At 45.3% G+C, this 112,039-nt stretch overlaps 2 protein-coding genes across 6 annotated transcripts; one reads left to right on the top strand and one right to left on the bottom strand.

The window, feature by feature from the left end:
* The first annotated feature begins 46,262 nt into the window (after positions 1 to 46,262).
* Positions 46,263 to 92,515, top strand: LOC137438883 (lysosomal thioesterase PPT2-A). 5 transcript variants are annotated; one of them, XM_078767370.1, is made up of 9 exons: positions 46,263 to 46,473; positions 47,706 to 47,940; positions 65,476 to 65,629; positions 68,891 to 68,986; positions 71,225 to 71,332; positions 79,214 to 79,297; positions 86,183 to 86,267; positions 86,627 to 86,681; positions 89,635 to 92,515. In XM_078767370.1, the coding sequence occupies exons 2-9, from the start codon at positions 47,767 to 47,769 to the stop codon at positions 89,776 to 89,778; spliced, it is 900 nt and encodes a 299-aa protein (XP_078623496.1). In that variant the 5' UTR covers positions 46,263 to 46,473; positions 47,706 to 47,766; the 3' UTR covers positions 89,779 to 92,515. The 5 variants fall into 5 exon arrangements, with proteins under 5 accessions (XP_078623496.1, XP_078623497.1, XP_067990431.1 ...); XM_078767371.1 differs by having other exon boundaries at positions 46,312 to 46,428; XM_068134330.2 differs by lacking the exon at positions 46,263 to 46,473 and adding an exon at positions 47,424 to 47,620.
* Positions 92,516 to 102,393: 9,878 nt separating this feature from the next.
* On the bottom strand, positions 102,394 to 103,977 carry LOC137438354 (uncharacterized; the record flags this gene model as incomplete). Its single annotated transcript, XM_068133470.2, has 1 exon — positions 102,394 to 103,977. A coding segment is annotated over one exon (1,263 nt), but the record flags the coding sequence as incomplete, so codon positions are not given.
* Positions 103,978 to 112,039: the final 8,062 nt, after the last annotated feature.

The raw sequence follows: 112,039 nt of genomic DNA on the forward strand, positions 1-112,039 counted from the left end.
CTGTTCGGTCTTTGGTCAATGATTCTGTCTGTGTTTGAAAGACTTTGCTGATCTTGTCAAGGATTGGATCACTTGCTACATCGTTGGAAGATCGTGTGCCTTTCATCAACGCATCATACAGGGTCCTTGCTTTACTCACATCTGGATGAATCACATCATCATCGGCCAAGCCACTCATTGCATCTTCATCCCGAACTGGCAAGTCTTCTGCAGTTCTGTATTGTGTTCCTCCAAGAGGATCAGACAGGAGGAGTGCATTCAGGACAGCATCCAGGAGGATGTGTGCCAGTACAGCCCTGGAAATTGCTTTTCCTGTTAGGATGTGATCCACTGCATTTGGTGCGTATATGAGTTCTAGCAGCTCCTTCAACCCAGAACCACCCATGAGGTGCCCTATGCTGCCAAGGAAGCTCATTTCCATATGAAAGGCACCTAGCCTTACCACAATACGTCGCATGGGGCTTCCATCTGGCTCCGAGAGAATGATCGACAATGCCTTCCACCATAGTGGCTGATCAAAGGTGATGATGGTAGGTACATCATGTTGTTTAGCATGTTGCGCAATGTAGTTGAGAGTGGAGTAGATGCATGTAGTGTCGCTCGAGCTCAAATCAATCATTGGGAGAAACAGGACAGACGATTTTGAATGCTGGACACCACGATGTAAGAGTTGCATCATCCATCATCCATCCATCATCCTGCATTACCATGCAGGTCTTGGTATCTTGAACAGTAGTGACGTCTTCCACAGTACATCAAGGTTGACCTGGAACAGTCTGTATTGGGTCACTGCGCTGGTCACTAACAACATTAATAGTCCGACTTCCCTTTTCACGAAGTCTCACTACTGGATTATCGTTGTTGGTGGATTCATTGCAGAACACACACGAATTGGCCGCCATTCTTCAGGGTTGGATTACCTGCAAATATAGAAAAGTTGAATATACTATTACTGTATGTTATTGCCAATAGACCTAAACATACTAAATACATGTCATTGATGGGATTAAAAACTAAGATATATATGGTTCACAAACAAATAATGATGTACCGTCGCTTGCTGTGGAGTGAGCAGTCTTTGTAAAACGGGGTGTGGTTAAATAAGACACTAAAACAGTAAAAGCTTCACTTATATATACAATATTGTACAGTATGATATCCTTTATTTATTATATCGTGCTAGTGATTAGGTCCAGTGTATAAAATAAGCAATAGAAGTTCAGAGAGCGACAATAATCATAGCATGCGGCATATGTACGTCTTTTAACATGGGGCTAAATGGAGAAAACTTGATTGCATTATTTGAGAGTCACCCCATATTTTTAGACCTTTATACTTTTAGTATGTTATAAAGGTACCTTGAGGGTAATCAATACTAATGAGATCGGTAGTGTTGCAGTTTTTTCCCCGTCAAATGCTAAATGGCTTGGACTATAAGTAGAGAGCTCATAGAACACATGACACGTTTAGGACGTTAACCCTTAGTAAAAGGAAAACCTCTTTACTCCAGGAAATGTTCACGCCTGAAAAGTCAGCTAACTCTACCTTGTTTTCTTTACCTCAATCAACGTCCTATTGATTTCATCCTTTGTTGCATATGAAGGAGAAATAGGACAAATGCTCATTTTAAGGTGAGATTGGTATATCTCTCACATCATTTCCTGTTTGTCTGACATTACAAGGAAAGTTTATTAACATGTGACCTGTTTATCTTCAGTGTCAGTGTCTGGCCAGCCAGTTTGTGGAAGACGTGGGCTGAACATTATCCATGGCCAATCCCATAAGGATGTGGGAATAATTGGGGCTGCTACATAAATAATAGTAGCTGTAGTTGTAGTAATTCGAATACCAGGTTATTTAACAAGTCTGTTCTGATATCTTACTATAAATGACCAAATGTCTGTCTGTCCGTCCGTTCCCAGGTACCACAAAAACGGCTGAACCGATCGCAACGAAATTTGGGTGGGTAATCCTGGGACCCACTGGAGTAAAATAGGCTATATTGTTTTTCCAATTTTTTTTCCATTTTTCCAATTTCCAATTTTTCCAATTTTCCAGTTTTTCCAAACACGATGGAATAATATTTACCGATATGAACAGTGATGTGGCTTTTATTGAAATTCTACAAATACTGTTTCGATTTTGATGATTTGCGTGTGATATGATTTAACGGATGTTTATATAAATCGTTTAAAATTAAAAAAAGCCTTCAATTTCTGATATTTTGCCTTTTCATTTGGGCCTCCCAATAGAAGCCCCGCCCATAGGGCGGGTACCGTTGCTTGTAGTACAAATTTGATGATGGATATATCGACACGAGACATTGTATAATCAACCTCCAAACTATCCATACAGTCCTCGTTCATCTATATAATAATACGCTCGTTCCTCCGCCTGTCCGTCGGTGTGTAACATTCATTTCCACCCATTGGTTGGACACAAATGTCCCCTGATAAATAATACGGCCACCATTTTGGTGCTATGTGAAGCCAACGACGTTTTAGGAGCTGTCATATTTACAATCACCATGCCCTCCCTATAAGTTTTCCCTTCAGTGTAAAACGACCAAACGACTGTTAAAAGGATCATCAAATATCGAAAGGTTGGAACAGATAGGCGTCATGGGCCTTGTGAAGGCCACGGTAAGTTGTAGTTCTCATGTTTCAGTCCTTTGGCTTCAGGCCTCTGGTGTCAGCTTGTGGACAAGTAAAATTGGAATCTATCCGATCAATATAACCGTGAAGTATTGGCAGGCAGTGGGCATGTTTTTGCTTTACACCCGGATAATTTTTTTTGGGAGCGATGGAGGCAGCGGTTTGTTTGCGATAATTTTCTCTTAAACAACTCGACTCGGGGCCATAAAACCCATGTCATCATCAAGGGCTTTGTCCGAGGAGTTCCGGGAATCTCACGAGATTGTGACATAAAACATCCGTCATTACTTACTTTTAACAATGTGTAATAAAGGAAGTCGCCAATTTATATTGTGGAAGCATTCCTAAAAACTGCAACAGTATACAAAACGAGGTTATCAGATCCAATTTTCCAATATGCAACCTACTGTAAATTTGCAATTGGTCACTGTCTTCGACAGCAATACAAATTTTTATTACGGACCCTATGCATCAAAAAGCTGCATATATCGAACAAACCGTTTCAAATGGAGCACCTCACCGCCATTAATAGAGAATTTAAATTGCATCAGATGTGGCAATAAATATGAATTGTTGTTCCCAGCTTGGCAGCTTAATGACAGATGGTGTAATTTGCATTTTTTCCGCCATTTTTCAAAAAACATTTTGGCACCATTCGATGACAAAAGACACCATTTTCATCCCCAACACGTCTAGAATCCCATGCAGGCACGGGCAATTTGGCAGTAGTGTTATAATTGGGAAATATGTTACCAGGGAAAATTATTTGGTCACCCTAACTTAACTTACCATTCACTTAAGTACATTTTAGAGACAAAAAATAATCAAATCAATACAGAACACACAACAAGAAGAAAAATACGTAAAATGTCATGGACCACGTGGTTTTAGTAATTTTGCTGTACGGAGTGTTAAAGGCTGTCAATCTTGGGTCAGATTACAAAACAAAATCTACTGCATATGTATACTCGCATATATTGTCTTTGTGCCAGGTTTGAACAAAATCGGACTATGCATGTTGTTATGGATTCGTCACTTCCGTTGTTGTGGTTTTCATCTACTTGAAACATTTCTGGTTCCATGTATTATTATTATTGTTGTTTGAGGGAAATAGCAATTATTAATTGTCAAAAGGTAAAAAGGTTAATGTTTTAAATGAAACAGGAACCGGACGGCGACGAAGAGGAAGAGGAGAAAAAGAAGGCGGAGCGAGTGAGTCGGACAAGAAAGCCGAGCTGCTCCGAGTTCTGAAGCGAACGTTGTCGAACGGGAGTCACGCGCGAACTTTCGGGTTTCCCAGGAAAGGGATTCCTGCGACAGAGTTGTCATCGCTGTGACCGATCAACCTGCGTGTCAGGTTTTTGGCGGTGGATTCCGAGGAGAATTATTGTCGGGCCGTTACGTCTCAAGAACGGGTCGTCGGCCATTTTGACTCGCGCGCTTCGCGCGTTGAGCAATGTTTCTTTGCTTCATCAGCCGTTTTCACCGCTTTCAGACGTATCTGGTGTGTGTGTGTGCACCGTGGCTTTTGAAGATTAATTTGCGGTTCGCCGACTGTGAGCCGTGAAAGTCCATACCCGAGGGTGTGATTTCCCAGTCGCCTGGAGGGCACCTTTGGATTTCCCAGTCGCCTTGAGGGCGCCTTTGTGCAGCTTTGGCTGTGTGACTGTACTTGCCATCCGCACGAGATTCTGGTCTCGATTGGACCTCGTTCTGGCGATCGCGGGAGCGAATCAACTTTGGCTTGAAGCCGGGAATAAGAGACATTGGGGAATGTTCTTGGTTCACTCACTTGGAGCACAGTGAGTTATATATTACGAAACTGATGGTACCATCATAGGACATATTGATTGTACTTTTGATTACTATTATCATTGTACTGTTATTCTTGTGTGATCTTAATACAATATTTGTTTGTGAGTAACAATTGGGGTGGCTTCTCCATTGATCTTTGACATACAGAATAACACATTTTTCTGCCGTGACTCCTCTCGGGGCTCAGAGGTACACCGTGACCAGGGGGTCGGGGAGGAGCACGTAACAATGTCGAGAAATTGTTGGGGACACGTTTAAGTAACAAAATGGCCTCCAGTCGGCCATCTTGGATCTGATCTCGAAACAAAATGGCGTGCATATGTAAGCCATCATTTCTTATCTGTGTGCAAAGTTTGAACAAGATTCGTAAATGCATGTCAGAGATATGGTTGCAGACGCACACACGCACGCACAAATGGACATGGATGGACAGATGAGACCCAATCCATAAGCTCCCGTTTCGGTCTAAGTCAAATGGGGGCTAATAATGTATGCACACAAATCGACAATTTAATGGTGTGGGTTGAGAGTGGGGAGAGTACAGGGAGGTAGAGGCAGGCGCTACCATGCTTCGGTGAAGGTTAAGCGACTATGCTGGTACTCCCTCACACCTACCATGCAAATAACACTCTGAGCGGCTACCGTGATGGACTCGAGGTGTTTTTGAGTGCGGATGCTAATCGTCCCAAACCCAATCTGTCCTTCTGGACGATTAATAACTAAAGCCATTTGTGATCAGTGCAACTTTAGTCACTCAGAAACCAAGTGACTTCATGTGCGTATTAAATAATAAAACAGGGGACATAGAAACACCCCTGGTATCAGACGAATAGAAGCACACTGTACCGTACTTAAAATCTTTGAACGAACTTATAATCGGACTAGCGACTATTTTCTGATGATGTATTTACAATGTTCTATCAAAACAACGCAAATAGACTCAACATAAATTGACGACTTACTTAAGTATCAGGAAGGAGATAATCGGTTTAGGGTCTCTTACAGGCACAAACAGGCTGCTCGTGGTCATTTGAGAGTTGCATTTCCACAGGGTTCCCACGTACAGTATCTCATGGGATTGTGAGTTGGGCAGGTGACCATGATGGGACATGACCTGTAGGAGTCATGCTGTTTTGTTTTTTTTTGTTTTTTTTGTATACGCACTAACATTAATTGTATACGCACTAACATTAATTGTATACGCACTAACATTAATTGTATACGCACTAACAAGAGCTAACATTAATGACGAAAAAACAAACGGACACATGACGAAATAAAGGGAGCGGAGACAAGATGGGGAGAGAGGGGGAAGCACACAAGTACAACATTTGAGAGCAGGGACATCGGGCGATCTGTGGGAGGTAGAGGGCTTGGGGGGAGGAGGTGTGGAAAGTGGTTTGGGGGGGGGGGGGGTGGGGGGGGGTGGTTGGTAGAGGTAAAAAAAAAAAAAAACACATGGACACTGCTAAGACTTCCAGGAAAGAAGTTGGTATTTCAGAAAAGTGGATCTGGGGTGAATTAACGGGGGTGGAAAAGATCAAGGTTTTGGATGGGGGAAGATAAGAGATGGTGGTGAACAGCTGTTTTAAAGACCTGGAGGGAGGTGTGGGGTTGAAGAGAGTGAAGGAGTTTGTTCCAGAGGCGGGAGAAAAGGGGAATGAAAGAGTGAAGGTGAGCAGAGAGTCTTGATTTTGGCTTGATTTGGTTGCTGTTTTGATTGCGGTTTCTGTGTTCGGTTGGGGGAGGTGGGAGGAGGAGAGTTGTTGAGGAGTTGTGGTGAGGAGGGGTGGGGGTGGGGTTGAGCAGTTGTGGTGAGGAGGCAGTGGGGTGGGTTTGAAGGCTTGGAATGGGGAGGAGATTGAAGCCTTGGGGTTGGGAGGTGGGGGTTGGATTACTTGGGGTTTGTGAGGGAGATGCATTTCTAATACGTTTCGAGTGAGTTGAGGACTTGAAGTCACATTTTGCATTTCACGGATGTTCCGTGGCCCCAGCTAGTATCCTAATAACCCCATTTTGGACCGATTGATAACATTTCATTATTGGTCAGAATTACTTGATAACCAATCAAAAGCACTCTAAACTCACCCGCAATGCTTATTTGAAAGCATCATCCTCGACCAGTTCGACCATTTCTGTGTGAGTGCCAAACAGCATCTGCATATTGTTCACATTCTAAAGAGCGGCTGGAAAAGTAATGGCTGGTCTGGGATAAATATTTGCCGGCTTATTGGAACCTTGGACGCTAACTTGCTTTTTCTGGACGGAAGACAATGTTTGAAACAAGGGAGTCAAAACGGTTGAGAATACAGAGGCAAAGTTCGACTTCACTTAGTCATTGCGTCAGTTTTTCCGACTTGTAAAGTAACACATTATTTTATCTGCATCTATATATCTGGTCTGCTAACCTGGTGTTGGGCTAGCGGCTAGGGTGTCAGCTTAGGATCCTAGGATCCTGGGTTCGTAATCCCGGTCCATGGCTGAATTAACGCCAGGGGGGTTGACTCAGCCTGTCATCCTTCCGAGGTCGGCTAATTGAGTACCAGTTCACTGGTAATTCCCTGTTTGTCGTTAAAGGCGGCAAAAAGGGTTGGCGTCAGGAAGGGCATCCGGCCGTAAAACATTGCTTCAAAAAGGGGACCGAAAAACAACAACAACCACGGTTCCCGAAAAAGGCCAACCCCCGCTTGCGGCGAAAAATGGCCTCTAAAGGTGGTTTTTTTTTTTTTAATATATATATCTGGTCTGCACCCAATTCATGAAATTCATCATCTACAAAAATAAACCCGAATACATCATAGACTCCAAAAAAAAAAGTCATATATATTAATATATATATATATACACACAAACCTGTTCATTAAAATAAACAGTCATCTCCAGAAAAAAAGATGAAATTTATGTGCAATGTGGTATTTTGTGTAAACTCGTGGAACAGTAAGGAGAGACGGAGGGTAAAATAGCAACGTATTGGCAGTGGGGCCATAGTTGGATACATCAAACAAGGGATAAACATAAACAGGGAAAGAGGAGAGAGCAGAAGGGAGGAAACACATTAACCTGCTGCTAAGATGGTTGAGTTGGGTTAGATATGGTTAATAAGGGCAGGTACGATTACTCATTGTGATAAGGCATACATAACATGATGGGGTAGTGCACCTGGAGGGAAGAGTGTAATTGAACAGCCTCCAGGAGGCAGTTCCACAAACAGGATAAAAAGAACAAAAAATAGTGGAGGCTTGGAGAAAGCCTGGACTGTGGGAATTTAACAAGGCGGGGTTACCAGAAGGATGTGTGCGAGCTGTGGGGGGTCGGAGTGCTGAGAGAGCAGAGGAAGCAAGGCCAAATAAGAGCCTGCGGTAAAAGAAAAGAGAGGCCAATCCGTTAGCATTGTGACAGCAATAGATCTTGTGCTTCATCCTCATTGCAGGAGGTTACAATAATGATGAGAGCATTATTCCACAGAATCCAATAAATACATGTGATACCATGGTGCCAGCCCATTGAGGTGAAAAAACCCATTCCTTTCACACCGCGAGGCGCAGAGGGCTGCTGATGCAGTTCCATTGGCTAAGGAGTACAATCCTGGATGGGTCGCCACTCCGACACAGCATAATCAAATGGCTTATTATTCCAGTAAACTGGTACTAAATTTGCCGACCTTGGGAGGATGAGAGGCTGAATCAACTCACCTGGTGTTATTTCAATGGCATGACAAGGGCTCAAACTCAAGACCCTAAGATCTTAAGCCAGCAATATTCACCGTTAAGCCGTTGGGGGAGAGCAGTACTTCAATGAGCTAAAGACAAAATCCTTGCAGAAGGTGAGCAATTCTTATTTTCCAAGGCATTATTTAGAATTTGGTGTTCTGGAATTTACATTTGATGACGTCAAAATCTCAGTAAAGCAAAAGGTTGATGCAGTTAAGAACTTTCACTTTCACATCTGTGTCAAGCAGGTCTACAACGGCATTACATTATACAGGGACTGGTAGATCGACTTGTCGCATTCCGGGAGATGCAGTTTCCTTGGAAAGTGCTTGTAGTCCTTGAGCCAGACCAAAAGTAATGCTCCGGGGGGGGGAGTAATTCTCATTATGATTTTCCATTAGACCAATGTCTCAAGTGTCAGAAAAGGTGTGATGGACATCTGAGAACGGTAGCTTAGTGCCCGGATGGACGCCATCTTTGAAACCACCCAGCTCGAAAATGCCCATTTGGTGGGGTACATTGTTGCACGTGTATCTGGACTTCTATACTAGCTATCGATGTGCGGTTGACGACTAAATATACGTCCGATGTGTACCGTCTAAATAAAAAATAATATGAAGCATTTTGTTTTAGATTAATTATTATAAAAATCAATTATCGAAAAAAAATCATATATTTTTCAATATTTTATTATTAGACTTGTACTTTTTTTAGTGAAACAACACTGGTATGATTTTCCAAATTATGCATTGTGCTACACCGTTTATCTGTCTATAAAAATAACTCAAAAACTAAAACATATCATCCACCACGAGTTTACAACAAATAAATGTAAAGAGGCATAAAATGACTTAGGCCGCCGCTGGCATTATCTATTCTGACGATAACGCAAGTTAGGAATGTCGTACGGAGAGGATTTTAACACCATACGATATCTAATAAGCAGGCGGAAATTGTTACATAGGAAATCTGCACTTTGGTGGCCATCTTGGATTTCAAAATGGCCGCCAATTATATTAATTATTCATTACTAGAGTTTGGAAAGACGTATGGAGCTGATTTTAACACCATACGATGTATATTCCTAATAAGCAAGCGGAGGTATCATTGAACATGTCATGTTTTAGTCAAATAACACCGGTATGATCTTCCAAATTATACATTTTGCTAAACCGTTTATCTGTCTAAAGATTTTCAGGCAATTTGGCCTGCATTATAATAGAGAACAACATATGCTATACAATATACAGTGCACACAAAGTTAATCATCAGAGTCGCCATCAGAGTCATTGGCATCCTGAGCCACGATAGCATCATCCTGCACCATGTTGGAGCATCCCTGCAGCTTACACACAACAGTGCACTTCAACCCATTCAGTATGCAGGAGCAATCTGACGGTCGACACGTCCTTCTGCATGTGCATGAGATGAGATTCAAGACGACATCTGGAGCTGGTAGACCCGCCATCCATCGGATTGTGAGCGAACCGCCATCATCGAGTTCCCAACCATGTCCTGCTGATGGTGTTGGGACGTCTGGTAGGTTTTCAAGGCTGCGTCGCCAGATAGCCGCCTGATAGTTGGCCCTAAGCGTATGCTGCATCAAGGAGTCTTCACAAGGCGGCAATTGTCCAGATTCGATCTGGCCCTTCTTTGCACAGAACATGTGATAACGGAGCGAATTAACACCGACGATCTTCGTGTTCTTGGCATACAGCTGACACGTGAAGGCCTGAATGCTATTGAAGACGTCTGTTGGTACATTCCACGAAGATCCCAGATCTGTGAATGCTTGAAGATACAGCTCATTCGCTTGCACAAGCTTCAAAGCCTTTATCTTTCCTTGGCTAGCCAGAGCACTCACAGTGTCACACCCGCTCCATGCATGAAGCCCTGGCAATGCACTGCAAACTCCAGACCCCAATACCACAGCCAACTTTCCAACGTCGATCATTCTGACTCGAACCTTTGTTCCTCGTCTGATGAAGAGCTGACTATCGATGGTTCTGCTGAGATGAAGACTGATGATCAGAACGTCGGTGTCATCTGCCACTAAGATGATCGTCTTGTAGTGGGTAGCGGCGTGCTTTGCGTGGAGAAACATACGCGTGTCTGCTTCCTCGTGGCTACATTCGAGTGCTTGCACCAACTTCCACCTATCGCGGGTCAGTACCAGACATTTTTCACCACAGGTGACATACAGTGTTCTGTTGCCTAGCTTTTCGCGATTTGTTTCATGTTTCCACGACTCCGCCAGAAACACAACCAGTTTCTCCTTTGTCTGGCTGCAAGCAAGGAGACGCCGCCAGTTCATGATTTTGTGTGCGGGTCTGATCTCGCTGAAACTGATGCCTTCATTTGAACCGCGGTTCACACGCTCAGCTGCTTTGATGGATTCTTCTGTGTATGTGTCAAAGACAACATCGATGCGCTCACTGCCTTGACCAGCGTGAAGCGCTGCAGCAAGGATGCGGTCAGATAGTTCTTCGAACGTGTCGTTCTCGCCATGCATCTTTTGTATGAGAGCCATCGCATCAATTATTGTTGCATTTCGCTTGTCAACGTTCTCGGCTGGTTCCACAAGACCTTCCATGTGTTTCGCAAGTGCAGCTTTGTTCGTTTTTTTCATTGACCCATCAACGTTTGCCAAAGACCATGGTAACGGCCCTAGTGGGTGACAAAGGACAAGTTGCATGTCGAGGTTCCTTGTCTTGGCGATGAGTATCATGGTGGCAAACAGTTGTCTGTCAGCTCTCGGGACGATCTCCTTGTTTGTGCCCTTCACAACTTTCTGCTTGATCTTACCAAAGGTCTTCAAGTTTAGCTTGTTCAATGTGTCATGAAAGCCTGTTCCCTCTTCAAGACGTTTCTGGAAGCTTTGATACGCCGCTTCCCCCTTTTGCAGGGTGTTGAGTAGGTCATTAGAAACGTCCTCCCTCGCAGCCGCTCCGGTAGATATACTGAGAAGACATGACGGATCATCGGCGAATGGATTGGTCCAGTCATTTTCCAGTAGATCACAGATAGCTGTGACGCCAGACTCATCACGTTTGATGCGAGAAGTAGACAAGTCAGGGTGCTTGGCGTGAGATGTGTCGCTGCCATTCACAAGGATAGTTTCTCGTAGTTGCCTCAGTGCAGTAGCCCGATTTTCTGCAGTTAGATAGTATCGTGACACAGCCCCTTGTCGAAGACTAAAACCTCGTGTTCCTCCAGCTGTTTGCGTATCTTTGTTTACTGTTTCTTCTGTTGTCTGATCAACAGCGATTCTGGCAAATGGATTCCCTGGTCTAAGCTGTACGGAGAAGTAGCCTTGATTGAAATGCCTGTACAACTCGGGGCATGTTTCGTGGAGTTGCGTCATCTGTGCATAGTACACTGGTAGATATCTCGCATAGTTCACCTTGTTCATTGCGAAACACCAAGGGATCACTCTTCTGACACAAGCCAAGTGAAGCATCCAGTCGCCTTCTCTATCCGCACGAATCAACCCCAGCAGGGTCTCTACCATATCAATATACATCATCCAGAAGCGAGCCAGGTCTCCATGTTTGGTTCGCAGAAAATGTAGGTATTTCGCGAACATGTCAAAGCTCTGTACACATGAATCATCATCGAGAGCAGCAGCGAGAGTCTCGTGGCAAACATCCTCCTTGATGCTGCGAATTTTGAGGTCAGTGCTTCGAATCTGGGGTTCCTTGTCAGGATGATTGCTTTCTATCCACACCTGGAAGCCCTTCCAAATGATGCGCATTAGTGCCTCGTACATCAACTTGTGGAGTCGCACAGCACGGTTGTATTGCTTGCCTTCCAGAACCCTGTTGATGGAACCTTCAGCGATTACTCCTGACTCAACAGCTACATCCCGAAGGCCTGCATCTCCAAACATTTTCCCAATGCTCGACATGAAGTTACAGATGGTATGGAAGTTCCCCATCATGAGCACGATTCTTCCATATCGATCGACATCTTTCCATGCTATTTCGGTCGCCTTAGCAAATAGTGCCTGGTCTAGCACCACCGGTATACGCTCAAGCTGAAGTGATGACATGATGTTCAGAGCTTCTCTGAGGATTTCTTGCACTGTTGCCATATCTGTGGCAGGCGCGTTTATAGTCGGCAGGTAGCCAACTACATCTTCCGTCACCTGAACACGATCTCTAGTCATGATGTTGAAACCAGTCCACGAACTGATTGTCTGGTCGCATGGTTCCAGCATGCGAGTCATAATCCATACGTGATTTCGGCGCTGCGCAAGGGATGTTGCGCCTGCAAGAGTGTCAGAAAGTGTCCGCCACCACTCAGCGATTCCTCTAGCCTGTCGATGTTATCGAATGCTAATACAGTCGGGACCGAAGGGTGCACATGTGACGGAAGTGGTACTGTATCTTTCTCCACACTTGCTAATTTGTCTATGCATAGTGCTGTCTCGATTTCTTCCAGGACTGTGTACGAACATCCGTGCCCGAGTCGATTCAATATTCTGATGACCTCTGTATTACCGGTGAGCGTTTTCATGACCCACGGAAGTAGGACATGCTTCGATGTTCTGATGGTACCCCGGTGTACAGCATTGATGATATCTTGAGCCATCGACCATACCAGTGTGTCGGCACGCGCAGAGCTACCCCCACTCCCGCAAATCAAAGTATGCAGAAATACACGAAGAGAATCTGGTATCTTCACGTAATCTGAAGTGAGTTCTGCTGGCTGAGGCGGCCAACGTTCATTGTAATGAGCATCTTTGATCTGGTGTCGCAGTGAAGTAGCTGCACGCACAATGTTACTTTCACCGTCCGTTCGTTCAAATGCTTTCACTTCTGCTTTCAGGTTTACGCACTCTGCAGCAATCTCTCGCTTTGTCAGATTATCGGGCATCAAGTATACACGGTGTTTCACATTGAAGAAGATGAGCGATTCTCCAAACTCTCTTTGTAATGTGCGCTGCAGATTCTTCTTGATGGAGTCACGAACATCAACTGAAAATGTATCTGAAGACAGGATATCTGTTGCAACATCAACTATTGGAACAATCCTCGGGTTCAAGAACAAGTCAGTGCGAATGAAATTGAATATACATCGTATCATTTCTTTTTTCTCGATATTATCTTCAATGTCAGTTTCTACTTGAGGTTTTTGGGGCCGTGTGTAGTTTCTATAGCAGGAGAAGTGGTAGTGAGCCTCAGCTGCAACCATATCTCGTGTAGTCAATGCCAAAACTCTCTCATCATTGCGAGCTGTCGCAGCATCTCTTGTTGTCTTATCTGCTCGAAGTTCAACAGCCAAGACAACTGTTTCACGGGTACGACTGCCTTTTATGAATTTTGAAGCACGCTGGCAAAAAATGCATTTATCATCGTAGACCGTTGAAGTTGATCCTGTCTCTTCCCGTGATGATCGCCGTCGCACCGCATCGCCAGTATCAACTGAAGAACTTCTAGCTGCATTGGTCAAAGTAGCTAGGTGGTTTTTGTGAGTGAAGTCTGATCTACAAGCCCTATGGTATAATATTGGAATATTAGGAAGTTCAACTGCGCCTTCTTGGACTAGCTTTAGAATTGGATAAAAGTTTCTAACTGCGGCTGCGTCACACAATGTCTTCCAAGAACTGTTGCCTGCTGCCTTGCTTAGTTCAGAGAGTGGCGACTTCTTGCTGCACAGGATGCACGTTCCGGACTCAGGTTCAATCTTCGCCCGTTTCGCCTCGACACCGGCCATCTCAGCTGAAAGAACAAAAAGACTGACGTTAGATTACTCCGATATCCGAAAAGCTCGCCAGCTTACATAGACATACTCATCCAAGTCAGTGAACATGTTAGATGGCGCCACAATACAACTCTATAATAGAGTTGTATGTGGCGCCATCTAACATGTTCACTTTTAGTTCTTAAGCCACCCACCCCCCCCCCCCCCCCCCCTCAGAAATTAATCAGGTCACCGCAACAAATCTCAGACTGAGATATAGAATATAGAATATAGATATAGAATAGACTGACGTCACTTTCGGCACTGGGTTCTGTGGGTTGATTATCGGCGGGAAATTCCAACTGACATAGTTTCGGTTTGTGGAAAGTGCATGCCTTTTCATATATTTTTTGTGTACACTCGTGGTGGATGATATGTTTTAGTTTTTGAGTTATTTTTATAGACAGATAAACGGTGTAGCACAATGCATAATTTGGAAAATCATACCAGTGTTGTTTCACTAAAAAAAGTACAAGTCTAATAATAAAATATTGAAAAATATATGATTTTTTTTCGATAATTGATTTTTATAATAATTAATCTAAAACAAAATGCTTCATATTATTTTTTATTTAGACGGTACACATCGGACGTATATTTAGTCGTCAACCGCACATCGATAGCTAGTATAGAAGTCCAGATACACGTGCAACAATGTACCCCACCAAATGGGCATTTTCGAGCTGGGTGGTTTCAAAGATGGCGTCCATCCGGGCACTAAGCTACCGTTCTCAGATGTCCATCACACCTTTTCTGACACTTGAGACATTGGTCTAATGGAAAATCATAATGAGAATTACTCCCCCCGCCGGAGCATTCACTTCAAAATATGGCCGGTTGGCTCAAGGACTATTGTTCAATATAACAAATGATAGAACAGCGGTTCCTAAACTGTGGTATGCAAGGTATATCTCAGGGATACATGGGAGAAATTTTACAATGGTTGATTTGATTTCCATGCTTTGACAGATGAAGATGTGGGAAGGATATTTCAAACAGCTGTTGAACCGGGAAGGAAGCAGCGGCGAGCTGGAGCTACCGAGTTACGTAGAGGGGAAAGTGGAGTTGGTGGAGATCACTGAAGAGGAAGTGCAGACGGCATTGAAGAGTAAGAAAAAGGGAAGAGTGCCAGGCATTGATGAGGTTTGAACAGAGATGATAATTGCAGTGGGAGAAGTCGGAGTCCGGTGGATGAAGAGGTTGTTCAATGTATGTATGAGAGATGGGTCAATTCCAGAAGAGTTGGGGCCAGGGTTAATTGTGCCGATATGGAAGTGGAAGGGGGAAGTTCAAGATCCAGGGAATTACAAGGGCATTACACTCCTTAATCATGTTATGAAGGTGATGGAGAGGGCTCTGGACAGGAGGATAAGGAAGAGTGTGAATAAAGACTCCCACTTCCGTTTCCGGTTTTGCCGGTGAGGTTGTGCGCTTTTCCAAGCTCTCCACGCTACGAAAGTTAAGAAATTTTCCCATTTGTATTTTTGTCAAAACTCTATTTTTATTTTACGGTGTGAGTGCCGACTGTGTGTTTCTAGTTATACAGTCACGTGAAAGAGTAAGTACACCCTATGTAAAGTTTTGAGTTTTTCAACATATTTCAACATACAGCTATTTGATCTTCATTTCAACAATATTGATAGATAAAGCTGATATAATATAACAAATATCATGAAACATTTACATCTTGTAGTCCATTGTACAATTTAAATAAACATAAATGCAAATTTTGCATGTGGAAAAAGTAAGTACACCCCTACATTTATCACCACTTCAAATACATAAAATTAGAATCAGGTGCACCAGCTCAGGTGCAAATGATTAGAACATCGTTAGAGAGAATCTTGGAGGAACCTGTCTTATTTATACCTCAGACATTTCGTTTGGTTTGCTCTTTGTTGTTGAAGTGTGCGGCGTCACCATGGCTAGATCAAAAGAGCTCTCTGAGGCCTTCAGAAAGAAGGTTATAGATGCCTACAAGTCTGCGAAGGGATTTAAAAAGATCTGCAAACAATTTCAAATCAGTCATTCGACTGTCCGGAAGATCATCTACAAGTGGAGAAGATTCCAATCAACTGCCAACTTGTTCAGGCCAGGCCGCCCCAGCAAGTTCAGCCCGAGAGCAGACCACAAAATGCTGAAAGAAGTCTCTAAGAACCCCAGAATGTCATCACGGGACCTACAGGTAGCTCTTGCCACTGTTGATGTCAAAGTGCACGAGTCTACAATTAGAAAGAGGCTGCACAAATTTGATCTACATGGGAGGTGTGCCAGGAGGAAACCTTTGCTGTCCAGAAAGAACATCAGGGCAAGACTAAAGTTTGCCAATGAACACCTCGGCAAAGACCAGCACTTCTGGAACAATGTGCTCTGGGCAGATGAGTCAAAGGTAGAACTATTTGGCCACAGTACCAGAAGACATGTTTGGTGAAAACCAAAGAGAGCATTTGACCACAAGAACCTGATACCAACTGTAAAGCATGGTGGTGGAAATATTATGGTTTGGGGCAGCTTTGCTGCATCAGGGCCTGGGCAGCTCACCATCATAGAATGCACTATGAATTCTTCATTGTACAGGAGGGGGCTTGAGGATAATGTGAGGCCATCTGTCTGGAAGTTGAAGCTCAACCGAAGGTGGACCTTGCAACATGACAATGACCCTAAACATGCCAGTAAATCCACCAAGGAATGGCTGAAAAGAAAGAAATGGAGGGTTCTGGAATGGCCAAGTCAAAGCCCGGATCTAAATCCCATCGAGATGTTGTGGGGGGATTTGAAACGAGCTGTGCATGCAAGAAACCCCTCAAACATCGCACAGCTGAAAGAATTCTGAATGGAAGAGTGGGCAAAAATTTCTCCCAGTCGATGTCAGAGACTGGTAGACAGTTATAAGAAAAGCCTACTTGAGGTTGTTTCTGCCAAAGGGGGCAAGACCACCTATTAGAGCCAAGGGTGTACTTACTTTTTCCACTTGTGAAATTTGCATTTATGTTTATTTAAATTATACAATGGACCCCAAAATGTAAATGTTTCATGATATTTGTTATATTATATCACCTTTATCTATCAATATTGTTGAAATGAAGATCAAATAGCTGTATGTTGAAATATGTTGAAAAAGTCAAAACTTTACATGGGGTGTACTTACTTTTTCACGTGACTGTATCTCGGTGTAAATCGTGCATACTTGTGTATAATCGTCGATTGGTTCCCGCCGCGTTTTTCAGGCCTGGTTTTCCACGCCTCAGGGCTTTGTTGTCTCCTCGCAGCAGTCGTTTGTGGTCCATTTACTTTCGTTCTCTCACTGTTTTTTTCAGTCTTTTTTTCACCCCATACTTCCCCTAACATCTAACCCTTTGTTTGAAGTCTTCCCCCATCCAAAACCTTGATCTTTTCCACCCCCGTTAATTCACCCCAGATCTACGTTTCTGAAATACCGACTTCTTTCCTGGAAGTCCTAGCTGTGTCCATGTGTTTTTTTACCTCTCCCATCCCCACCCCCCTTCCCTCGCCTCCTCCCCCCAAGCCCTCTCCCTCCCACAGATCTCCCGATGTCCCTGCTCTCAAATGTTGTACTTGTGTGCTTCCCCCTCTCTCCCCATCTTGTCTCCCGCTCCCTTTATTTTGTCTTATGTGTCCATTTGTTTTTTTTGTCATTAATGTTAGCTCTTACCCGAGCCTCGGTCTTGTATACAAAAAAAAAAAAAAAAAAGATCTGAGAAGCGCAGCAGGGATTTAGAAATGGTAGAGGAACGACAAATGTGATATTCCTGCTGAGACAGCTGGTGGAGAAGGGGTTGGAGGTGCAAGGTGAAATGGCATCGGAATTTGTGGATCTGAAGAAGGCTTACGACTGTCCCGAGAAAATGGTAGGAGCTTGGTGTCATCAGACCCCACCCATTTTAAAGGGAAGAGGAGGAGAAGAACAACAGACTTCCGATCTTCAGCTGTGGTTCAATAATTGCACACGATTGCATTGATCAGCATAACATTTATTAGCTACCATTGTACCACACCCAGGTTATATTCAATGTGTTGTTCTGCTCTTATTGGACATTCCTTGACACCAGGTTCCACCATATGCCAACTAAGAGAGTGTGGATATTGTTGGTTTGCAGATTCTATACAACAAATAAATTTGTATTTCCAGGTTTCCATTTGAATGGTCACCTCTGTTCTCAGAGGGCGCATAGTAAGGGTTTCCTAACATTGACACTTTTCTGACATTCTCTTCGTTCTCATATTCTCTCATGTAATAAAAGAAAAGGAAAGGCAAAATACATACTGTAGAACCCTGATTGTTCCTGAAAAATGCAATGGATGTTGAATTCACGAATGTCGGGGCATTGCTTCAGCAGGATAAAGGGGGATAGGTTTCCGGCGGTTCGTGATCAAGGGGAAAAAAATCAAATTTTACAAACATTAAAGGGGCACAATCATGAACTTTTTTGAAGAGATATGTTTAAGAGGGTGATATCCCTGACCCATGGGAGAATAAGAAGCTGGATAATCGTGCTTTAATATCTGACTATTTTCACTTCTGTTAGGCAAATGAGCTACTTCCATGGATTGCGTGACGTCATGGGTGCACAACTCATTGATGGGCGTGTACGTCTGCGTTTCATCACAAGTTATTCTCGCGTTCAAGATGCCGATATTCCAAGGTTTTAACTGTTCGAATCATCAATAAATTTGCCTACAGAATTCAGAAGTCATTTTTTTCCCCCATTAAAAGATCGTCAACTATCGTGTGCTTTAAGGTTGAAAAACCAAGGAACAACCAAATTCAACATCATAGCGTATTATCGCGTGACTCCCCCTCGGTTAAGACTGGGGAAATCACGAATAGCCACAGCGAGCTTAAACTCCGAGGCGACGATCAAATACGGACTTCACTCTACATGCGTGGGAGGAAGAAAGAAAAGAAGAAGAAGAAGCGGGAACTTTACCTGACGGTCCGCGCGTGCAAGCGTCTTCAACCTTGTGGAAATTAACTCAGGCAGGAACGGGGTTAGAATTGCTTGGGAAAATAATACAAGGGTTTATTTAATAAATATCGGGACAAGAAAAGAACGCGCCGGTAACTAAATATGACCTAAATTGGGATCCCACACACATCACTTCAAATACAAGCACAGGGGAAGAATGAATCAAATAAACCGTTGTGTTCTGTGGTGCGGCTTATCTCCGTCTAGCTGAGGTGTGTCAGGGTTCATCCGGAATGGTCAGGCCCCGTCCGACTGCGGCTCCGGTTGGCGGGAAGAAAGGCCTCGATGCACCCCCGTTCACCAGGCCTCGATAAAGCCTCTCGCTCGCGCGCTGCCGGGCCAAAGTATGTCGCTGCGCAGCAAGCCTCGTGTCCCCTCCAGGTCCCGTGCGTGAATGCCAGGTAAGAGGATGCCTCCAACGTCTTTCCAATGTCCAACAAGCAAGGGTCCAGGGTCAGAGAGCAATGGCAGAGGGCAAGAAAATAAGAAAGTCCAAGGCAAGCCGAATGTCCAAACGCAAGGGAGCAGTCCAACATGAGAGGGCAGAAGGAAGAGGAGCAGAGGCAAAGAGACAAAATGTCGGTCTCTTTCACTTCTATCAGACCCTCCCCACGTCACTGGTGCTTCTCCTCCAATCAGCACGTCACTTCCTGCTCGCCCTTCGCGCCCTCCTCTCTGATTGGCTTCGCACTTCGCGCCCTTGGTGTCAGGCCATCGGTCGGTGGCCAATCAGTGTGGCACGTCCTTCACCGTCCTTACTCTGCCAATCAGCGACCTGCTTATTACTCGCCCTACCCGCGAATCACACGTCCTTCTGGGCGTGACTCTCGGCCTGCCTGTTCGATGTTTCATTGCCATGCTGGCGTAATGCACGACCGCTTCCGGTCTGTTCTTCCCGTCAGGTTTTATTAAATGATATGTGTCGTGCTTTTAATGGTGGGATTCCTAACCTTCTTGTCTATGTGTGTTGCCATAAGGGGCAATGGATAGATCACAGAGGGAACGACGTACAATGGAATTTTATCCTTATGCCCTAATCTAGTTAACAAGCCCCGCCACCTGATTGCGGGGACAAAGATACGTAAGCCTATCCGACAATGAGGCTACAGAAATTATTACATCAAGATTCCCTATCACAACAGTCGAAGCACCTACCTATTCAGATCTACCTGGATCTATATATCCCCCTACACAAAATTCATAACAGTATGCTCATTCAAAATATCATTTTGTTTGCAATGATCACTTTGAGCCGTCAGCATTCGTATTTGATCAGCAGACGATTACTACCTGGGAAGCAGGCTTCGGAAATTGTTGGAACACGACGCTGTACCGACACTTACTTACCAGGCAAGAATTACGCATTGATTTGAAGCCAGTCCCATGCGATTCAAGCTCAGAGCTAGTACTCAAGTACTTATCCATATTACTAGAATACTAGCAGAGCCTAACTGTCGCTTTGCTGACGGACCAATTACTCTTCCTATTAAAAAATTGCGATATTGTTTCACTGTGTCTGCATCGAGTCCGTAAATCACGAAAAGCTCGACCAACATATGCATATATTTCATCAGTTTTTTGAAGTGCCCGTAGGTATATTATTGGTTGTGGCTCATTGTGACTTAGTTCGTCATATGCTCCAAAGGCAGTTTGCATTCTCGTAAGATAGCCGATCGATCTCACAGGGGCGCGCCAGAGATCCTGCATCGTGCCGTCTTCCCGATAAATGTTATTGTTCTGCACAAACTGGCCCACAGCACGACAGCAGCCAACGGATCCTGCAGGACCGGTCCACAAACACGCCGGTACAGCTTAGCCTCCAACTGACTGTCATATAGTTTAGGTTTACCCACCAAATTTTTACTACTTCACCACTGTGGTCTAACTATTCGACCTGTTGCTCTGTGCAGGATGTAACACATTTCTCATTTCGATTCCAGTCCTGCCCGTCGCTTCGCTGACAGGTTCAATTGATAGACAGAGACATTAATGTTGACCCAAAATTGACTCATTGACCCAAACCCCACTCTAAACACCCATTCACCCCAACCACCCACCCCCCTCTCCAAACCACCTCTCACCGGAACGAACGGGTGATATTATTATGTAAAATTATTTCAATTATGTTGTACAAATTTCTAAAAAATAAAGAATCCACTTTCACATTATGGGGCATTATGCCAAAGAAATCTCGAATTAATCAATTTTAAATTCAGACTGTAACAAAGCAACCCAATTTTCACACAAGATGCACTTTATGATGTTGAGATTAGGAATCACGAATGTTACCGCTTTTTATTTGCACATTAATGAGAGAACAATTGCTGAATAATTGTGCTTAGCTTCTGCGGTTCTGGTTCCCAGAGTGAGGTTGTCTTCCGAGCTCATCCACGTCGATCAAAGTTAAGTGTTGTTTTTTTCAAAGTTAAGTTTTTATTTTGCTGTGTACGTGTTTGCAGTGTTTCTATTTTTTTTTTTTTTTTTTTGTGTACAGAGTCGAGGCTCGTGAAAGAGCTAACATTTATCAAACAAACAAATCAAACAAACAAGCAAACAAAGTATATAAAAAGGGGAGCGGTCGACAAGATGGGGAGAGAAGGGGAGGAAGCACACAAACACAACATTTGAGAGCAGGGACATCGGGAGATGTTTTTGGAGGGAGAGGGCCTGGGGGGAGGCAGGATAGGCATAAAACGCAAGGACACCAAGGACTTCCAGGAAAGAAGTCAAAAGTCACCTCAAAAAAGTGGATTTGGGGTGAAATTAGCGGAGGTAGAAAAGATCAAGGTGTTGGATTGGGGAAGATAAGAGATGGTGGTGAACAGCCGTTTTAAAGACCTGGAGGGAGGAGTGGGATTGAAGAGAGTGAGGGAGTTTGTTCCAGAGGCGGGAGAAAAGAGGAATGAAAGAGTGAAGGTGAGCAGAGAGTCTTGATTTTGGCAGTTTAACTATAAGAGGGTTGCAGGCAGATCTTGTGCCACCTGCAGGAATATTTGGGGGACAGAGCCCAGAGAGAGCTGGGGGAGCAAGGCCGGAGAGGAGTCGGTAGAAGACGGAAAGACCACCAACCTGCCTGCGGTGATTAAGTGAAAGGCCCTCGGAGATAGCGTCATCACGGGAGATTCCAATGATTTTGAAATCATTGGAATCTCCGGCCTTGTCATTGGAAGTTAGATATTGTTTTGCATTCGTGCCAATTGGTGTATTAGTCAGTCAGTTTGATCATACGTGGTGTTTGGAGACTGGTTAGCCTCGAGGCTAACCGCAAGATGGCGGCCTCCATTGCGGAGACTGGTTAGCCTCGAGGCCTGCCGAGTCTACTTGTTTTGGTCTTTTGTTTATTCACGTTCATTCTTCCTCTGGTTTACCTTCATTTCACCTCCCACTTCCCCCTAACCTCTTACCCTTTATTTAATAACTTAAATACAAAAAAAAAACATATTAATAGCCGGCGAAGCCGGTGTTGTCAATAAACGCGTACGTATTATGTCGAAAACCAGATTATGCCTTGGCTTGAGAATTCCGAAGCGCAATGGAGGCCGCCATCTTGCGGATGCGGAAGTATGCATAACAAATTGAAAAACGTTCAATAGGAACTCCCCTCTCCCCTCTCACCCCTCCTCCTCAAAGCGTCCTCCCCGCTTCTTCCCCCTTCCAACTTTCACCTTCATCTTCCTCAACCTTCTGCCTCACTCTTCCCCCTCCTCAAATAACACCTCACTGCGCCTCACCCAAACACCATCAAACCTTTTGTCCGCCCCATTCTTCCCTTTCTCCAAGCTATTCTGTAATCTCTGACACACCTGCAACAGCTCTCCCTACCTCTTCCTCCTCTTCCACATCCTGCCCTACCGCTCCCCCCCCCCCCCCCCCTGTTCTGTATCCGATGCTCCCCCTTCCTCTTCCTTAACAGTATGGACCTCAAACATCTGGGGCCTTCACTCAAACTTAACTGATCTCTCCATACAGGTTGCTTCTGACAAACCAGATGTGATCTGCTTAACAGAAACCTTCCTCCTTCATGATGTCTCTGATTCCTTGGTATCTCTCCCAGGTTACTCCCTCCTCCGGTATGATAGACCTGAGCCTCGTCCTGGAGGTGGGGTTGCTATCTTTATAAAAAAAACTCTCTTCCTCACTCGCCCTGCACTGCCCTCTCTCCACCTCACCCCCTGGAATACCTTTGGCTACGGCTTCCCCTTCGCTCCCACCTTTTGTTCATATGCGTGTTGTACCGTCCACCAAACAGTGATGACTCCATCTACATCTCGCTGTCTGATAATATGGACCAACTTCTATCTACCCATCCCAACTCTCTCCTCCTCATATGTGGTGATTTCAACTGTCACCATGCCAGTTGGCTGGGGGTGGGTACTGTGGAAGTTTAACTCAGTGTAACTCATTGGTTGGAACTGGTAACAAACCAAGGTACGAGCAGGTGGTCGTAAGAATGTCAGGAATGCATCTCGCCCTGTCGAAGCTGGGAGTCCTGTTGTGTAGCTTTAGCACGGCCCCGGGCTAACACACATTCCCAAGCCTTCACTATTGACTTGGGACATCGGGATGCAAAGAGGGTGAAGGAACTCCCCAGCAGGGGGGCGAGCATGCATGACCTCGGGGCATTTGCGGAGAAGGGATTAGCGCGACAAGGCCCATATAAACCAGAGCAAACTATGAGTCAGGAGACTTGTCATCAGAACCTCTGCCCGACGGGAGGAAGGAGGACGGGAATGGCGGAGGAACATCGGCCGAACAAGAAGGACCATGCGGATAGAGTGACCTGGTCCATTGAGTTAAACGGTAGTTATTTGGTATTGGAATGAAAGTGAACAACCAGTTAATAAAGTCATGACCTTTTGTAAAACCTGTTTCCGACCATTGGCGTCTTGAGTCCCTACACACCTCCACGACAATATGGTCGGAAACAGGTTTTACAAAAGGTCAGCCACTTTTGCGGCCAGTTAGGCCAAACAAATTGAGAGGAAATTGTAGTTAAATACGTAAGTTACACATGGCTATTTGTAAAAAGGAAATTTGTTGAGATGGGAAACATTTTTCGAAGGTTTATTAAAGTGTTATAATATGACATGTGGCAAGGCAAACTATTGGATGGGAAAATTAGATCTGGTTATAGAATAAATGTATTGACCCCTTGAAGTTAATTCTTCGAATCATTGTTTCACTGGCATTTTTTGTTCACATTGGAAATAGTTTGGTAGAGCTTTGGTTAAAACCTTTGGTTGCGGTATCTTGGAACGAAATGATAAACCATAGGAGATTGATAAGAATAGAAACAAAATATGGACCCAAAATAGAAAGTTGGATTCATGCCTCTCATTGCAAGCAAGCACATGGGGCTAAGGTGGACGATCCCACAGAAAATGAGGCTGCACCTAGCAGCCCAGCAGAACATTCAGTGGCGGATAAATGATAGTCGTGATATACATTCATTTGAATTACATTTTAACACCCCTTGCATTGATAAACATTACATTTTCAACATGTGATATTCCTACTTGGGATAGTGACATTTATTTGCCTACATGACATACAATTACCTGCTGATATTAATACAACATGAGTGAAAAAATGTATCACAACTACACTCATGATCAGGGGATTGAGTTCAACCCCGGGAGATAGGGGGATCAGGGTAAGACAAATAATCTGATTTATGTTACATATTAAGGGATTTTCTTTATTTACCTTTTAGGAAGCTTGTTAGTTTGGTATATAATGTTGAATGTCATCGACATATAATTATGTCATAGGTATGAATATATACAAGGAGTAGCAGACTTGTTTGTTGGTTTAGTAGTTATATTGGCAATTGTTTTAGTGGTGGCTTGCTTGAAAGCCTTAGTGACGGTGTGTTTGAATAAGGTAACCAACAACACGATGATAATGCATGAAGTGACAAATGAGGAAAGAAATGTGGAACCACAAGAGGAAGACTTTTATGGCGACATAAATACTGAGATTAAAAGATTAAATCAAGTGATGTTGCAAATGAATACAGTAGAATTAAGATAATGGCATAACGACAATGTTATGAGTTGTGTCAATTACAAGATCAGTGAACTCATATCACCACGAGTGACACACTGTTATAAAAAAAAAAAAAAAAAAAAAGGGGAAAAGGAAAAGTGGGGAGGAATTATGGTAATAATACATTATGCTTAATTTGTTGGTTTGGGAAAATTTTTGGTGGGAATTAGATATTCCTGTTTGTGATTGTAATCATATACAATTTATTTTCTTAGTTTAGTAGAAAAATACATACCTGATTGAATATTACTTGTGTGACGCATATAAATGAATATAACTTTTTGAATGTTGTAAGGGAAAACAACAAATTGTTGAATGTGAAACTGTCGGAAGATATACATAATTATGCTGATTTCATGGTAAGATGTACCCTATCTGATTCAGTGTGTGTGGAAAGCAGATTCAGATGTGACTGAGCATAAGGATAAGACGAGATCACATTTGAAGGGGGTGCTAACGGAATTGGGAAGAAGTTCGAGAAAGAAAATTTGTGGCTAAAAAATGAAGTTAATCGTGGCATACACCCTCTCTCTCAAAGAATGATGAAGACATTCTCCCGTGTAACTTGGAGATGGATGCTTACCTTCACCAAGGAAATTTATGTGACCATTTGCCTGGATCACACTGCAACATATGAAAGAAAGGCGATCACTTACTCTTGTTCGAAGGCTTCGAACATTCATCACATCAGAAGTTGCAGGACAACGACATTTCACCTGCAACCTCTGTGAAATGCGGGGACATATGTTATTACTTCACCAACGTCCGGGGAACCAGCATGGAGCTGCAAAAAACGGCTGTGCCCTTGTCACAACAGCTGTGCACGATTCTGCTGGTTGCTCCTGGTATGGACCATGAATGACCTGAACACCATGGTCTCAACATCATTGTGGATGCATCCGGCATCCCTGTTCCACATCTTGCTGGCCAATCAACATTACACCAACACTTGCTGCCCACTCATAATGAGGGAGGAGGCAAGTCGACTACAACTGGGCGAAGGCCTTGTTGAAGGAATCATTATGGTTCACAGCAAGAGTGGCAAGAATGCTACATGGAGAGCAGGGTCAGTCTATGACTCCGCACCGTTACCACAACAGCGAAATCCTACACGAAGTAGTGCAGGTGTTTATAAAGACAGAAGAAAATGTTTCATACCTGAATTCAAACACAAGTGATCAGCCCTTCCTTTCAAACAAAGAATCAACATTTGTTTGGAGGGAAACGTTTTTGCCAGATGTTGCAGATGCTTTAAAAACTTGAAAATGGTGAAGCAAAATTGTTGTATCTTGGTGATGGTGAAGTGTTGTTTTGCAAAGATATTTGTGATGCAAATGAAATAGATTGAATTAACAATATGGAAGGAGTCAATGACCAACGAAATGTTTTGTGATCAGATTCTTGCAGGATGACGGTGTATGCCTAAGGAAATTGTATTGATGTTTACTTGTAGTGATTGATTGAGTACTAGTATTGATGTTTACTTGTAGTGATTGATTGAGTACTAGTATTGATGTTTACTTGTAGTGATTGATTGAGTACTAGTATTGATGTTTACTTGTAGTGATTGATTGAGTACTAGTATTGATGTTTACTTGTAGTGATTGATTGAGTACTTGTATTGATGTTTACTTGTAGTGATTGATTGTTTACTTATATTGATGTTTAGATTAATGGTTAATATAAACAAAAACAAAAAGATGAGGGAATTGTGGAAGTGTAACTCAGTGTAACTCATTGGTTGGAACTGGTAACGAACCAAGGTACGAGCAGGTGGTCGTAAGAATGTCAGGAATGCATCTCGCCCTGTCGAAGCTGGGAGTCCTGTTGTGTAGCTTTAGCACGGCCCCGGGCTAACACACATTCCCAAGCCTTCACTATTGACTTGGGACATCGGGATGCAAAGAGGGTGAAGGAACTCCCCAGCAGGGGGGCGAGCATGCATGACCTCGGGGCATTTGCGGAGAAGGGATTAGCGCGACAAGGCCCATATAAACCAGAGCAAACTATGAGTCAGGAGACTTGTCATCAGAACCTCTGCCCGGCGGGAGGAAGGAGGACGGGAATGGCGGAGGAACATCGGCCGAACAAGAAGGACCATGCGGATAGAGTGACCTGGTCCATTGAGTTAAACGGTAGTTATTTGGTATTGTAATGAAAGTGAACAACCAGTTAATAAAGTCATGACCTTTTGTAAAACCTGTTTCCGACCATTGGCGTCTTGAGTCCCTACACACCTCCACGACAGTACCACTCTCACCAGCCATGGCTCTTCAGCAAAGGACTTCTGTGACTCACTGGGACTGACACAATCTGTCAATTTCCCAACCCGGATCTCAGTCAACGGAGAATCTTCTCTTCTGGACTTGGTTATGACTAACTTCCCTGAAAATGTCTGCTGCTCTTCTTCTGCTCCAATCGGCTCTTCTGATCATGTGCTTGTTGAAGTGGACATCTCTCTGACCATTTTCAGAGAGCCTCCTCAGCGTCGACGAGTCTGGCATTTCACTCAGGCCAACTGGCACGGTCTTCAAGCAGCCATCAATCATCTGGGCTGGTCTCCCATCTCTACTGCCTCTGACATCAACTCATCCTGGGAATTCTTCCAAAGTAAATTGCTCTCTCTCATGCACAGATTTATCCCTTCTCGTTTTCAGTTGTCATACCCTTCCTCCCGTCCATGGTACATGGAATCTTGTGGTGAGGCTATTGCCCAGAAACAACTTGCTTTCGTCTCCTGGAAAGCAAATCCAACGGAAGGAAATCTCATTTCCTTTCACAAAGCCCGAAACAAGTGTGTGTCCACCCTCAGGAGAGCCAGGAAACAATATCTCTCCGTCCTCAGGACCGAACTCTCTTATCTGTCTCCCTCTTCCAAATCCTGGTGGCGTCTGGTAAAATCTGTTTCTGGTGTTTGTTCCCCCTGCTTCCGGATATACATGTTTCCGGTTCCTCGGGCGAGTGAGGCTTGCTTCGAGCTCTCCACGGCATCGAAGTTTGAGTGTTTTCCCATTCTTGTCTTTGTCAAATTTCCACTGGTTATTTTGCTGTGTACGTGTTATTGTGTGTTTCTAGTTGGTGTTGGTTTGTGGTTCGTGCAAACTTGTGTGTAGTTAATCGTTTTCTGAGTCGTACCTCGTGCGCGGCCTGGTGACTTGGGGCTTCCCTCCCCCCGTCGGTGTTTTGTCGGTTTGGGTTATTTCCTTCGCTGTATTGCTTGTTTCTTTTATTTTGTTTTCTCCCCCTCACCTCACCTCCTGAGACAAAGAATTCTATATTGATTCTTTCTCTCCTCCCGGACACATGCTTGTTCGCTCTCCTCCTCGTCTCGGCTTGTGCCCCGACCCCTGTATCTCGTTTTCTTCCGCCTCTGCTCCTTCTTTCTCAAATCCACGTTCTCGCTTGGAGACTTTTCCCGGATTGTTTTTTTTCATCGTTCTGTTTGGATATTGTTGGAATATGTTTAAACCGCAGCCGTGATGCTGACGCCCCCCCCCCCCCCCCCCCAGAATTTACATGTTTTAAACGTTTCCCAGTGTGTACCCTGGTCAGAATAGGGACACCGTATCCCTGCGTGTCGTAAGAGACGACTAAGAGGGTTGGCGTCAGGAAGGGCATCCGGCCATAAAAAACATTGCCTCAAAAAGAGAACCATGACAATCCCAAGTACATATGGGCAGGGTGCAGCCCGAAGTGGAGATCGGTTTCTGAGGTTTGGGACATGGAATGTGGGGACAATGACAGGGAGATCAGGTGAAGTGGTGGAAGTATTAGTCAGAAGAAGAGTGGACATATGTTGTGTGCAAGAGACGAGATGGAAGGGAAGTGGTGTGAGAATGGTGAAGGGTAGGCAGGGACAGAAATACAAGTTTGTGTGGCATGGGTGCCCGGAGGGCGTGAATGGTGTTGGTGTCCTGTTTTCTGAGGAGTTTGTAGACAGTGTGGTGAGTGTGACTAGAGTGAGTGATAGGTTGATGATGGTGAAAATGATGATTGGAAAGCTCTTGGTGAACGTCATCTCGGGATATGCTCCGCAGGTTGGTCGAAGCGATGAAGAGAAGGACAAGTTCTGGTGTGCGATAGAGAAGCTGATGGAAAACGTGAAAGATGAGGAAGTTGTTGTGGTGGGAGGAGACCTGAATGGACATGTGGGAAGGAGTATGGATGGTTTTGAGGGAGTTCATGGGGGTTACGGATATGGTGTGAGAAATGGAGAAGGTGAAAGGATTTTGGAGTTTGCTGATGGAGCTGATTTGTTGATTTGTAATACTCAGTTCCAGAAAGAGGACAATAAGCTTGTTACATACACGTCAGGTGGGTCGACGACAACCGTTGACTACCTGATGGTGCGTCGGCGAGATAGGGGGCACCTCCGGGACACAAAGGTGATCCCGGGGGAGGAGGCTGTTTCACAGCACCACTTGGTTGTCTGCGACATAAGGGTGAAAGGTGCGAGGAGAGCTCGGCGGGTGAAGTACCAACCGAGAATGAAGGTGTGGAGGTTGAAAGAGGTGACAGTAAGGGAGGCATTAAAAGAGAGGCTGAGTAGGGTAGAGGATGATGTGGTTGAGCTTGAAACTGGTTGGATGTCAATGAAAGCTAGTCTGTTGGGAGCCGTTGGTGAGGTATGTGGATGGACAAAAGGACCACCGAGGCACTCGGAAACATGGTGGTGGGATGTTGAGGTTGGAAAGAGGATTGACGAGAAGAGGAAGAAGTTCAAAGAGTGGCAGAAGGCGAAGGGTACGGGAGCAGAAACAGCAGAGCATGAAAGTTATAAGGCAGCCAGGAAGGCTGCAAAGAAAGAGGTAGCAAAGGCGCAGGAGGCATGTAGGAAAATGTTCGGAGAACGCTTGGATTCGGAAGAGGGTCAGAAAGCAGTATTCAGGATTGCAAAGCACATAGCGAAAGAGAGGTGTGATGTGATGGGGGTGAGTTGCTTGAAGGATGAAGTGGGACAAATCGTTGTCGACCCAGATGGAATTAAAGGAAGATGGAAAAGATATATGGAAATGCTGTTGAATACAGAGAATGAATGGGATGGCAACATAGAGAGTAACCCAGTTTTAGGACCGGCAGAGAAGATAACTGAGAAGGAAGTTGAGGAAGCGATAAAAGCAATGAAGAGTGGAAAAGCGGGAGGGCCGACGAGAGTTGTGGGAGATATGTTGAAGGCAGCAGGAAGTTGGGGTGTGAAGAGAATGACAGAGATCTGTAATCTGGTGGTGAAAGAAGGCCGCATTCCAGTGGATTGGGAACTGAGTACCCTCGTCCCTCTATACAAGGGGAAAGGTGACCCTCTGGAGTGTGGCTCGTACCGAGCGATAAAGTTATTGGAGCATGGAATGAAGGTATTGGAAAGAGTGTTGGAGAGGAGGATAAGGAAGAAAGTGAAGATCAACGAAATGCAGTTTGGATTTATGCCAGGAAGAGGAACGACAGATGCGCTTTTCATTGTGAGGCAGTTGCAGGAGAAGTACATGGATAAGAGGAAGAAGTTGTTTTTTGGGTTTGTTGATCTGGAGAAAGCATTCGATAGGGTTCCACGCAAAGTATTGACATGGGCATTGAGGAAGTTAGGAGTGGAGGAATGGTTGATCAGAGTAGTGATGGCAATGTACAAAAGAGCACGCACAGCTGTAAGGACGAAGGACGGGAACAGTGGTGAGTTTGAGGTGAAGGTGGGAGTGCATCAGGGGTCGGTACTAAGTCCACTACTATTTGTAGCTGTGATGGAGATGCTGGCTCAGACCGTAAAGGAGGGTTTACCGTGGGAGTTGTTGTATGCAGATGATCTGGTGTTGATTGCGGAAAGTATGGATGGACTGAAGGAAAAGATGAACAAGTGGAAGGAATGTATGGAGACAACAGGTCTGAAGGTGAATATCGGAAAGACAAAGGTGATGGCAAGTGGTAAAGCATGTGGTGAGGTGGATAGAACTGGGAAGTGGCCGTGTGCTGTGTGCAGGAAGGGTGTCGGAGTGAACTCCATTCAATGTACAATGTGTGCTGAGTGGGTTCATCAAAAATATAGTGGTCTGAGAGGGTCATTAACCAGTGTGGCAGCTACATTCAAATGTAAGGTGTGCACAGAGGGAGCTGCAGATGGAGGAAATGTTGAGTTGGATCTTGGAGACGGCGTGAAGCTGGAAGGTGTGAAAACATTTTGCTACCTCGGAGACATGCTGAATTGAGAAGGTGGATCAGACTCGGCAACGGTTGCTCGAGTGAGATGTGCATGGAAGAAGTTTCGGGAACTGAGTGGCGTGCTGATGAGGAGGAGAGTGTCGCTGAAGCTGAAGGGAAAGGTGTATGCTGCATGTGTGAGAAGTGTTATGATTTATGGGAGCGAGACATGGGTAATGAATGTAGAGCAGCAACGAAGGCTGGAAAGGGTGGAAATGCGAATGGTTCGATGGATGTGCGGAGTATCGTTGAGAGAGAGGAAGACAAATGATGAATTGCGAAAGATGCTGGGAATATTGCCTGTGATTGATGCTGTGAAGAGGAACAGGTTGAGATGGTTTGGTCATGTATTGAGGAAGGATGAAAGTGACTGGTTGAGAAGAGTGATGGAAGTTAATGTAGAAGGAAGTAGAGGACGGGGAAGACCGAGAAAGACTTGGCTAAAGATGGTGGAAGAAGAAATGCGGGCAAGGGGGTTAACAAGGAGAGATGCAGAAAATAGGGCAAAATGGAGAAGATTGTCATGGGGACCGCAAGGCTAACCCCCGCTCTAGCAGGGAACATGGCCTTAAAATGCATGTTGTTGTTGTTGTTTGTGTTTGTTCCCCCTCCATCCCCTCCCTCACCTTAAATGGCCACACGGCTGACTCCGCACGTGAAAAAGCTGAATGCCTCAACTCTGTGTTTGCCTCTAAATCTTGTGTCCCAAACCCATCCCTCTCTGTACCCACCGTACCCAGTCGTACCCAGCTGCTCCTGGACTCTGTGTCCTTTCCTCCTGACAAGATGGAAAAGTTTCTGTCAACCCTCGACTCTGATTCTGCAACTGGACCTGACGGCATCAGCCCACGTGTCCTAAAATCATGTTCTTCCGCTCTTTCACTCCCTCTCTCTGTTCTCTTCACCCTCTCTTTTGCTCAAGGTCATCTTCCATCTGCTTGGAAATCTGCCAACATCACCGCTTTGCACAAAAAAGGTGTAAAAACAGATCCCAGCAACTACAGACCAATCAGCCTTCTCCCAATTATCAACAAAGTCATGGAATCCATCATTGCTTCAGATATGAAATCTTTCCTCTTCTCCAATGGCTTGATCTCTGATCATCAATTTGGTTTCAGACCTGGACACTCCACTCTGGACATGCTGCTTCTGCTTTCTCAACAATGGATGGAGGTCCTCAATGCCAAACAGGAAATTAGAGCAGTCTCCCTTGACATATCACGTGCCTTCGATACGGTCTGGCACCCCGCTCTGCTCACCAAACTCTCCTCTTTTGGTATCCATGGAAATCTCCACGCATGGCTGGCGGACTTCCTCTCTAGTCATAGTCAACGTGTGGCCCTGAATGGGTTTCTCTCATCTCCTCTTCCTGTTCAGGCTGGAGTTCCCCAAGGCAGTGTTCTGGGCCCTGTGCTTTTTCTGGTCTTCATCAATGATCTCTCTGACTCTCTTGAAAATCCTCTCTATCTCTTTGCTGACGACTCTACTCTCTGTCGCTCCATTCTTCATCCCTCAGATCGGCAGTCTGCAGCCTCCTCACTCTCTGCAGACCTTGACAAAATCACAGACTGGGCAAACAAGTGGAACATGTCTTTCAATCCTGACAAATCTCACACTCTTACGATGTCTCTCCGAAAAGACCGACTGGACAACCCTCCCATCCACTTTCTGAATAATCGTCTCCAAGAAGTTCTGTCACTCAAGCTTTTGGGTCTCACTATCTGCCATGATCTTTCCTGGAAAAGCCACATTTCAAATCTGGCCTCCAAAGCCAGTCGCCGACTGGGCATCCTCAGTCGTGCGAAGTCCTTCCTTGGCACACCTGAGCTCCTCACCACATACAAGGCTTTCATCCGCAGCTCAATGGAATACTGCTCTCCCCTCTGGGCTGGTGCTCCTGCCTCACACCTAGCTCACCTTCGCACTGTTGAAACCAAAGCATTCAGAATCATTGGAATCTCCCGCGATGAAGCTAACTCCAAGGGCCTCTCACTCACTCACCGCAGGCAGGTTGGTGATCTTTCCGTCTTCTACCGACTCCTCTCTGGCCTTGCCCCCCCAGCTCTCTCTGGGCTCTGTCCCGCAAATATTCCTACAGGTCGCACAAGATCTGCCTGCAACCCTCTTTTGGTTAAACTGCCAAAATCAAGACTCTCTGCTCACCTTCACTCCTTCATTCCTCTTTTCTCCCACCTCTGGAACAAACTCCCTCACTCTCTTCAATCCCACTCCACCCTCCAAGTCTTTAAAACAGCTGTTCACCACCATCTCTTATCTTCCCCCATCCAAAACCTTGATCTTTTCTACCCCCGCTAATTTCACCCCAATTCCACTTTTTGAAATACCAACTTTCTGTCCTGGAAGTCCTTGGTGTCCTTGTGCTTTATACTTCTCCCTCCCCCCCCCCCCCCCCCCCTTCCCATGCCTCCTCCCCCCGGGCCCTCTCCCTTCCACACATCTCCCTGCTCTCGGATGTTGTGTTTGTGTGCTTCCCCTTTTCTCCCCATCTTGTCTTCCACTCCCTCTTTTTGTGTATTTTGTTTGTCTGGTCGATTTGTTTGTGAAGTAAATGTTAGCTCTTTCACGAGCCTCGATTCAGTATACAAAAAAAAAGAAAGAAAAAAAAAAAGGAGTTTCTTTCACCCATCTTTGTTTGATTCACAATTTTATGCACCTCCAATTTATTATTAAAATACTTTAAGACCAACCTCGGCCCGCACGGGCCTGGTTATCTTCAACGAAAAGCGTCACCAAACACCGGAACCAATGAGATTCGAGCATTTGAAAAATATATTTTTAAAGCTTATTACGCATTTCGGAGGCTGAAAACGGAGTCAAATATTCTAAAATTGACGAAGCATTATTTTTTAGAAATCTCGCGGCCGAAGGGCATAGTTTTTCACGGCCGGAAATATCCGAAGTTGAGACGGAATTCACCGAATTAATCAAGAAGTAAATTTTATCAATTTCAATCTGATCCAGAATGCAAATGGTGTCATTTTGAACTAGGTGCGGCCTCCTACACCTACCTACTACCAACTACCTAACCTACTGATGCCATGGTGATGGGAAAAATAGTGGCAAGAGGCTTTGGCTTCGCCGGCTCATTGCGGCTTTGCAGTCGGGTACTAGTAGCCGGCGAAGCCGGTGTTGTCAATAAACGCGTACGTATTATGTCGAAAACCAGATTTTGCCTTGGCTTGAGAATTCCGAAGCTCAATGGAGGCCGCCATTTTGCGGATGCGGAAGTATGCATAACAAATTGCAAAACGTTCAATAGGAGTTTCTTTCACCCGTCTTTGTTTGATTCACAATCTTATGCACCTCCAATTTATTATTAAAATACTTTAAGACCAACCTCGGCCCGCACGGGCCTGGTTATCTTCCAAGAAAAGCGTCACCAAACACCGTAACCAATGAGATTCGAGCATTTGAAAAAATATTTCTTAATCCAAATCACTCAATGGAGGCCGCCATCGACCGGATGCGGAAGTTTGCATAAAACAATTGCGAGAAAGTTCAATAGGAGTTTGTTTCACCCGTCTTTCTTTGATTCACAATCTAATGCACCTCTAATTTGTAATTAAAATACGTTAAGACCAACCTCGTTATCTTCAACGAAAATCGTCACCAAACACCGGAACCAATGAGATTCGAGCATTTTAAAAATATTTTTAAAAAGCTTATTATGCGTTTCGGACGCTGAAAACGGCGTCAAATATTCTAAAATTGACGAAGAATTATTTTTTAGAAATCTCGCAGCCGTAGGGGATAGTTTTTCACGGCCAGAAATACGGTATAAGCGGTTTACATAAAGAAAGAAAGCTCGGTTTGATTAACGACAGTCACACATTGCCGTTGCAATGGCGCTATCGTCTGATCTGTCGGCACTGATCTTACTGCAAGCTAACTTCTTCTGGTGGAGGAAGCGGCCGTGCCCGTAGAGAACCAGTCCTGACAGCGACTGAAGTTAGAAGACTACACACATACTGTGAGCCCTGTGAGCCCAGTATGTTAAGCCCAGTTAAAATTTCTTAAAATAGGCCTTAAGCTAGCACATCGTATAGTTACTTCCTTAAGCTTCTTGTGACATTTATTGTATGTAGGTATTGGGGAGGACTGTCTGTTCTTCTCTTTTACCAAGTCTTACCAGGTACGGTACCTACTACACCTACCTACTACCAACTACCTAACCTACTGATGCCATCGTGATGGGTAAAATAGTGGCAAGAGGCTTTGGCTTTGCCGGCTCATTGCGGCTTTGCAGTCGGGCACTAGTAGCCGGCGAAGCCGGTGTTGTCAATAAACGCGTACGTATTATGTCGAAAACCAGATTATGCCTTGGCTTGAGTATTCCGAAGCGCAATGGAGGCCGCCATCTTGCGGATGCGGAAGTATGCATAACAAATTGAAAACGTTCAATAGGAGTTTCTTTCACCCGTCTTTGTTTGATTCACAATCGTATGCACCTTTCATTTGTAATTAAAATACGTTAAGACCAACCCCGTTATCTTCAACAAAAATCGTCACCAAACACCGGAACCAATGAGATTCGAGCATTTCAAAAATTATTTCAAAAAAGCTTATTACGTGTTTCGGAGGGTGTAAACGGCGTCAAATATTCTAAAATTGACGAAGAATTATTTTTTAGAAATATCGCGGCCGTCGGGGATAGTTTTTCACGGCCGGAAATATCCGAAATTGAGACGGAATTCACCGAATTAATCAAGAAGAAAATTTAATAAATTTTATTCTCATCCAGAATGCAAATGGTGTCATTTTGAACTCGGTACGGTACCTACTACACCAACCTACTACCAACTACCTAACCTACTGATGCCAGAGTGATGGGCAAAATAGTGGCAAGAGGCTTTGGCTTCGCTGGCTCATTGCGGCTTTGCAGTCGGGTACTAGTAGCCGACGAAGCCGGTGTTGTGAATGAACGCGTACGTATTATGTTGAAAAGCCAGATTTTGCTGGATCCCTTGAGAATTTCGAAGCTTTGACGCACTAAATCGCTCAAAGGAGGCCGCCATCTTGTGGATGTGGAAGTATGCATAACAAATTGAAAAAAGTTCAATCGGAGTTTGTTTCACCCATCTTTTTTTGATTCACAATCTTATGCACCTCTAATTTGCAATTAAAATACTTTAAGACCAACCTCGTTCCCTGGGCCCACACGGGCCCTGGTTATCTTCAACGAAAATTGTCACCAAACACCGGAACCAATGAGATTCGAGCATTTGAAAAAATATTTCAAAAACCAAATCACTCAATGGAGGCCATCATCTTCCGGATGCGGAAGTATGCATAATTTTTTTTCGAAAAAGTTAAATAGGAGTTTGTTTCACCCGTCTTTATTTGATTCACAATCTTATGCACCTCTAATTTGTAATTAAAATACTTTAAGACCAACCTCGTTCCCTGGGCCCACACGGGCCCTGGTTATCTTCAACGAAAATCGTCACCAATTACCGGAACGAATGAGATTCGAGCATTTGAAAAAATATTTCAAAAAAGCTTTTTACTGTGGCGGACACAAAAGCCCACTGGCGTGGTGACATCATTCCGCGCACCAAGTGGGCGGTGGCCACGCCCGAGGGGTAGGCGTGGCCTCATGATATACACCGGGCGCGCAGCCCAGAGCGCGCCAGTGTTACAGTGAGCTCCTGAAATAAAGACGCTTATAAGTTACCGCTTGTCCGCTTCCTCCTTGCTCGCAAGCAGCACGCGTAACGCCGCGCTTTACTGGTGACCCCCTTGACGTTGGATCTGCCGGAGCGATCGTTCCACACGCGACGCCATTGCCATGGCCAACTTCATCAAACTTCCCGAATTTTGGGAGGCTCAGGCCGAAGTCTGGTTCGTCCAGGCCGAAGCCCAATTTCAGCTTCGGCGCCTCACCGGCGATGACACGCGCTATTGCCACGTCGTCGCCTCCCTCGGGCCCGGCACGGCCGCTCGAGTTGTGTCCGTCCTTCGCCACCCACCGGACGGCCACAAGTACGAGGCACTCAAGCGGCTACTCATAGCCACATTCGGCCTCACGGACAACGCACGGGCCGACCGCCTCCTGGATCTCCCCGAGCTCGGTGACACGTGCCCGTCGGTCCGAATGGACCATATGCTGTCACTGTTGGGCGACGAAGCCCCCGGTTCTCTATTCCGGGTGCTTTTCCGTCGCCAACTTCCAGCGCAGGTTCACCTCGCGTTGGCCGGGACCGGGCTAACGGAACCCCGAGCATTGGCAGCCGAGGCGGACAAGTACTTCGCCGCTTCGGACACGCGGGCGAGAGTCGGCGTGGCCGTCACGGCCCTCGTGGCTGATGCTGCTGATGCTGCTGCTGATGCTGCTGATCCACAGCATCAGCTTATACAGCATACGCAGCATGCTGATACGCACCTCGTGACCGCCGCCACGCCCCGCCCACCGCCGCGGCGAAAACCGCCACCGCGGGGAAACCCGCCAACTCCACCGGCCTGGCGGAGCCAGCCGCGCTCCTCCAGCTCCACCACCTGGTGCTGGTTCCACGCCAAGTTCGGCCACGAAGCTCGGCAGTGTCATCCGCCATGCTCCTTCAACAGGTCGGGAAACGCCTGGGCCGGCGCTCAATAGTGGCGATGAGCGCCGGCCGTTCGAGCAGCCTGCTGTTCATAACGGACACCTTCTCCGGGCGCCGTTACCTGTGTGACACGGGAGCGCAGGTGAGTGTCGTTCCCGCCGGCACGTCAGACAAGCACGCCGCGGGTGGGGGCCCCGCGCTGCTTGCCGCGAACGGGACGCCCATCCGTACGTACGGAAAACGCTGCCTCTCTCTGCGGTTCGGAGGGCAGGTTTTCCGATGGACGTTCGTCACCGCCGACGTTCCCATGGCACTGCTTGCCGCGGACTTCCTGTGCGCTAATGGGCTCCTGGTCGACGTCAAGCGCAGACGTCTTGTCCAGGCCGAGACGTGCAGCTCGCTCGCTTGTGCGTTGCCCAGCTCAACGAGCGGCTTGCCAAGCGGCTTGCCGAACGGTTCGGTTCCGGCCACGTTGGTCTGTACGCTTCCGGCAGCGGACGCATTCACCCGCCTCCTCGCCGGCTTCCCGGCCCTCACGCGGCCCACCTTCTCGGCGGGGGCCGTCAAGCACGGGGTGACCCATCACATCCCCACCGTCGGGCCACCGGTCTACGCCCGGGCACGCCGCCTCGAGCCGACGAAGCTGGCGGTGGCAAAAGCGGGGTTCGCTACCCTGGAGCGACTCGGCATCGTTCGGCGCTCGGAGAGCGCTTGGGCGTCGCCGCTGCACATCGTGCCGAAGCCCGGCAGGGGATGGCGACCGTGCGGGGACTATCGCCGTCTCAATGACGCCACGACTCCCGACCGCTACCCCGTCCCCCACATTCAGGACTTTTCTGCCCGTTTGGCGGGCATGTCCTTCTTCTCGAAGGTGGACCTCATACGCGGCTACCATCAGGTCCCCGTCAGGCCGGAGGACGTCCCGAAGACGGCGGTCATCATGCCATTCGGACTCTTCGAGTTCCTGCGCATGCCCTTCGGTCTGAAGAATGCGGCTCAGGCGTTCCAGCGACTGATGGACAGCGTCCTGCGTGACTTGGATTTTGTCTACGTCTACCTGGACGATATCCTCGTCGCCAGCGCGTCCCGCGAAGACCACCTACGCCACCTCCGCACGCTCTTCGAACGCCTGGGCCAGCATGGCCTGATTGTGAACCCCGCAAAGTGCCGGTTCGGCGCCACCATAATCGATTTTCTGGGGCACCGTGTCACCAGGCACGGAGCCGTCCCCCTGCCGGCCAAGGTGGAGGCGGTGAAGGGGTTTCCGTGCCCCCGCACGATCAGAGGGCTGCAGGAGTTCCTGGGCATGTTGAACTTTTACCATCGGTTCCTGCCCCGTATCGCCCAGCTCCTGCGCCCCCTGCACGAAGCTCTCCGAGGTAAGCCGGGCAAAGGCGACGTTACCTGGACCGAGCAGATGGACACGGCATTCACGGGCGCGAAGCTCGCCTTGGCTAATGCCACCATGCTCGCGCACCCGGCGCCCGATGCACCGATCGCCCTCACCACCGACGCCTCGGACTACGCGGTGGGCGCGGTGCACGAGCAATGGGTGCGTGGAGCTTGGCAACCGCTGGCGTTCTTTAGCCGGCAGCTTCGCCCGCCCGAACGCCGTTACAGTACCTTCGACCGTGAGTTGCTCGGACTTCACTTGGCGGTCAGGCACTTCCGCCATCTGCTCGAGGGCCGTGCGTTCACTGCCTACGTCGACCACAAGCCGCTGATCTTCGCGATGGGCAAGGTCACCGAGCCGTGCTCGGCCCGGCAGTAGCGTCACCTCTCGGCCGTGTCCGAGTACACGACGGACATCCAGCACGTCGCGGGGAAGGACAACCCGGTGGCGGATTGCCTTTCCCGGGCCGTCGCCCACGCAGTCCACCTCGGCATCGACTATGCCCAGATGGCAGCGGACCAGGCCGCTGACCCCGACGTCCAGGCCTTGCGGACCGCCGTCACGGGCCTCCGCGTCACCGAGGTGCCGTTCGACGGCGCGGGCGCGGCCCTCTTGTGCGACGTCTCCCTCGGGCGTCCTCGCCCCATCGTGCCCACGGGCTGGCAGCGCCAGGTGTTTGACGCCATCCACGGCCTGTCCCACCCGGGCGCGAGGGCCTCCCAAAGGCTGATCGCCGACAAGTTCGTCTGGCATGGCCTCCGGAAGGCCGTCCGCGGCTGGGCCAGGACGTGCCTCAGGTGCCAGCGCGCCAAGGTGCACCGGCACACCCAGGCCCCGTTGGCCCCGTTCACGGTGCCGGAACGCCGGTTTGACCACGTCCACGTGGACCTGGTGGGACCTCTGCCCCCCTCGCGGGGTTTCACCTACGTCCTCGCCATGGTGGACCGCACCACCCGGTGGCCGGAGGCCGTGCCCTTGGCGTCGACAACGGCGGCCGATGTCGCGCAGGCTTTCATCGCCACCTGGGTCGCCCGGTTCGGCGCCCCCTCAGACATCTCGTCCGACCGCGGCCCCCAGTTCACCTCGGAGCTCTGGGGGGCGGTCGCGCAGGGGCTCGGGGTCCGGCTGCACCGAACCACGGCCTACCACCCCCAGGCTAACGGCCTGTGTGAGCGATTTCACCGCTCATTGAAGGCCGCGCTCCGGGCCACCCTCCGCGACGGCGGCTGGGTCGACAGGCTCCCCTGGGTCCTGCTGGGCCTCCGGACGGTGCCCAAGGAGGACCTGCGCGCATCCGCGGCGGAGTTGTTCTTCAGGCAACCCCTGCGGGTGCCGGGCGAGTTCCTGGCAGAGCTCCGCTCTGCAAGAGACCGCCCAGAGGTTCACCCCGGTGCCAACGGCATGCCACGGGCACCCACCGACGCACGTCGCCCCAGAGCTTCGCACGGCGGAGTACGTCTTCGTCCGCCACGATGCCCACCGGACACCACTGCGGCCCCCGTACGACGGGCCTTTCCGCGTGCTGGAGACCGGGGCGAAGCATTTCACCCTGGACATCGGCGGTACTCCTGACCGCGTTTCGGTAGACCGCCTCAAGCCGGCCCACCTCGACGTGGACCATCCACCGCCAGTGGCCCGACCCCCACGTCGGGGCCGCCCCCCTGCGGGCGGACCCCCGGCACCGCCCAGCCCCGCCGCCACGCCGCCCCCCGGTCCTGCACCCATCCCAGGGGCAGCCAGGGGCATCCCACCTGGCATCCCTGCACCCCGGACGCCGCCGATCGCCAGGGGGCGCTTCGGCCGGGTCATTCGTCTGCCCCGCAAACTGGCCCTCCAGGTGCGCGGGAATTCTGGGGGGGCGCGTGTGGCGGACACAAAAGCCCACTGGCGTGGTGACATCATTCCGCGCACCAAGTGGGCGGTGGCCACGCCCGAGGGGTAGGCGTGGCCTCATCATATACACCGGGCGCGCAGCCCGGAGCGCGCCAGTGTTACAGTGAGCTCCTGAAATAAAGACGCTTATAAGTTACCGCTTGTCCGCTTCCTCCTAGCTCGCAAGCAGCGCGCGTAACGCCGCGCTTTATTACCACATTTCGGAGGCTGAAAACGGCGTCAAATATTCTAAAATTGACGAAGAATTGTTTTTTAGAAATCTCGCGGCCGTAGGGGATAGTTTTTCACGGCCGGAAATATCCGAAGTTGAGACGGAATTCACCGAATTAATAAAGTAGTAAATTTTATAAATTTTAATCTCATCCAGAATGCAAATGGTGTCATTTTGAACTAGGTACGGTACCTACTACACCTACCTACTACCAACTACCTATCCTACTGATGCCATAGTGATGGGTAAAATAGTGGCAAGAGGCTTTGGCTTCGCCGGCTCATTGCGGCTTTGCAGTCGGGTACTAGTAATTACCTCTCTCCTCACGGCCCACCCTCCCCCACCCGCGACCACTTATTCCCACCCCTCCCTTCTTCCATTATAACTCCTTCCTCTGCAGCGATTTTTTTTTCTTCACTTTTCCAATTTGTGAATAATTCACCATACTCCTTCAACCTTTCTCCTGCTTTCATCTAACCTTCAAATATATATATATTAATGAAGAAAATAAAAACGAGGCCTCTCCTTCCGTACGACCAAATTGCTTATACACCTCCCGGGTCCCTCGCTCTCTCCTCCTCTGGCTTGTTAATCTCCTTTTCTTCAGAATTTCAGGGAATTTCCCAGACTGTTCACGGTTTTGTTTTTAAATGTTTAAACTCCCCCTGGCCATGTTGTATTCATTTGAATATTATAACTCACTTTTTTTCTTCCTATTCAAAAGGCTGTCTTCAATTTGCTCATCAAATCTTTCCATCACAAAAAAATTCAATCTCTTACAGTTCTTCTGTTCTTCATTCTCTAAACTCCCCTTCACTCACCTTCATGCCACCCTCCTCAAATGTTTTCAAACGGATCTCTGATTTGAATATCTCAAGAAACTCAGTTTGTAATACACTACTCACAATAAGTTAGGGATATTGGCAGGTTCTTCGGTGTGGTTGATTTTGTGTATTAATTATGTTGAAAAAAGTTGTTGGTCCTAATTCTATGGTGATTAATGAGTGTGAAAAAACACAGCATTCTTAATTTCAATACCCTAACCCTAACCCCTATAAATAAATAAAAACTCACTTCCACAATATCCCTAACTTATTGTGAGTAGTGTAAATGTTCTATTTTCATTATTCATTCAAAACTTTCAAAATTCCCAACTCATCCCTCCCCTTCCAACCTCCCTTCCTCACCCCTCCCCCTCAAATCTCCCCTTCACCCCTCCCCTTCAAATCTCCCCCTCACCCCTTCCTTTCTAACCCCCACCCTCTCCCCTCCCCTTCAAATCTCCCCCCTCACCCCTACCCTTCAAATCTCTCCCCCTCTAGTCTCCCCCCTTCAAATCTGCCACCTCACCCCTCCCCTTCAAATCTCCCCTCACCCCTTCCTTTCAAACCCCCACCCTCTCCCCCCCCTTCAAATCTCCCCCCGCACCCCTACCCTTCAAATCTCTCCCCCTCTAGTCTCCCCCCTTCAAATCTGCCACCTCACCCCTCCCCTTCAAATCTCCCTCCTCACTCGTCCCCTTCCAATCTCCCTCCTCACCCCCCCCCCCCTTCTAAACACACCCTCGCCCCTCCCCTCCAAAACATCCCCTCAACCACTTCGCCTCAGATCTCCCCCCTCCCCTTCAATTCTCCCCCCTTTCCCCTTCCCTTCAAATCTCCCCTCACCATTTATTTTCAATTCCCTCCTCTCACTCCTCCTCCTCAAAGTTGCCTCTCAACTCCTCCACAAAGCTGCCTCCTCCCTGCTTCCTCTCCCTTCCAACTCATACCACCACCTCCTCCAACCTTCTACTTCGATCCGCCACCCCTCAAATAACTCCTCTCTGTGCCTCATCCCATCCCATCACCATCAAACCTTTTGTCCTCCTCGTCCATCCCTTTCTCCTAGCTCTTCTGCAATCTCCGACACATTGTCTGTCAACAGCTCTCCCTACCACCCCCTCTCCTACCTCATTTCTCTCTACTCCTCCCCTCACCTGTCCTCCTCCCCTCCCCTCCCCTCACCTGTCCTCCTCCCCTCCCCTGTATCCGATGCTCCAACTCCATCTTCCGTAACGGAATGGACCTCAAACATCCATGCGGGGTCTTCACTCAAACCTGACTGATATCTCCATACAGGTTGCTTCTGAGAAACCAGAATTAATCTGCTTAACAGAAACTTTCCTCATTCAATATGTCTCCGATTCCGACATTTCTCTCCCTGGTTACTCCCTCCTCCGGTATGATAGACATGAGCCTCATAAACTCTCTTCCTCACTCTCCTTGCAATTCCCTCTCTCCACCACACCCCCAGAAGTACCTCTACACTCCCACCTACGCCATGGCTTCCTCTCCACTCCCACCTTTTGTTCATGTGTTCTGTACCGTCCACCAAACAGTGATGACTCCATTTACATCTCGCTGTCTGACAACATGGACCAACTTCGATCCACTCATCCCAACTCTCTCGCTCTCTCTTCCTCATATGTGGTGACTTTAACTTTCATCATGCCAGCTGGCTGGGTTGGGTACCACTCTCACTAGCCACAGCACCTCTGCAAAAGACTTCTGCGACTCATTGGGACTGACACAATTTGTTAATTTCACGACCCGGATCTCAGTCAACGGAGCATCTTCTCTTCCAGACTTGGTGATGACTACCTTCCCTGCAAATGTCTGCTGCTCTTCTTCTGCTCCAATCGATTCATCTGATCATTTGCTTGTTAAAGTGGATATCTCTCTGACCATTCTCAGAGAGCCTCCTCAGCGTCGACGAGTCTGGCATTTCACTCAGGCCGACTGGCATGGTCTTCAAGCAGCCATCAATCATCTAGACTGGTCTCCCATCTCTACTGCCTCTGACATCAACTCATCCTGGGAATTCTTCCCAAGAAAATTGCTCTCCCATGCACAGATTGATTCCATCTTGTCTTCAGTTGTCATACCCTTCCTCACGTCCATAGTACACTGAATCTTGTGGTGAGGCAGTTTCCCTGAAACAACTTGCCTTTGCCTCATGGAAGGCAAATCCAACGGAAGGCAACCTCCATTCCTTTCACAAAGCTCGGAACAAGTATGTGTCTACCCTCAGGAGAGCCAGGAAACCATATCTCTCGAATCTCAAGACTGAACTCTCAAACCTGTCTCCCTCCTCCAAATCCTGGTGGCTTCTGGTCAAATCTGTTTCTGGTGTTTGTTCCCCCTCCATCATCTCCCTTACCTCAAACGGCAACACATCTGACACTGCACGTGAAAAAGCCAAATGCCTCAACTCTGTATTTGCCTCAAAATCTTGTGTCCCAAACCCATCTCTCTCTGTACCCACCTTACCAGGTTGAACCCAGCTGCTCCTGGACTCTGTGTCCTCTCCTGACAAGGTGGAGAAGTTTCTGTCAAACCTCGACTCTGATTCTGACACTGGACCAGATGGCATCAGCCCACGGGTCCTAAAATCCTGCTCTGCCGCTCTATCACACCCTCTCTCTATTCCCTTCACCCTCTCTTTTGCTCAACATCATCTGCTTCAAAATCAGCCAACATTACCGCTTTACTCAAAAAAGGTGCAAAATCAGATCCTTGCAACTACAGACCAATCAGCCTGCTCCCAATAATCAGCAAGGTCATGGAATCCATCGTTGCTTCTGACATCAAATCCTTCCTCTTCTCCAATGGCTTGATCTCTGATCATCAATTTGGATTCAGACCAGGTCATTCTACTTTGGACATGCTGCTTCTGCTGTCTCAACAATGGATGGAGGTCCTCAATGCCAAACAGGAAATCAGAGCTGTCTCTCTTGACATATCTCGTGCCTTCGATAAGGTCTGGCACCCCGCCCTGCTCACCAAACTCTCCTCTTATGGTATCCATGGAAACCTCCACACATGGCTTGCGGACTTCCTCTCTGGTCGTAGGCAACATGTGGCCCTTTCGTGAAGATCGGTTGAAAATTGTGACCTGTAGGCCGGTGACAAACAAACAAACAGACAAACAAGGAGACGTCATGCATAGCACGATACTTGCAAAATCCGCACCCCCCCCCCCCCCCCCCAAAGTTTTCTATTGATACAGCAAATTGTCCATTTCATGAAGATTAAAATTTACAATCTTGATTAAAGCTTGGATCAACAGGATGAAAAATGACGATTTTTCAGATGAAAAATGATTTTAGAAGTTTGACCTTGAGTTGACCCAATGGTTTCCCAATTCAGTGAGGCAATGCACAAATGCTGTTCTATTTTCAAGTCAATCGGATGAAAATTGATGGGTTTTCAGATTAAAATTGATGATTTTGGAAGTTTGACCTGGAGTTGACCTTTGACCGTTTGACCTCAAAAATAGTTGGTTTTCCTATTTAGTGACACAACTTGCAAATGCTGTTCAATTTCCAAGTCGATGAGATGAAAATTGACGATTTTTTTCAGATGAAAACTTATGATTTTGGAAGTTTGACCTTCAGTTGACGTTTGACCTTTTGACCTCAAAAATAGTTGGTTTCCCAATTCAGTGAGGCAATATGCAAATGTTGTTCAATTGTCAAGTAAATCGGATGAAAATTGACGGTTTTTCAGATGTAAAGTGATGGTTGTGGAAGTTTGACCTTGAGTTGACCTTTGACCTTTTGACCTCAAAAATAGTATGTTTCCCAATTTAGTGACTCGATATGCAGATGCTGTTCAATTTTCAAGTAAATCGGTTGAAAATTGACAGCTTTTCAGATGAAAATAGACGATTTTTAAAATTTGACCTTGAGATGACCTTTGACCTTTTGACCTCAAAATACTTCATTTCCCAATTTTAGTGACTCAATATACAAATGCTATTCAATTGTCAAGTCAATCGGATTTAAAATGGCGATTTAAGAAATTTGACCTCCAGATGACCTTTGACCTCAAAATCAATAGGCTTCTCAATTGGGATGACCTATACAACTTGGTGAATTTTCATGACGATCGTTTTTGAATTGCGACCTGTAGGCCGGTGACAGACAGACAGAACCACAAACGCAACCGACCAATTGTCATGTATGAAGCTGCAAATATTCACCGTTGTATCCCTACACCGTGACCGCGGGCGCGGGTTTATTTCTGGTTTTCCGGAAGTTACGGCCCAGCTCGAATGGCGGCATGGCGCTGCGGTGGATCAGGCCTGTATCAGGAGAGTCAATAAACGTGTGCTGCAATCGATCGTCGTCTTTCGAGATACCTTACACCAATATACTTGAAAAAGCTTCGATTTTGCAAGTAACAGACAAACGGACTCAAATGCAATAAATACCCTCTCCTCAGGTGAGGGTAAATATCGTATTATGACAAATTTTATGCAAATCTGAATACGTCATAAATAATTAACATATGTATATTTTGTATGTACATTATACTAACTGTATGTATATTTTCTGAACCGTGACCATTTAAAAATTTTGGTTGGGATAAAATTATGATTGTGCATCGCAATATTTAATCATCATGTATGATTTTTATCGTTTTTAGATCATCATAACAAATATCCCATCATTTAAAAGATATAATTTACTTCATTATCTTGCCATTAGATGGCGGCGTTTGAGCTCCAAGTTTAACTCAAGAAACCAGTTCCAACATCAATGTCGTCTACGCATACCGGATGTGACGTCGTACTTAATGAGAAAGCGCCATATTAAGTGCAATTTTCAAATCTTTTTTAATCTTTTGTTTAAACATTTTGACATTTTTGTCAAAGTTAGTTACATTTTATTTAGATATACTCACTGTTTGAAAAATCTATCCTTGCAACATCTATGCTATTGCAATATATTTTCTTCAGATTGAAATGATAAAACATTAGGAAAAATATTTGTGTAGCTACATTGAAACCTGCAAGCCCGAGCTTACAAATTCAGTGAATCCACCATGTAAATACCAACGTGTGATTTAAAAAAGCGTCAACTCGTTAAACTGCTTTTATTTTGACGCCTGCTACACCGCCTCATATGATAGCAACAAATGAGTTGTTTACTTGGAATTGCTTTGTGATTGAATTTTACTGTACGCGCTTCTGCAAGTAAACATATGGTGATTAAATCACTGATAATTAAATAAATAAAAAAGCAATGATTGATGTTTGAGTAAATAAATAACGTTACATATAGGTTCATGACAATGGTATTTGTATTGCTGTCCAGTATTATTGCTGTATTGTAGAAGGTTTATAGTCCATATGTGGACTAGTCTGGGAAAAACTGCCAATGCAACGCTTTGCGGCTGAAGACGCAAAATTAATGGTTCTTCTTCTTCTTTTGAAGCAATTTGTATTCTGTGGAACGAAAAAGTGAGAACGGGGGTTTCGAAGGCGGAGCGAAAGGATGCGTGAAGTGAATGAGGGCGTGGCTAGTTCACGTGTAAACCGGGGGGCGGAGCGTGAGATTTGACGGTGAGGCCGCCCTCTGAGTCTAAGGTATGATCCAATTAGAAGCAATTTCCTTTTCACGTCAGGAACCTCACAGGTTTTGTGTTGTTTATTTCGTTTCGTCCATGCTCAGGTGTTGTTCAACGAATCGAAGGGACAAAACGGGCCTTTCTGATTCCACAAGAAGTGTCAGAATGGTACCTGGTCATGGCAATTTCTTCCTTTTGTCCTGTCTTTTCCTGGCTGTGACCCTGTCCATCAGCTTCTCGTCCGTCACACCCCCAATTCAGCCTCGACCTGTCGTCCTGATACATGGAGTCTTGGATGGGCCGAAAGATTTGCGATCGCTGCGCAAAGTCATTGAGAAGGTTTGATTGATCGGTTATGTTAAGGTGACGATTGTGTCCGAGGTGGTTGTGCCGTTCCAGGAATTAGAACTCTGTGTGGAATGTTTGTGGTCGAGATTGAAGGACGGAAGTGGGAGATTTCACTGCAGGGGGAAGCGGCCTGGAATGAGGCGGGGTGAGGCACTGGAATGAGGCGGGGTGAGGCACTGGAATGAGGGGTGAGGAACTGGAATGAGGAGAGGTGAGGGACTAATGAGGAGGGGGTGAGGGACTGGAATGAGGGGTGAGGGAATGGAATGAGGAGTGAGGAACTGGAATGATGAGAGGTGAGGAACTGGAATTATGTGAGGTGAGGTACTGGAATTATGAGGTGAGGTACTGGAATTATGAGGTGAGGTACTGCAATTATGAGAGGTGAGGTACTGGAATTATGAGGTGAGGTACTGGAATTATGAGAGGTGAGGTACTGGAATTATGAGAGGTGAGGTACTGGAATTATGAGAGGTGAGGTACTGGAATTATGAGAGGTGAGGTACTGGAATTATGAGAGGTGAGGTACTGGAATTATGAGAGGTGAGGTACTGGAATTATGAGAGGTGAGGTACTGGAATTATGAGAGGTGAGGTACTGGAATTATGAGAGGTGAGGTACTGGAATTATGAGAGGTGAGGTACTGGAATTATGAGAGGTGAGGTACTGGAATTATGAGATGTGAGGTACTGGAATTATGAGAGGTGGGGTACTGGAATTATGAGGTGAGGTGCTGGAATTATGAGGTGAGGTGCTGGAATTATGAGGTGAGGTACTGGAATTATGAGGTGAGGTACTGGAATTATGAGGTGAGGTACTGGAATTATGAGGTGAAGTACTGGAATTATGAGAGGTGAGGTACTGGAATTATGAGGTGAGGTACTGGAATTATGAGGAGGTACTGGAATTATGAGGAGGTACTGGAATTATGAGAGGTGAGGTACTGGAATTATGAGGTACTGGAATTATGAGGTGAGGTACTGGAATGATGAGAGGTGAGGTACTGGAATTATGAGAGGTGAGGTACTGGAATTATGAGAGGTGAGGTACTGGAATTATGTGAGGTGAGGTACTGGAATTATGTGAGGTGAGGTCCTGGAATTATGTGAGGTGAGGTACTGGAATTATGTGAGGTGAGGCTCTGGAATTATGAGAGGTGAGGTACTGCAATTATGAGGTGAGGTACTGCAATTATGAGAGGTGAGGTACTGCAATTATGAGAGGTGAGGTACTGCAATTATGAGAGGTGAGGTACTGGAATTATGAGGTGAGGTACTGGAATTATGAGAGGTGAGGTACTGGAATTATGAGAGGTGAGGTACTGGAATTATGAGAGGTGAGGTACTGGAATTATGAGAGGTGAGGTATTGGAATTATGAGAGGTGAGGTACTGGAATTATGAGGTGAGGTACTGGAATTATGAGGTGAGGTACTGGAATTATGAGAGGTGAGGTACTGGAATTATGAGAGGTGAGGTACTGGAATTATGAGAGGTGAGGTACTGGAATTATGAGGTGAGGTACTGGAATTATGAGAGGTGAGGTACTGGAATTATGAGAGGTGAGGTACTGGAATTATGAGAGGTGAGGTACTGGAATTATGAGAGGTGAGGTACTGGAATTATGAGAGGTGAGGTACTGGAATTATGAGAGGTGAGGTACTGGAATTATGAGAGGTGAGGTACTGGAATTATGAGAGGTGAGGTACTGGAATTATGAGGTGGGGTACTGGAATTATGAGGTGAGGTACTGGAATTATGAGAGGTGAGGTACTGGAATTATGAGAGGTGAGGTACTGGAATTATGAGAGGTGAGGTACTGGAATTATGAGAGGTGAGGTACTGGAATTATGAGAGGTGAGGTACTGGAATTATGAGAGGTGAGGTACTGGAATTATGAGAGGTGAGGTACTGGAATTATGAGAGGTGAGGTACTGGAATTATGAGAGGTGAGGTACTGGAATTATGAGAGGTGAGGTACTGGAATTATGAGAGGTGAGGTACTGGAATTATGAGGTGAGGTACTGGAATTATGAGGTGAGGTACTGGAATTATGAGGTGAGGTACTGGAATTATGAGGTGAGGTACTGGAATTATGAGGTGAGGTACTGGAATTATGAGAGGTGAGGTACTGGAATTATGAGAGGTGAGGTACTGGAATTATGAGAGGTGAGGTACTGGAATTATGAGAGGTGAGGTACTGGAATTATGAGAGGTGAGGTACTGGAATTATGAGAGGTGAGGTACTGGAATTGTGAGGGTTGAGGGACTGGAATGGGGAGGGGAGAGTTGAGGGACTGGAATGGGGAGGGGAGAGTTGAGGGACTGGAATGGTAAGAGGGGAGGGATTGCAGGAGCAACTGGCATTTGACTGGGGTTAGGGGTTGGGGTGGTTGGTGGAAGGAGGAAGGGGAGTTGACTGCAAGAGAACAGGTGGACTTGGGGAAGGGTTAATGAGGATTTTCAAAGATCATGGGGATGACCTCAGGGTTTGGAATAAAGGAATGAAGGAATGAAGCAGAAAGTATGGAGGAGGGGAGGGGGGGAAGAAGCAATATGGGAGAAGCATATTCGAAGATGAGCGAAGGGATGTCATCTGAAACATTTTTGATTTTAAAATATTAGAGTTGACAATGTGAGGGAAGTAAGAAAAAAAGGAAAGATGAGAAGTGGGACTGAATGATTCGATGAATTTTGAGTGAGTTAAAGAGTGACCTCTGCCTTTGGTTTTTTTTTTTCTGAACTCTGTTTCAGAAAAACTAAAATACGCAATTTTGTGTCTCTGTCTGTATGTCTGTATGTCTGTATGTCTGTCTGACCGTGATACATTCGGTCGTTACTTATCCAATCTCAACGAAATTTGGCAGGAGGACTAAGGGTCACACAATGAAGAACCACCTTGAGACGTCATTTTCCCCCACAGAGCGGGGGTTGGTCTTTTTGGGCACCGTGGTCCCCTTTTTGAAGCAATGCTTTATGGCCGAGTGCCCTTCCTGCCAGTTAGTCGCCTCTTCCGACACGCAGGGAATAACCAGTGAACTGGTACTCAATTTCCAAGGCCGCTTCTGATATCAAAAGCATAATATTAATCTTATTACAAAACAAACAAGAACTGGAACGGCACTTGGTAGAGCACATACCTTCACCATGCTTAACAGTTTATTTTTGTATCCCACCGATAGGCCGGATCTGGATTCCGACCTGAACTAAAATCGAATTGGCTTGTTCATGGTGCCAAACTAACTCATTCACCAAGTTTAGTCATAACTCGTCCACAACTTTTTTTAAATATCACGTTATATATTGCTTTTCGCACGATCTCTCAATGGTGAGGCACTTAAAAAATTAAATAACACTCGTATCCGAATCCATATTCAGATCGTCACCAAAATCTAATCGATTCAGTCTTGTCACCCACTCATTCTGTCCACCATGTTTTGTCCAAATCCGTCCATACCGTTTTGAGATATCGTGCTATATATATCGGTTCTAGCCCTATCACCCAATGGTGAAGAATCACTTTTAAAATGATCTGATCCAGATCCGGATTTGAATAGTCACCAAAATCGAATCAATTAGTCCTTGTCACGTACACAACCTCTCCACCAAGTTTCGCCCAAATCCGTCCATAACGTTTTGAGATATCCTGCTATGTATCATTTTTGGCCCAATCTCCCAATGCTGAGGAATCACTTAATAAAAAATTCTACTTGCTGGATCCGAATCCGGATCTTCACCAAAATCTAATAATTTCGTCCTTGCCACATACACTACCTCTCCACCAAATTTCGTCCGAATCCATCCTCAACTTTCTGAGATATCTTGTTCACAGACAAACAGACAGGGGTGAAAACATAACCTCCATCCACCTTTGGTGGCGGAGGTAATGATGTCTCCCCATCCCCAATGGATGTTTCCTCTTTGACCAAATGCTGTGTTAACTTGGATAAATAGCTTAATATCGTGCCGTTTTGTGGGGAAACCCCCGACCAGAAGTAAAAAAAATCTTATAAACCACAAACACACATAAACCTTTTGAAACAGTCGCTAATGCTGTTTAACACTAAACTGAAAGGGAGGAGACTCTGGGTATGTTTAGTTACCAAGCAGCTAGCTAGCGCTTGCCAAGCCAGCCGCTCCTTATCAACAGTTTTGAATGGAGTGCTTGCTCGAATGCTTAAACCACTTGGTGAGCGATTTACAAGAAACTTTGTAAATGAACTCTCCCCCACCCCCACACCCTCCCCCTAATGTTCTTGAGGCCTGACTGTAGATCTACTGTAATCTATATATCTAGAGAGGAATGATCATTCTTGCCGCTCTCATAGGGAACGGGTGTAAATATGACAATTGACAAAAAGAAAAGTAATGAAAATGTAATACTGAAATAATTATCTTTCTCATTTTAATTAACCAGAAACAACCGCTCCCTTCAGAGGCATTGGCAAGATGCCGTAGTCATCCCTCCCCTCCTCTACTACCCCCCCCCCCCCCTCCCCCTCCCTCCACCCCTTCCGCTTGCAGGGGAGTTTTTGACCATTACCTGACTGAGTACTACCAACACGTATGCAAAAGTTGGTGGAGATTGGCCTCGCCCTATTTTGTTTTCTGGAGTTTTCAGTCACACACCATACACCACACACCACACACACGCACACACACACACACACGCACGTATTCAACTCCAACACTTTCATATGGGACAAATATGAACAAATTTCACACGTCTTTGCTAAAACGCTTCTTGAATCAATTAATTTTCCACATTTCCACCTGCCCAGCCTTCATGTCACTTACTTACCCTTTATTTTTCTCCACATCTGCGGACCAACTTCTCCATATCTATCAAATCCTACTTTTCCTACCAACATTTCAAGGTCTCTCAACAAAATACCATGGTCATTTCGCAAAAACAACCACAATATTTTTTTCCTCCACCACCAAAGGTAGATGGAGGTTATGTTTTCACCCCTGTCTGTCTGTTTTTCTGTGAGTAGGATATCTCAAAAAGTTATGGATGAATTCAGCCGAAACTTGGTGGTCAGGTTAGGTGTGTGACAAAGACACATAGTTTGGTGAAGATCCAGATATGAGGGTTTTAAAAAACTTTAAAGTGAATCTTCACAATTGAGACTTCACAATAAGGCCAAAAAAAATGATGTATAGTAGTTGTGGTAGTTTTAAAAGTTGTGTACGAATTATAACAAAACTTGGTGGATGAGTCGGGTAGGTGACAAGAACAAGCCGATTAGATTTTGGTTCAGGTCCGGATCCGGATCTGACCCATCAGTGGGACACAACACGTAAACTGTTCATCTTGGCAGAGGAATACTCTCCTAAGTGCCGTTCTATTTTCATAATAGAATGACATGGCCTTTTCCATTGTGAAAGACTTTTCCTAAGCACAGAGAGGTCAATCTTTTCCCACCACTGCTAACGAGCTTTCCAAAGTCCTACTTGCTGTAACATGGAGTAAAAAGCGACATATTCATGGATTACAGAGTTAACCTTCACTTTGTTTGGCATGCTCCGAAGTTTTAATTCCCGTTATAAAAAGCTATAATCGGTTCCCACCATAAATATATTGGATAAACTTTCCTTGCTTTTGTGATGTCGTCTTTGATATTTTGTGTTTTTATTCCGTGGCCTGTATTAAATGACTCTAGGCTTGTTATAGTCGTTATGCTAGATCAATGCTTTATCTAGTGTTACCACATACTTCCACCTCCCTCCTGCAATATGGTGCTCCGCCAGCTTTCTGATTATTGTCTTTCATGTGCTTCAGTTGCAGCTTGTGATCTTTGCTTTTAAAATATTTATACAGTTGTAAATCCTGTTTAATTATCATGTTTACAGCATGTGCTGACACTCCCAGTTGTGATGCCATAGGTCGATGTTGGGGAATCTTCTTCGAGCACCCAGTTCTTCATTTTCATGATGTTAGTGGCAGTTCTCTTCTGGTGAGGGTATGGTCATTTGGGACTTTCCTCACCAGTGGTTTCTCTCTCTCAGAATTTTCATTTCCTTTTGATATGCTTTGTATCCCTTTAAATGAAATGTGGAATTTACACTTCTTAATGATGTCTCTCCTGGAGCTTTGAACATTGGAAAGAGGGTTGGTCATGCCTAACATTCAAATTAAAATAGTAGGAATTTACAATTTAGACAGGATACAACAAACAACAACAACAGGCATTTTAAGGCCATTTTCCCTGCTAGGGCGGGGGTTATATTAGAATTTAGACAGGATGCTGCTGATAACTCACCTACTCGTCACGAAAGACAACATGGAATATTTAATGTCCGCCAACTAATGCTAACAGAAGGGGCACCCGGTTTAACGGCCATCCGAAGGACAGCATCCATTGTGTTGTGATGGCACATACTGCCTGTGAAGCGCCAATCCAACAATTTAAAGTTGGCTCAGTAATTGCGCCCGGGCCAGACAGCTCGATGGTAAGTTGGCTGATTTGATAACTCCAGCCACACATCCACCTGATCCTAGTATGCACCCAGTGTCACATGAAAGGTGATGATGAAAGTGATATTAGGTCTCATAATCTGCTTATTGCAGTGACATGATTCCCCTTCCCCCTTGAGAGGATAGTTGACGCCAGACATGTGATGCCTGCACAGTCCCAGGTGAAGATGACTCGGTGGTTAAAACGGAGCCTTCCCTACCTGGTAGCTATACTAGTTTGTGGTCCCTTCAGTTTAGAATACTAATGCACCCGCTCCCTACTGGAGCGGCATGTTATTATCCTCTCTGGGGTATATAGATTACAGTAGATGTAGGTTAGGGTCCGTTAGTCTGTGGGGGTCTCGATAAGTATATGCCCCAAGAACGTCGGGTTTCCTCCATTTCGTTTATTGTTAAACAGCAGTAGCAACTGCTTAAAAAGGCAATCATACGTGTTTGTGGATTTTTTTTTTTTTTTTTACTTCTGGTTGGGGTACCCTACTTAATGATGTCACAATAACTTATTTATACATGTCAACACGGTGTTTGTCCAGGGAGGAAAACCTTGGGGAGGGGGGTAAATTAAGTCACTACAACCTACAACCATCATGTAACCCTTAGTCCTCCTGCAAAGTTTGGTTGAGATTGGAAAAGTAACGACCAAATATATCACAGGCAAATCTCATTTGATATTAGTTTCTCTGAAATGTTTTGTTTCTCCCCTCGATATCATGTAATCTTTCTCCATGCTCCTCCGTTAGCCATACATCAATTTGTAGTTGTGATAGTCTGCAGAAGTTTGTGTTTTCAGAGGAAAGCACGAGACAACATTAAGACGAGACTTTGCGTTTGTAAATGTATTTGGCGTCATGTGTCTTTGCGTTCATATGTTCCAGCTTCCTCGTACCACTGTGTGTTTTCCTCTGCACACATGACATGATGAGTTTATCACATACTGTTGTGAAATATTTTCCTTATTTATTGATTATTTTAGGCAGAATGACAATACTGTACCTTGAAAAATCACCTTTTATTAATTTGTGGCTGAATTTTGCCATTTAAACACCGGTTGGTAACTTTCGATTTTGACGCACATTGTCTTTACGCCATTTGCACAACTTCCACAAAAACTTCTACATCAATTTGAAACTTGGAAAAACACGATTGCTCCATATTTTACTCGCTTCCTTTTTGTTGATGCATAATGCAAGTCAGACTAATTTTTCCCAAAAACAGTCCATTGATGGATTAATGTATTGGCAGGTTCTTCCCTCAAGGTTTTCAAGATGGCTGTTCCCCTCTCCCTCCCCTCCCCCTCCCCTCCCCCCCTCTCTCTCTCTCTACTGTTCCTTTTTGGCCTGTTGCATTCTGATCCCTTCTTTGTTCCAGCTCTACCACGAGTGTTAGCTCTGTATATTTAAAAAAAAAAGAAAAAAAGATTTTTACTGAAGGTGGCTGGAGGCATTATGTTTTTGGGTTGGTCGACTGTGTGTCCGTGATAGGTTTTTGTTGCCGTGATAACTTACGAATGGCTGAGGAGATCCATGTCAAACTTGGTACAGGTAAATAGAAGGATGTAAAGAAAAACTGATTTGATTATGGGGTCAAGAGGTTAAAGGGCAGAGGTCCTGTTTGGTAAAAAAAATTGTTGCCACGCTAACTTGTGAACCAGTGATGGAATTTTCACCAAACGTGGTTTAAAGATATATATATTGTCGTGCGACTCCGGTTAACACCAGAAGGTCGCGGATGGACCGAAACGGATTAAATGGAGGCGATAACCAAACACGGATTTGGCTATATGTCGCACAGGAGGAAGGAGGAAAATGGAAGTTGCGCAAGCGCTTAACTGTGGACACTCCGATCATGTAGAGGTAATTAACTCAAGCGGGCACAGGTTTGAATGGGAAAGGAAAATAATACAAGGGTTTATTGAACCGGAACGCAGGAACAGGAAAATGCGGTAATAAACTAATAAAGAAGCCTAAATTGGGACGTCCCCACACACAGATATCAGAGACGAGACAAGGGAAGGATTAATAAAAGAACACGTTCGTCGTGTAATTGGGGAATGTGGAGTGCGAGCTTATCTGTCTGCAGTCTTGTAGTCGTGTCCGCCCTCTCTGTCCGCCTCCGAGCACCACCAGGCCTCGCTCCAAGCACCACAAGGCCTCGCTCCAAGCACCACAAGGCCTCGCTCCAAGCTCCAAAGCACCGAGCACCGCTCCAAGCACCGCTCCAAGCACCACGAGGTCCCACAGCAGGAAAAGCACCGCGCGTCCAATGCAGGCCAGCGGGTCCAAGTGAGGTCGATCTTCACACACGATCGGCCTGCCACGTCTCAGTCAGCTCTCCCGAAGCAAACGTGCAAGAAGCAAGAGAACTCCACTCGGCTATGACTCAACTCAACTCGGGCTGCGCAAGATGAAGCGCTGGATGTCCAAAAGGGATAACTGCGCAAACAAGAGCACAAACCACAAGAGAGCAAGAGCTGCACTGCCAGAGGCAAGAGAACAAGCGACTCAAGCACGCAAATGGCGCAAGACTCCTTAATGGCGTTCGGCGCTCCCTTAAATAACCTTGCTGGTGACGTCACGTCAGCCTTGGCGTGCTACCAACCAGTGACTTCCACCGAACCTTCCAGCTTCGCGCCTCTCGCACTCGTTGGCTGGAGGTTTGCGCCCAGCGCGCCGACCAATCACAGGACTGTAGCGTGTAGCGTGGTGATAGCGCATAGCATGGTCATAGCGCATGGCACTCGATGTGGCTAGGCCTGTCGGAGGTGTAAATGGCGGCGGCCATCATCGGCGGTGCCCCGGCCTGGTTTCTTTGCCTGTTCGTCTTTCACAGTCATGTCAGGGAAGGGCGTTATTTGGTGTTGCAATAAAGATCCTAAATAAGTGTCTAAGTGGTGTGCATTGCCATAAGGGACAAAGGTTTGGCTGACCAGGTGAGACACACAGGGGCGTTATCTTTTAATCCCTACTCAACTTATCACTCGAACATCCTGGTATGCTCACAAGTATACTCTTACCCGACAAAACGCCTACACATGAAACTTATTACAGGTCAGATTCCTTACCGTGACAGACGAAGCACGTTACCTACACAGATCTATCTGGCTCTACATAACTATATATATATATATATATATATATATATATATATATATATATATATATATATATATATATATATATATAATGCAAATATGAACTGAGTTAGATTTGGGCATCAGGTCAAAGGTCAGAGGTCATATCAGTTAAAATGTGATACTTGGGAACAGATGAAGGGATTTCAATGAAACTTGATGTATGGACAAACAAGTATGGTAATGATGTAAAGATGAATTGATTAGATTTTTGGATCAAGAGGTCAAGGTTCAGAGGGTATGGGAGGTAATTCAAGTGATTCTGCACCATTGATAGATAAGGCCAAAAAGCGATACAGCATATTGCACGATATCTCATAGTTATGGATTGATTCCGACGAAACTTAGTGGATGAGTTGGGTAGCAGACGAGAACAAGCCGATTCGATTTTGGTGCAGGTCCAGATGCAGATCCGGCCTATCAGTGGGATACAAAACACAAACTGTTCAGCCTGACAGAGGTATGCACTCCACCATGTGTCGTTCTAGTTCTCTTTTTCTTTTTTTTGTTATGAGTGGTGAAGCACACGGAAAGGCTAATCTCTCTCTCCCCCTCTCTCCCCCTCTCTCCCCCTCTCAATCCTCTCTCTGTACTCTCTCTACCCTCCCTCCCCCTTCACTCTCTATCCCCCCTCTCTCTTTCTCTTTATCTACCCTTCCTCTTCCCTCTCTCTATACTCTCTCTCTACGCTATCCCTCCCCATCCCTCCCCCTTCCTCCCCTTTCCATCCTCTCTCTGTACTCTCTCCCTCTCTCTCTTATGCTCAATCGCATAAGCTCACCGGACTCAAGTCCAGTTGAGCTCATAATATAATAAAAGGCTGTGTGTGTTGTTGGATGTTTTCTCCATTTGCGGGTTTCAGAAGGTGGAACGGAGTCCTCCCAGGTCTCAAATTATCCACCTCCGTTTCTGTAAGCGATCATGATTCATGGACCAGTTTGTGACGTTTTCTTATTACCTCCGCCACCAAAGGTGGATGGAGGTTATGTTTTCATCCCTGTCTGCTTGTCCGTTTGTTTGTTGTGAACAAAATATCTCAAAAGGTTGTGGACAGATTCGGACGAAATTTGGCAGAAAGATTGTGTATGTGACGAGTACGAAATGATTAGATTTTGGTGAAGATCCGGATTTGGATCCGGCTAGTATAATTTTTTAAGTGATTCTTCACCATTGGGAGATAGGGCCAAAGACAATACATAGCAGGATATGTCAAAAAGTTATGGATGCATTTGGACGAAACTTGGTGGAGAGGTTGTGTGTTTGTGACGAGGAAGAATCAATTCGATTTTGGTGAACATCTGAATATGGATTCGGATATGAGAATTATTTAATTTTATTAAGTGATTCTTCACCATTGAGTGATAGGGCTAAAACCAACATATAGCAGGATATCTCAAAAAGTTATGGATGCATTTGGACGAAACTTGGTGGAGAGGTTGTGTGTGTGACGAGGAAGAATCGATTCAACTTTGGTGAAGATCCGGATCCGGCCAGTATAATTTTAAAAAGTGATTCTTCACCATTGGGAGATAGGGACAAAAACGATACATAGCAGGATATCTCAAAAAGTTGTGGACGGCTGATTTTAATTAAATGTGATTCTGTATTGTTATTTTCTGGTCGACTCTGGGATTCAAAACGTAAACTGTTCACAAGGCAGAGGTGTATGCTCTCTACTGAGTGCCGTTCTAGTTCTCAAAGTTTTGTTCTGATGGCTCTATTGAGAATCGTCACCGAGCCCCGGACAGCTTCCAACTGCTGTTCATTTGTCGTAATATTCCCAAGGATGGTTTTTAAGATCTCTGTACGGCCTTTTTTATTGTTCCCATTGCTCCAATTAATCACTGGTACCATTTTGGTGCTCTTCAGCTTCCAGGATCTTTTCACTTCATTTTTGAGGGCTTGGTATTTGGTCATTTTCTTGATTTCTGCATTGTTTAGGGGAAAAAATTTCTGGGGACAACCTCATTTAGCAATACCTTATTTTCTTTTTTTTGTACCTCAGTATTCTATTCATTCGCAATGCTTTGTTTTCTATGTTCGCTCTTGATGGGATCATTAGGTCATACGTGAGCATTACTTCCTTGTTTTCAGTGATTGCTTTTGGTTCATGCTTCCATGAGTTTTCTGGAACTGGGATATTGAGACTTTTGCAGATGTGCCAGTGGATTACTCGACATACCTTGTTGTGCCTTTGTGTGTGCAGCTGCTCTGACATGAGTTTGTTTTTTTTTTTTTTTTTTTTTTTTAACATCCTGATAGGAGGACAGCTTTCTTTTTCTACCTTGCAGAACCTACACTTGTCCAATTGACTCAGTCCCACAATTTTCTTAAAGCCATTGGTGTGGTGTCCTTGTTCTTGGGCATTTTTTTTTTTTTTTTTTTTTTTTTTTTTGTATACAAGATCGAGGCTCGTGAAAGAGCGAACATTAATCACACAGAAAGACAAACCGACACATAAAACATATAACATAGGGAGCGGTAGACAAGATGGGGGGAGAGGGGGAAGGACACAAACACAACATTTGAGAGCAGGGACCGAGAGACATGGAGACATCGAGAGATCTGAGAGAGGGCGAGGGCTTTGGGGGGGGGGGGGCATGGGAAGGGGGCGGTGGGAGAGGTATAAAACATATGGACACTGCCAGGACTTCCAGGAAAGAAGTTGGAATTTCAAACAAGGTGGATCTGGGGTGAATTAGCGGGGGTAGAAAAGATCAAGGTTTTGGATGGGGGAAGATAAGAGATGGTGGTGAACAGCTGTTTTAAAGACCTGGAGGGAGGAGTGGGATTGAAGGGAGTGAGGTAGTTTGTTCCAGAGGCGGGAGAAAAGAGGAATGAAAGAGTGAAGGTGAGCGGAGAGCCGAGATTTCGGCAGTTTAACCATCAGAGGGTTGCTGGCAGATCTTGTGCGACCTGTAGGAATATTTGGGGGACAGAGCACAGAGAGAGCTGGGGGTGCAAGGCCGGAGAGGAGTCGGTAGAAGACAGAAAGACCACCTACCTGCCTGCGGTGAGTGAGTGAAAGGCCCTCAGAGATAGCTTCATCGCGGGAGATTCCAATAATTCTGAAAGCTTTGGTTTCAACAGCGTGAAGCCGAGCTAGGTGTGAGGCAGGAGCACCGGCCCATAGGGGAGAACAGTATTCCATTGAGCTGCGGATGAAAGCCTTGTATGTGGTGAGGAGCTCAGGTGTGCCGAGGAAGGACTTCGCACGACGGAGGATGCCCAGTCGGCGACTGGCTTTGGAGGCCAGCTTGGAAATGTGGTTTTCCCAAGAAAGATCATGGCAGATAGTGAGACCCAAAATCTTGAGCGACAGAACTTCTTGGAGAGGATTGTTGAGAAAGTAGATGGGAGGGTTGTCCAGTCGATCTTTTCGGAGAGACATAGTAAGAGTGTGAGATTTGTCAGGATTGAAAGACATGTTCCACTTGTTTGACCAGTCTGTGATTTTGTCCAGGTCTTCAGAGAGTGAGGAGGCAGCAGACTGCCGATCTGAGGGAAGAGGAATGGAGCGGCAGAGAGTGGAGTCATCAGCAAAGAGATAGAGAGGATTTTCGAGAGAGTCAGAGAGATCATTGATGAAGACCAGAAAAAGCACGGGGCCCAGAACACTGCCTTGGGGAACTCCAGCCTGAACAGGAAGAGGAGATGAGAGAAACCCATTCAGGGCCACACGTTGACGACGACTAGAGAGGAAGTCCGCCAGCCATGCGTGGAGATTTCCATGGATACCAAAGGAGGAGAGTTTGGTGAGCAGAGCGGGGTGCCAGACCGTGTCGAAGGCACGTGATATGTCGAGGGAGACAGCTCTAATTTCCTGTTTGGCATTGAGGACCTCCATCCATTGTTGAGACAGCAGAAGCAGCATGTCCAGAGTAGAGTGACCTGGTCTGAAACCAAATTGATGATCAGAGATCAAGCCATTGGAGAAGAGGAAAGATTTCATATCAGAAGCAATGATGGATTCCATGACTTTGCTGATAATTGGGAGAAGGCTGATTGGTCTGTAGTTGCTCGGATCTGTTTTTGCACCTTTTTTGTGCAAAGCGGTGATGTTGGCTGATTTCCAAGCAGATGGCAGTTGACCTTGAGCAAAAGAGAGGGTGAAGAGAACAGAGAGAGGGTGAGATAGAGCAGCAGAGCAGGATTTTAGGACCCGTGGGCTGATGCCGTCGGGTCCAGTTGCAGAATCAGAGTCGAGGGTTGACAGAAACTTTTCCACCTTGTCAGGAGGAAAGGACACGGAGTCCAGGAGCAGCAGGGTACGACTGGGTATGGTGGGTACAGAGAGGGATGGGTTTGGGACACAAGATTTAGAGGCAAACACAGAGTTGAGGCATTCAGCTTTTTCACGTGCGGAGTCAGCTGTGTAGCCGTTTGAGGTAAGGGAGGGGATGGAGGGGGAACAAACACCAGAAACGGATTTGACCAGACGCCACCAGGATTTGGAAGAGGGAGACAGATAAGAGAGTTCGGTCTTGAGAACGGAGAGATATTGTTTCCTGGCTCTCCTGAGGGTGGACACACACTTGTTTCGGGCTTTGTGAAAGGAAATGAGATTTCCTTCCGTTGGATTTGCTTTCCAGGAGACGAAGGCAAGTTGTTTCTGGGCAACAGCCTCACCACAAGATTCCGTGTACCATGGACGGGAGGAAGGGTATGACAACTGAAGACGAGATGGGATAAATCTGTGCATGAGAGAGAGCAATTTACTTTGGAAGAATTCCCAGGATGAGTTGATGTCAGAGGTGGTAGAGATGGGAGACCAGTCCAGATGATTGATGGCTGCTTGAAGACCGTGCCAGTTGGCCTGAGATTTGCAATGATTTGTTCTGATTTCATTTACAATGATTTGTTCTGCATCCCAGTTGAGTTGACCGCTTCCCAACTTTTTTTTTTAATGCTTTCCTGCTCCTTTATCGTTTTCCCAGTTGTTGGTGTATATCTGTTGATATTTCATTTCATATTTTTCTTTCTTCTTTTTTTTGTAGTTTTTGAGGCTCTACACGTTTCAGTTTTTTGTGTGACATCTTCCAATTGCACCTGTCGTTCATTGTCTAACTCCTGTATTGTTGTATTTGTGTCGATTTTTTTTTAATGTTGTCCGTTTTTGTTGGTCTACCTTGTATGAATGTGCACTTTTCACACTTATCCAGGCCAAATGCCATTTTAATTTCGTCAGAGTACTGTTTCACTAATTTGAGTTTTCCTGCCAATTTTTCGTCGTTTGGTGCAAAGTATTTTAAATCATCTATGTAAAGTAGATGTCACTTCTTTTTTTTTTTGTCTCTTTGGATGTTCTCTTATTTGATATCAGGGTGTATCCATGTCCTTGCTCAGTGGGTCTGGGCCAGGCAAAACAGGAGGGGTGAAAGGCTGTCCTCGTGAGAGATTCCTCGACATATCTTCTTTCCTGGTATTTTGATCTTTCCTTCCGAGTGCTGTAATATCAATGTGGTATTCCAAAGTCCTTGTTTAAAGTCCTTGGTGCTTCCAGTCTTTCTCCATGGATGCGAGACTTGGACCCTCACCAAGGGTTAGAGAATGCGACTTAACTCATGCGAACCATGTCTCTTCGGAGAATCCTTGGCTATCGCTGATCGGACTTTGTGTCCAACGAGCGGTTGCTGAGACAGTCTCAGATGATATTTGTTTCCTGTATGGTCCGTGAGCCTCAGCTGCGGCTATATGGACATGTGGCTCGTTTTCCAGACCCTGATCCAGCTCACCAGATGCTCTCAGCAAGGGAGCCTAGTGAGTGGAGGAGGCCAACAGGCCGGCCACGTGCTTCGTGGTTGCAGCAGGTTGATCAGTATCTCAAGGAGATAGGGATGGGCCAGGCATCAGCCTGGGAGATGGTCAGACGGAGGCCCCTGGAGTACCGTCGGAAAGTGGATGTGGCTACGCGTTGCTCCGGCACATGCTCCCATACCTGACCTGACCTAGTCCAAAGCTCCATTGCTTTCTCTATCAGTTTGATTATTTGGGTGTTGATCTTGTAAAATTACATGCATTGTATCACATCCATGAATTGTTTCCCTCGTTTGTGGTAGAATCTTTTCGGGTTATTTTCAAACATACGGTTTTGTTTTCTCTCTTTGTCATCGTTCTTTTTAATCCTTCTTGTGATCACCTGTGTTTTGAATTTGGCTTCAACAGCCATTACCTTTCGGGTTTTATTTCCAATTTTGTGTTTGTTTTCTATTTTTTGGATTCTCATTATCTGTGGGCTTCGAGCCCCCTTTATATATTGCTGTATTTGTTCCGTTTCTTTTTTGAGTTTCTCCCTTTGTGCTTCTATCAATCGTTTCCATGGTGGTGCCTGGTCTCTTTCTTTGTATGGGCTGATTTACTCTTCTTGCGGTGTTGTTTTCCTGTTATTTTTTTCTTGCGTGAGCAGTGCCGCTGCAAATCTCACGATGTTGAGTTCCTTTAATGGGGTTGTTTTGGTACCAATCTCTTGAGTGCTTTGTTGGTTCTCCCAACTAAAATTTTTGTCCATAAGTTGGTATCTATCTTGTATAGTTGTGGTCTTTCCCAGAATGGTGTCACTCCTATCTCCACTGTTTTGTTTGCCAGCTCTTCCCTCTTCCAGTTTTTGCTGATCCTCACCATCCTCATCCTCCTTCTCTCCTTGACCTATCTTTTCCCCTCCATCCTTCTGCCTGTTATCATCCGCCATTCTCATTTTTATCTCCTCCAACTTTGCAGTTGTTTTCACTCAGTCTATGACTAGAAGTCGGGTCTGTTCCCCCTCTCCATTCTGGTAGTTCTGTGTCTCCTCCCTCTCTGTACTGATCCAAAATCGACTCCGCTTGTTCTTGTCACCTCACCAATAATCCATCTACTTTTGCCATAATCCATCCACAACGTTTTGAAATATCATGCTAAATATCATTTTTTGGCCCCGCTCTCAATGATGAAGAATCACTTGAGAAATTAAAAAAGAATTCTCGGATCCTGATCTTCACCAAAATCGAATCATTCGTCCTTGTCACACACCCAAGATGTCACACACCCAAGATCATGCCCACATACATACAGACAAGCAGGCAGACAGACCGGGGTGAAACATAACCTCCATCCACCTCCGGTGGTGGAGGTAATTACTCCAGTACTACATTATTGATAAGCTTGGTATTGGCTTCACAGTTAAGGTAGCTGGCTTAAGATCTTTGGCTCTTAAGTTTGAGCCCCTGTCATTCCGTTCAAATAACACCAGGTGGGTTGACTCTGCCTGTGGTCCTTTTGAATATGAATGAATGAATGAATGATCGTTTTAAGGCCATTTTTTCCCCGCTAGAGCGGGGGTTAGCCGTGCGGGCCCCATGATAATCATGGTTCCCTGTTTGAGGCAATGTTTTTATGGCTGGATGCCCTTCCTGGTGCCAACCCTTAGTCGCCTCTTACAATGCGCAGGGATATGGCGTACCTATTCTAAATCAGGGGACACACCAGGCCTTTTGAGGTCGGCAAAATGAGTACCAGCTTACTGGTGTAATAAACCATTTGAGTATTCTGCTTTGGAGTGGCGACTCATCCAGGTTTGTACTCCTTCGCCAATGAAACTGCCTCGGCAGCTCCTATGCCCGTCACGGCATGAAAGGAATGGTTATTTTGGTTACATTGTTGATTAGTTTTATTGTTATGGTGTCTCTGTGTGATGTATTGGTGCCATGTACAGAGATTTTTATTGTATTTTATCTGACGATACAATTGCTCTGTCACATTGTGGCAAATACAACCCTGATATAATGGCTTTCTTTGGTTCCCCGATCAGTGCTACTTCTGGTATTCAGCCACAGCCACCTCCAGTTGCCATTTGGCAAGACATGTTATCAACATCTTAAAGGACGATTGTGTTCCTAAATGTATTTGCATCCTCTTGTTACCTTCCTCTACACCCTTCAGGCACACCCTCGGACAAATGTCACAATTATAGCCAAGTATGATTACTTGTACAGTTTGGAGCCAATGTGGAAACAAGTGGCTGGTTTTTGTGACAGCATCCGCCCCATTGTGAATTCTGCCCCAAATGGAATTCATCTCATCTGCTATTCTCAAGGTATTCGACACCTTTGGTAAAGGGCCATCTGCATAATTATGTGAGCAACAGTAGAATTTTTTAAATATAACTTGCTAGATGACAAATGCAATTTACTGTGTTTTTGTTTTAGGGGTTGGAGTTGGGTTGGAGTTGGGTTGGAGTTGGGTTGGAGGTGGGTTGGAGGTGGGTTGGAGGTGGGTTGGAGGTGGGTTGGAGGTGGGTTGGAGGTGGGTTAGGGTTAGGGTTGTTACAAAGAGATCATTGTATCCATATAAAATAAAATGGCACGCATACAAATTATAATAAAATGTGATAACGGCAAGTAAATGGGTACATGAATGGCAGGCATGAGAGGAAAAAGGATGAGAGAAGAAATGGGAAAGGCGAGAGGAAAATAATTGGTGAAACTTGGTGTGCAAGTCTGGGTACGGAGATCGGGGAGTTTATTCATGTGGTGTTAAAGAGTGATATGATTCTGTTACGTGGTCCCCTCGGTGACTACCTGGTCTCGGTGACCCCCGGACCGTGAGAGGACCTTCGCCAGCAAGTAGTATTATATATATGAGCTTTCGTAACGCAATCAATAGGAATTCCAATCAAAAGGAAACCCCACACCAAGGATCCGGAATAATCAATGATATATTCCCCGAGCAATCAACCATCAACCATCATCAATCAATATCACAACGATGTAAACTCATCTACACTAACTCTAAGATGGCCATCTTATACATTCCTCACGTGAGCCCCACTCCTGACTCCCTCCGTGGTCAATGTCTCTCACAATGTCTCTCTTCCCCGCACACGGGCGGTTGAACGAACCCCGGGCGGACGTGCTCCAAACGTCCCGTCTCGTACCGGGGACAGCTGCTGCAGCGCACACCTCCTTGCCAAGCAACGGGGCAAAACCCAGCGCGGCTTCCAACGCGCGCGAGGCCCCAAAGTGCGACCCGTACGCGTCCTTGTAGACGGGGCAAAACCAAGCGCGGTTTGCAACGCGCGCGAGGCCCAACGTGCGACCCGTACGCGTCCTTGTAGACGGGGCAAAACCAAGCGCGGTTTGCAACGCGCGCGAGGCCCAACGTGCGACCCGTACGCGTCCTTGTAGATGGGGCAACCTGTGCCGGACGCTTGGTTCCGTGCACGAACTCACGGTGCCTTGACGTGTCAAAAGGTAGTTACACGTCCAGGTAACTCCTCTCGCCAGACGGGTTTCGGAACGCCGCTTTGTCCACGCAGCGCAAGGTCGCTTCCACCTTTTTTCGGAGCGGGGCGAGGAAGACGAAACCTCCTTCTTTTTCCTCGTGTCTTTTTTTCTCCTTTTCGGTCACTTCCGTTTCCGGCCACTTCCGTTTCCGGCCACTTGTTCAGAAGGGCTCCTGACCCTCCAATCACAACAACCCTTAATATAATACACACGGATAAGCAACCTGAATGGTAATTCACATACATTCACATAAATATGTAACAATATGCAAATTTTGGTAAATTTCACTGGATGATATCAAAGTTATTAAACGTTTTCAGTCACCCTGTGTATTGTAACTTGTAAATGAAGAGCTGAAGTTTTGTTATTCGTGTGAACAACAAACTTCGAGTTTTTTATTTCTTGTTTTTCTCCCAGTTGCTCTTAATTATAATTTTTATTTAATTCCCACTTCTTTGGCAAATATAGTTGCTTTATGTTGAGGTTAGCAGAGTTTCCATCCCAAATTGTGTTTGCAAACGGACATCGTAGAGACAGCTGTTGGTTTTCTTGGAAATCCTTAATTCCCCCATCCAATTCCCCATTAATACACACCACACAACACCATGATTTGATAACAGAACCATCTTGCACTCATACTCCTATTTGAGAGTTTGGTGCCTTTGTGATCCACAAAACACAACCAGAAATGTGGGATTAAAATGGAATTAGTTTATCAATGAGAAATTCCAGCTTCGGGAATGGACCCTCAGCACTCCGTCCTTTAAAGATGCAAGGAAGCTACAGTGGTGAGAAAAAAGTTTGTGAACCCTTTCAAATTTTCTGTATTTCTGCATAAATTTGACTTCAATTGTGATCAGATCTTGATCTAAGCCCTAATAATAGATAAAGAGAACCTGATAAACAAATGGCACACACAAAAAAATCTACTTTTCATTTACTTATTCAAAAGTACGTGAACCTTTACATTCAGTAACTGGTGGCACCCCCTTTAGCAGCAATAACTTCAACCAAACGTTTTCTGTAACTTGATTAATCCTGCACATCGGCTTGGAGGAATTTTGTCCCATTCCTCCTTACAGAACGGCTTCATCTCATATTTGTGGGCTTTTTTGCATGAACTGCTCACTTCACGTTCTGCCGCAACATTTCAATTGGGGAGGGGGGCGAGGAGGGAGAGGGAGGAGGGAGAGGGGATGCAGGAGAGCAAAGGGAGTTCATATATATGCTGGTGGGTGAATGTGGCGTTCATCACGTTTCTGAGTTGCCTGTGATGCCAATCAGGAAGAAGAAGAAGCCGTACTCCCAACTTCGTACACTTCTGGAATTGTTTGATTTATTTGTATTCAAATGTCTGGTGATTGTTTTGTATTTATTTATGCGAATGTGTACTTGTATATAACTGTCATTAATTTTAAAAGGCTTAGGCACTATCGATTGATTTTTATTTATTTATTTATTTATTTCCCCCTCCTCCCCCCAACTCCAAAAAAACGAACTTTTTTTTTTCATTTTTTTTTTTCATTATCCCCTAAAACACTAAAACAGGCACTCACTGATGAACCTCGGAAAGTTTGACGAAGATCCGTTCAGCCAACTCTGAGAAAAATAGCGATACACACACAGACCAACCAACTTCGTACACTTTTTTTGTAGATTCTTATATTATAGATTAGTAGATTTGGACTAACTCTGAGATTAGTAGATGTACTCTTATATAGTAGATTCGGACTTGCATGAAGATCTGATCACATTTTAGGTTAAATTTATACAGAACATTCTAAAGGGTTCACAAACTTTTTCTCACCACTGTATATGTCTCCTCTCAGATGTGCATCCTCATGTTATTAATCCAACATCGTTACACATGCAGGAATGCATATCAATTATAACTCGTGTTTACATACCAACGGTTGGACAGCCAGTCAGATGTTTTTGATAAAATTGAGATTGAACGTAGCCTAATTTCATTGACGTCTAATATGGTAGCATGAAAGCTTCTTCTTTTCTTTCTACTTTCACTACATGACATGAATGTTTGGTGATTCTAACAACTTGATTTGTTTGAGCAGGGGGACTGATGTGCCGAGCCATGCTGGCTACCTGGCCTGATCACAAAGTGCATACCTTCATATCTCTGTCAGCTCCACAGATGGGCCAGTATGGAGGTATATTGCTGTGCTGATCCCATCGAAGCATGCTCATCCTTCTCTGGTCCTTTCTTGTCTTTGATCACTTTATGTCACAAAAATATTTGACGTTTTCCTAACTTCTAGAACCCACTTTTGAGAAATTTCCCCCGTGAATGTTGTGATTGTTAAAAATATGCATTGCAAGCCTTGGAAGTACATTACTGAGCAGGTATTACTTGCCCGATGAGTTTTATGATAGCTCTTCCATGAGCTTGATACTTTGGCCCACTCATCCGGTAATCTTGTCTTGTTTGTGCATGTCTCACCAGATGAATGTGACAGCACTCCGAAATATATTCCCAAATATGTGACATTCAAAATGACGTATGAATGATACATGATGAGGCCTTTCACACATACGCTGTGTGTGTGTGTGTTTACACTGACTCAGTTCGACTCAACAGGCACCTTGAGCCTGCCGTTGCTAGCTCAAAATCTGCAATTCAAATCGTTATTTTAAACATAATTTTCAGTATTTTGATGAAACAGTGGAAATTTCAAAATAGTTAACCATAATTGTTCTGTTCCAGAATGCAAATCTGACTCGCAGAAATACAACACATATCCATGGATGAGAGATGTGTTGATTTCCTATTAATACAATTAGCGGCCGCAGTGGATATAGATTAAAAATAAACACAGATGAACGCTTCAACCTTTAGCAATAGATGCAAAAATCCAGTATTTCTCGCGTGACCCGGAACAAAACACGCTGTGTATTTATATTTACTAGCTAGGTACCAGTGATATGCACAGGTGGGATTCTAAGGTCTCAAAAAAATGTTTTGAGAAATTCTATGAAAATTCCCACACACTTTAGGACACGTGCAGCGACCCCCAACCATGCACAGAAAATTTGGTGGGGCTGGCCCCAACACTGTGGGAGTAGTACTGTGTAAAATCAATGCACCTTTAATGATTATGAAGTTGACAACAATAACGATGGTGATAACTGGGGAGAGGGATTGTGCCATGATGAAGGAAATGGTTTATTACAGAAAGATAACAAAAAGTCATTGTGTTGAGATATTACCAAACCAGTAAATGGTGAAACTGTGAATGCCAAATCAGTGAATGTGTTTACATCCGGATAGGGAGCAGTTTTGTAGTGGGTGGAAACTCCAAATCGTAATTGTATTGAGAAATTTATGAAACCTCCCACCCACCAGACAGTCCTGCTTTATTATATGGATAACTGTCATAGCCTCTCCCCCCCCCCCCCCCACCCCTGCCCCCACCAACATGAACAATAATAAACAAACTTGTCCTCTACATGCACATGCCCCAGATATGACATTCCCGTCGGTGTTCAGACGCAAGCAATTCAGATAAATAGTCCAATCACTGGTTCCATCGGGGGTTTGTGTAGCACGTGCCCTTCCACTCGGGTCTTCGACCGACCGACATGATAGGGAGTTTGCAGTACGAGCAGCTTCCTGTTAGGCAAGCTGAGAAAGTTCTCCAAGTCTTTCATTGTGCAGAGGCATAGCACTTTCTCTCAGGTACTTTTCCAAGTATATTCATAAGCTTGGTGAGCCATTCAAAGTACCAATCCTTATCCTCTACACACTTAACAATGCCCTGAATGCCGCCGTTTACCAGAGGTTTCTGCACATGTTTCCCTGAGGTTTCCAGACTCTCTGCTCACCTTCACTCTTTTATTCCTCTTTTCTCCCACCTCTGGAACAAACTCCCACACTCTTCAATCCCTCTCCTCTCTCCAGGTCATTAAAACAGCTGTTCACCACCATCTCTTGTCTTCCCCCATCCAAAACCTTGATCTTTTCTACCCCCGTTAAGACACCCCAAATCCGCCTCTTTCAATCCCCAACGTCTTTCCTGAAATTCCTAGTAGTGAAATTCCTTGTAGTGTTTATTTGCTTTATACCATGTACCCCTCCCTCCTCCCCAGTCCTCCCCCTTCCACATATCTACTGACGTCCCTGTTCTCTACTGTTCTTGTGCTTGTGTGCTTCCCTCTCTCTCCTTGTCTCCCGCTCCCTTAATTGTTAGTTTTATATATCTGTGCATGTTTTCATGTTCAATGTATTAGCTCTTACACAAGCCTCGATTCTGTATACAAAAAAAAAAAACATGTGCTCAGAGCAATCTGGGGTGGAAAACGTCATTTTGAAAGTGCCGTATTTTTTAAGGTTTCCATTCGTATAACAAAAAGTATTTTGAAAGTTTTGCATCTCCTGCCCCTGCCCACAGACACGTCATACTTGAAATGGTTGTTCCCCGGCCATGTCAAGACATCTTTGTACCGTGCCTGCTACACATCTGTTGGCCAGGACATTTCGGTCTGCAACTACTGGAATGGTGGGTGCAACTTTCCAGCATTCCAATACGAGATGAAACTTGTTGGAGGATAGAGTAAGTTATAAGAACAATTCTGTAATACAGTGCACAAATATTTTGACTTGAATATATATATACATATATAGACCTGACGGTTGAAACATGACCTGACAGTTGTCCAACAGTTGGCTGATGCAGCAGTAGACGAACTGGGACGACTGGAAAGGTTGATGCGGTAGGAAAGAATGGGCTTTAAAGCAAGAAAGTCGAGGAGTGTGGTAGTGAGACGAGGAGTGGTGGATAACATGCACAGGTTTGAGCTGGGAGGGGAGGTGGTTCCATCATTGACAGAGGCCCCTGTGAAGAGTTTGGGAAGATGGTTTGACGAACACTGCCTTTTATGGTCAGGGTGGAAAACTCCAGTTTTCCTTGATATCATTAACCGAGGAGTTTAAGGGGGTGGGGGTGTGGGAGTTTATGATGTTGCGGGATTCGAGTGATTCAGTGGTAAAGAATGCTCTCCGAGAGAAGAAGGGAAGTCAGAATTGGAATGCAAGAGCAGAGGTGGACGAGATGGAGGAGCGGTTACAACAGGAGGAGGTCGTGGGGATGGTACAGCACGGGAAGCAGGGCTTGGCATGTGAAGCATGAGCGATGAGGAAAGATGAGCGATGATGCATTATCGATGAAGCAGTGAGCGATGACGAAAGGCATGTGTGAAAGAGAGGAGGAAGATAGTTAAGAGAGGGAGGTGAGAAGAAAGGAGGAGGAGGAGGGGAGATATGTGAAAGCAGTCAGACAGGCACAGCAAGGTGCTTGGACTAGGTGGGAAAGTGTGTGGATGAGGACATCGAAGTGGCAAGAGATTTGGAGGATGGAGCCAATATTGTTGAGTTTCCTGTTGTGGGCAACGTATGATGTGCTTCCATCACCAAGAAACTTGAGATTGTGGGGGTTGTTGCAGGAGGAGAGATGTTCTTTGTGTGGAGGTTTGGGAACAATGCAGCATGCACTGAGTGCATGCTCAGTAGCATTGGCAGCAGGAAGATACAAGTGGAGGCATGATCAGGTGCTGGCGGTAGTAGTGCAGATGGTGAAATTAGAGGTGCTGAGATCGAGAGAGAGAAGAGTGGAGAAGGAGACCGATGGGGGAGAGGTGGTGTTGTTTGTCAAAGAGGGCCAAGTGGTAAGAGGTGGAAAGAGGAGGAGGTGGAAAGCAAGAGGGCTGTCAGATGCTTGTGAATGGCAGGTGGTGGCAGACCTAAAGCCACAATTGGTATTCCCAGAGTAGATCTGTGTGACAAGGTTGCGGCCTGACATTGTCATCTGGTCAGGTGCAACAAGACAGGTCATCTTAGGGGAATTGTCTGTACCCTGGGAAGAGAACATGGAGGCGGTGCAAGACAGTAAAGTACAGTGAGCTGGAGGCAGAGTGTCGGGAGAAGGGTTGGCGAGTTTCTTGTCAGCCATTTGAGGTGGGGTGTAGACTGTAGAGGGTATATTGGCAATTCCTTTTCTGCATTTCTTGCTCTGCTTGGAGTGTGTGGGACAGAAAGAAGGAGGATGTGTGACAGAGTTGCCCAGGTTGCCTTGAAAGGCTCACTTTCGATATGGAGGAAGTTTTATGGAGGAACGTCAAACGCTGGAGGTTGAGGTTGTGGGTGGTGGTTCATTTCAGTCCAAAGGGGTAGTGACTGAGCGCGGAGGAGAAGTGTGTGTGTGTGTGTGTGTGTGTGTGTGTGTGTGTGTGTGTGTGTGTGTGTGTGTGTGTGTGTGTGTGTGTGTGTGTGTGTGTGTGTGTGTGTGTGTGTGTGTGTTTGCTTTGCAGGAGTGGGTGTGGTTTTGCATGAATGTGTTTTTGTTTGAGTGGTGCCTGTTGTAAGGGTAGGTGGTCGTTTTTTTTTTGTGGTTTTATTGGTGTGTGAGTGAGTGGATGAGGGGCTGTGAATTCTGGGAGTGGAGGTGGTTTTGTTGTTGTAGTCTGTGTTCTCACTGGCTGGGGGTGGGGGTATGTAAGCATCCGGGTGTTGCTGCTGCATGTGGAGGCATATGTGCCCCTGCTGGCCCACCTTAGCTGACCGTATCGAGGTTGAAGGTCCGAAACGGGATGATGCTGAGTGCCTCGACTAAGGACCCGGTCAGTGAGGCACACTTGTGACCAGGTGTGCTTTGAAATTATATACAGTAATCCCTCGCTATATCGCGCTTCACTTTTCGCGGCTTCGGTACATCGCGGGTTTTTCTCGCTAGTATATGTAAAATTATATATCGGATTTTTCATTATATCGCGGGATTCTGCGGCCTATAGGTATTTTTATTTTTTAAGATTTTAATTATTTTTGCGGTAAAATAAGCATTTTCTAGCCTAAAAAATTAATAATAATATAAATAAAAATATAACACATTAATTAAAACCTATATTAAAAGAATATTACAGTAAATCGAAATAAAATACGCATTATAAATGAGTAGACAAAGAATCGCGCATTTTGAAAGTCCCGTATTCTGGGGGTAATTAACTTGTCCATGATTCTGGGGGTAATTAACCCATCCGTAAGGAGGGTTCTTGGACGGTTCTTCGCTACTTTAAGTAATTTGCAAGGTTGATGCCAAACTGTGTCCTGCAGTTTAATGATCAATATGGTTTTAAGAGTCATCATACTTTGGGTAACCTCTAATTTACAATAACTTATGTTTACAACTTAGAGACACATGATCATGATGACGATTTCGATGATGTTGTCTAAAGCTGCAATTAAATTAAGTCGCTGAGTAATGTTGTGAATATGAGAATGTTTTTTTTTATTTTGTTGTGGTGGTAAAATGTTGTAAAATATCACCCCTCCTCCCTCCGTTGTGGTTGTATAAAGGTCAAAGGGCGTTCCCGTAGTTAGTCCATAAAAACATACATGCAGGACACGATATATCTTTTCTTTTGACAGTTATATCTTATTCTGTGTTTTAGGATAAGGCTGTGTCTCCCATTAATTGAAGTACTCCATTGCACCAGTGAAAGAGAATAGATCCCCTTTCATTCCCATCCCCAAAAATCCCCATTTCCTTCACATCCCCCTTTCGTGATTGCCGACCCTCGATTGCCATATTACATCCCCTCTCGTCATTGCTGAGCCCTCGATTCCCAATCACCTCCCCTCCAATAACCGCCATTGACCACGAGGCTCGAGTCAGGGAAGAAAGGCGTGTCTCCACCTCGTCAGAGGAGGGGAGGGGCGCGCCCGCCCGTCGTCGTCCGGGGCGGAGCCCGAGGGTCGTGCGACCAGCCAGGGCCGAGGTGAGCGCCCCGATGGGCGTGTCCAAAGCGCCGGGGGCGTGATCGCTGGGGGCGCTATAAAAGGGCGCAACCGGAAGTGGAGCAAGAGAAGAAGAAAGAGAGATGCACTCTGGGTTGGTCTGGGTCGGTTGAGAGAAAGAGAGGAGGAGTTGGTTGCAAGGAGTTGGTGACAGTCGGTTGCCAGAGAAAGGAGTCGGTGGTCAGTTGGTTGCGGTGGTGAGGAGTCGGTGGTGACGAGTGAGACAAGGCCTGGCAAGGCAAGTGCAGGCGGCCGCAGCAGCGCCACCCAACCGCCAAAGGGGGCCTGAACGGCGGTTCGGAGCAGGGCCGAAACGGAACGGCGGCTGCTGAACGCGCCGGTTGTGCTGCGGGACCCCCCTTGGACCTTTCCTCTCCCTCCAGCCATCCACCTTCTGCCATCCCTGGCATTCCCCGCGTGAGTCAGCGTTCTGTTTGTTCTGTCCTGGGATATAAGTTAAGTCTGTAGGTAAGCTAAATTTGCACTGTGTCACCTGCGTCTTGTGCTTGTAAATAAACGTGACATCTGTCTTTTTGCTTGTGTGTAAATAGTAGGAATAAATGTAGTAGTATTTCAAACCTTTTTTTGTCTCCGTTTTCCTCTTGCATTGCGTCGCTTTTGTCTTTTCCCTCATTGAGCAGCTAGGGTGCGATACAACCAACGTTCGGGTGGAATCGGGTGAGTTTTTTTAGGTCGCGGTTTTAAACCACCGCTCGGTCTATAACATCCTAACCGCGATCAGTAACAGTAACATGAATGACCGAGGTTGTGGAGGATGGGATTTTTCGGTCATTACCTTTTGATACAGATGAGATATCTGCTTCATCACTGCATCAGATCAGGAATAACCACCCTCACCTCCTCTCCACCCCCCTCTGCTTCCTACAAATTAACCATCAGGAAGCTGCTGCATATGCAAGAGGAAGCTAATGCATTTCTTATTAATTTTCAAAATTAATCATCATCTCTATTTTGAATAGCTCATGAAGACTTCTTTATGCTTAGGCCTCAGGTTTGATTAAAGGCACTTTTGTCAATTATTGCCTTTTGCTTTCAAAAACACAATTTGCATCAATGTAAATACTTTGTTGTACTGTACTTGTGTAGTTCCATGATCATATGTGTATGTTTGTTTGTTAATTAATTGCAATTATAAAAGAACTTGCATCAATGTACTGTACAGCTATATATACACGTACAAATATTTTTCTAATACGTAAGGACTAAGGATGGGTCTCAAAAGTGTGTTTAAGAGTGTAGAAAGGGTTTATAAGAGCGTGGGAAAGGTTTATAAGAGTATGGGGAGGGTTTTTAAAGGCTTAAAATATATAAAAATAATAAAATAAATATATGGTTTCTACTTCGCGGATTTTCACCTATCGCGGGGGGTTCTGGAACGTAACCCCCGCGATAAACGAGGGATGACTGTATATATATATATATATATATATATATATATATATATCTGTGCAGTGGCCTGTCCTGTGTTGTGTTGTCACGTCACTGAACTACTCTCTCAAACTTTTATGAAATCGTACCAAACTTCCAGTATGCACATAACTCTCCCATGTGTCGGTGCTAATGTTTTTTTTGGTTGTTTTTTGGAAGAAAAAAATTATTTCGAAGTTTGATCTTCAACTTCAATTGTTTCAAAAATGTAATATCACCAATATTACAAAAATTTGTGCAAAATAAAAGTTTGTATTATGATTGGTGTAAATCATGACACAGCAACGCACATGCAGTTATTATCCTCAGATAAAGCAAGTACCTCTGTAGCGATGCGTGGTGAAGCGAATGCAGCGAGCCAATCCACACTAGTGTAGTAATATGGGAGTGTAATAATTAGGAATCACTACTTGATGCTGCAAATGAAACGAACAGAAGTGCAGGCTCTCTTAACCCTTTGAGTACGGATGACGTCCAGTGCCGCAACCCGCGAAAAAGTTTTGTGTACGGATGACGTACCTTATAAATACCTTATAAATAGATCGTCAGTACGTGGTTGCATTCCCGTACCAAGATGCCAAATTAATCCCGTACCGGGGGTATTTTTATAATAAAAAATCCCGTACTCAAAGGGTTAATGGTTCAAAAATAAAAAGGGCATTAAAATACGCTCCAAAGCAGGAGCTTCAGGGAAGGGCAAAGAAGAGACATCACATCTTGCTTAGCTTGATGCCATGGAAACCAAAGCCAACAGGATTATTGGATTCTTCCATGATGAAGCTGAGTCGATGGGCCTATCACTTTGTCATCACAGACTGGTCGGTGGTCTCTCTGTCTTCTACTGCCTCCTTTCTGGTCTGTACCCTCGGCTCTTTCGAAACTTTGTCCCCCCCCGACCCCCTTCCCCTTGGTTTCTGATGGGCTCACCCATCCAACATCAACACCCTTTTTGTGAAACTCCCTAAATCCACGACCTTTGCTCACCTACACTCATTCGTTCCCCTTTTTCCCACCTGTGGAACCAACTTCCACAATCTCATTCTTCCCTCCAAGTCTACAAGACAGCTGATGACCACCATCTCTTATCTTCCCCCATCCAAAACCTTGATCTTTTCTACCCCCGCTAATTCACCCCAGAGCCCTTGCAGTGTCCATATGTTTTATACCTCTCCCACCTCCCCCCAAGCCCTCCTCTCCCACATTTCTCCCGATGTCCCTGCTCTCAAATGTTGTGTTTGTGTCCTTCCCCCTCTCTCCCTATCTTGTCCGCTGCTCCCCTTGTTTTTTGTGTTTTGTGTGTCGGTTTGACTTTTTGTGTGATTAATGTTAGCTCTTTCACAAGCCTCGATCTTGTATACAAAAAAAATAAAAATAATAATTGCCGGGCACCCAAGGGGCTCGGCAGTGACGCACGCTGAAAGGGAGTACTCAGTTTTCACTCTGGTTGTTTTCTACCCCCGTTAATTCACCCCAGATCCACCTTTTTGAAATACTGACTTCGTTCCTGGAAGTCCTAGCAGTGTCCATGTGTTTTATACCTCTCCCACCCCTCCCCCCTCCCCTTCCCCTGCCCCTGCCCCCCCAAGCCTTCTCCCTCCCACAGATCTCCCAATGTCTTTGTTCTCTACCATTGTTGCGCTTGTGTGTGTGCTTCCCTCTGTCTCCCGATCTTGTCTCCCGCTCCCTTTATTTTATGTTTTATGTGTCAATTTGTTTTTTGTGATTAATGTTAGCTCTTACACGAGCCTCGATCTTGTTTAAAAAGAAAATCTCAGCAGCCCCCATCCAAAACCATGATCTTTTCTACCCCTGTTAACTCCCCAGCCCCAAGCCCTCCCACTTCCAAATTTCTAATTTTTCTTCCTGAGAATTTCCTGGCATATCAAACCGAACCATCCCATATATGTTTTATACCTCTTCCTAGTTTGGACTCCCTTACCCCTCATTCCTCCCGAATCCGATTGTTTGTCCAAGTCTCACTCTGTTTTGTCCTTCTACTCTGCTGTTCCCCCTCCCTCCCCTCCCTCCCCTCCCTGTCTCTCTCTCTCTCTCTCTCTCTCTCTCTCTCTCTCTCTCTCTCTCTCTCTCTCTCTCTCTCTCTCTCTCTCTCTCTATCTCTCTATCTCTCTATCTCTCTATCTCTCTATCTCTCTATCTCTCTATCTCTCTCTATCTCTCTCTATCTCTCTCTATCTCTCTCTATCTCTCTCTATCTCTCTCTATCTCTCTCTATCTCTCTCTATCTCTCTCTATCTCTCTCTATCTCTCTCTATCTCTCTCTATCTCTCTCTATCTCTCTCTATCTCTCTCTATCTCTCTCTATCTCTCTCTATCTCTCTCTATCTCTCTCTATCTCTCTCTATCTCTCTCTATCTCTCTCTATCTCTCTCTATCTCTCTCTATCTCTCTCTATCTCTCTCTATCTCTCTCTATCTCTCTCTATCTCTCTCTATCTCTCTCTATCTCCCTTTTATGTCCTGATCCATTCAGTGTTCCAGCTCTTCCACGAGCCTCAACTCTGTATACAAAAAGAGGTAGACAAACTAATATGGCTTTTGCATACATTTTCCTGTTGAGGATAAATTGTGTATGAACATTTGTGGGCCATTGAAAAGACAGACACATCTCGATGCTAATGAAGATTTTGGTCACTTTATTCCTTGTCCTTGACCGTCACTGATGGATTCTCCTGTACTAGTTTAGGGATATTTGGAGTATTTCAACTCCTTTGCTACAAATTACTTCGATATCTATTTTGGTGATAAGTGAACAGCAAAATATGTACAAAGAGACAAATGTATGGGAGTTGAGCCAAAACTATGAACAAGAGAGGGGAAAACGGCATCGCCCATCAAATGGAGATGAAACTACTCTTATTTAAATAATGCAATTAACACGAGATTCATTTGATCACTTCTTGAATCATTACGGTTACAACAACAAGGGATTGTTTAAGTCCCATTTAGACTGTATTAAGGACAATAAAATAGCCATTCCTTTCACTGTTAGAAAGTGCCAGGTGTAAAATGTACTTTTGTTGTTTGTTTTTTTAAGGAATATTTGTACTTGCTAAAGTGATAAAGATTTCAGAGTTTTGTTTTTATTTGTTCAATTTTAATTTGACCCCAACTTTATCCCCCAGATCCCCATCACCAGGAACGTTACCGAGCCAGCAGCCGCTTCCTAGCCATGCTCAATAACCAGAGCTACAACCAGAAATCCCAAGGTGAAGCTCCTGCGGTCTAGATTTCCACATCATAGCCCATGTTTGCTAAATTATTTTCAGAAGAGCTACCCTAAAGTTATTGCCTTCAATTTAATTTCTTCCTCGTTTGGATTGTTTTGGGTTTTTTTAAAAACAACTTTTATTATCCTCACCCTGAAATGGAGAGGCTATATTGGTGTTTGTGTGCATATTGTTACGTTTATGGGGGTAGATGAAGGGATCCCATCGTAAAGGTAGGACTGTATAATTACAGCATGGACCTTGGACGCATAGGAGAAATCACCATGTACTTGAGTAGGGAGACTGTAGCCTAAGATTTGTTTATGTGTACACCACACAGGGGGTGGTGTTGTGCTAATTAGTTAGGGATTAACGTTAGTTTTTCCTTTGTAATTTTCCCTAATGTTTTACATTTACCAAGGCCGGCCGTGAAAAACCTCCTTTTAACGACAACTACCGCCGACAGAACCCGAGCAAAGCCGATCGCATTAAGCCCCGCCTCCAAAGGACCTAATAGGCAAAAGACCCCGCCCAGTCGAGGCGGAGAATCAGTGGGCGGTCAAGAAAGGCCGTTAGGCCACGCCCCATGGGACAGGATTAGCTGAGAGTTTGTGGTTGGGGTGAACTGGGAGGGACCTTGGGTGATTGGCTCTGAAGAGTGAAGAGGAAGAGATCGCTCTCTCTTGGGCTCGAAGAAGAAGGGCACCATCTTGCCATTCGTGTGCTGGTCGTGTTGGTCTCACCATTCACCAAGGAGCTCTGGACTGCATTGGCAGTGTTTCGACGACTGCTAGGTTTGTGGTGGGTTTAAGGCTGTACTGTTCGCCACAAGGACGAGGAGGGGGAATCTAAAAGGAGGCCATCTTGGCTGCTTGCTTCGCACCTGGGCGTTTTCGACGCACGATGCCACCACCATTTTGGGGTACTCTGGCGTGGGAGCCTTTGAACGTCGACCATCACCACCTTTCTCTCAAAAAGACCCTTTGGAGACAGCTGAGTGCCGACCAGCTGAAAATAAACATTTTATTTTATTTTATTTTCCCCTGTGTGTTTGTATTTGCGACTGAGTGGAGACGTCTCACAGTGGAGAATTTTAGTTTACCTCACCTTTCATTTTTATTCCTTGATTTATTTTTATTAAATCATATTGGTTGAATTTTCCTCGTCGTGTTTACTTGTTTGTGGTTTGTTTGTGTTTGTTTACTTCCGTTCAGGTAAACGCTTCGCCTCCCTTCATTCCGCGTGCGCCAAAAATACCCCCATTCTTCGGGGTGCCACCTCGGGAGTAAAACTGTTTCGGCTATCCGTCATCCATCGGTCTTAATCGCTGGTGACAGGACAATATGTAATTTATATTGCCCCGAGTGGCCTGCTTTACTACAACGCCCCCAAGCGGCCTTTGGCACAGTCTGGCAAAGTTTGTATAATTAGCCATAACATTTCTATGCCTCCACAGCCGATCGCATTATTTATTTATGATTTATCCATGAAAATTTTTTTTTAATGTGAATGTGGAATATGTCCTCAAAATTAGCCATTCCCATTCCCTTTCCAGAGTGTGTTTGTGCACACTGTTTATTGTTTGAGGTATGCTATAGGGCTACAGCCTCAACTATGCACCCAAATGGCCTTGATCACAGTTCGATGGTTACTTCCACTACTGAATATGGATGGAGGTTATGTTTTCACCCCTATCTGTCTGTCTGTCTTGTTTGTTACTTGGCAAAAACATATTTTGGACAAGTATGTTGATCACTCCGGTTTGTGTTTGTCCGCTCACTTATACTTGCCTACAGGTCACAATTTTAAAAAACTGATCTTCTCTAAACCTTACCAAATGATAGGGTTGGTGGCCCGACAGAATCCTATTTATATTTGAGGCCAAAGGTCAACAACCTTTTCAATTTTTTTAAATCCTCAATTTTCATCCGATTGACTTGATATTTGAATAGGATTTGCATATCAGGTGACTGAATTCAACCACCAACTATTTTTGAGGTCAAAAGGATGCTCTTCTGAGTGCCATTCTACTTTGTTCTTTTTTGCCAAGTGTAGCTCTTTGAGTGATTTTCATTTGTGTGTTAGCAGGATATCTCAATAAGTTGTGGACAGGTTGGGTGTATGACAAGGACAAATTGATTACATTTTGATGAAGATCCGGATCAGGACACTACAATTTTAAGTGATTCTTCATCATTGAGAGATCGGGCCAAAAGGATATATAGCAGGATATTTCAAAAAGTTATGGACGGATTCGGATGAAACTTGGTGGATGAGTTAGGTAGGTGAATATAACAAGTCGATTAGATTTTGGTGTATGACAAGGAAGAATGGTCCTGATGCAGATCCGGCCTATAAGTGGGATACAAAACGTAAACTGTACAATCTGGTGGATGTATGTGCCCTACCGAGTGCTGTTGTAGTTGTATAATTTAACTATAAGTTCTTCAATTTTTATGCCTCCGCCCCCGAAGGTGGCCGGAGGCATTATGTTTTCGGGTTGTCAGTACTTCCGTCCGTCAGGGCTAAACCTCGTTTTACTCAGCAACCACATGACCGATTGAGACAAAACTTTTAGGGTAGGATTGAAACCCATGTAGAACGTTTTTTTATGATAATTGTGATGTCATAGGTCACGTGTTATGGCAGCGGTCTTTGATTAAACGTAAATAATTTAAAAAATATTTATCAGAAACCGCTTATTGGAATAATTTGAAACTTTGCACATTTTAAAGTACTCCCAAGGGGGAACAAAAAGCATGATAATGACATCAGTGAAGTGGTATACCAGCCATAAATGTTTTAAATATAATGCCTTATCCTAAAAATCTGAAATTGCATGCACATGATCAATGACCCATTTGTATTGAAATATTAAATTTATGAGATCCTTCGTCACATGGTTTGGCAACCATATTGGATTGAAGGAAAATATTAAATAATTCTATCTCTGAAACCACTTACCCTATCGATGCAAAATTTTACAAATCTCATCTAACACCACTGTTGCATGTAGTTTGAAAATGATGACATTGTAGGTCACGTGGTTTGGCAGCCATCTTGGATAGAAAATCTTGGATAGAAAATCCATCTAGGATGGGGACTTCCGTTTCCGGTCCCTCGAGCAAGGAAGCAACTTCGACCTCTGCACGGCAGCAAAGTTAAAGTATTTTTTCCATTCGTGTCTTCGTCAAATTTCCACTCGTTATTTTATCGTACATGTATTAGTGTGTTTTCTAGTTGTCCCCCGTCGCACCGCGGAGCGAAAGGGGGACTATGGTTTTCCCGTGCGTGCGTGCGTATCATATCATATCATAGCATGTTTTCTGCGTCTTCCACTTTGTCAACTCACATCACTTCCCCGACGGGTGACCTAGGTGTAACGCTTGTTGGTGTTGATTTGCAGTTCATGCAAACTTTTGTATAATCAATCGTTTTCTGTTCGCACCGCGTGCACGGCCAGGTTTCTCTAGGCTTCCCTCCCCCCATCAGTGTTTTGTGAATTTAAGTTCTTTCCTTCGCTGTATTGCTTATTTCTTAGATTTTCTCTTCTCCCCCTAACTTCCCCGAACATCTACCCATTGTCTAACGTTTTAAATACAAAAATAATAATAATAATAATCCTCGCGGTCACATGTGCTTGCTGTCTCGCCCCGCCCCCTTTATCTCCTTTCCTCCCACCTCTTCCTTCCATCTCCAGCCAAAACTCGTCCTTCCAATTCTAGTTTCCTCCATCTCATTTAACTCTTTCTCCTTTCTCTGATCCACGCTCTTACTTCAGGGACTTTTTGTCCCCCGTCGCACAGCGTAGCGAAAGGGGGACTATGGCTTTCCCCTCCGTCCGTGTGTCCGTCCTTCTGTCCGTCCGTCCGTGCGTGCGGGCGTGTTTGTGTGCGTGCGTGTGTGCGTAAGCGAAGGACCGCATTCAAATTTGGTGTGTGGGTGCAACCCACGTCAAAATCCAAGATGGCCGCCGCCATGTATGTCTGATGCCATGTATGTCTGAACCTTGTGAGATTAATATCTTGAAAAATAAGCGAAGTACCAACTTCTAATCTGGTGTGTCGATGTATCTAGGCATAAGGAAGAACGATATTGAAAATTGGGTCGCCACGTCAAAATCCAAGATTGCCGCCACCATGTATGTCTGAAACTTGAGATGAATATCTTGAAAAATAAGTGAAGTACCAACGTCTAATTTGGCGTGTGGGTGTATCTCGGCATAAGGAAGAACGCTATTGAAAATTGGGTCGCCACGTCAAAATCCAAGATGGCCGCCACCATATATATGTCTGAACCTTGTGAGCGAAATATCGCGAAAAATAAGCGAAGTACCAACTTCTAATCTGGCGTTTGGGTGTATCTAGGCACAAGGAAGGACGCTGTTTAAAATTGGGTCACCACGTCAAAATCCAAGATGGCCGCCGCCATGTATGTCTGAACCTTGTGAGATGAATATCTTGAAAAATAAGCAAAGTACCAACTTCTAATCTGGTGTGTGGGTGTATCTAGGCATAAGGAAGAACCCTATTGAGAATTTGGTTGCCACGTCAAAATCCAAGATGGCCGCCACCATATATATGTCTGAACCTTGTGAGCGAAATATCTTGAAAAATAAACGAACTACTAACTTCTAAACTGGTGTGTCTGGTCTGGTTTTTTGATTAAAAATACCCCTGGTACGGGATTAATTTGGCATTTTGGTACGGGAATGCAACAACGTACTGACGATCTATTTATAGGTATAGTCGATGACGTGTAGTAAACACAAAAGTAAACACAAAACGTTTTCGCAGGTTGCGGCACTGGACGTCATCTTTACTCAAATGGTTAATTCACCCCAGATCCACTTTTTTGAAATACCGACTTCTCTCCTGGAAGTCCTAGCAGTGTCCACATGTTTTTTTTTTAACTCTACCACCTTCCCCCCCCCCCCCCCTTCCCATGCCTCCCCCCCCCCCCCCTTCCCATGCCTCCTCTCCCCAAGCCCACTCCCTCCCACAGATTTCCCGATGTCCCTGCTCTCCATCTTGTTTTCCCGCTCCCTTTATCATATGTTTTATGTTTAATGTGTCAGTTTGTCTTTTTTGTGATCAATGTTAGCTCTTACACGAGCCTCGACCTTGTATATAAAAGGAAAAAAAAAAAAAAAAAAAAAAAAAAAAAACGAACCGTATCCAATCAACATGAAACTTCACAAACGTGATCCCCTACCCATACATATACATAGTACTGTATACATTTTTATGTCATATGTCACGTTAGGTTAGGTTAGGTTAGGTGTTGGCTTAGCGGTTAGGGTGCCGGCTTGGGATCCTTGGATCCTGAGTTTGAATCCCGGTCGATCGCTGAATTAACGCCAGGGGGGTTGACTCAGCCTGTCATCCTTCCGAGGTCGGCAAATTGAGTACCAGCTTGCTGGGATGAATGATCACGGTGTGTACCCCGATTTAGAATAGGTACACCGTATCCCTGCGCATCGTAAGAGGCGACCAAGGGTTGGCGTCAGGAAGGGCATCCGGCCATAAAAACATTGCCTCAAACAGGGAACCATGATTGTCATGGGGCCCGCAAGGCTAACCCCCGCTCTAGCGGGGAAAATGGCGTTAAAACGATCATTCATTCATTCATATTCATGTCACGTGGTTGGGCAGCCATATTAGCTTGAAAGCTGATATTAAAAAAAAATCCCTTCCCCAAAAACGCTTCACCAATCAATGTGAAACATGTCCTGTGATAAAAATGTGATACTTCAAAACAGCTTTAGGGATTTAAACCTAACTTGTTTATTTTTTGGACAGTGAAGGAGGGCATCTACCCATTGTCACGGGCGGGGACTACGCGGCGGCATATTGGCGACAGTCGCATTACTCTGTTTTTTTTTTTTCTTCTCCTTTTGTCCCTCGCCCTTCCGACAAGGTCGGAGACTCCGCCCGACCGAGTGATCATCCGTCCACGTACTTCTGTGTGCGCCATATTTCAAAAACCATTGAACATTTAGCTTTCATATTGCAGATATCTATTCCTCATGGCAATATCTCAACCTGATTAGATAATGGCTGTGATTGGTTGAATTATGTTGCCATGTGATTGGCTGAAACTACGACTCTGATTGGCTGAAAATCATCTTGGTAACTCGGCTTGTGTACTAATATTTCAAAAACTGTTCAAGATTTAGCTTTCATATTACACAGGATCATCTATTCCTCATACCATTCAAAAGGTGGGGGAACTAGATTATCAATCAGCTCCTTTTTACATTCTTATTTAATTTGAGCACAAATTTATTTTACACCTTCAATGTGGATTCTGTCCAGGTTAGCCATGCCCGTTCCGCGGGTGTTTTTTCCGTGAAAACCATGGTTTTTTTTTTTGGAGGTTTTATAGGTTTTTGGCTGTTTTTGGCTGAAGATTAGATCTTCCGTAATCCACGTCGTCCATTCTTAGGCAATTAATAAATTGCAACACATGCATACAGCTTTGCACAGCAAAGAGATTGTGTTACAAGTTTTACATTGAAAATACACATTATAAATAATTAAAATCACATTATAAATATATGAGGGGATCGCATTCTGAGGCTTGAGTGATCGGGGTCGCCTTCATAAATACCCAGCGAGGCTCTAATTGTTTGATGCTCAGTCTTGTATCGATTTGGATTCGATGGTTAGAGCATGCAGGTGATTTTACTTGCAGGGAGAGGTTCTTCATTTGCTACGGTCTTGTACTCGCACTCCTGCTTTATTAATGAAAAGGAATTGCTGTTTGGGATAATCTTTGTAATTTGGGTGAAAGCTTATTGTTGTACAGCTTTATAAAGTCTGTTTGTGCCAAAGGAGATTTCTTCCACAGCGCTAATTGGTTGTACGAATGTGCTGTTATCAGAATGGAAGAAAAATTTTCTTCGAGTGCAGCGCCTGGTTCTCATTGGTGGACCAGATGATGGTGTCATTACTCCATGGCAATCCAGGTACAGCCCAGCATATATGCTACATTACACTTACAACCTTCAATTTAATATGCTGAAAATGTATAGTGATGTATAATGAGAGCAATGACATAATGTGCTCTCCACATTTAATACTCCATCTCTCTCTCTCCCTCTCCCTCTGCCTCTGCCTCTGCCTCTGCCTCTCCCTTTCCCTCTCCCTCTCTCCCTCTCCCTCTCCCTCTCCCTCTGCCTCTGCCTCTCCCTCTCCCTTTCCCTCTCCCCCTCCCTCTCCCTCTCTCTCCCTCTCCCGCTCCCTCTCCCTCTCCCTCACCCTCTGCCTCTCCCTTTCCCTCTCCCTCTCCCTCTGCCTCTGCCTCTCCATCTCTCTCTGTTTTTAGTCACTTCGGCTTTTACGATTCCAACGAAACTGTAGAAGACTTCAAGAATCAAGAGGTAGACATGTTTGCAATAATGTCCACATTAAAAAAAAAAACCAAACAGGTAGTTTGTATTAATTAGCCACGAAGGTCAATATAAATACCTGATTGGTGTCGCCATCCATGCCTATGCCTCGTGATGCTGGGATTCTCGGTTCAATTTGGAAATAGTGTGTTGATTCTTCTATCTTTGCTCTTCACGTGATTTATGTGCCAGCTTCACCATGAGCTGAAAATTAATGTTTAAAAGCAAAAATACCAGAACTCATTTGAACATGAATATGAATTAAACTAAGCTTTTGTACTGTAGTTGTCCCACGCCCCTATGGCCAAAGTCGGAGGGGCGGGGGACATTAAAATGAGCTCCGTCCCACCATCCGTCCATGTACTTTTTTTTTGCGTACGCGATATTTAAATAACCGTTGAACATTTAGCTTTCATATAACAGATATCTATTCCTCATGACATTATCTCAACCTGATTAGATCATGGCTGTGATTGGCTGAATTATGTTGCCATGGCAACCCTCTCAATAACTTGGCTTGTGTAAGTGATATTTAAAAAACTGTTCAAGGTGTAGCTTCAAATTACACAGATTTATTCCTCGCACCACCCAAAAGGCGGATTTATAATTGGTAGTTTTTACTCTATCTGTAAATAGTTTTTGTTTTTTTTCTTTGCTTTATGCGTGCATTTTAATCCCATATGCTTTCCCAACTGAAGGCTTGCAGGATGGCCTGAGGTCCGCTCACTCGCCTCTAAGCTGTCTAGCCTGGGTTTGAATCCCGACCTAGCTATAAATGGTCACCCCAGTGTTTCACAGGCAGGGTGATTCATCAATGTGTGTGCCGTCCCTCGGATGGATGTTTAACTATGCGTCCCTTCTGTTCTGCTGGCGTTAGTTTGTGAATGTTAAAGACCCCACTGTGTCACTCGCGAAGAGTTGGCGAGCCATCGCCGGCACCATGAACAAATTACAAATTTCTGCCCTTACTATAATTTTTTTTTTTTTTTTTTTGTTGTATACAAGATCGAGGCTCGTGAAAGAGCGAACATTAATCACACAGAAAGACAAACAGACACATAAAACATATAACATCGGGAGCGGTAGACTATGGGGAGAGAGGGGGAAGGACACAAACATAACATTTGAGAGCAGGGACCGAGAGACATGGAGACATCGAGAGAACTGTGGGAGGGAGAGGGCTTTGGGGGGAGGCATGGGAAGGGTGGGGGTGGGAGAGGTATAAAACATATGGACACTGCCAGGACTTCCAGGAAAGAAGTTGGAATTTCAAACAAGGTGGATCTGGGGTGAATTAGTGGGGGTAGAAAAGATCAAGGTTTTGGATGGGGGAAGATAAGAGATGGTGGTGAACAGCTGTTTTAAAGCTGTTGAGCATGAAGTTGAGCATCAAACCTGGCTGCCAGTTCGTGAAAGACTTTAACCAAAAACCTCCTCCAGCCAAACCCACAAGAACATGGGAATAATTGTGGCCGTTAAAGAAGAAGATCCTTTCCCCCATTTCATGAACTAGGGCATGCCCGTACTATATATATATCTAAAATTATATCCCCCCCCTCTATTTACATGAAATGGTTTGGTCCAAAGCGAACGGCTTGCGAGTACGGTGACAATCCCCCCCCCTCTATTTACATGAAATGGTTTGGTCCAAAGCGAACGGCTTGCGAGTACGGTGACAATCCCCCCCCCCCCCCTCTATTTACATGAAATGGTTTGGTTCAAAGCGAACGGCTTGCGGAGTTTGGTAAAGAAATCGCCATAGCGTGCACGTAATTAGTTTTAAAACATAGTTTAACGGCAACATAGTTTGCCAACGTGAAATAAATGAATACGCTCTCAAATGTGCCGTCCGAGGCAGAGTCTGTTCGCCACGTTCGGCACACGTGATAGCTCGCTGCTCTCTGATTGGTTGAATCGTTTTTTGGACATAGCTCGGTAACTACTTCTCCGATTAATATGAAACCTTGAAAAGGCACATCCTCGGGTCCCCAGCAATATACCTGGCAAGTTTAAAGTATATCGGACCTGTGGTTGTCGAGAAACAGCGGTCACAGACATACAGACAGACATACATACATACATACACACAGAGATTACTGGAATTATAGATAGATGTATTATACTCCCATATATTTCCCACCGATAGGTAGTTGCCTGGGCATGTATATACTAGGTGTTTGTTATTGGTGTCTAAGCAATAGTAGTGTGGGTATGAATTTGTAATTTCGCCACGGTGATGGTGACCGTTGGCTACTCAATGCAAAAGATACGATCTATTATGTCCACTTGGTCGCAACCAATGCTCACAGACGTCCTCCCAACTTAACGTCCCATCTGATGGACTGCAGACTCGTTTATAACGAGCCCTACCTACGGAACACCAGGGTGACCGTTTATGGTCTATTTGGCAATTTAAGCTGGACCAGACGGCTCAAACGCTACATCTGAACCATCCTACCATCCCTTATCGTACTGTCATATTGCGTTTTACCTGTATAGATATGTGTCCTGTAAATGCGAGTCTATTTTGTATTGTATTTGGAATCTTGTCCTGGAAACTTAACGTCCGAAGCCCTATATGAGTGCATGATCGAACAATGTCCTTACTATGAAGTTGAGCATCAAACCTGGCTGCCAGTTCGTGAAAGACTTGAACCAAAAACCTCCTCCATTTATACCTCTGCCACCTCCCCCCAAGCCCTTCCCCTCCCACATTTCTCCCGATGTCCCTGCTCTCAAATGTTGTGTTTGTGTCCTTCGCCCTCTCTCCACATCTTGTCTACCGCTCCCCTTATTTTTTGTTTTATGTGTCGGTTTGTCTTTTTGTGTGATTAATGTTTGCTCTTTCACGAGCCTCGATCTTGTAAATAAATAAAATAAAATAAAAAAATCCCTTGTACCAATTCCTGCACATTTTACCTTAGCTATTTGTCTTTTTCTCAAGGTGTACAAGAATGATTCATTCGGTCTACGCACCTTGAACCTGCATGGCCGGCTGTTCGTGTACAGCGTTTCAGGAGTGCACCACACCAAATGGCACCGCAATGAGTCCGTTGCCTATAACTACATCATCCCCTGGCTGGACTAATTATTGCCTCCATGGTACTTACGCACCCACGGTGGCCCGACCTCCATGCAATACTGGGTGAGCGCTTTGTGCACCTGCCAGCCGTTGGGTAGATTCTGGCGTGTTTTGCTTCCTGCATTTGGGCCGCACTAAGTCAGGCATCGGATTGGCCTCCTCACGTGCCTTACGTGTTTTAAGTTTTTGAAAAATTGTTAGGAACCCGTGGATGACGAGGCTCGGCGACACAAATTAGTTGAGATATTAACGATAAGATATTTTGTAATATAAATCTCGAATCGTCTTTCATGCACTGCGTTGAATTGTCAACAGAATGTAAAACGGGAATTTTGTTATGATTATTACATCGTGAAGTTATGCTGTGGGAATTACTTTCAGAGAAATAGGGGTCTTCGGAATGGAGTTGTGTGCGATGTAGTCATTCATCTCTGTTTTGGGGCCATGTATTAGGTACATATGCAAAATGATGTAATTTTTGTAAACCTCATTTGTAAACCATATCTTGTAAACCTCATTTCCCTTTTCTGCACATTCCCCTTCCTTTAACTATTTAAACCTCTTCTCGCAAGCCCCCCCGACCTCCCCACCCACGACCCCTTCCCGCCCGTTCGCCACCCACCCCACCTCGTGTCTATCCGAAAGGTCGCCCCCTTTCATCGAGCCGTTTCCTCAACTCTTCTTCTTGTCGTGCACAATTGTTTACGTTCTGAAGGAAATCGTTTTATGTTTGGGATTTTTGTCATTGGCTAATATCAGATTCCAATGATGCTATCCTTAGACCTGTGAATTGGCCCAACTTCGACAGCATTTTTTATTTATTAACAGGAATATTATGTACTGTATTTGCAATGAAGTGAATCCTTTATGACTTTGGGAGCTTTTATTTTCTCTCTTACCCACGTTTGTGATTTATGTGGTTCCTACGTTTATGGATGTTGTCAAAACAATCGTATTGTACTCGATTTTTCTTTCCGTGAAATATTTTATCCCAAGAGGTGTCGAATCAACTTCGAATTTTGCTTTAATCACTGAGAAAATAGTGATGGTTGGATTTTCAATCAAAACCCATTTTGGGAACTAGAACGCCACTCAGTAGAGCGCATACTCCCGCCGTGGGTCAAGTTGGAATAGTACGATTTCACAAAAGTTTGAAGGAGTAGTTCAGTGACGACACAAGACAAGACGACACAAGACAGACACTGCACAGATATATATTTAGAATATATTGAAGATAATGATTTAAAAAACCAAGGCAATTTCACTTACATTTTCGGATTCAGCGTTCAATCCTATATAAGTGAGTGTATTTTGAGGTACGTGTGACTTCAAATAAAATTGTAAGCCAAGAAAAACGTTCGTTTCATTCCTTAGGGATACAACATGTAAAACTGGCCCAAACGTCAAAACAAAACTCGCTCATTTTGAGTCGTACAAGCTAATGCGACCACTCATTCGTCTGGGAAGAATCCCGTGCACATGCTGGTCACACTAATAACTCACCTAAGTCTTTATAAGTTCATCAAATACTGACACCGCGATTGACATTCGCTGAGGTAAATGTTGATATCTCTTCTGAGGTAAAACAAAAACAAAACAAAAAAACAGTTTTAAGGCATTATACGTATCAAACGATACATTTTATGAAACTGGGAAACCTAATACACACTTTGGTGGTTTTAAAATGACAGAATATGTCTTTATTAGAAAAAAAAATGAACATTGAAGACGACGCTGCTAACAAAATACACCGCTCTAATGCATAACCACGAGTTTAAACTACATTTACAACAAATATGAAAACTACTTTCATATCACAATGTTAAATATAGAATATATAGAAGATAATGTTCAAAAAATGAGCCCTATCTTCCAATGGTAAACAATCCTTCAAAAAATTCCTGGATCCGGAATAATATCCTGAGCTTCACCAAAAACTAATCAATTCTTCCTTATCCCAAGGGCAATCATCCCACCAACTTTCATCCAAATCCGTTCAGAACTTTTCCAGATATCTTGTTCACACACACACGCACGTACACACACACACACGGACACGATCGAATGCATTACTCCCTGGCGGGAGTAATAACCCTGAATATTTGGAGATGTGAGACAAAGGAGGAAGCTACTCACAGTCTCGTAGAACAACATGGCTTCTACCGTGGTGAAATAGCCAAGGAAAAGGGAAAACTGTTCGAGGGAGAATGATGTTGTGTTGGACAATTCTGCAGCAATGTGTCGTGCGGAACGTTGTGGTTTGTGGTGCAGCAGCTGTCTGGGCATAGGCCGCAATGACGGCTCGACCACCCAGGCCTGCAACCCCGCCCCCGACTCAGGTGACTGACCGGCACCCGTGCCACCGCTTCGGGTGGGAGAGGGTGGGTGGAGGCATCGTACAATTTGTCAAATCACAACTCTGGTGTTTGTGCAAATGCCTGTATGACATGTCTGGCCCATGTTGGCCCAGTGGTCAGGGCTGTTTTGGCAAGTCGGATTTTGAGGGGGTAGTGATGAACCAATGTTTGAAAAACAATTCCTTTTTGATTTAAGATTGCTTGGTATTCATGTGAATCTCTGCTGTATCCCCTCTTAGATATTTCATCGTTTTTCTTTCTTTTGTTTTGACCCAAATGCTGTTTTGTTTTCCTTGAAATTGAACGAATTGTTTGCCAGGGTTGATTTTCAAATGTTCCCTTTTGATCCGTTCCTTTTCCTTGTAATAAATTATTTTGACTTTCAACAGACTCGGCCATGTTTAATCTTCCTAAAGTTTGATGTTTTTTTATTTATTTTTTTGTATACCAGATCGAGGCTCGTGTAAGAGCTAAATTTGTAGCCTGGTGCTGTTAGGGTGCAGGCTTGGGATCCTAGGATCCTGAGTTTCAATCCCGGTCGATCGCTGAATTAACACCAGGGGGGTTGACTCGGCCTGTCATCCTTCTGAGGTCGGCAAATTGAGTACCAGCTCACTGGTAATTGGGACGCTGCATCAGCGGCACAAAGACGCTTCCAGAAAAATGATGCAACCAGCAGCCACAGGCTGCATACGAACAACAACAACCACCACAAGAGTTTGGTTTGTTCTACCTTTGATATACAGTAAGGAGTGCATCCCTGAAGGCCAATTCATGGTGAGCAAATACATTTTGTGACTGCCCAGATCTCTTGGCAAATTGTTCAACTCAGGCCTTCACTGATCTTGGTGATATCCAACAAGGGTGAGCCTAGTAGGTTGGTTAGCCTGTGGATTATTGTCTGTTTGTTGATGATTTGGTGAATTTGTTTAAGCTGTTAAAACTTCCCATGCCAGTAACAGATGAGACTCCTCCGCAATTCAGAAAGCAGGCCTTGGCCTGTTTTGAATTGGCAAGGAATTTTTTAGATTTCTGTTCCCAGTTGCAAAGTAGTCGTGGTAAGTTATTCAAAGCAATTGGCTGCAGCCGTCTTCGTGGATGACACGTGATGGTGCACCAAGATCGCAAGCACCTGCTAATGTTGTACACCCAATTCCCACCTTCCGCTTCCCCAAGCAGCCACAAGCAGGCAAGGCCTTTTGAATTGAATCGGCATCACATTTACAGCACGTGATCGAAAGGCACAGAAATGTTGGTGGGTGCACCGTTCTAGACGAGATGCAATAAATACCTCTGGCATAACTAAACTTGTGGAAAAGTTTCCACCCTTATCACCTTTAATGGCGAAAGCTTGAATAAACTATACTTACATTTGCCTAAAGTGACGCAACATTTAAGCCTCACTTTTTGTCTCACAGTGGGGGGCAAGGGTGAGGGGGGGGGGGGTCATGATTTGCTACCTACCCTGAGATATTCTTTGTCCCCACACTTATTGGAAAAAACGGGGGATATTGTATTTGCCTCTGTCTGTCCATCATGCTATTTCCTCAAACGGTTGTGCAGAATATTTGCTGTAACTTTGTCACAATAATTCGTGTTTTTTTATTGAAAAGTTTTCTATAATTTGTGTTTAAATGGAAAGTTGGTCCAATATGTTCTACACAATATTAAGCCAGTTTTGTCATTTTGATGTCAAAAAAGTTGAAACATAAATATATCGAGTCTTGTTTCACTCTGCATATAAAACGGAAAAACAAGGGTGGACGGTGTAGCCTCGATCGACCCATGTGAGTGTCTATTAATTACGTACTATTGGAACGTACCCCTTACACCTCTGAGACCACTTAGACCCTCTAGACTCCCTTTATATCCCTAAGACCGCTTCGACCCCTTCGAGCATTTAGACCCATAACGACTATTCAAACATATCCCATAGATCCATTTAGATCCTAACTACTATTGGAAAATACCCTTTAGACCAAGAGTAGCTAAGGGTTCTTTAGGACCTTTGGACCCCTTGAAAACCCTCTAGACCTGTTAAATAAACCCCTTTAGACACACACCAAACAAATATCTATAGATTGTTTTTGCAATACATAAGACTATACATTTTTGTTTTCAGCAAGTAATGCGTAATCTCCACCCACCTGGAAGCTGGCTACCCTGCAAGGTTGAACATAATTTGCATGTTAGGTTTTGAGGTCAAAGGTGAAGTTCACAAAATCATCAATTTCATTCTATTAAGTTTGAACAGTATTTACACATTTGGTCACAGAACTGGTTTACCAAAAATCAGAATGATCCATTTTGCCATGTCAATGGTTTCCATGAAGACTATTTCACCCCATTTTAATCAAATGGGCCTTTTGTGAATTTATTATTATCATACCTCAATATTTACAGCGTAGCTCATCGGGCAAAGCCGTCTAGAGCAGTTTGTCCGTCTGTATGTCCCCCTCAAACATATACCAATCAGAGCTGAGGATCTGGTCACGTGACAGGGTGATGTGATTACGTCTGATTTCATTACGGCAGTACGGCGGCTGACTCTCCACGCATCGCCATTTTGATTCCAATTTCGTTTAGGCCGAACATATCGTCGAACCTGTCATATATCACAATCGCCATGCTCTACCTTGACGTTTTTCATTCAGTGTGAAACACAAACACACCAATTGTTAAAATAACAATCAAATGTCGAAAGCAGTGGCGTTACATGGGCATGTACACAAGGTCTTCCAACAAAACGGTACGTATAGGCCTTAAAGCCCATTCTCACTTGAACTATTTTTTGTACAACTGTGGTGCGACTAAAAAATCATACAGCCGTGCGGTTTCCGTACGGTTTTTTTTCCGCGCAGTCTCACTTGTGCAACTGCCGTTAAACTCCCGTGCGACTTTTCCGGTTCAAGTTGCTTGCGACTGCCGTACAACCTCAACGAGTCCTGCGCAAGTGCCGTGCGATTTTTGGTCAACTCGCGTGCGACCTGTGCGCATGCGGTACAACCGCCGTACAACCAATCGGAGTGCCGTGCGTCCGCCGTACAAGCGCCGTTCGATCCGTGCGAATCGCATAAAATCGATGCGACCAATGCGAACTATGCGAAACGTGCGACAGCCGTATAGAAATTTTCAACAGTTGAAAAAACTCGCATGGGCATGCGACCCGTCCGAATTACCAGTGATTACACACGACACCCCTACAAGCTGTGCGAATAATCAACAGACTGCCGTGCGACTCCCGTACGCCCTGTGCGATTTGGTAGTCGCACGGCATTCGCATAGAAAATCGTTCAAGTGAGAACGGGGTATTAGGCTTCATGCCTACCCTTAGGACAAATGAAGCCCATGTTTATTAATACAGTGGTGTATCGTTTCAGTAGTATCATCTTCGTAATCGTAATAATAATAATATCGTAAATATGACCATAACACTTTAATCCCAATGTCGTGAATACGAAGTTGATGGATTGAAGCGGTGTATGGTTCACGAATCGATAAGCGGTGTATGGACTAACAACCGCGGAAGTTAGGAATTTGCCTCGGTTTTTTGATAGCATTTTATTAACCCAACCATTGTGGGGTATATAGATTACAGTATATCTTCCCTCGGTTCTGTAAATAAAACCTACCTTAAGGATGTCGAGATTCCTCCAAATTTCTTTGTTTAATGTTATAAACAACATTAGCGACTGTTTAAAAAGCTAATCATGTGTGTTTGTTGTTTATAATATTTTACAAGCCAAGATACGCTGCTGTTAGACTTTCGTTCTTGTTTTTCAAGATATACAATTCAAACGCTTATTTGATGTATTTGTAGCATATGTGAGGAAAGTTTGGACAAACTTGCTCAAAGGTTGAGGGCATCCGAAACATGCAAAACACCTATTAGGCCACATTTAGAATTTATCAACCACATTTGTTTTTTTAAATGTGTATATGGTTATACAATGCCATCCTTCTTGAAAGACGTTTAAAAAAGACAAACAAAAGTGTCTGACAAGGACTACACTGGGTCCTTGTCTGTTATTTGTCCATTGTCCGTCAAACATCGTCGAAAAACATCGCCCGTCTCCGTCCATCCCTCTCCTCCGTGGCTGCAGAAACCCTCATCCACGCCTTCATCACTTCCCGTCTGGACTACTGCAATAGCCTCCTTTATGGTTCACCCTCAACAATCACCAATAAACTCCAATACATTCAGAACTCCGCTGCCCGTCTACTCACCCATTCCCGGACCCGTGACCACATCACCCCCGTCCTTTACAAGCTTCACTGGCTCCCCATCTCCCAGAGAATCCAGTACAAAATCCTCCTCTTGACCTACAAAGCCCTCCATAACCTGGCCCCATCCTACCTGGCTGACCTCCTCTCCAGACACACTCCCACCCGCAACCTCCGCTCTGCTGGTACCAACCTCCTGACCCCCCCCCCCCCCCCATCCGGACCAAATTTAGGTCCTGGGGGGACAGGGCCTTCTCCATCGCTGCTCCCACCCTCTGGAACTCGCTACCTCACACCATCAGAGACTCCTCCTCACTCACCACATTCAAAACATCACTCAAGACCCACCTGTTCAACACTGCATTCAACATTTAACCCACAGCATCTAACCCCTGACTATCTCCTCTCCTTCTCCCTCCTTTGTGCTTTGAATATTTCCCTATTGATTCTTCTTTTGTTTTGCAATTGTCTTTATGTTTTGCTATGCATTATGTTTTGCACTCTGTCAAAGCGTCTTTGGGCTTCCTGAAAAGCGCTATATAAAATAAATGCATTATTATTATTATTATTACTAGGGCATGCCCGTACTATATATATATCTAAAATTATATCCCCCCCCCCCTCTATTTACATGAAATGGTTTGGTTCATGAAATGTTTTGGTCCATTCGCAACGCCAAAGCGAACGGCGAACGCTTTACATGAAATGGTTTGGTTCATGAAATGTTTTGGTCCATTCGCAACGCCAAAGCGAACGGCGAACGGCTTCCGAGTACAGTGACAATCCCCCCCCTCTATTTACATGAAATGGTTTTAATTAGTTTTAAAACATAGTTTAACGCCAACATAGCGGCAACATAGTTTGCCAACGTGAAATAAATGAATACGCTCTCAAATGTGCCGTCCGAGGCAGAGTGTGTTCGCCACGTTCGGCACACGCGATAGCTCGCTGCTCTCTGATTGGTTGAATCGTTTTTTGGACATAGCTCGGTAAGTAATTGTCCGATTAATATGAAACCTTGAAAAGGCACATCCTCGGGTCCCCAGCAATATACCTGGCAAGTTTAAAGTATATCGGACCCGTGGTTGTCGAGAAACAGCGGTCACAGACAAACAAACAAACAAACAAACAAACACACATACAGAGATTACTGGAATTATAGATAGATTGTCTGTTATGTCGTTGATAGCTAAGATCGTTCAGATGGGAATTTGGACCTTAGTTGGATTTCCTCGCATGAGGCCCGCTCTTGGAAGGGGCCTTGGTTCCAAAATCCACCAGAGATTACAAGCAGACAGGGAAGCTGGCTTCGTCTCACATTACAAGCCAATGCAATCCCATGTAAAGCAACAGTTTGTGATCGGATTCTTTTCCATTGCAAATTGAATCCAGGCTCATTGGCATGAGGGTGAATGATTGGGATACAATAATAATAATAATAATAATTAATAATAATAATAATTCATTTATTTTGTATAGCGCTTTTCCAGAAGCCCAAAGGCGCTTTGACAGAGTGGAAAACATAATGCATAACAATACATGAAAACAACAATTGCAAAAAGACAAGAATCAAGAAAACAAACAGCAGCGATATACGGCATATATATATAAGACAAGAATCAAAAAGACAAGACAAGAATCAATAGGGAAATATTTAAAGCAAAAGGAGGGAGAAGGAGAAGAGATAGTCAGGGGTTAAATGCTGTGGGTTGAATGTTGAATGCAGCGTTGAACAGGTGGGTCTTTAGTGATGTTTTGAATGTGGTGAGTGAGGAGGAGTCTCTGATGGTGTGAGGTAGTGAGTTCCAGAGGGTGGGAGCAGCGATGGAGAAGGCCCTGTCCCCCCAGGATCTGAATTTGGTCCGGATGGAGGGGGTCAGGAGGTTGGTACCAGCAGAGCGGAGGTTGCGGGTGGGAGTGTGTCTGGAGAGGAGGTCAGCCAGGTAGGATGGGGCCAGGTTATGGAGGGCTTTGTATGTCAAGAGGAGGATTTTGTACTGGATTCTCTGGGGGATGGGGAGCCAGTGAAGCTTGTAAAGGACGGGGGTGATGTGGTCACGGGTCCGGGAATGAGTGAGTAGACGGGCAGCGGAGTTCTGAATGTATTGGAGTTTATTGGTGATTTTTGAGGGTGAACCATAGAGGAGGCTATTGCAGTAGTCCAGACGGGAGGTGATGAAGGCGTGGATGAGGGTTTCTGCAGCCGTGGAGGAGAGGGATGAGCGGAGACGGGCAATGTTTTTCAGGTGAAAGAAGGCTGACTTTGTGATCTGTTTAGTGTATTTGTCGAAGGAAAGGGTTTGGTCAAAGATGACGCCAAGATTCCGGATGTGAGGGGAGGTGGATACTGGGATACCGTCGATGTTGAGGGCAAAGTTATGGGTGGATTTTGTGAGCGTTTTTGGGCCAATGATGATTATTTCAGATTTATCACAGTTAAGCTTGAGGAAGTTGATTTGAAGCCAGGATTTTATTTCAGTGATGCAGTTTGTCAGGATAGAGTGGGTGTCGGTGGAGACGGACTTGGTGGAGATGAAAAGCTGGATGTCATCGGCGAAGCAGTGGAATTGGAGACCATGACGGCGGATTAAGTGACCGAGCGGGGACAGGTAAAGGATGAAGAGGAGGGGGCCAAGAACTGAACCTTGGGGGACACCTTGGGGGAGGGGAGCAGTGGGGGATTTGCAGTTATTGATGGAGATGAACTGGCATCTGTCAGAGAGGTATGATTTAATCCAAGAGAGGGCAGTGCCGGTGACGTTAAAGGTGGATTCAAGTCGGGTGAGGAGGATAGTGTGATCGATGGTGTCAAAGGCAGCGCTGAGGTCGAGGAGGACGAGAATGTTGAGGTTGCCAGCGTCAGAGGAGAGGAGAAGGTCGTTGGTGATTTTGAGGAGAGCAGTTTCAGTACTGTGGTTGGAGCGGAATCCGGATTGGAATGTTTCATACAAGTTATTGGCAGAGAGATGATGTTTGAGTTGAGTGGCTACAGCGCGTTCCAAAACTTTTGACAGAAAGGGTAGGTTGGAGATGGGTCTGAAGTTGTTTAGGGTGTCAGGGTTTAGACCAGGTTTTTTTAGAATGGGGGTAACAGCAGCAATTTTGAGGGAAGGTGGGACGATGCCTGTAGACAGGGAGGAGTTTATTGTTGCAATGATAAGTGGAGAGAGAGCAGGGAGGGAGGCTTTGACAAAGCTGGAGGGGATGGGGTCAAGAGTGCAGGTGGCAGTTTTCATTCCTATGAGGAGTTCAGAGAGGTCAGTAGGAGAGATTGGGGAGAACCGAGACAGGGGATGGCAGGACAAGGGGGGGCAGGTGGTTGGAGGGGGAGCGGGTGCGGCGGTGGTCAAGCTGTTGTAGATGTTGTCAATTTTGCGTTGGAAGAAAGAGAGGAAGGAGATGCAGTTGTCTACTGTGAATGACTGGGTGGTGGTGTTCAGGGGGCGGAGGAGTTTGTTTATTGTCGAGAAGAGTGCTTTTGGGTTTCCGGAGCCAGAGTGGATAATTTGAGAGTAGTAGGCAGAGCGGGCGCGGGAGAGGGCATCTTTGTAGTGTTGTATGTGGTCCTTGTAGGCTTGGGAGTGAACTGTGAGACCCGTTTTATTGCGGAGTCTTTCAAGTTGGCGAGCACGAGTTTTCATCAGGTGGAGTTCAGGGGTAAACCAGGGAGCAGAATGGGTGAAAGAAACTGTTTTGGTTTTTACAGGCGCAAGCTGGTCAAGGCAGGAGGAGAGAGTGTGGTTGTAGTAGTCAGTGAGGTCGGAAGGGGTGTGGAGGTCAATGAAGGGAGAAGTGGACATTTTTTCAGAGAGGGTGGATGAGAATGAGGTAGGTGAAAGAGCGTTTAGCTTACGGAAGTTGATTGTGCGATAATGCCTTGGTGTTGGGGCGGGGATGTTGATGGTCAGAGTGATGGCTAAGTGGTCAGAGAGGGTGAGGTCGGAGCCATAGAGATGGTGCAAATTTAATCCAGTGGAGCAGACAAGGTCCAAAATGTGACCACGGATATGGGTAGGAAAGTCGACATGTTGAGTGAGGTTAAAGCAGGTGAGTAAATCAGTGAAGTCAGTGGTTATTGTGGAGTCAGTGGAGTCCATGTGGATATTGAAATCACCAAGGAGGAGGATTGAGGGGGAGAGGGAACATAGCTGGGTCAGAAAGTAGGAGAAGTCAGACAGGAATGATGGGTGTGGTTTGGGAGGGCGGTAGACGACAGCCATGACTGACTGCGTGTGACCAGAGAGTTTTAAAGCCAGGTGTTCAAATGATGGAGCAGATGAGATGGAGATGAGGTTGGTCTTGATGTCTTGACGGTGGATAACGGCAATTCCACCACCTCGGCCCTCCGAGCGTGGTTTATTGACGTAGGAATATCCATTGGGTGTGGTGAGGTTGAGTGTGTAGTAGTCCAGAGGTTGTTGCCAGGTTTCGGTGAGACAGAGAAAGTCCAGTTTGTTATCCAGGATGTATTCGTTCAGGATGAGGCATTTATTGTTGAGGGACCGGGTGTTGAACAGGGTGAGCTTGATGTTGTTTTGAACAGCAGGGATGAATTCAGGTGATTTAGCCAGGGTTCGTAGGCAAGAGGTGCGATCGTGTGGGTTGCTGTGACCAGGTGCGCTGGGACGAAGAGTGAGAGTGCGCTGAGCCGACCAGAGGACGGGGATGGAGTGACCTGATTGCAAATAAACAAACTTGCGACCGGAGCCACGGTGAATGTACCTGGGTCGTCGGAGGAGTCCATTTGATTTGATGGCAGAGATGCATGATGGGGTGGAGCGGGTATTGAGCAGAAGAAGCCTTGCGGCGGAGTACTTCAGAGCCATGCCAGGCAGGAGCGAAGGGACGAGTACGAGGCCAAGGTCGAGGAGGCAAAGCGGCAAACGCAGCGGCAAACGACTGCAGCCGCTAATCAAGACCACAGCGGCAAACAAGGCCACAAGGCCACCGGCAAACAAGGCCACGGCCACAATCAACGGGAGCGGGCCTTTCGAATTCCGTATTCCGTACCATCAAAAGCAGATTCCGTTATCCAGCCGGAGAACACGCGGCACGTGCGGGTGTGAAAAGGCAGGACAGGTGTGAGATGTCAGGTCAGAAAGGTAGAAGCAGACCCTGTACATCCATCCAGTCGGAGAAGCGGCGAATATGCAACGCCAGCGTCCTCTCGCAACCGAACCCCGAGTGTTGAGGGGTTGAGGAGGTTATAATTGGGGTACTTGACATATTCAATCCATAACCTCTGGAGAAGGATTGGCTCTGACTGCTGTCTTGGATTTGTGCTTCACAAGTTATGGATTGACCATCCCAGAGTGCATCGTCCCTCGGATGGACTTCAAACTGGGTTTTCCATCTGAGTATTTGTTGGTGGATCGCAACGAAGTGTTTGCTTCCAAAAACGGTACCTGACCAAATTACAAATTCCCATCAATCGAAATGATCTGTTCGAGCCGGTTTGTGAAAGACTTGGGCCAATGTGAAGTATGCCCAACACCACAAGAAGAAATTATTTGTGGCCATTAAAGTAGTAGTAGTAGTAGAGTTGAAAGAGAACTGTTAAATAGTCAAAACAATATCAAACTACAATGCCACTCGGTAGAGCGCATACCTCCACCAGACTGAACAGTTCAAGTTTTGTATTCGACTGATAGGCCGGATCTGGATTCAGACCTGAACCAAAATCAAATCAGCTTGTTCTTGTCACCCAACCAACTTATCCACCAAGTTTTGTCATAAGTGGTCCCAATTTTTTTTTAAATATCATGTTATACATTGTTTTGGTCCTATGTCTCAATGGTGAAGAATCACTTTAAAAACTCTAGGATTAGGACCTTAATGTTGAAGAATCACTTTTTTTAATTCTAGGATCAGGATCTTTACCAAAATCTAATCAATTCTGTGTGACGCACCAAAGCTGTTCATGTTTCACCCGGATCCGTCCACAACTTGACATATCCTGCTCACAGACAAACAGACAGGGGTGAAAACATATAACCTCCATCCACCTTTGCTGGCGGAGCTACTAACCATACCCATAAGGTAACCCGATCATTCATTTATTGAAAAATTTAACCAAGTTGATTTCATAATGACAAAACACAGTTAAGTTCATCAATAATTACACAAAATACTTTACTTATTCTGATCCTCTTTCAATGCACAGCGAGTATTGACGATCACAACATCCACGTGTGAGGCATAAAAAAAATTGACTGATAAAGTATTATTAACACAAGGAATTTATGACAATCAGCTGTAAGGGTAGAGTGCGGGGCAGGGGGGGGGGGAGGGGTCTTCAAATAATGTACACACGGGTAGAGGGCGGTCTTCAAATCATGCACACAATGGAAGTGGGCGGTCTTCAGGAATGCACACAATGGTAGAGGGCAGTCTTCAAATCATGTACATAAGGGTAGAGGGCGGTCTTCAAATCATGTACACAATGGTAGAGGGGGGTCTTCAAATCATGTACACATGGGTAGAGGGTGGTCTTCAAATCATGTACATAAGGGTAGAGGGTGGTCTTCAAATCATGCACACAATGGTAGAGGGCGGTCTTCAAATCATGCAAACAAGGGTAAAGGGTGGTCTTCAAATCATGTACATAAGGGTGGAGGGTGGTCTTCAAATCCTGTACATAAGGGTAGAGGGTGGTCTTCAAATCATGCACACAAGGGTAGAGGGCGGTCTTCAAATCATGTACACAAGGGTAGAGGGTGGTCTTCAAATCATGTACATAAGGGTAGAGGACGGTCTTCAAATCATGTACACAAGGGTAGAGGGCGGTCTTCAAATCATGCAAACAAGGGTAAAGGGTGGTCTTCAAATCATGTACATAAGGGTGGAGGGTGGTCTTCAAATCCTGTACATAAGGGTAGAGGGCAGTCTTCAAATCATGTACACAAGGGTAGAGGGCGGTCTTCAAATCATGCAAACAAGGGTAGAGGGCAGTCTTCAAATCATGTACACAAGGGTAGAGGGCGGTCTTCAAATCATGTACACAAGGGTAGAGGGCGGTCTTCAAATCATGTACACAAGGGTAGAGGGCGGTCTTCAAATCATGTACACAAGGGTAGAGGGCGGTCTTCAAATCATGTACACAAGGGTAGAGGGCGGTCTTCAAATCATGCAAACAAGGGTAGAGGGCAGTCTTCAAATCATGTACACAAGGGTAGAGGGCGGTCTTCAAATCATGTACACAAGGGTAGAGGGCGGTCTTCAAATCATGTACACAAGGGGAGAGGGCAGTCTTCAAATTATGCAAACAAGGGTAGAGGCTGGTCTTCAAATCATGTACATAAGGGTAGAGGGCGGTCTTCAAATCATGCAAACAAGGGTAGAGGGTGGTCTTCAAATCATGTACACAAGGGTAGAGGGTGGTCTTCAAATCATGTACACAATGGTAGAGGGTGGTTTTCAAATCATGTACACAAGGGGAGAGGGTGGTCTTCAAATCATGCAAAGGGGAGAGGGTGGTCTTCAAATCATGTACATAGGGGTAGAGGGCGGTCTTCAAATCATGCAAACAAGGGGAGAGGGTGGTCTTCAAATCATGTACATAAGGGTAGAGGGCGGTCTTCAAATCATGCAAACAAGGGTAGAGGGCTAGAGGGTGGTCTTCAAATCATGTACATAAGGGTAGAGGGCGGTCTTCAAATCATGTACATAAGGGTAGAAGGCGGTCTTCAAATCATGTACACAAGGGTAGAGGGCGGTCTTCAAATCATGTACATAAGGGTAGAGGGCTGTCTTCAAATCATGTACACAAGGGTAGAGGGCGGTCTTCAAATCATGTACACAAGGGTAGAGGGTGGTCTTCAAATCATGTACATAAGGGTAGAGGGCGGTCTTCAAATCATGCAAACAAGGGGAGAGGGTGGTCTTCAAATCATGTACATAAGGGTAGAGGGCGGTCTTCAAATCATGCAAACAAGGGTAGAGGGCTAGAGGGTGGTCTTCAAATCATGTACACAAGGGTAGAGGGTGGTCTTCAAATCATGCAAACAAGGGCAGAGGGTGGTGGGGGAGAGGGGGGGGGGGGGGGGGTTAAGTGACGGACACAAGAGTAGCAGGTGGGGAGGGGGGGGGGGGGGTTCAAATCATGTACACACGGGTAGCGGGCGGTCTTCAAATCATGTAAACTAGGGTAGAGGGCGGTCTTCAAATCATGTACACAATGGTAGAGGGGGGTCTTCAAATCATGTACACAATGGTAGAGCAGGGTCTTCAAATCATGTACACAATGGTAGAGGGGGGTCTTCAAATCATGTACACAATGGTAGAGAGCGGTCTTCAAATCATGTACACAAGGGTAGAGGGTGGTCTTCAAAGCATGTACACAACGGTAGAGGGCCGTCTTCAAATCATGTCCACAATGGTAGATGGTGGTGGGGAGGTTTCAAATCATGTACACAGGGGTAGAGGCAGAAGGAGGTGATCATTGGAGGGTTGTTTCTGGATAAATATTCCACCACTTAATCAACACAGTCACATGGAAATGGTCCCTCATGGAATAATGCAACTTTCCATTTGAATCACAAGGAGCAGTGGGTCTACAGACCTGAAATTCAGATTAATGTCTGGAGAGAGAGAAAGATGTGGTTACTAAGAGCTGTCGTGGATCCATGACCACTGGACCTCTGATCATATTCATGGATACACAAGACTCTTAGATTAAGCACCTACAATGTCTTTCAGCACCAACAATAAAGCTGACATCCGGCTGATGCCTCATCATTCCACCTGAACCTAACTTGTTGCTCAGAAGAGTTGGATGGATCCAACACAAGCAACTGAAGGGTAGAGATGTGTCATGTGTGCTGGCCTATGGCATCCTCACAAATCTGAGCTGACAGCACTTGCACACATGTCAGGCCCAGCTTGCTGTCTCTCCTGGCGACTCGAATCCAACACCTGGCGGAGTCGAGCATTGAGAGAGTCACTCCATGCCTCCAGTTGATCCAAGCAAGAGTTCAGGCGGTCGAGCTCCCAGCTCACTGATGCCACTTCTGGATCCACAACAAAGACAGGAAATGGATAAAGAACAAAGAGGGTGACAAAGCACCAACAATAATTGGTCAGTAAATATTGGGAAGAAAAACAAACGAATTGTCACGAGGGAATTCTGGGCATTAAACAGTCCAATTTTTTTTTTTTAAGGTGCTATTGAGGAGGGGGAGAAGACTATACACAGTAAGACACACAGAGACAGACAGACAGACTTGAGTGTAGAGAGGAGGAAAAAGTATGGAATAGAGACGTATGGATTGTATTGGGAAGGGAAGGGGGAGGGAGGTGGTTGAATTAAATAATTCCGCTATATTCCGTAAATAAAAAGACCACATTTTTCTGCCTTATCAAAGAAAGACAATCAAAAACATTACAAATTCGAACTGACCCTGTTCGTCCTCTTCCACCGCAAGGGTAATTTCCGAACCAACAGAGTGGTTCTGCTCACTATTTGGACCAGGCATGTTCACAGACAGTCGTCGCAGAAGAAGTCCCGGTTTTGTTCACGGATATCACAATAAGCCGCTCATTGGATTGAAAAATGTCACGCCGCATCGCCGCCATCTTACCCAGCGCATACTGCCATCGCCGCCATCTTACCCTGCGCATGCTGCCATCGCCGCCATCTTACCCGGTGCATACTGCCATCACCGCCATCTTACCTTGCGCATATTGCCAACGCCGCCATCTTACCCTGCGCACACTGCCACATTTAATGTCTTTTTTCAGTTTAAATAAACACCAGCTTTTTCTCTTCCTTTCTTCACTGTCTGCAACAGTCTTATGAAGTCCTCGTTACTTTCTGCCAACAGAATGGGATCATCATTCAATATACAGATGTCGCTTTTGGCTCACAGAATGACCTTACATTGTTGATACATCATCCTCCATTCCTAATTCCAGCCTCTGCGACATCAAAGTTGGATTTCCTCATGATGTACTCACGACACAAATTGAACAAGTAAAGGGAGAGAAACTTTTGTGAACGTTTGATCAGCTGAGTTCCACTGATGTGTTAACACGCTAGACGTCGATATTGGCTCGTACAGAAGAGGTGCCGCTTGTATTTATGGACACACGATGTCGCTGATGGCTCGTACAAGACTACAAGAAAGATGTATCACATGATGTTATTTAGACATGCTAGGTGTCGCTGTTGGCTCACAGAAGGTAGAGGTGTCACATGTTATTTAGACATGCTAGGTGTCGCCGTTGGCTCATAGAAGGAAGAGGTGTCATGTTCTATGGACGTGCTAGGTAACGCTGTTGGCTCATAGCAGGAAGAGATGTCACATATGCTAGGTGTTGCTGTTGGCTCTTAGAAGGAAGAGGTTTCACATGTTCTATGGACATGCTCGGTGTCGCTGTTGGCTCATAGCAGGAAGAGGTGTCACATATGCTAGGTGTCGCTGTTGGCTCACAGAAGGAAGAGGTTTCACATGATGTTATATGGACATGCTAGGTGTCGCTGTTGGCTCACAGAATGAAGAGGTTTCACATGATATATGGACATGCGAGGTATCGCTGTTGGCTCACAGAAGAAAGAGGTGTCACATAATGTTATATGGACATGCTAGGTGTCGCTGTTGGCTCACAGAATGAAGAGGTTTCACATGATGTTATGTGGATATGCTAGCTGTCGCTGTTGGCTCATAGAAGGAAGAGGTGTCACATGATGTTATGTGGATATGCTAGCTGTCGCTGTTGGCTCATAGAAGGAAGAGGTTTCACATGTTCTATGGACATGCTCGGTGTCGCTGTTGGCACATAGAAGGAAGAGGTGTTACATATGCTAGGTGTCGCTGTTGGCTCACAGAAGGAAGAGGTTTCACATGATGTTATATGGACATGCTAGGTGTCGCTGTTGGCTCACAGAATGAAGAGGTTTCACATGATATATGGACATGCGAGGTATCGCTGTTGGCTCACAGAAGAAAGAGGTGTCACATAATGTTATATGGACATGCTAGGTGTCGCTGTTGGCTCACAGAATGAAGAGGTTTCACATGATGTTATGTGGATATGCTAGCTGTCGCTGTTGGCTCATAGAAGGAAGAGGTGTCACATGTTATTTAGACATGCTAGGTGTCGCTGTTGGCTCATAGAAGGAAGAAGTGTCACATGATATATGGACATGTTAGGTGTCGCTGTTGGCTCATAAATGGAAGAGGTGTCACATGTTCTATCGAAATGCTAGGTGTCGCTGTTGGCTCAAAGAAGGAAGAGGTGTCACATGTTCTATGGACATGCTAGGTGTCGCTGTTGGCGCATAGAAGGAAGAGGTTTCACATGATGTTATATGGACATGCTCGATGTCGCTGTTGGCTCATAGAAGGAAGAGGTGTCATGTTCTATGGACGTGCGAGGTGTCGCTGTTGGCTCATAGAAGGAAGAGGTTTCACATGATGTTATATGGACATGCTTGGTGTCACTGTTGGCTCATAGAAGGAAGAGGAGTTACATATGCTAGGTGTCGCTGTTGGCTCATAGAAGGAAGAGGTGTTACATATGCTTGGTGTCGCTGTTGGCTCATAGAAGGAAGAGGTGTTACATATGCTTGGTGTCGCTGTTGGCTCATAGAAGGAAGAGGTGTTACATATGCTTGGTGTCACTGTTGGCTCACAGAAGGAAGAGGTGTTACATATGCTAGGTGTCGCTGTTGGCTCACAGAAGGAAGAGGTGTCACATATGCTATGTGTCGCTGTTGGCTCATAGAAGGAAGAGGTGTTACATATGCTAGGTGACGCTGTTGGCTCATAGAAGGAAGAGGTGTTACATATGCTAGATGTCGCTGTTGGCTCATAGAAGGAAGAGGTGTTACATATGCTAGGTGTCGCTGTTGGCTCATAGAAGGAAGAGGTGTTACATATGCTCGGTGTCGCTATTGGCTCATAGAAGGAAGAGGTGTTACATATGCTAGGTGTCGCTGTTGGCTCATAGAAGGAAGAGGTGTTACATATGCTCGTTGTCGCTGTTGGCTCAAAGAAGGAAGAGGTTTCACATCACGTTATGTGGATATGCTAGCTGTCGCTGTTGGCTCATAACAGGAAGAGGTGTCACATCATGTTATATGGACATGCTTGGTGTCGCTGTTGGCTCACAGAATGAAGAGGTTTCACATCATGTTCTATGGACATGCTAGGTGTCGCTGTTGGCTCACAGAGTGAAGAGGTTTCACATGATGTTATATGGACATGCGAGGTATTGCTGTTGGCTCACAGAAGGAAGAGGTGTCACATAATGTTATATGGACATGCTAGGTGTCTCTCTTGGCTCACAGAAGGAAGAGGTGTCACATATGCTAGGTGTCGCTGTTGGCTCACAGAAGGAAGAGGTTTCACATCATGTTATATGGATATGCTAGGTGTCATTGTTGGCTCACAGAAGGAAGAGGTTTCACATCATGTTATATGGACATGCTAGGTGTCGCTGTTGGCTCATAGAAGGAAGAGGTGTCACATCATGTTATATGGACATGCTTGGTGTCGCTGTTGGCTCACAGAATGAAGAGGTTTCACATCATGTTCTATGGACATGCTAGGTGTCGCTGTTGGCTCATAGAAGGAAGAGGTGTCACATCATGTTATATGGACATGCTTGGTGTCGCTGTTGGCTCACAGAATGAAGAGGTTTCACATGATGTTATAAGGACATGCTAGGTGTCTTTGTTGGCTCGCAGAAGGAAGAGGTGTCACATATGCTAGGTGTCGCTGTTGGCTCACAGAAGGAAGAGGTTTCACATCATGTTATATGGATATGCTCGGTGTCGCTGTTGGCTCAGAGAAGGAGGAGGTTTCACATGATGTTATATGGACATGCTCGGTGTCGCTGTTGGCTCACAGAAGGAAGAGGTGTCACATATGCGAGGTGTCGCTGTTGGCTCACAGAATGAAGAGGTTTCACATGATGTTATATGGACATGCTAGTTATCGCTGTTGCCTCACAGAAGGAAGAGGTGTCACATAATGTGATATGGACATGCTAGGTGTCGCTGTTGGCTCACAGAAGAAAGAGGTGTCACATATGCTAGGTGTCGCTGTTGGCTCACAGAAGGAAGAGGTTTCACATCATGTTATATGGATATGCTCGGTGTCGCTGTTGGCTCAGAGAAGGAGGAGGTTTCACATGATGTTATATGGACATGCTCGGTGTCGCTGTTGGCTCACAGAAGGAAGAGGTGTCACATATGCTAGGTGTCGCTGTTGGCTCACAGAATGAAGAGGTTTCACATGATGTTATATGGACATGCTAGTTATCGCTGTTGCCTCACAGAAGGAAGAGGTGTCACATAATGTGATATGGACATGCTAGGTGTCGCTGTTGGCTCACAGAAGAAAGAGGTGTCACATATGCTAGGTGTCGCTGTTGGCTCATAGAAGGAAGAGGTGTCATGTTCTATGGACGTGCTAGGTAACGCTGTTGGCTCATAGCAGGAAGAGGTGTCACATATGCTAGGTGTCGCTGTTGGCTCACAGAATGAAGAGGTTTCACATGATGTTATATGGACATGCGAGGTATCGCTGTTGGCTCACAGAAGGAAGAGGTGTCACATAATGTTATATGGACATGCTAGGTGTCTCTCTTGGCTCACAGAACGAAGAGGTGTCACATATGCTAGGTGTCGCTGTTGGCTCACAGAAGGAAGAGGTTTCACATCATGTTATATGTATATGCTAGGTGTCGCTGTTGGCTCACAGAAGGAAGAGGTTTCACATCATGTTCTATGGACATGCTCGGTGTCGCTGTTGTCTCATAGAAGGAAGAGGTGTCACATCATGTTATATGGACATGCATGGTGTCGCTGTTGGCTCACAGAATGAAGAGGTTTCACATGATGTTATATAGACATGCTAGGTGTCTATGTTGGCTCACAGAAGGAAGAGGTGTCACATATGCTAGGTGTCGCTGTTGGCTCACAGAAGGAAGAGGTTTCACATCATGTTATATGGATATGCTAGGTGTCGCTGTTGGCTCAGAGAAGGAAGAGTTTTCACATGATGTTATATGGACGTGCTAGGTGTCGCTGTTGGCTCACAGAAGGAAGAGGTGTCACATATGCCAGGTGTCACTGTTGGCTCATAGAAGGAAGATGTGTCACATATGCTAGGTGTCGCTGTTGGCTCACAGAAGGAAGAGGTTTCACATGATGTTATGTGGACATGCTAGGTGTCGCTGTTGGCTCACAGAATGAAGAGGTTTCACATGATGTTATATGGACATGCTAGTTATCGCTGTTGGCTCACAGAAGGAAGAGGTGTCACATAATGTTATATGGACATGCTAGGTGTCGCTGTTGGCTCACAGAAGAAAGAGGTGTCACATATGCTAGGTGTCGCTGTTGGCTCACAGAAGGAAGAGTCTTCACATGATGTTATATGGACATGCTAGTTATCGCTGTTGGCTCACAGAAGGAAGAGGTGTCACATAATGTTATATGGACATGCTAGGTGTCGCTGTTGGCTCACAGAAGAAAGAGGTGTCACATATGCTAGGTGTCGCTGTTGGCTCACAGAATGAAGAGGTTTCACATGATGTTATTTAGACATGCTAGGTGTCGCTGTTGGCTCATAGAACGAAGAGGTGTCACACATGCGAGGTGTCGCTGTTGGCTCACAGAAGGAAGAAGTTTCACATGATGTTATATGGACATGCTCGGTGTCTCTGTTGGCTCACAGAAGGAAGAGGTGTCACATATGCTATGTGTCGCTGTTGGCTCATAGAAGGAAGATGTGTCACATATGCTAGGTGTCGCTGTTGGCTCACAGAAGGAAGAGGTTTCACATGATGTTATGTGGACATGCTAGGTGTCGCTGTTGGCTCACAGAATGAAGAGGTGTCACATCATGTTATATGGATATGCCAGATGTCGCTATAAGATCACAGAAGGAAGAGATGTCACATAATGTTATATGGACATGCTAAGTGTCTCTGTTGGCTCACAGAAGGAAGAGGTGTCACATATGCTATGTGTCGCTGTTGGCTCATAGAAGGAAGATGTGTCACATATGCTAGGTGTCGCTGTTGGCTCACAGAAGGAAGAGGTTTCACATGATGTTATATGGACATGCTAGGTGTCGCTGTTGGCTCACAGAATGAAGAGGTTTAACATGATGTTATATGGACATGCGAGTTATCGCTGTTGGCTCATAGAAGGAAGAGGTGTCACATAATGTTATATGGACATGCTAGGTGTCGCTGTTGGCTCACAGAAGAAAGAGGTGTCACATATGCTGGGTGTCGCTGTTGGCTCACAGAAGGAAGAGGTTTCACATGTTATTTAGACATGCTAGGTGTCGCTGTTGGCTCTTCGAAGGAAGAGGTGTCATGTTCTATGGACGTGCTAGGTAACGCTGTTGGCTCATAGCAGGAAGAGGTGTCACATATGCGAGGTGTCGCTGTTGGCTCATAGAAGGAAGAGGTTTCACATGTTCTATGGACATGCTAGGTGTCGCTGTTGGCACATAGAAGGAAGAGGTGTTACATATGCTAGGTGTCGCAGTTGGCTCACAGAATGAAGAGGTTTCACATGATGTTATATGGACATGCTAGGTGTCGCTGTTGGCTCACAGAATGAAGAGGTTTCACATGATGTTATATGGACATGCGAGGTATCGCTGTTGGCTCACAGAAGGAAGAGGTGTCACATAATGTTATATGGACATGCTAGGTGTCTCTCT

The sequence above is a fragment of the Myxine glutinosa genome, chromosome 13 (genome assembly GCF_964187855.1).
Source record: "Myxine glutinosa chromosome 13, kmMyxGlut1.1, whole genome shotgun sequence".
NCBI classification, from domain to species: Eukaryota; Metazoa; Chordata; class Myxini; order Myxiniformes; family Myxinidae; genus Myxine; species Myxine glutinosa.

Excerpts from the sequence above, each read along its gene's own strand:
- LOC137438883 (XM_068134329.2), top strand. The coding sequence starts at position 47,698 with ATGCTCAGGTGTTGTTCAACGAATCGAAGGGACAAAACGGGCCTTTCT. Across the intron at positions 47,941-65,475 it reads TGCGCAAAGTCATTGAGAAG|GCACACCCTCGGACAAATGT; the intron begins GTTTGATTGATC and ends TACACCCTTCAG. Across the intron at positions 68,987-71,224 it reads ACAGATGGGCCAGTATGGAG|ACACGTCATACTTGAAATGG; the intron begins GTATATTGCTGT and ends CCCTGCCCACAG.